This window comes from Pelophylax lessonae (assembly GCF_965119305.1).
Source record: "Pelophylax lessonae genome assembly, chromosome: 7".
Lineage (NCBI taxonomy): Eukaryota > Metazoa > Chordata > Amphibia > Anura > Ranidae > Pelophylax > Pelophylax lessonae.
Window position 1 is genome coordinate 71,671,678 of NC_138774.1, and position 144,179 is coordinate 71,815,856.

General features: G+C 44.0%; 1 protein-coding gene across 1 annotated transcript; it reads left to right on the forward strand.

Moving 5' to 3' along the window:
* Positions 1-48,047: 48,047 nt before the first annotated feature.
* On the forward strand, positions 48,048-103,577 carry LOC309559626 (olfactomedin-4-like; the record flags this gene model as incomplete). The annotated part of the gene is made up of 5 exons (XM_082262963.1): positions 48,048-48,104; positions 49,786-49,935; positions 50,675-50,887; positions 60,968-61,127; positions 102,775-103,577. 5 exons carry the CDS (start codon positions 48,048-48,050, stop codon positions 103,575-103,577), a joined length of 1,383 nt encoding a protein of 460 aa, XP_082119089.1.
* Positions 103,578-144,179: the final 40,602 nt, after the last annotated feature.

Below are 144,179 nucleotides of genomic sequence, written 5' to 3' on the forward strand. Positions count from 1 at the left end.
CTGCAGCTTACCGGGACTTTAAGGATGTTTTCGACAAAAAGAAAGCTGATGTTCTACCCCCTCACAGGCCCTACGACTGCCCCATTGAGCTTCTCCCAGGGGCTGAGATCCCTTTTGGAAGGATCTTCCCCCTATCTGAAAAGGAATTAGAAACTCTCCGGTCCTATGTCGATGAGAATCTGAAAAAGGGGTTCATCAGGCCCTCATCCTCCCCAGCTGGCGCTGGAATATTTTTTGTGGAGAAGAAGGACGGTACGTTAAGACCTTGTGTTGATTACCGGGAACTCAACAAAGTTACCATTAAAAAACGCTACCCTCTCCCGCTAATTCCAGAATTGTTCCAGCGCTTCCGGAATGCTCGAGTCTTTACTAAACTAGACCTCCGAGGGGCATACAATCTTATCCGCATCCGAGAGGGGGATGAGTGGAAAACTGCATTTAGAACCCGTTTTGGCCACTATGAATATTTGGTCATGCCATTCGGGCTGTGCAATGCCCCGGCCACTTTCCAACATCTGGTAAATGACATTTTCCGTGAATTTCTGGATAACTTCTTAATTGTTTACTTAGATGACATCCTGATCTTCTCCCCCTCTCTAGAACTTCATCGGATTCATGTTAAAAAAGTTCTAACCACCCTGAGGAAACATGGGCTCTACGTGAAACTGGAGAAGTGTGAATTTGAGAGAGGATCTATTCAGTTTCTGGGGCTTATCATTTCAACAGAGGGCGTCTCGATGGATCCTCAGAAGGTGAAGGCAATTTTGGAGTGGCCAGCCCCCACGGATAAGAAAGGAGTTCAGCGATTTGTGGGCTTCGCTAACTTCTACAGAAGATTCGTAAAAGGCTTCTCAACAATTGTCACACCCATCACCCAGCTAACACGTCAGCAGATCAGTTTCCGCTGGTCGCCAGAGGCCCAGTTAGCCTTTGATAAATTAAAGAGCCTGTTCGTGACCGCTCCGATTCTTCAACATCCAGATCCAGCTTTACCCTACATTCTCGAGGTAGATGCCTCAGAAGTAGCCACGGGGGCTATTCTGTCCCAGCGACAAGGCACAAAGGCCTTACTACACCCAGTAGCATTTTTCTCTCGGAAGATGTCACCTCCTGAGAGGAATTATGATGTGGGGGATCGAGAACTTCTAGCCATTAAATCTGCCCTGGAGGAATGGAGGTACCTGTTGGAAGGGGCAGTGCACCCTATTATGATATTCACGGACCACAAGAATCTCGAATATCTGAGGGCCGCCAAACGGTTGAGACCTCGGCAAGCCAGGTGGGCCTTATTTTTCTCCCGCTTCAATTTCCACATTACCTACAGGCCAGGGTCTAAGAATGGAAAAGCGGATGCCCTGTCCCGGATGTTTCCAGACACTCCCGATACAACAGAGCCCAATACCATCCTGTCGGCTCAAAACTTTTTTCTGATCCATACGGACTTACGGTCCTCAATTCAGCAAGCCTCTACCCATTATACAGGACAAGAAGCCGAATCTCTACATAAGCGGGAAGGGTTCCTCTGGTTTCAGGAGAAAATTTTTGTTCCCACACAAGTGAGATTGATGGTCCTCAAGACCTTGCATGACCACAAACTTGCAGGGCATTTTGGGGTAAGGAAGACCTTCGAACTCATTCAACGCCACTTTTGGTGGCCTAAATTACACCAGGACTGCAAAACATATGTAGATTCCTGCATCACCTGTCAACGCAACAAGGGGGCAAAAGTAAAGTCATGGGGACTGTTAAGACCATTGCCAATTCCGGAACTACCCTGGAAGGGTCTATCTATGGACTTTATAGTCGAGCTTCCACCCTCAGAAGGGTTTACTACCATCTTAGTGGTCGTAGACCGACTCACTAAAATGGCTCACTTCCTACCAATGATGGGTACCCCTTCTGCCTTGGAGACAGCCAATACATTTATAAAAGAGGTGGTCAGGCTTCATGGACTTCCGAACAATATAGTCTCGGATCGAGGCGTTCAATTTACCTCTAGGTTCTGGAAGGAGCTCTGTAAATCTTTGGCGGTTGAAGTGTCCCTGTCATCTGCTTATCATCCACAAAGCAACGGGCAAACTGAAAGAACAAATCAAACCCTGGAACAGTACCTCCGATGCTTCTGCACCAGTGCTCAGGACAACTGGACCTCCCTGCTTCCATGCGCGGAGTTCGCCTATAATAATTCTGTGCACTCCGCAACCAACCAAACCCCATTTTGGGCTAATTATGGCTTCCATCCTTCCTTTTTGCCCAATCTGGATCAGGAAATTACGGTTCCCGCAGTCCATGATCGGCTAGCAGCCATTGCAGCTAATCTCCAGTTGTTACGGGACAATATTCTGAAGGCACAACAGGCCTATAAAAAGTTCTGTGATCTCAAACGGAAGGAGAACCCAGCATACAAGGTGGGAGACAAGGTTTGGCTTTCGTCAGTTAATCTAAGATTGTCTTGCCCATCCAAGAAGTTGGGGCCCCGATTCATCGGTCCTTTTGAGGTCAAAAGAATAGTGAATCCTGTAGCCTTTGAGTTAATCCTGCCTGGCTCTCTTAAGATCCATCCGGTGTTTCATGCTTCGCTGCTTAAACCGGCGATACCAAGCCCCTACCCTGGAAGAGAAGAGTTACCACCTCCTCCAGTTTCGGTAGAAGGGGAGACTGAATTCGAGGTTGAGACCATCCTAGATTGTCGACAGAAAGGCAATCGCACTCAATATCTAATCAAATGGAAAGGATACCCGCCGGAAGACAATTCTTGGGAACCATTAGGCAACATACATGCTCCTAAACTCCTGAGAGAGTTTCACAACAAGTTTCCGGGAAAGTGTGGTCGTAGGGCATCCAGAGGCTGCCCCTCGGGGGGGGGCACTGTCAGGAAAGGAATTGCCATTCAGCAACAATAGAACGCTGGAGGCAGATCAGGTGTGTCACCACGCCCATCTCCCCAGCCCTGGCCCTATATAAAGCACTCTCTGGCTGTGCTTCAGTGCTGGTTTATCATCAGCTCTAGTACCTGTGTCCTGTTTGTTTATCTGCGTTCCTGCTTTTGACCCGGCTTGCTCCTTGACCCATCTGCACTTCTCCTTGTTTGACCTCGGCTTGCCTGACGACTCTTTGCCTGAACCATACCTCTGCTGGATATTCTGTGTACCTACATCGGCCTGGATTCCACGGATTCTCTCCTTGTCTTACCCCTCTGTACCTCCATTTCCTCGGACTGATTCACTGTGTATGACCCTCGGCCTGGCATTAACCTTGTCTCTTTTCTCTGAGCATCTATAGATCTCCTGGAAGCGGTCCTAATCACCATCCATCCATCCATCCATCCGGGATCCATCCGCATCCAGTGCTCCTTGGGACGTGTCATCTCCTGTTTCACCACCAGGGGTGATCCGCACCGAGCTGCAAGGGAAGCCCTCTCAGCACTTCGGCCTCCACCAAGGTAACTGACAATGTCCATGCACATTTTCTCATAGTATTCCCTAGTCATTAGGACTATGTTCCCACCCTTATCTGATGCCTTGATGATCAGATCAGGATGGTTTTGTAGCCTATCAATGATGCGTTTCTGTTCTGAAGAGAGGTTAGAGCGGGAGGAAGGTAAAGGGCAGCGTTTAAGTTCGCTAACGCATGCATTAAGGAATGCCCAGATCTTAGGGTTAGTAGTAAGGTCCGGAAACTGGGTAGATTTAGGTTTGAATTTCTTTTTGGGTATACATGGCGGAGGCAGTGTCGTGGACAGTACACTGGCGGAGGTCCCATCAGTTGAGGAACTGCAACCCTCCTGATCATTCTCCTCCAAAAGGAGGATTAGATCACGGAGTGCGCGAAATTCCTTCATTGTAAAACTTTTTACTCTTTCAGAGATTTGGCGTTCTTGGTTGGCCCTAACGTTAGAGGGATCAAAGATGTACCTATACGTCAAGTTCCTGCAAAACAGGTATAGATCTTTAATGACATCGTATCTATCCAGAGGGGCTGTGGGACAGAAAGTTAAGCCTAATTTTAGGACTTCGTCTTCCTCACTTGACAGTTTATATGGAGTTAAGTTGATAATTGACAAATTTAGGTCGGTAATGTTAGGGTTTGACTCAACGGAAAATTTGTGAGCTGTGATGGGGCAGGATTAAAATGTGTATCAAGAGTGGTCTGTTTGGTACCTACATTGGAGGGTATAGGTGCCAAAGATGTTAATGTGCCCTGTATAGATGGTAAAGTGCTGGGCGCTACATTAGCTCCCTGTCCTAGTCCATTGATATTAGAAGGTCTCGCTTGGGTTGTAGCTGGGCCAGGTTGCATCATCTGCAAGGCCTGTAGGGCCACATTCCCCAAATATGTACCTTGTGTGTGGGTATGTGTGTCCCTTGGATTAGAAGACGTGTTTGATTTGGCTGCTGGATCCTGTCCCCTCTTAGGGTGTGAGGTATGGTGGCCCCCACGAGGTGTACGTGCACGTGGGCCACCCCTAGTTTTAGAGCGTGTCATGATGATATTAGAGTGTGTTGATTGGTGTGAAGTATTTGATACTGATGACGAATCTGATTCCCATTCAGTCTCTCTCTGATCCGATGCTACAGTTGAATCAGTTTGGCCATGTGGGTAACGGGGTCTACGGGAGCGCGGCGGGCCCTGCCAGCGATAAGCAAATCCTTCTGAGAAGGCAAGTTGGTCTTTGAGAAATTTCGTTTGCTTTTTGTTGACAATGTCCTTATTTAATTTGGTAAGATATTGTTTCACCTCGTCCCACTTTTTTGCATAGGATTCGTGAGTTTTGATAGCCTCATTCTTGGTATAGAGTGTGGCCAGTTCGGAATCGAGGGCCAAGAGGTCCGACTGATATTGTGCCACTAAAAGTTGACATAGCTCCAGACTGCATCTAGTGAGGGCATTCTCCCACTGGGTTTTGAAAACGTTAGAAGCATTATCAAAAGAGGGGAAAAGTTGGATCCTAAGACCCAATGGGCAGATCCCCTCTTTGATATATTTTAAAAAGAACTCTATGTGCCAATAGAGATTGGATTTGCGTTTCAATAGTCTCCTAGCAGTGCTAATGTACTGATTCAGTCCTATGTCATTTCTGACAGAGGTATTGCAACTTAGTTGGATCTCCGCCATGTATCCTGTCCACGAATTGCCTACAAATTCCATGTTTTGACTCATTAGTTACAAACCTACGTGGCAAGATGATCAGTGATCCCAGAAGCTAGACAGACCCCACAATAGGGGTACTACCTGATGGAAGATGTATCTAGAAAAGAAAAAAAGAAGAGAACATAAATTGTAAGAAAAAGTAATTAACAAAACGGGTTAGTACTGGCTGGTTCAGAGATTATAGTGTAGTCAGACAGACAAGTGAAAATAAAAGATCAAAAAGGACTTGTAAAGTACCTGCTTGTTGGTGAAAGTACCAACGGGTGCTACCACCCTAGAGTTTAATTGGAATAATTAGATATGTGCGCTCCTAGGTCGCAGGATGTCTAGGCGCACCAAAGAGAAGATAGCTAAAAAGTGCCACATCCTAGTTAACAGAGTTGAAAGTAAGGGAGAAAGAGATTGGACTTTATAGGCACCAATATAAAATAGTATATTCTTTATATTCTTTATCGCTGTAGTGTGAGGATCCACAGCCTTAGCATACTATTGGTAAGCTTACTTGACCTTTTGAACTATCTATTTCTTTACATGGCGCTTTAGTGTGCTTACTATCTGTAACCCTTACAGGTCTATTGGCATGTGAGCTTTTTGTCTCACTGGTCCGCTATTTGGGTCTGTGGGCCGGGGTTTTTCTCCCCACCCGGTCGCCACACAGTATCTCTTTATGGGACCATACCTTCCATAGTAAAAAGCTAATACTTTGCTCCATATTTATGTAAGTATTTTCCATTAACTACCCTATCTCTGTTCTATCACAGCTTGGTGTTTGTGGTCACCCACTACAGTGGGGATGCCTATTTTTACCCTAGGCACCCTAACCCTCACTTTAACTTATTGATGCATGTTGTTACATCTTCTGGGAATTTTTCTCTTTTTATCTACCATCATCACTCTCATTGGGTAATGTATGTGACACTGGTCCTTGTATTAACTTGGGGTCCTTCTTGAACTATATTTATTTAGTTGCACGGAGGTGGAGTGTTGGACGGCTACCCCCACCCTATTTTTCCTTTCAAACTGACCCATTCTCAATTATTGTGTATCATACTTATTCCATCATTTATTTTAGGCTACTCCAAGCTCTATACCCTATGATAGTGTGGATGTTCATATTTGGCTTCCTGTCCCAACTACAGCGCACCGATCCCCCTCGTTATTACTATTTTCAGCCTTTATGGCATGATTCATCACAAAGTTCTCTCACCTGTAATATCTTTTTCAGGTATGTATTTTGCTAAGTTTATTGTTGTTGTTTTACTCATCTTCTCAGATATACCCCAGTCTACTCTAACACCAAGCCTTGGTCCCTACGTCTGGTTCTGTGTCTCCGGGCATGGCTAGCACCGCCAAACGCTCAGGCTTCTTTCTCTTCAACCCCTCTTTCTTTTTCTGTCTCTTTTTTATTTTTCTTACTTTATCTTCTTTTCCTTTCCATTACTTTTTCTTTCCTCTCCCCAGTTCACTCTTCCTCCTTTTTTTCCCCCTCCTTCTTGCCACCCGGCTCTCTTACTCTCACTCTCGCTACTTATCCTCTCCTGGTCCTCTGCTGTGACAAGGGTATGGTATGCAGCCTCAGAATGCAATGATGTGCTGACTGATTATTAGACCTATTCAGTCATGACTGTATAATAAATCGTCTTGTTTTGTGTTTTTTTAAAAAATGTAAACGTTGTGTCTTTGCATAAGAATACTCATTTTTAATGTTTTGTCCTTATGCAGATGTTTGTCTTTACCTTGTGCTCCAGAAGAAGCTTAATAGGTTAAGCGAAACATGTAGAGCAGCTGGGATTCAACCTAACATCTGCGTCTACTATATACAGACGACCCTTTGGAGACGGCTATCCTATCTCCAGGGCCGCCTCATATACACAGGTTATTGTCGTATCGCTTGTGAACACTGTATAATAATCAATATCTGATTAGGCTGTGTGTTTTGCACTACTTTTTGTAGGCCCTGCCGCCATACTGCAATTATCAACGTATATGACATGTTGCTCTTTGTTTTATATGTTCCCCCTTTTTGGGGTTTACTATGTATGTGTTTTTTGTAAATTTTTCTAATAAAGAATATACTATTTTATATTGGTGCCTATAAAGTCCAATCTCTTTCTCCCTTACTTTCAACTCTGTTAACTAGGATGTGGCACTTTTTAGCTATCTTCTCTTTGGTGCGCCTAGACATCCTGCGACCTAGGAGCGCACATATCTAATTATTCCAATATTTTGGCCTAGTTGGACAAGGCAATCAGCAACAAGGTTCACGTTACTGTTGACTCATGGTCCAGCAGGCATGGTCAGGGACGTTACATTTTCTTTATGACACACTGGGTAGCTCTGCTGGCAGCTGGGAAGGATGCAGGACAGGGTTCAATGCTGGAGCTTGTTCGGCCACCACGCCTCCATAAAGCTGGTAGTGATTCTGCCACATCTGTCTGCTCCACCCCTCCTCTTTTTCTTCCTCTATGGTCTCTTCAGCTGAATTGTCCTCTGAAGCAGCAGTGCTCCATAAGCGTTCAAGAGGCTACGTAAGCAGTCAGCCTAAAAGATGTCATGTGGTGCTTCAGTTGGTCTATCTAGGGGACAGGAGCCACACCGGACCAGAGATTCTGTCAGCTCTGCAGGGGCAGGCTGAGAAGTAGTTGACACCACAGCAGCTTGAGCCAGGAATGGTTTTATGTGACAATGGCACCAACCTTTTCTCCTCCCTCTGACAGGGACACTTGACACATGTTCCATACTTGGCACATGCCGTGAATTTGGTGGTGCAGTGTTTCTTGAACAAGTACTCAGGCTTAAAAATTCTTCTGAGGAAGGCCAGAAAAGTCTGTGGCCATTTCTGGTGGTCATACAATGTCAGTGTTTGGCTGGCTGACATTTAACGGGAATTCAAGCTGCACAACAACCGCCTCATTTGTGACATGTCCACCAGGTGGAACTCAACATTGGCAGTGCTGCATCGGCTGCACATGCAAAAGAGGGCCATCAATGGGTACCTGTGTGATTATGGCGCAAGGACAGGCTTAGGGGAGCCTGGCTTCTTTTGGCCATGCCAGTGGTTGCTGATAAAGGATGCATGCACTGCCCTGTCACCATTTGAGGACAATGCATGCATCAGTGACACTATCCCTATAGTCTTCCTGCTGGAGCACACGCTTCATGGAATCATGAACAGGGCACTTGAGGCAGAACAGTGGGAGAAAGAGGAGGCCTTTCTTTCTTCCCAAGGCCCGGTTATGCAGATACCATTCCTGCAGGGCCGCAAACTATACAGGAGGAAGAAGAGGAGGATTGTGGCAGCATGGATGTAGTAGATAACCTCATTCATTCATTTTCATTACCCAGAAACCCCTGGAGTTGTACGTGGCTGGGGAGAGGTAGTTCCTGGCAATCATCTTCCGGTTTGTCATCCCTGCTTGACCCTGTCAGACATGACATCTCCCCAGGACTCCCAGGGGACGCTGGTAACACACTTGTAACTGGGCTTTCCTCCTCTCCCCAACTCCTGGGGGGAAGATTTATGCACCTCTTTTGGGGGGACTTCCCTGTCACCCTTGCTGATAATATTCATTGATGGGGTGACCGTTTGGATGCTATAGATCAGGGTTGTCCAAACCTTTTTCAAAGAGGGCCAGACTTGATGAAGTGAACATGCGTGAGGGCCGACCATTTTGCCTGACACTAGAGCAGGCCAGGTTCCCCCTCACAACCCCTTAGAGCAGGCCAGGGTCCCCCTCCCATTATAGATCCCCCTTAGAGAAGGCCATGGTCCCCCTCCCATTATAGATCCAATTAGAGCAGGCCAGGTCCCCCCTCCCAATATGAATGCCTCTTAGAGCAGGGCATTCCTCCAGAGTCCAAATCCTCCCTCCATCCAATTCTCCTCCCACACTTTGGCAGCAGCGCTGCAGTGCACAGTCGACTAGTGGGTCCACTCCTTAGTCTCAGTCCCTCCCCCAGCCAGTGCCCAGAGATCATTCCGCACTCTGCAGTCACAAAGTCGCCTGTCTTTCGCCGACACCACTTCACTTGTGGGCGGTGCCGGCAAGATAGGGCCGAGCGGGGGGGGTGGAATGGGACTCGGCATGACTCGGGAGCGGCCGAGCCGAGCTGCTGAGGGAGGCCAGAGGTTCCTCTCCTGATGAAGCGAATCAAAGATTTTACAAAACGCGTTGAGATCCATGCAGCACAGATTGTTGTTTTTATATGATATTGTGCATAACAAGACCTACGCAGCACAAACTGTTATTCATATATGAAGTTGCATATGTTATGAATTGTGTTTCATTACTTTTTTGTGTTGCTTCCATTGATGAATTCACCATGTTGTCATTATTGGATTTTAAACGTACATTATGATGTGCAATAAACTTGTATATTTTTAACATTTGGTATGTGTCTCTTTAAAAGTCCCATGGGCCATGGGCCATTTGTTCCTGACAAACCCAGAGGACTTAGAATCTCATGCCTCCTCAAACTTATTCTGCATGGGCTCCCTGATTCTGCAAAGCCTGCGAAAGGTCCCGAGGATTCATGGTATCAGGGAGAGGGATCATTACTGATTGGCAACCCTTCTTGATCCAAGTTACAAGGGTAAAGTTGCAGAACTCATCCTGCCTTTGCAGAGGGGGCAGAGGATGAAACATCTTGAGGACGCCTTGAAGAAAAATTTGTGTAACACCTTTCCAGACACTGAGAGGTTACCTTTTTCTGAGGCTTTGTTCAGTCAAAGGAAGAGTGGTGGAGAAGGCGGCCGGCTGACCAATGCTTTTAAACAATTCTTTAGTCCTCAGCGCCCAGGGCTGTTAGGTTTAGGCAACCATCAGCAGGATCTGCATCATATGGTGCAGAATTATCTAGGGGCAAGAGCAGACTTGGAGACCTTTCCAACTGAGCATCCACTGGGTTACCTGGTCTTGAGGATGGACCACTGGCCAGAACTTGCTCAATATGTCCTGCATCCAGCGTGCTTTCCGAACAGTCATTTAGTCCTGCTGGAGGTTTTGTGATGGATAAAAGAGTGTGTCAAATCCCTAATGCTGATGTAACAGATTGAATTTGCTAGGGATCTGGGATCCTTTGAAGACTGCCTATGCTGCCTATCATTTTCCTGAATCTTGATTATGCTAGCTTCCAACAATGTTTTTGGTTTAGGGCACCACCAACACCCAAGGCCCAATTTTTCTGCATGTAAGTTTAATTTTTTTTCCTATTTTTTAACAGCAGGGCCCATTCTAGTGCCCAGCAAGACTAACCGTGTGGGGTTACAGTGTTCAGGCTTCACCAAGACCCAAGGCCCAATTTTTCTGCACCTGATTGACAGGTGCATGTAATTTCAATTTTTTTTTCTAATTTTTAACAGCAGTGCCCATTATTGTGCCCAGCAAGAGTAACTGTGAGGGGCTACAATGTTCCAGCACCACCAACACCCAAGGCCCAACTTTTCTGCACCTATTTGACAGGTGCATGTAATTTCAAGTTTTTTTTCAAATTTTTAACATCAGGGCCCGCTCCTGCACCCAGCAAGAGTAGATTTGAGGGGTTAGAGTGTTCAGGCACCACTAGGGATGGGCGAACGGTTTGGACCGAGCATATGTTCCTGAACATCGCCCATTCAGGTACTCGCCTATTTCCTGAACTTTCTCGGCACTTAGTGGGATGTTTGCCCACTGAGCGCACAGTCAATAGGTTGTTAAGGCTTCCTTACTGAGAGCTAAATTTTAACAAATAATTGTAAAAAAAATTGGGGTAAACACATCTTTGGGGGACTCTTTGGCTCTGGTATGGCTTTTAAGGGGAACCCAATGACATACTTAAGAAAAAAAATGGCGTTGGATCCTGTTGGACAGTGGAGGAAACCAGTGGAGGAAACCCAGCCAGTGACACACAGGCTTTTGTGGCTGTCCCAGCGGGAGGACACAACTGCAGTGCATCCTGGGATTGGTCATAAATGCCAGGGGCAAATGTGACAGGGTGTCCTTGGGCAGGGACCAGGTCCCAGGAGAAGGGTGACGGCTGTCTCTCCTCCTGTCAGAGTAGAAAGTGGCCACAGGCAGTCGGCCTAGTGGACCAGAAGTGGGGTGCTGAGCCAGGAAGTCCAGGATACTGACTGTGGAGCAAATGGCAGAGCGACCTGAGGAAAAACAGTGTCCGTGAGTACCAGGGAGCTTGCCAGGGGTTTGCCCAGGAAGGGGATCACTCCAGGGAGAGTCAGTGAATAGGGGCCAGCCCACGCAGCGAGTAAGAAAGGGGGTGCCAAGTTGGACCCTGAAGAGAAACCTAAAGTAAAGTTCATCTTTAAATCTTCACCTCAGTGGCAAAGTGAAGCAGCAGCCTTGCCGCACACACCCAGGGCCGGACTGGGCTACCGGGATACCGGGAAATTTCCTGGTAGGTCGGCAAGTCCCCCCCTGCCCTGAGGCTGCTAACACCTGAAAATAAAAATGGCCACAGCCGGCCTGACATGCGCACTGCGCATGCGCATGTGCCGCCGCCGCTCAGGAAAGCCCGTACATATTTGGCTATTCCCTTGCAGACGGCGCATGCGCTGTGACATGTTGCTAAATGTAAGGCACCTTTGGTCCATTCCTGCATCTCCTGCACCATGCCCACAGCCCCTGCATCTCCTGCACCATGTCCACAGCCCCTGCATCTCCTGTACCATGCCCGCAGCCCCTGCATCTCCTGCATCATGTCCGCAGCCCTGCATCTCCAGTACCATGTCCGCAGCCCCTGCATCTCCTGTACCATGTCCACAGCTCCTGCATCTCCTGTACCATGCCCGCAGTCCCTGCATCTCCTGTACCATGCCCGCAGTCCCTGCATCTCCTGTACCATGTCTACAGCCTCTGATATCTCCTGCACCATGTCTACAGCCTCTGACATCTCCTGCACCATGTCCGCAGCCCCTGCATCTCCTGCACCATGTCCGCAGCCTCTGACATCTCCTGTACCATGTCCACAGCCTCTGACATCTCCTGTACCATGTCTGCAGCCCCTGCATCTCCTGTACCATGTCCACAGCCCCTGCATCTCCTGTACCATGTCCACAGCCCCTGCATTTCCTGTACCATGCCCGCAGTCCCTGCATCTCCTGTATCATGTCTACAGCCTCTGAAATATCCTGCACCATGTCGGCAGCCCCTGCATCTCCTGCACCATGTCCACAGCCTCTGACATCTCCTATACCATGCCCGAATCCCCTGACATCTCCTGTACTATGCCTGTAGCCCCTGACATCTCCTGTACCATGTCCGCAGACTCTGACATCTCCTGTACCATGCCCGCAGCCCCTGACATCTCCTGTACCATGTTCGCAGCCTTTGCATCGTGCACCATGTCCGCAGCCCCTGCATCTCCTGTACCATGTCCGCAGCCTCTGACATCTCCTGTACCATGTCCACAGCCTCTGACATCTCCTATACCATGCCCGAATCCCCTGACATCTCCTGTACTATGCCTGTAGCCCCTGACATCTCCTGTACCATGTCCGCAGACTCTGACATCTCCTGTACCATGCCCGCAGCCCCTGACATCTCCTGTACCATGTTCGCAGCCTTTGCATCTCCTGTACCATGTCCGCAATTTTTCCACTTTTAACCGGAATTTGCTTATATATCTATATATATATATATATATATAGATATATATATAGCCCTACAAGCTTTCATATCGGTCTTATCTATATATAATACACTCTTCAAATGTGCTTTAAAATGCATGGTTTTCCCTTTTATGAACAAGAAAATGATGGCACTATGCTATTGGGTCGGTATAATAATTCTATGGGGTTGGTATGAAATTATTTCCAGGGCTGGATTTTATTCCCAGTCTGGCCCTGCACACACCGCAGCTAGACGTCCTCAAGTTACTTAGTTGGAGTATCCCACTCATCCCTTCTCCCATCCCAGTTCCAAATAAAATACAAAAAAACAACTCCGCTGGACTGTTCATTGACTGAGCCAAGTGTTAAAATACTAAGATTTCATGGACTGTTGCTATGGGTAACCCAGGGGAATCCATTCTCAGCAGCTCCCAAGAGGGCAGTGCTACACTTACAAGAGTTTGTACAATATTCTGGAAAAAGTTTTGTGAATTTTGTCAATAATAAAGAAGTAGTATTTTAATGTAACATGGTGTGCATCATCTGAGGATAATGCATTAAAAAAATTTATTTGATAGCTCTCTTAAGGAACGAAAGGAAAGCTTAGAAAATTATGGTGGAAATATAAGTCTCCAGAAGACAAGATTTCAATGGGCCTTCACTTGAATAATTTTAATAAAGCGTTCCTGTTGCAGGTGTACCTGCTTCCTGGAAAAAAGTGGGGTTCTACTGTATATTTATGTAACAGGTGTTCAATGCTAACCTGTAGGTTGCACAAAAATGGCAGTTGGTATTTGAAAGAATTACACCATGGTCCGCTATTTAAACAAATAATCACAGCTCAAGTATATTCTTTATCTCTGGAATGCTTATATAACAGTTAATTAAAAAATATTGTACATAGCCCAACTTTCTTAAAACTATTTAGTCATCATTATGTTTTTAGTCAAATGAAAGCCAGACATTTCTGGAGGGGCATGGCGACCGGAGCTCTGAATGGCCGCATGCTAGAGCAGCTCTAAGCTGCCTCACGGAAGCGGACTGATCGTATCCACCGCAGCGACACCCGAGGCATCCACCTCACTCCTATATACCCCGCTGAAGATCGCGGACATGACCCGCCGACGTAGAGAAGCGCCGAAGCTAGCAAAAATAAAAAACACCCACGGCCTTCAGACTACCAGGCTAAAACAAAATGGTGGTGGCGGCCAGTAACACACTGTATTACCAGTACCAGGCAGAGTCAGAGAAGGGAATCCACAACCATCACCTCAGGTAGGAAACCCTGACAGCGAGCACTCCTCAGGATCTTCTTCCCTAGAATCCCCCTCAACAAGAAGCCCTGCCAAGAACAAACCCTGCATTATTTCTCCAGCTAAATCAAGTCAAATCCAGACTAAGGAGATGGAACTGCTACATAAACAAAACATAGGCCATACACCTCCCCAACATGATCAATTTACTGCCTTTCCCACAGAAGGGCGCCTTGTCTCTGATATAATGCTAAAAGACATGCTGCACTCATTCAGATCCACATTACAGGCTGACATAATGGGATGGATGCAGCACAATACAGGCAGGAAGTACATCACTTAGGGGACAGAGTGAATACAGTGGAATCCTCACTCAGCAATCACACTTTGTCTTTCAACACAATGGTTGATGCTCACAATCAACACTCTGAAGAAATATTGTGGCTTAAAGACAAGGTAGCTGATCTGGAGGATAGGTCGAGGAGGAACAATCTGAAACTGAGAGGGGTTCCAGAATCTGTGCAACCACAACAATTAGAGTAATATGCTAATCAGCTTTTTTCTACACTTGTGCCTTCACTCTCTGAGACTGATCGAATAATCGACAGAATCCACAGACTGCCCAAACCTGCCTTCTTATCACCAGAGTTCCCGAGAGATGTGCTCCTACGAGTACACTTCTTCCACTCCAAAGAAAAAATGATGTCATCCTTTCACCAATCCTCTGAACTACCCACAGAGTTCTCAAACATTCAAATACTGCCGGATCTGTCCAGACATACTCTCCAGAGAAGGAGGAATTTAGCTACAATTACGAAAGCACTAAGGAACCACAAGATAATGCACAAGTGGAAGCACCCGGCAACTCTTTTAATTACCCACAATAGCTCCACCACCTCGATCTCAACTCTGGAGGAGGGCATCTCACTACTGCAGAGATGGGGTATCATTCCTCCAGCCGAGAGCCCCCACCTCAACGCCACTACCTCTCTGCCCACTAATGAGGATTGGCAAATAGTCTCTAGAAAGAGATCCGACAAAAAGAAAAACAAGCTGCAAGGTGGATCTCCCAGCACATCTCACCAGCACCATACCGGTTCTAGGCCTATGGAGTAAAAAGCTTCCTTATGGCCCCACACCCACATGGGATATCGACTAATTTCGTCAAACTCTGACCCCTTTTGTGGTCCTCTTTTTACAAAGTTATATTTTTCTACGTTTTTTTTTCCTTTTTCCAGTTCTATCTCAGCTTCTTCTTCCAATGACCAGTAATCTTCACCACTTCCAAACTATGCAACTCGAGCACAGGTACTCAAGAGAAACACAACCCCGAAATGTAATACCCATACAACAGAGGTTTCCCAGCAGGTCTTTTTCCTTATACAATAATGCCATTTAAAATTATCTCTAGAAACGCAAATGGATTGAATCACCCAGCCAAGAGATACGCTCTTTGGAAAGAAGCCAACTCGTCAAATGCAGACATTATACCAGTGCAAGAGACTCATTTCCAGACGTCCAACCACCCCAAGTGTTCTAACAGGAACTTTCCCTATATATACTTGGCTACATCCCCGGCGAAAAAAAGAGGAATTCTTTTAGCCATTAAAAACACGATCGAATGGCAACTCAAAAATCTAGTGACTGATCCTGACGGCCGCTACATCATTATCACAGGAACGTTTAATGATCTGCCAATGACACTTGCATTGATTTATGCTCCCAACACGCATCAACTGCGATTCCTTAGAAGAACTCTCAAAGTTATCTCCAAAGTCAAACATGGCAACCTAATGCTCTGTGGAGACTTTAACCTAACATCCAACCCAGAGATGGACACCTCCTCTCCTCCAAACAACAGAAGAGTCTCATTACAGCGTTTGTTCCACAAAGAAAGCCTATACGATGTCTGGAGATGTCTACATGCATCAGAAAGAGACTACACTTTCTTCTCCTCCAGACATCATACTTACTCGAGGTTAGATATGTTTGTGTCTGATTGGCACCTACTGGGGAGGATCTCATCCGCGGCCATCAAAGATATTACATGGTCTGACCATGCTGTGATTGAGGTGACCGTGGATGAGGGAATCCCCAGAGGAGCCAATCCAATCTGGCGCTGTAACATCAGAAATTTACAGTCAGACGAGTGTAAAACCCATATCTCCCAGAATCTTAACGAATTTTTCCAATTAAATGAAAACTCAGTTTCAGACCCTTGGAGCCTATGGGAAGCACACAAAGCCTTTATGAGAGGAGTCTGTATACAACAGAACTCAAGACTCAAACAAAAATATAACCAAAAGCTCTCAGGTGTCTTAGCCCAGATCCATGACCTTGAATCTAAGAATAAAACTCTACCAGACCCCAAAACCTCAAGAACCCTGGCCAATTTAAGAACAGAACTTCGTTCTATCTTACTAGAAAAAAAAACGACATCCAATTTAGAAAACTCAAACTGACCTGCTATGCATACTCCAACAAAATAGGTAAAACATTGGCCAACAGACTCAAATCCCGACAAACCAAATCAAGGATCTCTCACCTTACTCAATCACGTACAAATCATAAGTTAACCCACCCCCAGGATATTGCAAATGAATTTGCAGACTATTACCACTCACTCTATAATCTAGACTCAGACCCCTCAACCTACAACCCGTTAGAGACAGATATCTCCACCTTTTTGGAGAACCTTAATTTACCCCGACTCTCTGAAACTCAACTCCTAATGCTAAATAAACCCATAACAAATGACGAAATTAGGAAAACCATCTTATCCCTACCTCAAGGCAAATCACCTGGCCCAGATGGCTTCCCAAGTGAGTACTATAAATTATTTCAAAATACTCTAACACCGTATTTACTTGCTGTATTCAATAAAGCAGTGCAAGTTTCATCATTCCCAAAAGAGATGCTGGGAGCATATGTGACCACAATCCCCAAACAGGGAAAAGAACCTGCACTCCCAGAAAATTATAGACCAATCTCACTGTTGAACACAGACCTCAAAATATTCAACAAATTGTTAGCCATTCGTCTACAAAAGGTGCTTCCCTCCCTGGTCAAGAAGGACCAGTTGGGATTCATCCCCGGACGACAAACGTCAGACGCAACCAGGAGAATTATCAACATACCCAATGTTGCCGAAAAGTGTCGGACGCCTTCTCTGCTGCTTACAATAGATGCAGAGAAAGCGTTCGACAGGATTAACTGGACGTATATGTCAGCCGCCCTATGTAAATTCGGTTTAGAGGGTAACATCTTTTCAGCAATAATGGCGCTCTACTCCCAACCCACAGCCAAAGTCTTCACTTCTGGGACACTCTCCAAACCCTTTAAAATTTCAAATGGGACAAGACAAGGTTGCCCCTTATCCCCAACCATTTTCAATTTGTCCATTGAACCTCTAGCCGAGGCAATAATAATCTCACCTGACATTAGAGGATTCACTATAGGTAATACAGACCATCGAATATACTTATTCGCGGACGACATCATCTTGATGCTAACTGCACCAGAACTATCCCTGCCCGCAGCTCATTCCATCCTTACTAACTTCAGTAGGATCTCTTATTACAAAGTAAACAATTCAAAATCTTTAGTCCTAAATCTATATGTAAGCCCTAACTCCAAAATACAATTACAAAAGAAGTGCCCCTTTTCGTGGACAGATGAGAAAATATCCTACCTAGGAATTCTTATTACACCCAAAACCTCTGACCTTATTCATGACAACCTAAAATCCTTGAAGCAAAAAATATCAGAAGACCTAAAAAACCTTTCTAATATAGAACTATCATGGGGAGCAAAAATGGCGGTAATTAAAATGACTATCCTCCCCCAAATCTTATACCTTTTCAGAACCCTACCGATTCCCATGCCCAAATCACAATTGAAAGCTCTAATGAATATAATCAGAAAATTTATATGTTCAGGAAAAAGAGCCCGTATAGCTTTCGACATCCTCACAGCACACAAATCAATGGGAGGAGCGGGATTCCCAAACATACAAGCATATTGGTGGGCCTCACGGCTGGACCAAATGAAACATTGGTTCACTAGTGATGAGACACCATTGTGGGCATTGATAGAGGAACATTTAGTGCCAACTAAAAATTTAACATTTATGCTTCTAAGTGATCTTTGGATCCTGTGGCAATGGACTAACATACCAACCACAGTTAACCCTCCAAGCTTGCAGAGAAGCTTTATTTCCAAACTACCACCCAAAATAAATCTTTTTCACACCTATGATATCCCTATTAAAATGCTCGAATCAAAACTCACTAAGCTTAATATTACTAAATTGGGTGAATATGGCTTATCAACATTATCACAACTATACACAAATAATAGACTCAGAGACAGAAGACATTATCCATGAATTCTCCCTTCCACCTGACCTGGCCCTTACTATCTCTAAGATTAACTTCTCCCTAGCTAAACACCCACCTCTAGATCTATCAACTAACTCTCAAACATGGAAATTCCTAACTACAAACCTGCCCCTTACCAAAGGTATATCCCTCTTTTACTCTGGACTAATCTCAGACTCCCTCCACACTAAATCCCTACATATGAAGAACTGGGAAAAAACACTCAATCAATCCTTCACCCTTAAACAATGGCAAATAGCAATTATGTCAACCCACAAATTATCACATTGTACCAACCACTGGGAAATGATGACTAAAATCACCAATAGATGGTATTTCACTTCCTATAGACTATCCAAAATAAATCCTTCCCTTTCGCCATTATGCTGGAGAGAATGTGGTAGAATTGGTACATTACAACATGTCCTTTGGGAATGCCCCTCCCTTACAAGCTTTTGGAAATCAATATTCCAATGCATGCCATCCACCACTGAAATCTTAACCCCTCCCAAACCAGAGTTGGCAATGTTAAACCTTACTATAGAGCTCTATCCACTTAATTATAGACAAATAATTATACATCTCCTTTCGGCCGCCAGAACTTTGATCCTGCGTAAATGGAAAACCAAAGACACTCCTAATCTTTCTGAAGCAATAACCCTAGTAAATGAAAATTTCAGATTGGAAAAAGCCCTTTCCTACAATGCCCTAACCCACCACAAATTTCAAAAAGCTTGGCCTTATTTACCACCTGAAACTAAGAAATCATAAAATTAACTAGTATTATTATCATGTTTTACAATTTCCTATATCGAGGGAGTGGGGGGGGTGTCCGCCGCCCGCTGCTCAGTGACATTGTTCCCTATGGGGTTCTGGGCCTGAGGCAGTGGACACTACTCTGACTCTCTCTTCATCTGATTAAAACATGTATAATCTTTCTGCCTCTGATCCACATGTATTCTTGAATGAAGATTTCTATAAAATATTTGAACAAAGTGTACCTCACTACTGGAAGAAGCTGTACTTAGTTGTTATTGTTATCTCTTTTGTTTTTGTTCATCACACCATGTTGATGTGATTTTCTATTTTCATTTGTTCTTGAAATTTAATAAAAATTTATTGATTGAAAAAAAATAAAATAAAAAGCCAGATATTTATAATGTTCAATGTATGAGCCTCATGCACCATTTCTAGTTTTATATATACATATATAAATAATAATGTCTATTGACCGTGTTCCAATTACAGACATTTGTCATGCTTGGGTGTTGGCACTTGGGTTACTTCCTCGAATGTGCTGTCCATCTTATCGGATGATGTACAGTTTTGTGATTCTTGGCAAATGAAACTTTATTTCTGTTTAATTTTCCCACAGATAACTGGTGTGAGAAACTTGTTTTTGTTCAAAAAAGGGTGACATCAATTCAGTCTGAATAACTTGAGCTTTCTAGAATCGGCTGGCATTTAGTAATTGAACTTTGGTTCCATTGGATGTCAAAAGAAGCTGGAAGAAGAACCATCTGAGTTTCCCATAGCAGTTAACTAGTCAGATTGCAACGTTCTCTCTCCCAGTGCAGGTTAGAGAAAAGGGGATAATATGGACATTGCAGGCTGTTGTTATTTCTCTTTAAAATATTAGACCTGTTCTCCATGCACTTAGGAACCTATTTGTATAGGAGGTGAAAAATTAGATTCTGTGATCATTCAGCACTAATAAATTATATATCTATACACAATCTCTGCAAGTACAGAAAAACACACGTGGATCCTGTTGGAAATTCAGTGACCTTCTAACTTCATGTACGCTGAAATGAAACCTCAAACAGTCTTATTAGCTTTCCAAGCTATCCTCTATGAACATCAATACCCCTCCTCCCTAAGTAACAGTCATTAGGAGAGAGGGGGAATCGTTTTGTAGTTCCCAAAAGATGCAATACAGTGAGTAAGCATTATCAACTCAAGACAGGAAAAAAAACTGAAAACATTAAACTAATACACACACCACCACATGACATGGTAAGGTGCAATATATTAAATTTTGTTTTTTCAGATATAGTTTAAGCTATCCATTATTCACTTGCCACAACATTGCACCACTTGTGCCTGATGGAATTTGACCATTTTAATTTGTCTACTTGGCAGATTGTATTATATTAATTGATGTGTATACTGAAAATAAGCATAGTTGGCCAGATCAGTGCACTCACGTTTACTGTTGGCATTAGGCTACTAGATGCACATTTGTCAGGTTTACTATGTACCAGTGAATGTGGGGCAAATCCAAGATGGTGAATGTTTCTGGGTTTGTCCTGCTTTTTATCAATAAACCCTATAATGGGAAGTAACCACAAAGAGGCATAATAGTAAGTAAAAAGAGCAGTCTGTAATTAGGCCTCCTCCTGCCCTCTGGCATCTGGAACTAGTTGAGTTGGCAGTGACTTGGGACCTGGTACTGACAATTTCTCATGGAACCAGATTCCCCTTCCTCCAGCTTGCTGGATCTCTCTGAGAGCTGTGCCAGACCAGTCTCTCTATGACACCATGGCAAACACACATAACAGGCAGCATTCCTGACCCAGCAGCCCTCTCCAGTAGTCACCTTTAATTTCCCATGTAAGACTTCTCATGTAAAGACTGCCTGGGCTTCTCTTTTCTTTTTTTCTTCACCTGCTACTCTCTGTCCACAGGGGACTTGTTGTCCCATCCAGTAACCTTAATTTATTTTTTATTGTACATGTTTGTATATTTTTCAAGGGATATTGTTGAATCAGTTTGTCGGTAAAATTTAGTAACTTATACCTGGAGTCTATGGCATTTATTCATACTATTTATTTAAAAACCACAGTACCGAAAAACAACGGGATTTTCAGGGCCATAAAGGAGGGATGGTCACAAATAGAGCAGGTGTATTTTCTATAAAAACATATTTATTGAATCATGAATATAAAACAAAAGGAAAAATTTGCATATGCATGCATATACATATAAAAGTATATGTTTCCTAAGGAATCACCGATACAAAATACCAAATTGGCAACAATATTGTCTCTATTGAGCATAGTCTGTAGGTCCTCAAAGAGCTGACGTGTTTCGCCCAAGGCTTCTTCAGGGCCAGAGAGACCTTAAAGACAGTGTGTTCTACAAGGAATGACATATATTGTATTGATCACATGACCTGTATATACATATATATAGCAGCATCATAGTATATTAACATTTTGATGTACACATGATTATATATATATATATATATATATATATATATATATATATATATATATATATATATATATATATATATATATATATATATATATTGTAAGGGATTAGCTCGGTGGCGGGTGTGGATGACCCCTTGGGGGGTGCGTTTTCCCAGAGAGGTAGCCGACAAGTGCTTGCAAACAAACAGTGTGGTTTATTAAATGGTGTTTTCTTCACCAGGCTGTATGCAGCAAAACATCCAAAATAAAATAAAACAGAAAATAAATCCTTGCCTCTGTGGGCGGCTACCTTCTCACAACTGGAACCTGCCTAAGTGTCTGTCTCCAACCTACCGTCGGGCAGACTTCCTTGTCCTCCAGCGGACACTCAATAGTCCTTTTATAATAGCTTCACAGGGCAACACAGTCCTTTTGTTTCTTTCACATCAACAGTTCGTCTTCTCACCTTTGAGACGTATTCACCCTTGGTTACCGTCCCGGGCATACATCACTCCGGGGGGTCTTCTCCCAGGCCCACACATCCTGTCGGGAGGCACACGCTGACTGTCCTCCTGCTCCCAGCCCACATGGCTTCAGGACACAGCTTCTGGAGGCAGCAAACAATAGGAATTTCTCTGAACAAATTATAGAGCCTTAACTCCCTCATTCTGAACAGGTGAAGGCCTTTCAACTTCCTGCTGGCTAGCTCTGTAGCCAACACCCTAAATTAATTAATGGACTTTCTAAATCAGGTGGAAATGTATCTCCTTCCTGTGACTACATTCCCAGATTTAGCTGACTTCCTGTTACATACCCCCCCCTCTTGTTTCAACCCTAGGGTTGGGACACAGATTTCCAGGCACGCATGTGTCAAGCACTGCTGACTCACTGATAAGCCTCCTATTATCCTCAAGCTTCCGGATGAAACTGTTTTGTCATCTTCATTGACGGATTTCTCATAAATGCCACACAGTTTGTCTCTCATCTCATATACACATTCTTCAACTGCATTTTTGGCATCATTTCGCTCCTTCTCGTTTCTGTCATCTTCATTGACAGCTTTCTCATAAATGTCAGACAGCTTGTCCCTCATAACCGTCTGTCCAATCCACCATGGAGGACCGTGATCCATAGGCAACTCAATTGGGCTAGTCTTAATGTCTTCAACATTCTTAAGACGCCTCTCTCTGCAATCCATAAATGTTTTCCACAAAACTTTGAGAACCTTTGCTTCACTAAGCTTTGTTCCAAGTAGGGACTCTTGACATCCCTCTGTGACTTGAGTTGCCTCTCCATACAGCTGTACACAATCATTGACTTTTTGTTGTAAAAGGGAATGATCTTCCTTCTTGAGCTTTGCTTGCTCTAAGATGCTGTGCAGAGGATTTTCCAATTGAGACAACAGGCTGTCACACATTTCTTCAAAGTGACCCCTGTTCCTTTTCCCAGAGATATCAATATCATTCAAACATTTCATATTCATAGGCAGATCTGAAGCATTTGCACTCATCAACTTCTTAAACTTTTCGCCCTCCTGAGCGAGTCGCAGTAAAGGCCTACTATTTGATTTGATATTCAGTTTATATTTCTTGCCAAACTCTTCACAGAAGTAGCCAACCAGAACATCATCAACTTTCCTTCCACCAACATAGGGGTCAAAGGCAACAACACAGTTGAACCCAGCGATCTGGGTGGTATCCATTATAGACCTCCTCTCTGCATCAGTGAAGAAGCATGGAACTGCAACACATTCTTTTACAGGTTTCTTCAATGCACTTTCTGCTGAACTATTTGACCGCTCAAGGTCACCTAGTTCTTTTTCTCTATCTGAATTCCACATGGAATGCATCTCAAGATCACGATCAAACTTCTGCCACCCGTCTTTCACCAGTTCCATTTTGGAAACACTCTCTGAAAGGCACTTATTCATTTGCTTCACGTTTTCACCAACAGCCTTAGTTTTCTCCACTAGGTTTTCAGCCTGAACTGAGAAATCACCACATTTCTTACTCAGCTCCTTTGTTTGCTGAAGCTCTAATGATACATTTTCCAATGCTTGAAGTTTTTGAAGGAACGGTTTATTCCAAAGGGGTGATTCAAGCCACGTGTCATCACATTTCTGAGGCTCACTCAGGACAGACCCCAAAACACTGATCCTTTTAAAAACTGCATCAGGCACACTATCCCCTCTTTGGGACAGATCCTCTGTTGCCTTGAATTCCTCTTCCAGTTCCTGCAACGGAATCTTCATCTCTTCTACTTGCTGTTCTAAGGCTCGCTTAGACTTTTCTAGCTCCTGAACTCTTTTCACAACATCATCCTTGGAGCTGACCAATTCTTCCATTTCTGTACGCAGCTGTTTGTTAACACTTTCTAGTTTAGCCTTACACTCTAGAGCTTCCTCCAAAGAGCGAGCCAAGAACAGGGCTTTGCTCTCGTTATCACGCACCTCCGTTTCTGCACGTGCGCGTTCTTCTGCATATTTTGCAGACACAGTCTTCTCTTCACCAAGCATCTGATCAAACTTCTTTTTCACATCTTCAACACACTGTAATGAACCAACGCTTTCTTCCATGCGTTTTTTCATATCCGCTATCTGAGCTTGCAATGTTGCGACTTGCTCTGATAGGTTTTTCTTTGCTTCCGCCTCCTCTTTTAATTGTTCCAGGAAGCCATTTTTCTCATCTTCCATTTGTTTGAGCTTTGTGCTAAAACTCAGCCTTTGACACCTCTCTTCCTGTAAGAGTTCCTGCGTGTCTTGCAGCTGCGATTCCAAGATAGAAAAATCTTCCGCAATTTCTCTAGATTTTCTGTCTGCTTGAGAAAGCTGATTTGTAACATTGTCCAACTCAACCTGCAGTCGGTTTGCCTTCTCTGACAGCTTAGCACACAATCGGTCACCTTCTGACACCTTGACTTGCGATTCCAGAAGCTGTGCCTCTACTTTTTCCCTCTTATGTTCACAATCTTCTTTTCCCTGCATAAGAGCCTTCACCTCATTGGCTAGCATCTGGGAATAAGAATGTAATTCTGCCACACAGGCTTCTTTCTCCTTTAACTGCTGCTGGACACGTTGGGCTTCATCTTTCCAACTTTCACAGTCCGCACGCCATTCATCTACCACATTGCTCAAAGTAGTGAGCTCATACACAGTACTCAGTAATTTAGCCTCTCTTTCACTTTTCTCTTTGTCGCTGAGAGACAATGTCGCTTTCAGAGCGACATTCTGTTCCTGCGACTCCTGCAGGTCTATTTTTGTAACTTCCAAACACTGAAGACTTTTTTCCAGCTGATTACGCAACTCCAACATATCAGCCATACTTTGCTTCTGCAAAGTCTGAATTTCACTTTCCTTTTCCATGAGGATGGTATCTTTCTCCATTATAGTCTCTCTGCGTTTTTGCAACTCGACCAAAAGAAGAGCAGTGGATTCTTCCCACTGTAACACATGAGACTTGAGTAGTTCATTCATTTCCTGCAAGTTTCTATGCTCCATTTTAAGCAATTCCAAGGCTTGTTCCTTTTCTTCCATTTTCCGTTGCAAGGCATCCAACTCAGCCCTGCACACATACTCGGTTTCCTCCAAACCGATGGCCTCCATTGGCTGCTGGCGTCTCTGTTTCCAGCCTGCCATGCTCTCTTGATGAGCCTTTTGTTGAGCTGCAAAGCTCTGCTGAAAATCCGCATTTGCCTGCTGTTGAGCTGCATTTGCTTGCTGTTGAGCTGCATTTGATATAATCAGATGTTTCAACATCTCCTCCATTTTGAGTTTACTTTTCATCTGAGCACACTGCGTCTCCATAGCGGTTTCATCAGTGTTGCTAGGGACAACAACCTTCCTCTTTAGTAGACTCTCTTTAGGCATGGATGGGGCTGGTTCAGACGGCAACATCCCCTCCATCCATAGAATCCGGTCTCTCATTTCATCTATCTTTGCATTCTTCAGGCGTTTTGAACGCCCCATCTTCAATAACTCCACGAACAAATTTTTCACAGTCCAGCAAAAAATTTTCAGACCACTGTCTCTTTAACACATGTAGTTTTTCTCTCTCTCTTGCAAGATCTCTTTTCCTGCACACACAGTTTGTGCAGTCACTTGCACCAGACACAACAAAGTTCACCAAATAATTTTGAGACCGCTGTCTCTTTAAAACACTTTTTTTTTTTCTGTCAGGATCTTCTCTCCTGCACACATAGATTGTGCAATCTCATGCACCAGATAAAGTTCATCAAACATTTGCACTTCCTTGCAGGGATCTCTGCTTATGCCCGCATCCTCCACCATATGTAAGGGATTAGCTCGGTGGCGGGTGTGGATGACCCCTTGGGGGGTGCGTTTTCCCAGAGAGGTAGCCGACAAGTGCTTGCAAACAAACAGTGTGGTTTATTAAATGGTGTTTTCTTCACCAGGCTGTATGCAGCAAAACATCCAAAATAAAATAAAACAGAAAATAAATCCTTGCCTCTGTGGGCGGCTACCTTCTCACAACTGGAACCTGCCTAAGTGTCTGTCTCCAACCTACCGTCGGGCAGACTTCCTTGTCCTCCAGCGGACACTCAATAGTCCTTTTATAATAGCTTCACAGGGCAACACAGTCCTTTTGTTTCTTTCACATCAACAGTTCGTCTTCTCACCTTTGAGACGTATTCACCCTTGGTTACCGTCCCGGGCACACATCACTCCGGGGGGTCTTCTCCCAGGCCCACACATCCTGTCGGGAGGCACACGCTGACTGTCCTCCTGCTCCCAGCCCACATGGCTTCAGGACACAGCTTCTGGAGGCAGCAAACAATAGGAATTTCTCTGAACAAATTATAGAGCCTTAACTCCCTCATTCTGAACAGGTGAAGGCCTTTCAACTTCCTGCTGGCTAGCTCTGTAGCCAACACCCTAAATTAATTAATGGACTTTCTAAATCAGGTGGAAATGTATCTCCTTCCTGTGACTACATTCCCAGATTTAGCTGACTTCCTGTTACAATATATATATATATATATATATATATACTGACCCCATAAAATCATGAATAGTGTCTCCCAGAGCAGGTGTCGGGACCATATGAAATGGAGGCGGTCACAACTAATTAAATATTAGTAAGTAAGGTAAATCCTTGCACCATATACAAACCTAAGTAGCATATAACTATCCCAGTATTGTAGATGGTCTCACAATGGAATTGCTAGAACTGCCCATCCAACCAATAGGTACTGCATCCATAGGGGAAAACTACCTCCTCATAGATAAAGGGCATGTGTATGTGACCTCCATAAACAACAACAATAAAATGCAGTGACATGGGAGAACCCCTATGAGAAGATATGTAGATATAATATAGGGGTTAAAATGTGTAGCACCCTACAGGTAGGTGCTAGGTAAATGCATAGTGGGCCTTGTCTGCCTAAAAGCATGATTGCTTTTTGGTTAGGGTGTCATGGCTTCCAGGCGTGCCTGCTGTAAGGGGAGTCTCCCCACTGACTCTGTGAAAGGCTTCTCATAGGGCATTGGAGGAAACCCAATCAGGGACACATTCAGGCTTGTAACTACCCCAGAAGGCAGATTCTGCTACAGAGGATTCTGGGAGTGGGTATAAGTCTGAGGGGAGTGCGTGACTCAGCATCTTTGGCGGCAACAGAGTCCCAGGAGGGAGAGAACGGCTGTCTCTCCTCCTGTTGAGGAAGTGGATGTCTCAGGGTGCTGTCTGTGAATCCAGAGGATGCTGAGTTGAGCTGCGGGGATCCAGTGTGCCGAGAACCAGCAGAGGGAAAGAGGGGTCCAGTCCCAGGAAAGCCTACACAGGTCGTGAGTACTGAGGATTGCCCCTGAGGGTCTGCCTAGTGTCAGTGGGGACCACTCCAGAGAATGTTCTAGGATCCAAGTGTCAGCTAGCTGTAAAGGGGATGCCTAGGTTGGGGACCCTGAAATGGCAGAGGGGGTGCAAAGAGCCGCCTGCAGTTTGGGCCCTGAAGAGTCAGTGCACAGTGTGTAATGCATCAGTTAAGAAATGCAGCCATACAGGAATTCTCAACAAGCTACCTCAAGCCAGTGCAAGGCAGGAGGGAGTAGTCAGTGACTTTTGAGTGCAAGTATTGTTAGAAGTTCAGTATTCTACAGTCCTGGATCTTTTGGACTTAAGTTGGAGTTCCAGCACAGCTTTCAGAGATACAGTGTGTTCCAAGCGCCAGTAGGCGTTGGCTAGCGTCGGCTGGCGTCAAGACAGCGCTATAGGCATTTTTGCTATAAAGTCCCAGAATTGTACATAGTTGAGCTAAAGTAGTATCCCACTCATTCCCTTCTCCCATCCCCTTAAAATACAATAAAACAACCAAACAAAGGTGCCGGAGTTGTCCATGTCTCAGTTCTCACACCCAGGGTCGCAGCTCACGTGGGCTGGAGAGGTAACAATGGCAGACCCACATCAGACCCAATGCCTGGAAAACCTGCTACATTTGGGGGCTCGTCCGGGATTTTGCCATTAGTTACTGGGCCAGTTGCCCTTGGCAACGGCAAAAAGAAACGCCCAAAAAAATCAATTTTTGTACCCAGAACTGCTTTTCAAACATCAGACCTGGTGTGAGATTGCAGCTGTGGGAGGCAGGGAGAGTGGGATGAGGTTGGAAGCCAACATGGAAGGGTGTTTGTGGCAATGCAAATGTTCTAAGAAAAATTGTAATGTAATGAAGACTTTTCATTAGGTCTATGGAATGTACTTTGCTATCAGAAAATGGAGAGCAGGAGGCAAAAGTGTCAAAGTGTATGAATGCTGCAACTGCTTAACAGTAAGAAGTCCCAGGGTGGGCAGTGAAGATGGCGTCAGGAGTCCTGGGATGGGCAGAGAAGAGGACGCCGGAGGTCCTGGTAAGGATAGCAAAGATGGAGGCCGGGGGCACGGGAAGAGAGGTGCCAGGGGCCTGGTAGCTGTGCATGCTATATGGAAGGATGTTGACCGTGCATTTGACAGCGGGACATTTATTCTCTATAGTTGTTGCACCGATACTGTGAGGATCGTAGTCGGCCATGCCAAGAGGGGCAGTGGGGCTAATCCCGGAGACAGTATGAAAGATGAGCATTGCACGTGTGTGGCAAGGAAGAGAAGTATCAGCTGTGCAACCGACAGCGGGATGCTACTCTTGCCGAGCAAGGAGGGTCAGCTTCCTTCAGTAAAGGAAGGCGCATTTGTGGCCCTAGTGCAATTGAGATGGGCGGATGCATGTCTAGCATGTGACGTGGTCCACTTAGCAGCTATTTCCCAGAAGCTTGCAGTGAAGAAGCATGGCAGGGAAAGAGTTACAGTACCGCGCAGGAAAGCGCGCCACATGCAGATCTGCCTAGCACGAGGAGTCATTGCCCACCTTGGCGAAAGGGTGGAGACAGCGGGAACATCCAGCCAATCAGGAGTGACTCAGGGGACACTATTAATATCCCCTCCTTTGGGTGTGGCCATGCAGGAGACACATGTAGGAGAGAGAGAGACATGTCCGTGAGAGGAGCGAAGAGTGTTCCCGCTATTACTGCCGCCATGGGTGAAGATCCAGTGAAGCTGAGCCAGGAGCAGATCCACCAGCCCGATCCCCCTCTAGTCTGGGATACCAGTATCCGGATGGTACTGAATGGCGGACTCACGCTGTGCACCGGACGCGGCCAAGAGTTCAAGGGAGGGGTATGTCCTAAATGTGCCACTGTTACTTTGCGGGTGCAGGCGTGGGTTCAATGTGGGCAATGTGGTGATCTGCTGCTCAGGGCAGAGAAGAGTGATGGCCACCCTAGGAAGCTCACCGTTATGTGGGAGACAGGCCTCACTCAGGAGGTGACTGGGGAGGAGTCACAGTTCCTCCGCGGAGCCGAGAGGGGCATGTTCAGACTCATGATGCAGCTGGAGGCCCTGCCAGCAGTCGGTTGGCCTGTAGTTTGCGGGAAGGGGGCTCGGTCGCAGAGCTCCATAGGGAGGGGATCTGTGTCTACCCAGACAGTTGGAGAGTGGCCAGAGAAACCTACCCCAACAGCCACAGCTGGATCCGCTCCCATTAGTGTCCCGCAGTCTGTTAAGCCAGCAGTCATCCAGACGTCACCATCTAGCACAGGCAGCGATGGTGAGATATGTCCAGTAAGAGTTGATTCCCTATCCTTTTACATGTGGTATGGACCACTGGACGAAGAAATGGATGATTGGGGATCTATCGATGAAACTGAATGGGGGTCAGAAGCTGGGAGCAGCTCCCCAGGTCCCGAAGTGACTGTGCCTTTAGACCAGGAAGCCAAGGAAGCTATAGAAAGGGGGGAACTTGCAAAAAATTGGGATTCTGCGATGCCTACATCGCCAGGGTCTCAGATCTCACCCCTCCAGGAAACATTGCTAGGGCCAGGGACAAAAATACGGCCTTTGAGGAAATGATACAGAGGGTATATACTCCATTTTCTCCACCAGGGAGAGGTAAAAGGAGAACTCTTCCCCGGTTGTCCAGGATGCAACAGTGGATGCAGAAGAAGGTTGCCATGAAGTATGGCTATGATTACCCTTACGCACCAAGGGAGAACATGATAATGGTGGAGAAGTCAAGGGATTTCTGGTGCAACAAATTAATTTGGGATTTCTTGTTTGTCCCAAAGCCCTACAGAGACTCTCCGGGAGAGGGGCTTAAGGAGAAATTTCACAAAGTCAAGACTCAATGGTATTATGGGCACTCCATCTATATAGACAGGGTGGAGGTCCACCGCCCCGAGGGGTCAAGACACGCTTGATCCATCCGGGTCAAGAATGAGCAGGGGGAATATATTCAAGTGCCTCACCCTGAGTATTACATATGAGGACTGCAGATATTCCTTTCAAAGAAGTTCTCAGAGCAAAAGACAAACCAACAAACTGTGTGGCCGGCTGGCTACCACAACTAACCAAGGATACTTTAAAATGATACAATGCTAAAGTAAAGTTGCAAGTGTTTAAAGTTGAAAACAGACCCCTTGGGCCATCGGGCTAGGGTCTTTTGGAAGTCAAGTGTTGCAGTTGCAGACCTTGTGGGGCCATCGGGCCCGGGTCTTTTGGGAAATTGTTTTTTGTGCCAGATCCCTTGGGTCATCGGGCCAGGATCTTTTGTGGATTACAAATGGCTGTGTGGGACGTCATCCACAGTCTTGACAGATGAAGATGTTGCTACAAAGTTCAAGTGTGTCCAAGAAATTTGGTGGGGGGTGTCCTGAAGGACCCCTGTGATGTTTTCCGTGACACAGCAATACTGTAGGTCATGAAAGACTGTGACCTACCCTGTTTCTGTATTGAAGTGCTTGGAAGGACAGCAGAGGGCGTTGTGCCTCACTTCAACAGAGGGACTCTGTCTAGACAGCTAGTGTTAGGGGAAAAGCTCTTCCAGGAGGGAGAGGACCTCGGCGTGTCAAGACACTGGTTGGCAGAGACACTCAGGGAGGGAGTGGAAAGGTCGCCCTTGCAGCCAGGAAGGAGGATCTTTCCACTCAACTGTTCAGATAGTTAGGCTTGCATTTCCTATGTGTATGCAGTTGACTAACTTTTGTTTCCTTTTCTCTTTCCAGGTAGGATCACCTTAGAGATAAACAGTCAGGATGATTGCATTGTATTTTTCTTTGTTGTTCTACACCAAGTGAGTTTATTTGGTGGGGGGTGCATCAGTTTTCATGCACCTTAAACTGTTTGTAAAAATGTGTATAGCAGAGTGTAAAGATCTAGTTTTTTACGGTAATTTATTTGGAAATTCATATTTTCCCTTTTCCCCCTTTACAGGTTTGTGGGATACTCCTGTTTTTTGGCAGAGTTTTTGACAGGAGGCAGCTGCCTCAGAGTCAGAGGGACCTGACTCATTTTGGTTTGGGGTAGGTGTAGCACCCTACAGGTAGGTGATAGGTAAATGCATAGTGGGCCTTGTCTGCCTAACAGCAGGGCCATGATTGCTTTTAGGTTAGGGTGTCATGGCTTCCAGGTGTGCCTGCTGAGAGGGGAATCTCCCCACTGGCTCTGTGAGAGGCTTCTCATAGGGCATTGGAGGAAACCCAATCAGGGACACATCCAGGCTTGTAACTACCCCAGAAGGCAGATTCTGCTGCAGAGGATTCTGGGAGTGGGTATAAGTCTAAGGGGAGTGCGTGACTCAGCGTCTTTGGCGGCAGCAGAGTCCCAGGAGGGAGAGAACAGCTGTCTCTCCTCCTGTTGAGGAAGTGGATGTCTCGGGGTGCTGTCTGAGAATCCAGAGGATGCGGAGTTGAGCTGCGGGGATCCGGTATGTCGAGAACCAGCGGAGGGAAAGAGGGGTCCAGTCCCAGGAAAGCCTACACAGGTCGTGAGTACTGAGGATTTCCCCTGGGGGTCTGCCTAGTGTCAGTGGGGACCACTCCAGAGAAGGTTCTAGGATCCAAGTGTCAGCTAGCTGTAAAGGGGGTGCCTAGGTTGAGGACCCTGAAGTGGCAGAGGGGGTGCCTTGTCGGGGGACCCTGAAGAGTTAAAGGGGCCGTCTGCAGTTTGGGCCCTGAAGAGTCAGTACACAGTGTGTAGTGCATCAGTTAAGAGTTGCAGCCATACAGGAATTCACAACAAGCTACCTCAAGCCAGTGCAAGGCAGGAGGGAGTAGTCAGTGACTTTTGAGTGCAAGTATTGTTAGAAGTTCAGTATTCTACAGTCCTGGATCTTTTGGACTTAAGTCAGAGTTCCAGCACAGCTTTCAGAGATACAGTGTGTTCCAAGCGCCAGTTAGCGTTGGCTAGCGCCAGCTGGCTTCAAGACAGCGCTAACCGCCATTTTTGCTATAAAGTCCCAGAATTGTACATAGTCGAGCCAAAGGAGTATCCCACTCATTCCCTTCTCCCATCCCCTTAAAATACAATAAAACAACCAAACAAAGATGCCGGAGTTGTCCATGTCTCAGTTCTCACATCCAGGGTCACAGCTCACATGGGCTGGAGAGGTATTTTGAGACATAATATTTTTACCTTCGATGGTTCACACCTCATCCAGGTGCAGGGTGTGGTAATGGGCACTTGCTGTGCCCCTTCATATGCCAATCTGCACCTGGGGGTGGGAATGCGAAGTATTTGCTGGTGAGGGCCTCACTATGTACCTGAACCACATTATTGAATGGTTCAGGTACATAGATGACATCCTCATTGTGTGGGATGACATGATAGATGTATTTGAGCAATTTTTTCAAAAATTACAAAATAATTCCACAATCTAAAATTTACGATGTCACACAGCGACAAAAGCATTGACTTTCTAGACACTGCTCTGTGTATTCAGGATGATGGCAAAATAGGTACCACTTTATATAGAAAGCCTACGGCAGGTAATACTATCTTATACGCCAATAGTGCCCATCCTAAAGCCCTTGTCAACAGCATTCCATACTTACAATACCTCTGACTTAAGCGGAACTGTTCAGATGATACTAGCTTTAGGTTGGAATCAGACAATCTCAGTGAACGCCTATTGAGAAGGGGATATACTAAATCGACATAAAGGAAAAACAAAACAAAAACACGTCATGAGTTGTTGTTTAACAAAAGAGAGAGAAATTGTGACCAAATGGTCAGATTTATTACTACTAGGGTTGAGCGGAGCCGGACTGTATTGTTCGGGTTTGTACCGGACTTTTGGGTATTTGGTACCCGGACCCGAACCAGAACATTGCACTGTATGTTCGGGTACTGTCTGTTGTTCGGTAACGTTATTTGATGTTTTGGCGTGGTTTTAATGGCGCGCTTTCAACAGGTGCAAGGCAGCCAATCATTAAGCGTTTAACTAGTGTGCTCTAGAACCCATCACAGCCATGCCTACAAATGGCATGGCTGTGATTGGCCAGTGCAGCATGTGACCCAGACTCTATATAAGCTGGAGTCACGCATCATTCTGCTATAACTATACTAGGGAGAGGTTCCTGACTGCTGCTGCTGAGGGAGAGATAGGAGTTTACTGTAGGGTCAGGCTGGAGATTGCTTTTATGGAAAGCATAGGAACAATCTGCTTTAATCATACAGTGATCTACATTGATTTGATTGTGTGGGGTGCAGTGCAAGATCTTTTTGCCCGGAGGGAGAGATAGGAGATTACTGTAGGGTCAGGCTGGAGATTGCTTTGAGGGAAACCATAGATAGGAACAATCTGCTTTAATCATACAGCGATCTACATTGATTGTATTGTGTGGGGGTGGAGTGCACGATCTTTATGCCCTGACCTGAGCCCAGTGAGGAGGAGAAAGGAGAATTTTTTTTTTTTATCAGTCTGTTAGGTGGGTGGCGTGTGGTGCTGCACATTTAATGCAAGCTCAGTGCATATGTGTCTGCTTAATCTGCATTTAAAAAAGAAAAAACAAATTTTCCTTCATATTTAACTTTGACATACAGTCTTTACACAGACACTGCTTTTCTAACCTGCTCTTCAAAAAGCACCAATGTAAGGGGAAAATAATTATTTTTCAATATTTAGGGAAAAAAAATATTTTTCAGTTTTTCATTCAAATGTTTTTTTTTTTATTCAATAGCGGAATAGAACAACAACAGTATCCAACCTGTTAGGCGTGCGGTGTGTAGCGGCCATTTACTGCAAGCTGAGTGCACATGTGTCTGCTTAATCTGCATTTAAAAAAGAAAAAAACTTTTTTCCTCCATATTTTACTGTGAGCATTTAGACAGACACTGCATTTCAAATCTGCTATTCAACAAGCACCAATTAAGGGGACAATTATTTATCAGCTTTTCATTCATACGTTACAGTGAGATACACCCATTGCATACTGTTGTATTGCACTTTGCAGTAAAAAAAACATTTAGGGGCAACAAAAAGTTGATTGCGGCCCCGTCCGCATATGTAACAGTGAGATACACCCATTGCATACTGTTGTATTGCGCTTTGCAGTAAAAAAACATTTAGGGGCAAAAAAAGTTTATTGCGGCCCTGTCCGCATATGTTACAGTGACATACTGTTGTATTGCGCTTTGCAGTAAAAAAAACATTTTGGGGCAAAAAAAGTTGATTGCGGCCCTGTCCGCATATGTTACAGTGAGATACACCCATTGCATACTGTTGTATTGCGCTTTACTGTAAAAAAAAACATTTAGGGGCAAAAAAAGTTGATTGCGGCCCTGTCTGCATATGTTTCAGTGAGATACACCCATTGCATACTGTTGTATTGCGCTTTGCAGTAAAAAAAAACATTTAGGGGCAAAAAAGTTTATTGCGGCACTGTCCGCATATGTTACAGTGAGATACACCCATTGCATACTGTTGTATTGCACTTTGCAGTAAAAAAAAACATTTAGGGGCAAAAAAGTTTATTGCGGCCCTGTCCGCATATGTTACAGTGACATACATCCATTGCATACTGTTGTATTGCGCTTTGCAGTAAAAAAAAACCCATTTAGGAGCAAAAAAGTTGATTGCAGCCCTGTCCGCATATGTTACAGTGAGATACACCCATTGCATACTGTTGTATTGCGCTTTGCAGTAAAAAAAAAACATTTAGGGGCAAAAAAAGTTGATTGCGGCCCTGTCCGCATATGTTACAGTGAGATACACCCATTGCATACTGTTGTATTGCACTTTGCAGTAAAAAAAAAACATTTAGGGGCAAAAAAAGTTTATGGCGGCCCTGTCCGCATATGTTACAGTGACATACATCCATTGCATACTGTTGTATTGCACTTTGCAGTAAAAAAAAACATTTAGGGGCAAAAAACGTTGATTGCGGCCCTGTCCGCATATGTTACAATGACATACACCCATTGCATACTGTTGTATTGAGGTTTGCAGTAAAAAAAAAACATTTAGGGGCAAAAAAAGTGGATTGCGGCCCTGTCCACATATGTTACAGTGAGATACACCCATTGCATACTGTTGTATTGCGCATTGCAATAAAAACCCATTTCAGGGAAGATCCAACATTCTATAAATATGAGGAGAAGTTCAAATAAGGGATGTGGCCCGGGTCGTGGTGTTGCTGTTGGAGCTCCTGTTCCAAGGAGAGGACGTGGTCGATCTGTGCCAGCTACACGCACAGGTGAAACACCTTTCTCAGCTGCGATTAGGCGACAGTACCTGCAGCAGTATTTGGCAGGGCCTAATGTGCCTCTACAAATGTTGAGGCCAGAACAAGTACAGGCGATAGTAGACTGGGTTGCTGATAGTGCCTCCACTTCCTTCACATTGTCTCCCACCCAGTCTTCTGCTGAAAGGTCAGAGTTGGCACCTGCAGCCGATGTCCATCAATCTTTCACCTCACCCCCTTGCAAATGAGCCAAGCAGTCTGAGCCCCAAGTCATGCAGCAGTCTCTTCTTCTTTTTGATGACTCTGTTAGCATGGTTTCCCAGGGCCATCCACCTAACCCTGCCTCAGAAGTGGAAGAGTTTGAGTGCACCGATGCCCAAACACTTATGTCTCCAGATGAGTACATGGGAGGACCATCGCAGCACGTCTCGGATGATGACGAAACACAGGTGCCAACTACTGTGGAATTCCAAATTGTGGAGACCGACAAGGAGGGCAGGGGTGAAGACTGGGTGGAAGATGATGTGGAAGACGATGAGGTCCTCGACCCCACATGGAATGCATGTCATGCAGGTGACCTGAGTGGTTTGGAGGAAGAGGCGGTGGTCGCACAGAGCCACCAGCACAGCAGAAGAGGGAGCAGGGTGCAAAAGTGGAGCGGCTGTGCCGTAGACACTATGCATGCTACTGCCCAACGCAGCAAGGGACCGAGCACACCAAAGCCAGCTCACAGGAGTTCCCTAGCGTGGCAGTTCTTCAGACAATGTGATGATGACAGGACACAAGTGGTTTGCACACTGTGCAATCAGAGCCTGAAGCGAGGCATAAACCTTCTCAACCTGAGCACAACCTGCATGACCAGGCATCTAAGTACAAAGCACGAGCTGCAGTGGAGTGCACACCTCAAAAACCAAGAAAGATCTCTGGCTCCTCCTGCTTCCTCTTCTGCTGCTGCAGTCTCGGCCTCTTCATCCACCTCTGTAGTGACAGTGGCACCTGCCAACCCGCAAACAGAGGATCCACCAGCAACACCACCACCTGGGTCAGGATTGCAGGGCACTTCAGTTTGCCTCCTGTTCCTAACTCCTCCTACTCTGCTTCCTCATCCTCTACCGCCTCCTCTTCCGGTCAGAGTAACACCTTCACCACCAACTTCAGCACAGCCAGGGGTAAACGACAGCAGGCAGTTTTAAAACGTGCCTGTTTGGGTGAAAAACCACACACCGCGCAGGAGTTTTGGAGAGGTATTGAACTGCAGACCGATGAGTGGTTGCTGCCAGTGAGCCTCAAGCCTGGCCTGGTGGTGTGCGATAATGGGCGAAATCTCGTAGCAGCTCTGGGCCTATTTGGTTTGACACACATCCCTTGCCTTGCGCATGTGCTAAATTTGGTGGTGCAGAGGTTCCTTAAAAATGACCCAGATATGTCAGAGCTGCTGCAGAAAGTGCGGGCCGTCTGTGCGCACTTTCGGCGTTCTCACCCTGCTGCTGCTCATCTGTCAGCGCTGCAGCGTAACTTCGGCCTTCCCGCTCACCGCCTCATATGTGACAAGCCCACAAGGTGAAGCTCCACCTTGCACATGCTGGCCAGACTGTGCAATCAGCAGCAGGCCGTAGTGGAGTTTCAGCTGCAGCACGCATGCGTAAGTCTCTCTGCGGAACAGCACCACTTCACCACCAATAACTGGGCCACCATGCGAGACCTGTGTGCCTTGTTGCACTGTTTTGAGTACTCCACCAATATGGCCAGTGCAGATGACGCCGTTCTCAGCTTAACTATCCCACTTCTATGCCTTCTTGAAAAATCACTTCGGGCGATGATGGAAGAGGATGTGGCACAGGATGAGGAGGAGGAGGATGAAGAGGTAACATTTCCAAGGCTTTCAGGGCAGTCATTCGCAAGTGGCTCAGAGGGTGGGTTCCTGCACCCACAAACACCAGGGACACAATTGTCCAGCAGGAGCACAGTTCTGGAGGATGAGGAGGAGGAGATGGAGGAGGATATGGAACCATGTTCACAGCAGGGTGGCACCCAGGCCAGCTCCTGGCCATCACTGGTGCATGGCTGGGGGGATACGGAGGACACAGAGGATACACCTCCCACAGAGTACAGCTTTTTGTTGCCTCTGGGCAGCCTGGCACACATGAGCGATTACATGCTGCAGTGTCTCCGCAACGACCGCTGAGTTTCCCACATAGTAAATTGAGCTGATTACTGGGTGGACACCCTGCTGTATCCCCATTACAAGAACTACACACTGTCCTTAATTCCCTCACTGGAGCATGATCAGAAGATGCGCGAGTACAAGCGCACGCTGGTAGACGCACTGCTGGTGGCATTCCCACCTGACAGCGGGGGCACAGTGGAAGCACAAGACCAAGGCAGGGAAGGAGGAGGAAGAGGTCGTCAACGCTGCCAGGGCACCGCCAGCACCCCAAAAGGCAGGGTTAGCATGGCCGAAATGTGGAAAAGCTTTGTCAGCTCATCACAACAAGCAGCAGCACCAGCAGCTGATATAGAACATCTTAGCAGGAGACAGCATTTCACTAACATGGTGGAGCAGTATGTGTGCCCATGCCTAGATGTACTGAATGACGGGTCTGCCCCCTTCAACTTCTGGGTCTCCAAGTTGGGCACATGGCCTGAGCTTGCCCTTTATGCCTTGGAGGTGCTGGCCTGACTGCAGCCAGTGTATTATCTGAATGGGTATTTAGCACGGCTGGGGGCTTTATCACAGACAAACGCAGCCGCCTGTCCAGAGCCAATGTGGACAAGCTCACGTTCATAAAATGAACCAGGCATGGATCCCACAGGACTTGTCTGTACCTTGTGCAGAATAGACATGTATACCAGCCTTACCCGGCCATTGCTGTAATTGATCTTTCTTACTCTTTTGGGGTGTACCTGAATTTAAAAAATGTTTTTATTAAAAACCAAAACCAGTGTTGGCTACCTCGTCCTACTCGACTGCCGCCGCCACTTCCACCTACACTGCCATATCCACCGCCACCTCAACCTCCTACTCCATATGGGCCTCGTCCTCCTCCTACATCATTCAAGATGAATATTTTTTATTTTTCTGTTTTTTATGTTATTTTTTTTTTTTTTTTTTTTTTTTTTTTTTTTTTTTTTTTTTTTTTTTTTTTTTTTTTTTTTTGATTATAAACGTTTATTAGAGAAATATTCAGTTACAAAATCATGAATATATATGACAGTAACATAAAAGTGCATTTTCAAAACTATTTTTCACGTAGTAGAACATGAAAAAGAACATAGAAGTGGAAAAGAAAATAAAAAGATGAAAAATAAAAAGACAGAGAATAAAATTTAGTGAACATTAAATATCTGTCTTTGTATGAGACATAACATTACCAGATAATTCAGATATGATTGAGTTGAGTGAAAGAGATTATAGAAACCTTAACATTAAGTTATTTCCCTATCCACATTTGTTTGTAGAGCACTTGCCATGCTCTTAAGATGATTTTGCTGCCATTTGCAGCCCTCTAGCCCTTTCCATGTTTGTTTTAGAGGCATTTTAGTGCTCAAAAGTTCGGGTCTCCATTGATTTTAATGGGGTTTGGGAGTGGGGCAGTTCGTGTTAAGTCCGGTTCACGAACCCGGACTTTTTTTTCAAGTTCGTTTGAACCCGCCGAACCTGGACATCCAGGTTTTCACTCAACTCTAATTACTACATAATCGAATCAACAGCCTGAGATTTGCAGGATATTTGAGAGGAATTGGAATCTGCTCACCAATGACATGATTCTTCACAAGTATTTAGGCGAATCTCTGAGTATTGTGTTTAGACGTTACAGGTCGTTACACGACCAAATGGTTGTTAGCCATTATGAGAGACCTAAAAGTGTTAAGTCTGATCTAAATGGCCTATTCAAATGTGGCAAATGTAACTTTTATCCATGGATTCAAGAGGGGTCATCATTTATTTTACCATCAAGACGCATCAGATATATAAACCAACCTGTCACATGTCAAACGACAGGTGTGTTGTATATAATGTTTTACCCATGTGGGTCTTTCTACGTGGGCAAAACAATACGACCACTATGGAAGAGAATATCTGACCACATTTCCTATGTGCGGAATGGACAGGTAAATACCCCAAGTGGTGGCCATGTGGGCCATAAATATAACTTTGACGAGTCAATAATTAGGTTTACAGTCAATATCATTCCACAGGACTATAGAGGGGGGGGGGGACATTGACAAAAAAGTGCTATCTAGAGAGGCACGCTGGATTTTCTGAGGGGAAGTCTGTCCAGATCCCTCACCCTGACCATTACTGCTAAGGGTGTAGGTTCCCACCCTTTCAGAGGTACTGTTGCTATAAGGCTGACTAGCCTAGGAGCTGTTTGAGAAGCAAAGGGGCTGGTGAGCTTGAAGTTGAAGTACAAGTTCAAGTGCAAGTTCCAGCACAAGTTCAAGTTGTTGTTGCTAGGGCCAGAGCCCTATTCCCATATCCTTCTTTCCCTTCTATCCTTGCAAAAGGGATTGGGAAATCAGCACAGCAGAACTGCTACCACTGTGTAATACCATCAAAAGAGGGCTGACCCTCTAACACACAACAGACTTTCTGTTCAGAGGACTTTAGTAGTCACTTGTTGTCATGCTTCAGTTGCTATCGGAAGCCCCCTTTACCAAATGTTCTCTCAAGATCCTTTGGGCCAACAGGCCAGAATAACTATTGGAACAAGTTGAGGGACACTTTGTGAAGACACCTGGGCCAACAGACCAGGAAAAGATTACAGAAGAAGAGGACTTCTTCAAAAAGATACTTTGTTCAAAAGACACTTTGTTCCTGAGACCAAAGATCCTGTTGGGCCAGTGGGCCAGTTGAGAGAACTTTGTGCGAGTTGCTACCTTGAGGAAGGAGGTAGTGGCTCATTGTCTCTTCAGAGGAGGGGATGCCAGGGTGAGGGACCCCTCGAAGAGATTCAAAACAAGTTGACAAGCTTGCTCAGGCTCCAGCAAACAGCTTGTCGCAGAAGAAGATATGTTGCCTCATGTTGCATGTCTTTATTCTGAACTTGTGGGTCTGACTATAATAGGAAGAGAGACAGTGCCCTAGTGTTGAGAAGGGACTGTGCCAATTATCTAGTCACCAAAAATGGTTCGCAGAGATAGATAGATAGTTAGCTTGGCAAGGTCTAATTGTTATCTGTTCCAAAAGTAACAATGATTGTCGAGTCAAGTGTTCCCTGAGGGGGGGGGGGGGGGTAGGAACTGAAGAGGATCTCTTTGAGAATCTGCAGTTAGAGATAATGTGGTGAGAAGGTTGCCTCTGAGGAGAGGGCAGTCTCACTGATCTAAGTAGCTATGCATTCATCCATGCCTAATCTAAATTCCTTTGCAGGCTTTCTTTGGATTTCTGGGTCTGGCTAGGCCCTCCACTACTTCATGCAGATTTTATTGCAATGTACATAATGTATCTAGTTAGCTAGACAGGATAATGTTTCTTCACCTGTCCAAACAGATTTTTGCTTGGTGGGGGGTGAGTGTAGCACCCTCCTAGGTAGGTGCTAGTAAAAGAGTATAGTTTTTGGCTCTGTCTGCCTATCAGAGGAGCAGTAGGCAAATCTATATTGCTTTCTGCCTACCAGAGAGCAGAATCTGTGAGTTAGGTTTGCTCAGTGTGCTCAGTGTGTGATTCATTGGATCTAGATAGTGTTTCACACTGGTCCAATAGGGAGGCACGTTGGACAGAGGGAGGAAACCTGACCAATGGGTACACAGGCTTTGATACAGTCCCGGTGATTGGCAGAGACTGTCTGTCTTGGTGCATTATGGGATAGTTCCAGAAGGAGGGTGGTGACTGCCTCCTTTGCAGTGGTGGCACGAGGTCGTAGGCGGTTGGCCTGGGGGACAGAGGAATGGAGCTGAAGAGGTCCGTGAGAGTTGACTAGAGGGGGAGAGATACTGGCAGGGCTTTTTTTTCCTCAGAGAATAGGTGCAGGAACTACCCCTTTTCGAGTTACCCCTTTTCTCCACTCCTATCCACCTCCGAGCATCATTCCTCAGTTCCACGATTCCACCCCCTACCCACCTCCCTGTACTGCCTTTTTAGAAAATACAGAACTAAGTAGGATTTTTGTGGTGCTAAGTAATTTGTATGGAATATGATAATGATAAGCAGTAAAATAGATTCTCTGCAGCCAGTAACAACAATGGACCACCCACTACAAAATTCCCCCCCCCTAGCAACAATAGATGCCGGGCAGCAACAGATCTCCCAACAGCCAGCATCAATAGACTAATCCTCAGTCAGCAACAATAGATCCCTCCCTCAACAGTAGATCTCTCCCAGCAACAACTGACCCCCAGCAATATAAGACCCACCCCAAACAACAGTAGGTCTTCTACCACCAACAACAGACCTCCTCAGCAACTATAGACCCTCCCTGCAAAAATAGATCCTCTCCAGCTAGATTAGATCCCCCAATCAATAGACCCTGCAGCACACCCCAGCAACCCTTGCCATTACATACAGTCAGTGCTGGAGATGCTGGAGGTGCCGGAACTGCGTTCCCGCTGAAAAAAATCCCTGGATACTGGAGACCCTCAAACACAGTATCATGAGTACAAGGGATTGTGTCTAAGGGCCTGATCTGAGGGGGCCACCCCAGTGTAGGATAATCAGAGGACGGGTGTCAGTGTGTCAAGTGAAAGAGGATACTAGGAGAGTATCCTGAAGATAATCTAGTACATCAAGTCACCTGGATAGAGACTTAATCAAAATTCACCTAGTGGCAGGGTGAATTAGCAGTCTGGCTGTGTCATCAGACAGGAGTCCTCATATCATGTGAATAGTTAATCTGAAGTATCCCACTATTCCCTTCTCCCATCCCTATTTAAAATAAAACACCAAAAACAACTACATACCCCTGGACTGATCATTGACTAAGCCAAGAAGTAAAGTGTTAAATTGTGAATATCAGAGTTGCTAACGGAAACCCAGGGGGACCCGAAAGTGTAATATCCAGCAGTCCCCAAGGGATCAGTGCTACACAAATGACCACCACTCAGTCTGCTGGCACATTGAAGGTTTTCTCATACATTGAAAAACCTCTGTGCAGGGTGAGGATGAGAGTGCAATCATCACAATGCCTACTTTTTTCTGACGCTCTGATCATATCTTATACCAAATTTTTGTCAGGGCTTCCCTCTTTCTGACGTTCTAAAACTAGTTGGTATTAGGGATAAGCTTCTGGTTTGGATCCATCTGAATCCAGTTTGTCCACAGTTTGCCAAAAGGTTTTGAAGGGGAAACCATACCATTTGTTTTACAAACCTAAAAAAGCCACCCAGGAACTGTCATAGACTTTAATGGCATGTACCGTAAAAAGAAACAATTTATTAATCTACAATGAAATGGTTTCTTCCACATAGTACAAAAGTAGTCATCAAACAATACATCCCCTAGAGGCTATGATACCTTCTTTAATGCTGTTTCATACAGAATTTCAGTGCCTCCGCATTCATAGATCCTCAAGATTGGGGATACTACTTGTCCGCATATGTGTTTGGGAGTGTTTCTGCTCATGTGTTCTGCTCAACATTAGGGATGATCGAACAATTTGGGTCGACCATCGGTTCGACCCGAACTTTGGCTGTTCGAAATTCGGCCAAATTCCGAACTTTTTGCGGTAAAAGTTCGGAATTCGGCCACCAGAACCGCCCAAAATGCAATGGGACACGAACTGGGCTTTAAAAGCCAGTGATTGGACCAGAAACGTCAGTAAAAGCCAATTGAGGGTGCAGGAGTCTGCTGGGAATGTGATTGGAGTGACTACGGGGTCCAGAGGCCAATCAGTAGTGAATACGCCCCCCAGTATATAACATAGCCCCGCCAAATCTCTAGCACTGTAATAGAGAGGCTGTGGAATAGAGTGGAAGCATTTCTGTTACTCCTGCTGCTCCAGTGTCATTTTGCAATTATTAGTGTGAGGAAAGGGATATGCAGTGTAGTAAGGGTACTATATACCACTATAGTTAGATTCAATAATCTAGTTTCTGTAGGGAAAGTTTTAAGTGTCAGAGTGACCGTAATGTAGTTTTGGGTGAACTGACTCTGACTGCTATGCCAGGGTGACTGAACTCATCCATGTCAGGGTGACCATAATGTAGATATATACATATATATATATATATATATATATATATATATATATATATATATATATATATAATCAAAAAACACAATTTTAAAGCCCTAAAACCCAATAAATGCCCCTAAAAAGTGTCTAGGGTTCTGGGTCATGCCCCAGGGACTATTAATCACACAAAAAAAGTTCTTAAAAATTGTCGTTTTTGATAGATATATATATATATATAAATATATGTGTGTGTGTCTATATATATATATATATATATATAAAACCCAATAAATGCCCCTAAAAAGTGCCTAGGGCTCTGGGTATATATGTGTGTGTGTGTGTATATATATATATATATATATATATATACACACATATATTTATATATATATATCTCTATCAAAACGATAATTTTTAAGAACTTTTTTTGTGTGATTAATAGCCCCTGGGGCATGACCCAGAACCCTAGGCACTTTTTAGGGGCATTTATTTGGGTTTTAGGGCTTCAAGAAAGGCGCGGTTAAGCAAAAAAGTCATTTTTAAAGGTTTGGCATGCTATAATTCTGGTTCTGGACATGCTACAGAGCTGAAACTTCACAGGTACACCTTTTAGACCCACCAGACACTAAATCCAAAGAAATCTTTTTTTTTTTTCAATAATTTTTTCAATAATTGGCTCTCTATCAAAAACGCCAATTTTTAAGAACTTTTTTTGTGTGATTAATAGTCCCTGGGGCATGACCCAGAACCCTAGGCAATTTTTAGAGGCATTTATTGGGTTTTAGGGCTTCAAAATGGTGTTTTTTGATTCCAGAAGTTCGGGTCCCATTGATTTCAATGGGGTTCTGGAATCCAAACCGAACTTTCGGGAAGTTCGGGTGTTCTGGCCGAACCAAACTTTTCAAAAGTTCGATCATCCCTACTCAACATGTTTCATGACCATAAAGTCGCTTCTTCAGGAGCTTTAATATATTTGAATCATGGACATCATAGTCGCAGCGCTGACCCCCTGAGCCTGCGAGAATCCCCTGGAGTGGCTGCAATTGGCTCATATGTCAGAATGTGGGAACACACAAGATAAATATTGATTTGGGGACTAAGAGTTTCGATTCATAAGGTATTTATTGGGCCTGGAAAAACTGAATAGACTTAATGCAAGGATGGTGCATGTAGAGAGGTTAATACCCTTGCAGTGCTGGGACAAGGTGATGTTAGACAGGGAGCAGTGCCATGCCAAGCTGTCCAAGATTTCCCATAGACGCCAATATTAGACAGGGAGCAGTGCCATGCCAAGCTAACTGAGATTTCCCATAGACGCCAATGTTAAAAACCGGCAGCAGTGCTATGTCAAGTTGACCAAGATTTCCTATAGATGCCAATGTTAAAAACCAGGAGTAGTGCCATGCCAAGCCGACCAAGCTGTGTCCGTACTCGTGAGTGCATGTAAAACGGGGTATGCCTGTATTTTAAATATCATTGGTAATTATTTATCCTCACCTCTCCTCTCCCCTCCAACCCCTCCCCCCGAATTAGCTGATTAATCAGTAGATGCCCCTCTGCTTACTTTTGAGATTCGCTGCCTGGTTGGTTGGTTCCTCCTCTTCAGTCACACTTCACTCGCTGCCCGGCTGTTCTCTATGATCCTCTCCCAGCACACCTCCTGGCCAGCCTCTTGGTGATGTCATGCAGTGCCGGAACTCAATAGCACCTGTCAGGCGGCGATTACTCCGTGGCTCTGCCTGAGAGGGAAGTGGAGGCCGGGTCCTAGGCTTGTGCCAGGTGCAGGAGCGCACTCGGCACATCCTTACAGCTCTGCAGCATTGTAGCGCGGCCGGCTGAAGTCACAAACTTTTGCACAGAAAACACTGCCAGTACTTCACCTGCGCCCCCCTTGCTACAATAAACTGTTCCGCCCAGGCCACCCGTCCCTTCTGCCCACCCCTTGTACCGGCCCTGTACCCTTGCACTCCTACTTAACACACAGTGGTCCCTTAAGTGACACCCTGTAGTCTAGTATAATTTACATAATTTGATACCTACCTGTTTGTTTAGGCTGTTAATATATGAGTGAGTTAATTGTGATTCCAAGATACTATATCCATTAGTTCTAATTCTTACAACACCCTCTTTACATTGAAATGTGCTGTCACTTTTAGATGTGTCCTCATATTCATTTTTGGAGGGGCCTGAACTTTTCCTCTCTTCCGACTGCATCCTCCTTACATGCTCTATTAATATATCATATTGCCTTGTGAGTATAGCCACTTTTATGGTATATCTATGTATATTCTTTTCTTGATTATTTTAGCCTTATGTGGTATTGATTATACTATTTTTACCTTGTTTAGAGAAAATCATGTTTAACCCTTAAGCTCCTGAGGAAGCGTGTCCGCTGGTCATGAAACATGTCAAGCAGGACTATGAACTGGACATCATCACCCCTCTATGCAGCTACTATTGGGTATTTTGGAAACAAGGGACCTATCCTTCATGTTCCTCATCGCCGTGTTGACTTGGGTGGCCCCTAACCCATGTATGAGGGTTGATGACGATACCAGTAATGTGAATTGTTGTTTATTAAAGTGATTGTAAAGTCTCTTTTAAAAAATAAAAATAAAAAAATAACAAACATGTTACACTTACCTCCTCTGTACAGTTGGTTTTGCACAGAGAAGCCTGGATCCTCCTCTTCTCGGGTCCCTCCTTGCCCCTCCCTCCTATTGAGCAGCTTGCTATGGGGGCACCCGAACAGATCTGCAGCTCCGTGTGTCTATTCAGACACGGAACTGCCATTCACCCCCCCTCTCTCTCTCCTGATTGGCTAACTGACTTTGATTGGCGCCGCGGCTGTGTCTCAGCCAATCAGGAGGGAGAATCCCGGACAGCCGAGGGACTCGTGGACATCGCTGGACAGAGATGGGGCACATGTAAGTATTAAGGGGGCTGAGGGGGGGCTGCTACACACAGAAGGCTTTTTATCTTAATGCATAGAATGCATTAAGATGAAAAACTTACAACTCCTTTAAGAAACTGTGTGATGGTATCAATGTAATAATTTTAATCTTTTGTAAATTCCAAATAAAATAATTATATTTTGAGTTATCCCTGAGTTTGTGGTTCCATTAAAGTCCAGTTTTCCTTCTCATCCACAGAAACTTGACAATATGCTCAATTTGCAAAACTCTCGCATCAGCCTAAAGCAGTCTGTTTTCATCCATTTGACTGGGTTTTTTTTTTACATTTCATTTGGCTCAACAGAAACTAAAGCAGCCGATACATTAATAATTAATTTTTTCAATCTTCTGGACTTGATCCCCCTTCCACACACTTGATGTGGATGGGGGTATCATTCCCACTGAGCTATAGTATTCTAACAGTAGGGAGACATCCCTGCCATCTGAATACAGCCAGTGGAGCTGATCGTACTAACATTTTCCAACAGGCCTAAAAATGTAAGAGGTTGCAACTGCTTTCGCAAATGCATTTAAAGAGACCCATGTCTGACCATCCAAGGCAAAAAGAGTCTCAAAATTCCCTTCCCACACTATCACCCTTACCTGAAACCGCCACCATCGCCAGCTGTATGTAGTCACAATCCCTTGTTCTGTTCAACTGCAGGGTCAAAGTACAAAACTTGCATTCTCAGTATGGATGAGCATACAACTCTGCCTGACCTCTCATGTGACAGTTCCAGGTGCCAATAATTGACCAAGCACTGGTACATTGTGACAGGATAGGAGTCCATAGCCCTACAGTATGTGAGTTCTGAAAAGTCAATAATGAACTTACATTCGGGTTTTCTTCCCTGGTCTCAGCAGCATGGAGAAAGGAAAGGTAAGAGTGTACTGCTGTTGGAGAGGTGGAAAGGGACTTTCCCTTTCCTGCATGGTCAGTGGCATGGGTCACTTTAAACGTGTTAGCCATAGTTGGTGTGCTATGCTTTTATGTATATTGAATAAATGAAGAAAAAAAAAAAAAAAAATATATATATATATATATATATATATATATATAAAAGATACTCAAATTGCAAAAAGTATGATTATTATTTTACTATTAAGTTTGCAGGGCATTTTCTCAGCAACTACCAGCTTTTACCTGGTGGGATTCAATAATCCAGTTCTCTTGGTGCCACCATATAAACAGTTGTCTGATATACCATTGACCACACCTCACCAATCTGAAGTTTGTTCTACTTTCAATTAAGTACCCGTACTAATCTCTCATAGTTTTGGAAAAGAACCAACATACCATCCTTACACAATATGACAGTTAAGGGGTGGGGCTGTATCTCACCATATATAGGTGTACTGGTTGAGGTCTCAGCACAGAAGACAGGAACGTCACCATGTTCCCGCTGATTATATTATTCTTGAGAATTTACCAAAATCGGGCTGCCAGTCTGGTAAGCTATTTTGCATATCTCCATTCACAGTGGGCACAAAGTAAGGCTAGAAGGAGCTTCAGACTGTCAACTCAATAGTCATAACTGACATGCTGCATGTGTGCAAATTTTATGTTATCTAAATTACCAGAATTTTACATTACTTTTAAATGAGATGTTGCTATTTAGTTAACAGTTCTTGCGGGACAAAGTCAGAGTTCCATCCTCCTAGGTATATCCTGACAGCCTTGAAAGTGGGGTAGGAATTATAATTCTATTTTTATTAACTTCTGTTAGGAGTATGAAGAATACCATTGCTGAGTTTCTCTTAATGAAAATATTAGTTTCCTAGATTAAATCCTAATGCTCCAATACATTCAGTTCTTTCGAGATCTTCAATCTGGAGGAAGTATGCAGATCTGGAGTTTCCTTACGTCAGTTGCTTAGAAGGTATTGAAGCCATTAGATGAGCATGACCGGCAGCTAATATTTTTAAGAGTTCAGCAAGAGAACTTACTTGTTCCCCATATGGCTGGGTTCATTTAAGAGCCTTTTTACTTTCCTGCAATGCTCAGCCATCAGTCTCCCATATTTAGAAAAGTGGCTGATTACCACTCTAAGCAATAGGTATAATTCCTGCTCAACCTCACAGTGGCTGACCCCACAGCATGTAATCTAATCCAGTATTTTTTGTGCTTAGAATAACAGATTTTTATCTGAATGCTGAGCACGCAAAATGAATAAACCAAACTCATATGAATATCAATCTTTTCAAAACTGGAACTTGTATAATCTACTCTACAATAGCATTTCAGATTGAACATATTTTCAGGCAATAGTGAGGAGCCACATTTCTTTTAGGCTCCTTTCATACAGAGTAGAGTCTGCTCCAATCAGCAGGGGATCTGTAAACAGATCACATGCTGATCAGAGATGAACAGGAAGGATGCCACATCTGTGCCTGTACAGTTTCTGCAGAGTGGACATGGGCAGACCCCTCTCAGCTCTGTGGGTGTCCGGGTGTAAATAGACTCCACTATCTGTTTACATCAGGCTACCTCCGATCTGGTCTGCAAAAACGGATAAAGTCGCAATCATTACTGGACCTGGATGGATCCAGAGGTAGGCAGGAGTAAATGGACATAAGTCAGTTTACATACACCTGTCCATTGGGCTCCATGGACCTTCTGATAAGGTCTGCCTGAAAAACTAACAGGAGGACCTTATCGGAATGCCCCTGTGGAAGGCGCTTTACTGATATTAACAGGCTGCGGTTGTTGACTACCTACTGTCTCTGCGTCATTGACCAAGAACAAGGTTGCAGCAAGTCCGAGAAAAGTCAGAGTTCCTGATCTGCATACTCATTCAAGGTCAGTGACCTAAAATATTAAATATTAAAGTTATTTATTAAGCAAGGCAGCTATATCAACGATAGATAGATAGATAGATAGATAGATAGATAGATAGATAGATAGATAGATAGATAGATAGATAGATAGATAGATAGATAGATAGATAGATAGATAGATAGATAGATAGATAGATAGATAGATAGATAGATAGATAGATAGATAGATAGACAGACAGAAGAGAAGTTTGACTAAGTTTGCTTTATTGATTAATTCTGAATGTAATACATTTTGGATGATGTATAATTATTGTTTAGTCTTTTTCAGAACCTAAACGTTTTGTCCTTTAACAGATTCAGAACTCTACTGGATCTCTGGATGCATATGGGGTCTGTCACTGCTCTGTTATCCATCGAGATTCCACCTTTCCAGTAGATCGAATGGAGAGCTTGGAAATAGCAAACCGTAACCTAACCAAAACCATCAATGAAGAAATCACTAAGGTAGACAATGCATGTCAAATATTCATCTTGTTGTGGAATTTATGCTGACAACTAATAACGTTCTTTCTCATTTATTCTAAATAAAATGTTTAATTAATGAAAGAGTGTGAACACCAGTTGCGAAAATAAATATACAGTACATACTCAATCTTTATTACGATAGCCTTGTAGCATTTGGAACATGCAATCACTTCCAGGCACCAGAGCTGCCCTGTTTTCAAAGATAATATTGGGTTGATTTACTACATGAAAAAGACTGTTCACTTTGCAAGGTAATTTCCCCCAGACCTTAGCAAATGAGGTGAAGCTCTGCTGACTTCCATCATCCAATCACGTGCAAGCAAAAATGCTGTTTTTTTTTAATTTTTTTTATTTCCCTTGATTGTGATTGGATATTCTTTGCAAAGTGTAATTTTACCACATTTACTAAGCGCTTGAGAAAGGTCCCTTGAAAAGTGCATGCAAAGGGAACAACCTATTTCCCTTTAGTATATAAACCCCTATGTGATCTCTCTGTGTGTGTGTAGTTTTCCTCGGAGTGAATAAATTAAAAATTATACAAGATATTGACCAGACTGGCATTTGCATGGATGCCTGAACAAGCATGTTTGAAAAATTACACTTTAAGTGTCTTTAGGAGCAGAAGCTATTATGAATAGTTTAGCATTTTCCATAACAACTGTTAAATAAGTGAAAGTTCCACAAAATAATAAAGTAAATATGTAAAATGTTTTTAAAGATCAACAACTATGAGAGCACAGTAATTGTCTACATGGAGCAGTTGAAGGGCCTAACCAGACGTGTGGAGGCAATGGAGAAAGGAGGTCTCTCCTACACTGAACTGGACTTCGAGCTCATCAAGCTGGAGATCAAAGAGATGGAGAACATCATATTGCAGCTGAGAATCTCATTAAATGGCTCAAATCTGGTTGTGGAGACTCTCTACCAGGAGGTAAGAAAAATACTGCTAGTAATAATTAACAGATGATTAATGCCAAATAGTTTAATTCCCTTCCTAAGGTGGAATAATTTCTTTATATCAATGAGCTACATTTCAGTCAATGTTCTCTTATCCTATTTCAAAACTGCATGCTGATAGCACAAAATATATTGAAGATTATTTTATATTTGATAATTTTTATTTTGTTACAGTTTCATACAGAAGGTCAAGACCTTTTGTGTTTTATTTTCAGAGCTCAATAGGTCCAGCTAAAATTTAAACACACAAATGGATGACATATAGGAGTGACTTATAACCTCTGACAACTTGGAAAAATAAACTAGCACACCAGACATGTAAAGATTTTAGTAGCTGTGTTAATACATCAGTGGCAACACAAACAGATATTGACAAATGTACGTATCTGCTAAGATTGTCTTTCAAAGCTGAAACTGTATAGTATAGTAACTACAGTATATGTATAGCTGCACTATACATATAACTAAAAAAGAAATATTCTTTGCTTATCCCATTCTAAACACAAATAGATACAGTGAATATAATTAATTAAATAAATAAGAGAGCTGCAATCCAGTGAGTCTGAATACACTTCTTTCATTTTTACCATCATATGTGTGAAGCAATAAATAAAAACCACAGTAAAAACGTGGATATTTCTAAAAGAAGATATAAATAAACTTTTGTGACCAAAAAATTACTCTAACGTCAACATAGTCCTTTGAATAAAGAAACAATTCATCATTTAGAACATGGGTGTCCAACCTTTTGGCTTCTCTGGGCCACATTGAGTGTAGAGAAATTTTCTCGGGCTGCATATAAAATATATACTACAGTTAAGGTATATAAGTAATAAAACGTTGCCGCACCATTTCCGCATGCCCATCCAATGCAGCTTCACCAGTGCGTGCCCAGCCAGTGCCCATCCAATGCAGCCTCACAAGTGCATGCCCATCCAATGCAGCCTCACAAGTGCATGCCCATCCAATGCAGCCTCACAAGTGCATGCCCATCCAATGCAGCCTGATCAGTGCCCATCCAATGTAGCCTCACCAGTGCATGCCCATCCAATGCAGTCTGCAATGAAGAGAGAGGAGAGCCGCTGGATTACACAGAGTGGGCCGCATTGCCTGTGGTTCTGGGCCGCATGCGGCCCTCGGGCCGCAGGTTGGACATGCCTGATTTAGAACTTCTCAAATCACAATCAAGGCAAAAGCTAACTGGATACTAAATTGGATATTCTGTGATTATCTGTGTCCAAATTGAAAATACGTAAATGACAGTGCTCAGATCAAAACCTCCACCACATATAACACATGCCTCTTATCAGATTTAAGTATCTCAAGTTATAGAGATCTAACACGCTGTAGATATGACTCAAAGGTACAGCTGCAAAAAGGGAGGCTCATTCAACTGCAATCAAGGTGCATGTGATAATCCAAGGATATCCGGGCAACGAATAAACTTATGAGTAGGGATGAGCTTCGAGTTCGAGTCAAAGCTAAGTTCAACTCGAACATCGGTCATTTGAGCATTCATCAAATGATGAACAAATGTGCTTCTTCGCAGGAAATTCGAGTGCCCACCCATAATGCACTGCAAGCACACAGCGCATGCAGCACGTTATGTGATTGGCCAAAGCATGCACCCTGACCTCATGCTTTGGCCAATCAAATGATCTCTGCCATGATTGGACTAAAGGCAGGCTGCCTTTAGCCAATCATGGCTCAGGGCCAAGTACACGCCTAACACGACATAAAGGCTGCACGTGCAGCCACAGCCTGTAGTGTGATTGTGCGGACGAAGATGAACGCGTTTGAGGCAGGACGAGAATAGCTTTTTTTGGAGTTTGTCAGACAGTGCAGCCAGAGAGACATTCCTAGCAGTGTATGGAGGGTCAGGAATGTGTTTTAGGTAGGGAGAGAATAGTTTCTTTGCAGTTTGTCAGACAGTGCAGTGCCAGGGATTCATTCCTAGCAGGGAGGGAGAGAGATTTCTCATCTATAGGGCTATCGATTACATCACATAAGTGAGAGTATTGTTAATCGGTCACTTGCGTACATCTATAAGCACCACAGCTCATCTATAGGGCTATCGATTACATCATATTAGGTGATAGTTTGAGTATTTTAATCGGTAACTGCAAGGGGTTGCGGTGTTTTTAGCAGCAGGGCCAGTTTCTGTGCCCAGCAAGAGTAACTGCGAGGGGTTACGGTGTTCAGGTACCACCCACAACCAAGGCCCAGTTTTTCGGCACCTGTATGACAAGTACATGCCATTTGAAATTTGTATGTATATTTGTATATGACATTTTTTGCTTTAGAAATGTCAGTATTGTTGCAGCAGGCTACATACATCGTAGAGATGCGCTACTATACAGGCACATTCAGGGGACCCCCTAGGCATGATATTTGAAGGAATTTTTTATTTTTATAGTTTCACTTTAATTCTCATCAGTAAATCAGTAAATCACTGCTCCTTTAAAAATGATAGTTTTAAAAAACTTTTTTTTTTCATTGCTATATGTTCCCCAGGTCAGTACCCAGACCCCCATACATTTTTTTGGTGCAATAACTTGCATTTAAGCCTTCAAAATGAGGCCGTTTGATTTTCGAGGTTCGAGTCCAATTGAGTTCAATGGGGTTAGTTTTATCGAACAAACTTTTCCTCTGTTCGCGGTGTTCTGATGCGAACCGAACTGGGGGATGTTCGGCTCATCACTACTTATGAGCAATCACTCCCCACATGTATAGAGAGAGGAAGACTTCATAGTGTGATATGTTTAAAAATTAGCATTTATTAAAAGATTAATATGCACTTACACTTATGAAGTTAAAAGCCAGAGAAAGTAATACAAACTCGAGGCACAGTGGCGGTCAGCACCTGCCTGCTCGTACGGAATGACGTCACAGAAATGGCTCCACACAACCCGCTTCCGCGAAATAAGCGTCAGCTGGGAGAGGAGTTTCACACATATGATGGTGATAATTAGAGAAGTGTACTATACATATAATCACTGACACTAACTGAAGCTAATATGGGGAAATGTAGTCTATAGATGCAGTTAGGAGACATACAGTACAAATTTATGTGAATAAAAAGCAAATTGTGGTGTGGCACCCAAAAGAAGGTCCTATATTAAAACTTAAGCGATTAATCAATAAATAATAAAAATAAATACAATCCATCATATTTATATAAACTCTATACACAAATGCTTTATAATACATACATTTCAATTATCATTGACCTATATATACAATAAAAAATATACCTGTACGAGTCCTTAATTCAAACCCCTGCAGTCATTGAGGAGGTTTCCAGGGAGTTATGCAATTACTTTTCCTCCAATGTGACTCCAGACAGTGCACCCATGATGGTGTGGGAGGCACATACAAGGTACATCAGCGGTGTGCTAATTAACATTGCCTCACGTTGCTGAGGAACCAACTGCGTTCCCTCATTTTGGTTAGAGCAAAAGCCACGTTGGTCAAATGTAGACATGCATTTTATGAGCACAGCAATAAATGTGGTAAGCTCTTGGCGCGGGTTCTTAGAGCTCAACAAGCTTTCACATTAGTTCCTGAGCTTCTTAATGAAATGCAGCATAAGTTTCATGTGACAGAGGAGATTGCTGAGATATTTTGACTATTCTATATGTCACTTTACAATTTCCCCTTCCCTGATCCCGCTTCGGATGATCCTGCCAGGGTTGCGGCTATTCAGGATTACATTCAGAACTCGGGTCTTCCTTGTCTGTCGGATGAAGACTTGGTCACACTGGAGGAACCCTTTACGGCGGAGGATCTGACCCTGGCTATAGCACATACACAATTGGGTAAAGCCCTTGGCCCTGGCAGTTACTCCCTCCTGTATTACAAAACTTTCAGTGTCCTTCTGACACCACATTTCCTTATGGCATAGAGCACTGGGGTCGCCTTTCCAGAGAATATGCTTCAAGTTCATATAGCTGTTATTGCAAAGGAAGGGAAGGGTCCACTACATTGGGAAAATGATCGCCTGATTTCCCTTCTGAACCCCAGCCTTAAACTTCTCACCAAAATACTTGCGTCGCATCTGATTGAATTGATCTCCTAGTTTGTCCACTCTGATCATTCCTATGAGGGAAGCCCACAATAATACAACCAAGGCAATTAACCCTGCTCTATACTGCTCAGGCCTGGAAGATCCTTATGCTGCTACTTTCGACTGACACTGAGAAGGCTTTCGATGAGGTGAACTTGGTCTTCTCAGGCTTTCTATTCCCATCCCCCTGCACAAGTAAAGGTGAATAGTCACCTATCTTCCTCTGGGATCAATAATGGGACGAGGCAGGGGTGCCCTCTTTCCCCTCTGATATTTATTTTAACGCTTGAACCCTTCTTGAGGACAGTTATAAAGAACCCAGATATCTCCAGCCCACATCTTGCGGCGGCATTCTCCCCTAAGATGGTGGCATAGGCTGACAATTTACTATTTTACTTATCTAAGCCCTTGATCTCCCTACTGAATCTGCTTACTGAACTAAAGACCTATGAGGACCTATCCTTTTTCCAGATTAATTTACCAGAAATCCAAGGCACTTGGTGTATCAATGTCGGCCTTGTTGACTACTCTTCTTAAGATTGACTTCTCTTTTAAATGGGCCTCTTTGTACATAAGATATCTGGGAGTTCTCCTTCCTGGCAGGGTGGCTGATATCTTTCCATAAAACTTTTCTCCTCTCTTGATGGCTATTAAAAAGGATCTGGTGTCGTGAGCACTGCCTTTTTTCTTGGCTTGGCCGTTGTAATATAGTAAAGATGAATGTCATGCCTCGCTTCTTCCTGTGCGTGGTTAATCGGGCCTTTGTTACCTTTCTTTGGGCTCAGAAGCCTCCTAAGCTTGCTCAGTCAATATTGCGTTTACCAAAGTTGTTGGGAGGTATGACCCTCCCTGATGCTAGCCTCTATCACATGGCATGCCAACTGACAAGAGTGTTGGATCGGTGTAGCCATGGCCCTCTGAAGCACTGGGTTGAGGTGGAACAGACTCTCTCTGGGATTCAGCTGGACTCGGTGCTATGGTGCCAAGCGGACTTGCCCACCCAGGTTCTCAGTCACCACATGGTGGGGGAGACCTGGCGGGTTTGCTCCAAGTTCCTATCACTCCAACCCCCTCTCCGCTTACACCCATATTTGGTAATCCGGCCTTTGGTCCTGGCCTACAAGACCCTAGATTCCAAAACTTGAAAGAAGCTTGGTCATTCCAGGCTCATCATTTTATTATTAGTGGTCGAAGGGTGACCAGACAGCAAATCATGGAGGGCCCTATGTTCCTGGGATTGTTTTTTTGGCAAATGCTACAGTTATCCCACTTTCTCATATCCCTACTTATACCTGATTCCTTCAGGAGATCTCTCACCTCGTTTGAACTTCTATGCCTGGAGCAATCTCCTTTTCATCAAGCAGTATCTCTCACATGCCGTTTGGTGACTTCCATACTTCCAGACTTCAGATCTCCCTACATTACCAAATTGGAAAAGGACCTGGGTATTAACTTTACAGATAAGCAGGTACAGAGAATTCTGCTGTTTTCATATAAAACCTCTATCTGCGCTAAGCATCAGGAATCCGGGTTTAAGATCTTGACTTGTTGGTACCATACACCAGTGAGGATACATAGGATGTTCCTCCAGTGCTCGGACCTTTGTTGGAGGTGTGGAGAGGAATCCGGATCTCTCTTGTACATTTTATTGTCCTGCCGCCTTCTCCATTGGTTTTGGATGAAAGTTCACTGCATAAATCAAAAATTCACGGACTGCGAACTTCTGAAGTACCCTGCGTTCTTCTACCTTCACCACCATCATTTTATGAGCAAGGTGTATAGACGATCTTTTCTACCTCTCCTGCTTACAGCGGCAAAGAGCTGTATCCCCCTTTTTTGGAAGCAGACACAGTCAACGTCTATCGCCGTTTGGTTGAGGAAAGTGGCTGAAATCAATGAATTGGAGAACATGGTGGCCACGGAAAAAGGGGGGCAGAAATTCCTTTAAAAATGGTTCTACTGGCACAAATTTGTTTACTCTGAGGAGTACACAGAGCTGCTGAAGTAAATCCTATTACCTGAAAACTTTATACTGATATGACTCTTGGTCTGGAGCATTGGAATAGTGACTGGCCCCTTTTTGTCCCTTAATCCACCCCCCCCCTTTCCTCCCCTGCTTTCTTCTTACTTTTCTGATTTTGCCTTTCCTTTTCTTTTATTATTTTTCATTATTTTCAAAGATAGAAATACAAAGTCATACAAACATTACACAGTAGATACATCTTGTGTAAAGAAAAAAAGAAAACAAAAGTACAAACAAGGTTAGGTCCAAATTATAGTGTTATTACATCTGTTTAGCTCCCTGTAAGTTTTCCAGATAAGAACATTACAACTTTCAATTTGCTGGGAATCTATCAGTCCATAATTTCCATTGTCGGTCAAAACTTTTCCTGGTACCATGTTTAGTAGCTAGCATGATTCCAGCCTTTCTTTTTTTGAAGGCATAGTAAAGGTATCTACCTTGTACAAAATTCATGCAGAATACAGAGACTCCCTAGGACCTGGTATTAGCAGGTCCTTATTTTTCATATATTTGCCTGTTACGGTTTGTACTGTGTTGAACTCTGATGGAACGTGCTACAATTAAGCATTGCCATAACTGTGACTTCTGTATTTACTGTGTGCTGTTCTAAAATAAAGTATTCAAAAAAAATAAATAAATATATATATAGATATATATCTTTATATATATCTATATATATATAGATATATATACTGTACTAGACATTAAGCCCGTTAAATTAACAGGCGCTAGAACATATGTGGGCAAACATTATGCGCAGAGTTGAGCGGCTCTCGCTTATCTCTTTTTTTTTCTAACAACGCGAGAGCCGCATGACGTAGCCAGCTCTGCGCATAGCATCCCTGTTGCCCTAGCAACATCGGGAACACGCGCAGAGCTGACTGAGCGGCTCTCGCATGCCCGCGCACACCCACCTGTTCAACATTTTCGCCCGGCCGCCCGAAGTCTTTGCGCTCCAAGTCCCAATGGCTGTCCGTGGGGCACATGCGCAGTAGCGCAATCCAACGGACACAGGGACTGGACGCAAAGACACTTGTACTTTATATAGTAAGATATGATTTATATGGGGTATGATGTTGTTTTTTATCCTGTAATCCAGTTCTTTAGAAACCTACGGGAATGCCCGAAATGAATGCTCCTCTGCCCCTCCTCTCTAATAATATCTCCTTGTTCCACTCATCCTCCATCCCTGCCCCTTTCCTCCTCTGTCCCCGCCCCACTCTTCCTCTCGCATTCATCCAGCAGCTGCTATCTTGCTCGTAGGCTCCTCCCCCTTCTCCGACTCTTTCCCCAGAGCTGTCACTCGATCTCTCGGTGCTCAGTTCTCAGCCTGGGTCAGGTGGCCGGGATCGCCGATCTGTGGATTCGGGAGTGACAGCCATGGCGTCAGGCAGAGAAGGAGGAGGAGGGAGGGACGTCGGGCAGCAGGGTATGACAGCACCGGGAGCTCTTACAGTGTGCTTTCTTGCATGGGAGCACCGAAAAGGGCAGACAGGAAGAGGGGCCCAGTGTGTGGGGGGGGGAGGGGTGTAACATTTTCGCCCGGCCGCCCAAAGTCTCTGCGCTCCAAGTCCCAACAGCAGTAGCGCAATCCCACGGACACAGGGACTGGACGCAGAGACACTTGTACTGTATATAGTAAGATAATGTTGTAAATGGTACGTAATATGTCACCAAAACTGCATTAGAGGCTTTTTATGATCAAGGTAATTTTTGTGCCTGAGCCTCTCGCCATCCCCTTCATTTATTTGCTGTATGCTGATTTTATTTGCTGTATGCTGATTTTATTTGCTGTATGCTGATTAGTGTATATATTCTTCCCTTCCCTCTTCCCTTTCTTATAGACATTGTTGATGATAGGTTGCCACGGCAAAATGATTACATGCATGCTGGGATTTGTATGCCCGGGACTCCCTTGGGCCTCTTCAAGCTCCACCCTTGTCCGCATTCAATTGGGCTGTGACTCAGCCGGGTGGGTCTTTGGTTTCACCCGTTGCACTTAGGCCATCCCCCCGTGGGATCTCCCCCGGGTGGATGGCAGGATCAGGGTAATGCGGTCCACCTCTGCGACCGCCGCGGCCGCCACTTTTTGCGTCGGTGGGTGTCCGATGCACCCCCCGCCCCGGCTTCCTCTCTCCTCGCCCTTCAGTGCACCATGACGACCTGGCCGACGCTGACCACGATATGTAGGCGTGACCGAGCGGGAGGCTAAGCCTTTATGGGTGTGTTGGGGGAGTGTGAGGCAGTCGGGTGCATCCACGGTAACGCCCATTTCCTCCTCCGCCCCTCCTCTCTAATAATATTTCCTTGTTCCACTCATCCTCCATCCCTGCCCCTTTGCTCCTCTGTCCCCCGCCCCACTCTTCCTCTCGTATTCATCCAGCGGCCCCGAAGTCTCTGCACTCAGCTGTCCGTGGGGCACATGCGCAGTAGCACAATCCCACGGACACAGGGACGGACACAGAGACACATTGGTTTTATTAATATAGACATACTGTATCTTTAGATATATTATATATATATATATATATATATATATATATATATATATATATATATACAAATGTGCAAAACATGTCCAAAAGTTATTGCAAGCATTACAAGCATACATTTTAGCTTGACCTATTGAGTTCTAAAAATAAAACATTAATAATGATAATGTGATTTAATCAAGTCAAGGATGCTATAGCCAAAAACAAGTGAAAAAACATAGTCCTTGCAGTGCAAAGTAAGACCTGAACTTCTAAAGTAATCTAAGTCTTGGATTTCTTCCATACCCTCTGCTGTTCCACGCACATAAGGGCTAGCACCCACCTTCTGTTTTTGTCCCTAGCTAAAATATAGAGCAAGAGTACATATGCTCTGTCCCTTCAACTGAGGTAATATTGTATAAAATCTGGTCCAACTCATGGCATAACCACATACTCTAAAAAGAGGAACCAAAATGCAACATAGTGTAAAACCATAAAATGTACAGCATAACTAACATGCACAAATAGAAATAAAACAAAAGCAAATGACACCCAGTACAGATGTAGGGGGACATGGTGGCAATATGTGTGGAAAAATGTACACCCTGATCAAGTCCATCCCCACTTGGTAGATTTAAATTTTTTTTTTTTTAAGATTGTATTGTGACTTAAAGGGGATGTAAACCCTCACATATACATGTACCCAGTGAAGTGAACAGTCCCAGATGATACACAGAGATTAAACAAATCTGCCTACATACATTTTATTTGTATATCTGCTGTCTTCAGCTTTCTAAACTGTTTAGAAAGTGCACATCATGTTAGAATGTATTCTTCCTGTTCCAGCACTGGGTGTGGAGTCTTAGCATACACTGTGTGTGAGCTGATTGGAGGAAAGGCACCCCCCCCCCCCTCCACATAGGCAGAGGAAGAAAAATGCAGAGCTGTGCTGTGAATAGGCAAGCTCTCTGCTTATCTGTCTCTATGCACCCACCCGACACAAACTCCCAGCTGCTTTTATCGGAGAGCTTGGCAGAAGTTGTCATGCCGTTAACAGAGGAACAGGGCAGCAGAAAGACATGGGACTTAGGGCTTTGGAGAGAGATAAGTAAACACTACAGATATATGTGCCCAGGCCAAATTTCATGAATGGGGTTTACATCCACTCTAAACCCCCTCCCTACCCTCTACTCTTAGGCAGCCCTGTGACATTTTCAGTTAGAGAGAAACAGTCTGGATGCAAACAGCTTTAGTTGAACTCTGTTTAGAAAAGCCAAAATGCTTTGTGATACCAATGCTATAGCTTTACCCTGTATTAAAGACTATATGTAAAATTAATATTTTATATAAATAATGGAAAAAGTGTAAATAAAGCTGACCAAAAATCAGTATATTTTTAATTTATTTATTTTTAACTTCATGATCAAATGCATTACCCATGCAGTTAAGATCCAAAGAACATTCCACCAGCTTTATTTTTGCTTTCTTTTATAGATTCATAACATTTCTGTCATGATTAGTCAGCTGGAGGTCTATGATAAGAACAATGTCCTGGTGATCAGACGGGAGATTGCAGAGCTACAGAAACGGCTGGAAGAGTGTCAGCAAAACAACTCTAAACCAAATCTGCCATCCCTTCCTTCTGCACACTATGGTAGGTCATAACAATGTCTGCAGATAATGGATTACAGTAATGATGTCTTAAAGAGACACTGACTGTTGTTAAAAGTAAAATATCAAGAGATGGACTTTACACAGTGCTGAAACAACCAGCTTCATAACAGGCATACATTACGTTTCCTTTTCCTACCAACATTTAAAGTTTTTTTATTTGTTTAGTATTATTTTAGCAAGCCCTGATGAAGGGCCATTACAATGCCTTGGCTAGAAGTACAGATTTCACTTGAACCTTTTATTCCATTGTGGCACTCCTGTTCATACTTACTGCTCTAAAAATACTTACTATCCATGTCCCCTCTCTGCTCTTTCAGAGCTGTGAATGGATAAGCATACATTTCAACAAACAACAAAATAGGAGACATTCTTCAAACACAATCCTAATTGGGGGTACCACATCCTGAAAAGGAATATGTAAAGCTCTCTAACCAAAGGATAAACTAAAGGACTTTAGAAAATCAAGAAAAACAAATTAGCTTGATGATGACCATTATACATGTCCGGGATGATTAAAATCCCAAATGTTCACTAAAATCCAGTGATCTCCTGATGCAGGAGGGGCTTGAAAGATAAACCCATATAAGTTTGTAGCACTTCCCCCGCAGTAGCCACTTGAATCTTGATAACCGAGCCTCCCACTGATTGATTCACAGCCAGTCACAATTGATTTTCACACAGCCAGGTGCACACACTCTTATGCTCGTTATCTCCAATGACCAGTCTAGGGTATTTGTTTTAATGTTTTATTTGGAGAACTTGGAAAGGAGAAGGGAATTAGTAGGATTCTTCAAATCAACTATTCACAGGCGAGGACAACTCTTTCAATAGAACTGTACAGCAGTTGTACGGAAAAAACCTTTGTAGCAGAAGGAACTCAATGAACTTTGCCTCTTGAAGTCACTAGCCAGTGTACCCTTTAGCTTGCACCCAGTAGCTGACTTCTAGCACCCAGAGGGGGATCTAGCAGCACAAGTCCCAGGGACCCCTCGTGGGGGTCTGAACTCACAAGGCTCCTGAAGCACAAACGGCAGCCTTCCAAATAGTACCAGTAAGGATCCATGGACATCCTTTCTCAGCCCTCACAAGAACCATGGGCTGCAGATTCATTGTTTCAGGCTCTCAGTTTGCCCACCTGAGGCCCCAGGGCAGCCTGCGCTGAGGAAGGACAGCAGCCCCCTCTCCTCTTGGACCTCTCTCTGTAGAGGAAGACCCAGAGCCTATGTGATTGGCAGATATAAATACAGTTACCCAGCATGCCTTGGGGAACATCCCCTTCTAATTGGCCAGGGCTGTATAGATATCCATACTCTCATACATACTCAAGGTTGAACACTGTTCAGTACATCCCATAGCTACCATACCAGTGTAAAACTTTCAAGACAACATGAGCAGCACCAGAGCACACTGAGAAGACTATAACACTCAATCACAATTCTCTGTTAGGTAGACAGCATAAAAAATTGCCTAGCTGTCTACGGGTTAAGCAGAGAAACCAAATAACGATATACGCTCACAAGGGGTTTATGGAAAATTACAGTGCAGGTACAGCTGAGGGCAAAAGGGTTGTGGGCAGAACCTCAATTGATTTCTGCTGACTGCAGCCAACCAATTCAGGCAAGCATGCGCCTAGAGTGGGGAAATGGGGCGTTACTTTAGGTCAAGGGGAAAAAAGATTACTAAGTTCTCCTAAAGTACCATTATCCTTAAACCACAGCAGCAGAAGAAATAGTTTTGGTGTCGTCCCATGACTAAAAGAGATAAGAAATCCTTTCAGCATACATTAATTGGTCATACACAGGATGAGCATTTGGCAGTTTGATGACTGAACAATACCAAATGCATGAAACGCCAGATTATATTTTTTTTCTTCAGTACCTGTTTAACTATGTTTGAGATATGAAAGATAGGATCATGGAAGTAGAGCGTAACTTTTAAAGATGTAGGCATGTAAATATGAGCTCATGTTACATAGTTACATAGTTAGTGAGGTTGAAAAAAAGACACCAGTCCATCCAGTTCAACCTGTGAATTGTGTGTGTGTGTTTGCAGTTAACAATACATTGTATACCCCTGTATGTTGTAGTCGTTAAGGTGCCCATCTAATAGTTTTTTGAAACTATCGATGCTCCCTTCTGATACCACTGCTTGTGGAAGAGAATTCCACATCCTTAACACTCTGACAGTAAAGAACCCTTTATGCAGATTAAGGTTAAATCGCTTTTCTTCTCATTTTAGTGAATGGCCACATGTCTTTTTAAATTCCCTTTTGCTGAAAAGATTTTTCTCTATGCTAGGGTCGCCAGTAGGGATGAGCTTTGAGTTCGAGTTAAAGCTACGTTCGACTCAAACATCGGTCGTTTAATCTTTCGTTGAATGACGAACAAATGTGCCTCTTCGTGGGAAATTTGAGTTTCCCATAATGCACTGCACGCGCGCGTGCAGTGCGTTATGTGATTGGCCAAAGCATGCACCCTGACCTCATGCTTTGGCCAATCAAATGATCTCTGCCATGATGGGACTAAAGGCAGACTGCCTTTAGCCAATCATGGCTCAGGGGCCAAGTACATGCCCCACACTGCATAAAGGCAGCTCGCGCAGCCGCAGCGTGTAGTGTCATCGTGCGGGCGATGACAGGGACAGGCACACAATTCAGGCAAGGAGAGAGTAGGTTTTTTTGGAGTCAGACAATGCAGAGAGACATTTCTAGCTGTGTAGGGAGGGCCAGGTTCCTGTGTGAGGTAGGGAGAGATTAATTTCTGTACATCATATCAGACAGTATAGCACCAGTGAGTGAGTAGCAGTGTAGGGAGGGCCAGGTTCCTGTGTGAGTTAAGGTGAGCTTTCTTTATTTACATCAGATACCAGTCAGAGTATTGTTCATCGGTCAGTTTCTGCAACATTCTATATCTATAGGCATCACAGACCTCTAGGAACTAGAGATTAGTTCAGATATCAGCCAGAGTATAGGGATGATCGAACGGTTCGGGTCCACCATCGGTTTGGCCCGAACATTGGGTGTTCGAGGTTCGGCCGAATTTAGAACTTTTTGCCCAAAAAGTTCGGAATTCGGCAACCAGAACCGACCAAAATGCAATGCTTCAGGAAATGGGCTTTAAAAGCCTGTGATTGGACCAGAACCATTAGCAAAAGCCAATTGAGGGGGCAGGAGAATGCTAGGAATGTGATTGGAGTGACTAGGGGGTCCCTAGACCAATCATTAGTGAATACGCCCCCCAGTATATAAGATCGCCCCTGCCATATTCCTAGCATTGTTATACTGGACATGGAAGAGAGTGGAAGCAGTTCTGTTAATTTTACTTTAAAAGTGTAATTTAGCATTTATTAGTGTGAGGAAAGGGATATCTAGTGTAGTTAGAGTGCTCCTTTACACTTAAGTTAGCTTCAAAAATTTAGTTTCTGTAGGGAAAGTGTTAAGTGTAAGAGGACCGTAGTGTAGTGTAGGGTTAACTGACAGTGACTGCTATGGAAGGGTGACAAAACCTTTCCATAGCAGGGTGACCGCTATAGAGAAATGATCATTTCTCTGAATTGCTTCAGGACAGGAATATGGCTTCTCACCAGCCAAGCATTTTTCATGCTGCAGGGGCTGCCACTGCCAGTGCTTTTTTGAGGACATGTTTGATGTCAGACATGACATCTGAACATGTGTATAGGGGGTATATATACACATATATGTCTGTATATATACCCCTAGACATATATAGGTGTGATAGTAGCAGAAAATATGCTTGCGCTAATGAAATCATTTACAGTAATATATTTCTGCTACTATCACACCTATATATGGCTAGGTGTCTATATACATATAAGTATGTGTGTATATATACCACTATACACAAGTTCAGATGTTTTGCCTGCCTCAAAAGAACCCCAAAAAAATGGCAAAAAAAAACGCTCGCGTCAAAAAAAAAAAATGCCCAGGTGTGTTTTTGCTGGCATTTTTTGGGGTTTTTTGGAGGCAGGCAAAACATCAGAACTTGTGCACAGTACCACTATACACAAGTTCAGATGTTTTTCCTGACTGCAAAGAACCCAAAAAAATGCCTTCTATTAAACCGGCAAGGTGTTAGAGCAGCGAAGCCATACTCCTGTGCTGAAAGTTTTCTAATACAAACAATCTTTTTTTATGGTTCCGGACATGCTACAGAGCTGAAAATTCACATGTACACTTTTTAGACCCCCCAGATCTGAAATCCAAAGTAAAAATCAAAAAATCTCTTTTTTTAAAAAATTTTTTCAATAATTGGCTTTTTTTATCAAAAATGACAATTTTAAGAACTTTTTTTTGTGTGATTTTGTGTCTGGGGGGGTCTAAAAGGTGTACCTGTGAAGTTTCAGCTCTGTAGCATGTCCAGAACCAGAAAAAAAAAGGATTGTTTGTATTAGAAAAATTTCAGCTCAGGGGGTTAGCTTCTCTCCTCGGTTTTCACACCTTGCCGGTTTCAAAGCAGGCATTTTTTTGGGTTCTTTGCAGTCAGGAAAAACATCTGAACTTGTGTATAGTGGTACTGTGCACAAGTTCTGATGTTTTGCCTGCCTCCAAAAACTCCCAAAAAATGCCAGCAAAAACACACCTGGGCATTTTTTTTTTACGCTAGCGGTTTTTTTTGGCATTTTTTGGGGTTCTTTTGAGGCAGGCAAAACATCTGAACTTGTGTATAGTGGTATATATACACACATAATTATATGTATATAGACACCTAGCCATATATAGGTGTGATAGTAGCAGAAATATATTACTGTAAATGATTTCATTAGCGCAAGCATATATTTCTGCTACTATCACACCTATATATGTCTAGGTGTGTATATAAATATATGTATGTGTGTATATACACCACTATACACAAGTTCAGATGTTTTGCCTGCCTCAAAAGAACCCCAAAAAATGCCAAAAAAAAAACGCTAGCGTCAAAAAAAAAATGCCCAGGTGTGTTTTTGCTGGCATTTTGGGGGGTTTTTGGAGACAGGCAAAACATCTGAACTTGTGTATAGTGGTATATATACACACATAATTATATGTATATAGACACCTAGCCATATATAGGTGTGATAGTAGCAGAAATATATTACTGTAAATGATTTCATTAGCGCAAGCATATATTTCTGCTACTATCACACCTATATATGTCTAGGTGTGTATATAAATATATGTATGTGTGTATATACACCACTATACACAAGTTCAGATGTTTTGCCTGCCTCAAAAGAACCCCAAAAAATGCCAAAAAAAAACGCTAGCGTCAAAAAAAAAATGCCCATGTGTGTTTTTGCTGGCATTTTGGGGGGTTTTTGGAGGCAGGCAAAACATCAGAACTTGTGCACAGTACCACTATACACAAGTTCAGATGTTTTTCCTGACTGCAAAGAACCCAAAAAAATGCCTGCTATTAAACCGGCAAGGTGTTACAGCAGCAAAGCCAACCTCCTGTGCTGAAAGTTTTCTAATACAAACAATCTTTTTTTTTTTATGGTTCTGGACATGCTACAGAGCTGAAACGTCACATGTACACTTTTTAGACCCCCCAGATACTAAATCCAAAGTAAAAATCAAAACATCTCTTTTTTTTTTTTTTAATTTTTCAATAATTGGCTTTGTTATCAAAAATGACAATTTTTAAGAACTTTTTTTGTGTGATTTTGTGTCTGGGGGATCTAAAAGGTGTACCTGTGAAGTTTCAGCTCTGTAGCATGTCCAGAACCAGAAAAAAACATCATATAGGTGTTAAAGGAGGGTCCCACATCCCTGTTCTACTGAAAAATTATCTTTTTTTTTTTCATAGTTCTGGACATGCTACAGAGCTGAAACTTCGCATGTACACTTTTTAGACCCCCCCAGATACTAAATCAAAAAATCTTTTTTTTTTTTTTTCAATAATTGCCTTTTTTATCAAAAATGATGATTTTTAAGAACTTTTTTTGTGTGATTAATAGTTAATGGGGCATGACCCAGAACCCTAGGCACTTTTTAGGGGCATTTATTGGGTTTTAGGGCTTAAAAATGGTGTTTTTTGATTTCCGAAGTTCGGGTCCCATTGATTTCAATGGGGTTCTGAAATCCGGGCCGAACTTTCGGGAAGTTCGGATGTTCTGGCCGAACCAAACTTTTCAAAAGTTCGATCATCCCTACCAGAGTAATCATTGCTCAGTTCTGGAACATTCTATAGGCATCACAGACTCCTAGGAATAGGAGATCACTTCAGATATCAGCCAGAGTAATCATTGCTCAGTTCTTTAACATTCTATAGGCATCACAGATCATCCATCTATAGGATTATAGATTACATCAGATATCAGTGAGAGTATTGATAATCGGTAACTTGCGTATATCTATAACCACCACAGCTCATCTATAGGGCTATCAATTACATCATATCAGGTCATTGAGTATCTATTGGTCAGTTGCGTATACCCTATATTGATCTGTATCAACATCATGTCCGAAAGGCTGACAAGGAGGTCCGATGCTCAAAGGCCACAAAAAGAGGGCAAGCAGCCTCTGTGTCCATTGTGAAAAGTGGTGGTCACAGTCGACATAGTGCATCCTCTGCAGGCAGGGCACACCCATCTGTGACGGTGGCGGGTATCAGACCCCTGGCCTTCTCATCCAAGTCGTGACCAAAGACCAGGCAATCTCACACCCTGCCGTCACTTGCGTAACAATGCCACTCTCAGCTGCACCTGGCACAAAGATTGTCCAGCTTGCGGGACCACAATCTAGATGCCGATTTGAGAGCGATTGTCACCGGGCTAATTAAACAATTAACCCTTTCTCTGCCACCACCGCTATGTTTGAATGAGCCCAGCGGATGCTCGTAATTTTAGAAATACCAATTATGACTTTAGAATAATCATCCGTAACACTGCAGACAGGGATGTCCGGAGGATTTATCCTAAACAGTAGCGCTCTTTCAGGAGACAGGTTCTGGTTAGCTTGCGTTTAAGAGCTTAGAGACAAAATTAACACTTTTCAAAATAAAGTTTAATTATAAGGAAGGTTAAGATTGGTGCAAATAAAAATATTTACAGAAAAATGGGTTACAAAGAAATAGAGACACAATACAGCAATTTAGAAGAATAGATAAGATTTAAAAATGAAATACTTGCATTCAAAAGTCCCAAGTGTATCTTAGTTTCCTCTCTTAAGCGATGTTATTGCTTGGATGGTAGAATGAGAACTGAGAGCTCCATCAGCTCTCTCTTTTTCTCTGACCCCCCAGGGGGTGTCACCAGAAGTACTTGACCAATAAACACTGGGCCATGGGCGGCCCCGGAAGCTTAGCAACTGCTAAGACACCTCCCGCTTAGACAGATTACTAGCAAAACTCATATTTCAAAATATGTAATGGTTACATTCTTGAAACTGATATTTTATTGTACGGCAGTTAATGTATGATCCACAGACACTAAACACGGGTTATCTCGGAATAACCTCTGACTAGTGTTGAGCGAACACGGACTGTATTATTCGTGTTCGTACCGAATAATTGGATTTTTTTTACCCGAACACGGACACGGACACTTTACTGTATGTTCGGGTAAAAATCTGTGTTCGGTCGTTTTATTTCCGGGTTTTGCATGCTTTGGCGCTCTTTTCATGGCGGGCTTTCAACAGCCAATCAACAATCGTTTAACTGGTGTGCCTTAAGCCATCCCAGCCATGCCTGCAAATGTCTTAGTAGCTGTGATTGGCCGTCTGAAGCATGTGACCAAGTCTTTATAAGTTCGAGGCAGCCGCCGCAGCAGCGTCATTCTGCTGCTTAGCTAAGGGACAGAGCACACATCAATGTGCTGGCTGCTGATTAGGGAAAGATAGGCAGGAAAAAACCATTTGTGTCCGGATAGAATTGAGGGACAGGTCGGAGTGTTTAGGCAGGGCGAGTTGTAGGCATTTTAGGGATAGAGTCTGCTGAATTATAGGGTCAGTGTCTTCTACAAACTACAATCGATATTGCTGTGTGGGGGGTGGGGTGAATCTGCACTCAATCCTGATCTACGATCTCTTCTCAATCCTGTTAGGGACAGAGTCTGCTGAATTTTAGGGAAACTGTGTTCTACAAACTACAATCGATATTGCTGTGTGGTGTGGGATTGGAGATAGGCAGGTGTCAGTGATCCACATCCATTTTTCTGTGTGTGAGCTGCAGTGAACACAATCTTTTTGGGCTGCAGTGAACACAATCTTTTTGGGCTGCAGTGAACACAATCTTTTTGGGGTGCAGTGAACAAAATCTTTTTGGGGTGCAGTGAACACAATCCTTTTTGGTGTGCAGTGAACACAATCTTTGTGGGGTGCAGTGAACAAAATCCTTTGTGGGGTGCAGTGAACACAATCTTTTTGGGGTGCAGTGAACAAAATCCTTTTTGGGGTGCAGTGAACAACATCCTTTTTGGGGTGCAGTGAACACAATCTTTTTGGGGTGCAGTGAACAAAATCCTTTGTGGGGTGCAGTGAACACAATCTTTTTGGGGTGCAGTGAACACAATCTTTTTGGGGTGTAGTGAACAACATCCTTTTTGGGGTGCAGTGAACAAAATCCTTTTTGGGGTGCAGTGAACAAAATCATTTTTGGGGTGCAGTGAACACAATCTTTTTGGGGTGCAGTGAACACAGTCTTTGTGGGGTGCAGTGAACACAATCTTTTTGGGGTGGAGTGAACAACATCCTTTTTGGGGTGCAGTGAACAACATCCTTTTTGGGGTGCAGTGAACACAATCTTTTTGGGGTGCAGTGAACACAATCTTTGTGGGGTACAGTGAACAGAATCTTTGTGGGGTGCAGTGAACACAATCTTTGGGGGGTACAGTGAACACAATCTTTTTGGGGTGCAGTGAACACAATCTTTGTGGGGTGCAGTGAACACAATCTTTTTGGGGTGGAGTGAACAAAATCATTTTTGGGGTGCAGTGAACAACATCCTTTTTGGGGTGCAGTGATCAAAATCCTTTTTGGGGTGCAGTGAACACAATCTTTTTGGGGTGCAGTGAACAAAATCCTTTGTGGGGTGCAGTGAACAGAATCTTTGTGGGGTGCAGTGAACACAATATTTGGGGGGGTACAGTGAACACAATCTTTTTGGGGTGCAGTGAACACAATCTTTGTGGGGTACAGTGAACAGAATCTTTGTGGGGTGCAGTGAACACAATCTTTGGGGGGTACAGTGAACACAATCTTTTTGGGGTGCAGTGAACACAATCTTTGGGGGGTACAGTTAACACAATCTTTTTGGGGTGCAGTGAACACAATCTTTGTGGGGTGCAGTGAACACAATCTTTGGGGGGGTACAGTGAACACAATCTTTTTGGGGTGCAGTGAACAACATCCTTTTAGGGTGCAGTGAACACAATCTTTGTGGGGTGCAGTGAACAACATCCTTTTAGGGTGCAGTGAACACAATCTTTGTGGGGTACAGTGAACAGAATCTTTGTGGGGTGCAGTGAACACAATCTTTGGGGGGTACAGTGAACACAATCTTTGTGAGGTGCAGTGAACACAATCTTTGTGGGGTGCAGTGAACACAATCATTGTGGGGTGCAGTGAACTCAATCTTTGTGGGGTACAGTGAACACAATCTCATACTTCTGAAGATTTGAGGGTGCTGCCTGTTCCATACTCCCCCTACTCCTCATCTAGCCTTTTAGGGGTACAAACAATAGTAATTGGGGCCTAGTGTGGTTGTGTACGTGTGATATACATACACTTTTTTTGGATCATATTTTCTATTCCGCTATTTAATCAAAAACCTTTGGGGATCAGTTAAATTGGGGGATAGTCTGTGTTGGTACGTGTGAGAGAGATCCACCTTTCCAAGTTGTTGGGGTTCATCTCATACTTCTGAAGGTTTGAGGGTGCTGCCTGTTCCATACTCCCCCTACTCCTAGCCTTTTAGGGGTACAAACAATAGTAATTGGGGCCTAGTGTGGTTGTGTACGTGTGATATACATACACTTTTTTTGGATCATATTTTCTATTCCGCTATTTAATCAAAAACCTTTGGGGATCAGTTAAATTGGGGGATAGTCTGTGTTGGTACGTGTGAGAGAGATCCACCTTTCCAAGTTGTTGGGGTTCATCTCATACTTCTGAAGGTTTGAGGGTGCTGCCTGTTCCATACTCCCCCTACTCCTCATCTAGCCTTTTAGGGGTACAAACAATAGTAATTGGGGCCTAGTGTGGTTGTGTACGTGTGATATACATACACTTTTTTTGGATCATATTTTCTATTCCGCTATTTAATCAAAAACCTTTGGGGATCAGTTAAATTGGGGGATAGTCTGTGTTGGTACGTGTGAGAGAGATCCACCTTTCCAAGTTGTTGGGGTTCATCTCATACTTCTGAAGGTTTGAGGGTGCTGCCTGTTCCATACCCCCCCTACTCCTCATCTAGCCTTTTAGGGGTACAAACAATAGTAATTGGGGCCTAGTGTGGTTGTGTACGTGTGATATACATACACTTTTTTTGGATCATATTTTCTATTCCGCTATTTAATCAAAAACCTTTGGGGATCAGTTAAATTGGGGGATAGTCTGTGTTGGTACGTGTGAGAGAGATCCACCTTTCCAAGTTGTTGGGGTTCATCTCATACTTCTGAAGGTTTGAGGGTGCTGCCTGTTCCATACTCCCCCTACTCCTAGCCTTTTAGGGGTACAAACAATAGTAATTGGGGCCTAGTGTGGTTGTGTACGTGTGATATACATACACTTTTTTTGGATCATATTTTCTATTCCGCTATTTAATCAAAAACCTTTGGGGATCAGTTAAATTGGGGGATAGTCTGTGTTGGTACGTGTGAGAGAGATCCACCTTTCCAAGTTGTTGGGGTTCATCTCATACTTCTGAAGGTTTGAGGGTGCTGCCTGTTCCATACCCCCCCTACTCCTCATCTAGCCTTTTAGGGGTACAAACAATAGTAATTGGGGCCTAGTGTGGTTGTGTACATGTGATATACATACACTTTTTTTGGATCATATTTTCTATTCCGCTATTTAATCAAAAACCTTTGGGGATCAGTTAAATTGGGGGATAGTCTGTGTTGGTACGTGTGAGAGAGATCCACCTTTCCAAGTTGTTGGGGTTCATCTCATACTTCTGAAGGTTTGAGGGTGCTGCCTGTTCCATACCCCCCCTACTCCTCATCTAGCCTTTTAGGGGTACAAACAATAGTAATTGGGGCCTAGTGTGGTTGTGTACGTGTGATATACATACACTTTTTTTGGATCATATTTTCTATTCCGCTATTTAATCAAAAACCTTTGGGGATCAGTTAAATTGGGGGATAGTCTGTGTTGGTACGTGTGAGAGAGATCCACCTTTCCAAGTTTTTGGGGTTCATCTCATACTTCTGAAGATTTGAGGGTGCTGCCTGTTCCATACCCCCCCTACTCCTCATCTAGCCTTTTAGGGGTACAAACAATAGTAATTGGGGCCTAGTGTGGTTGTGTACGTGTGATATACATACACTTTTTTTGGATCATATTTTCTATTCCGCTATTTAATCAAAAACCTTTGGGGATCAGTTAAATTGGGGGATAGTCTGTGTTGGTACGTGTGAGAGAGATCCACCTTTCCAAGTTGTTGGGGTTCATCTCATACTTCTGAAGGTTTGAGGGTGCTGCCTGTTCCATACTCCCCCTACTCCTCATCTAGCCTTTTAGGGGTACAAACAATAGTAATTGGGGCCCAGTGTGGTTGTGTACGTGTGATATACATACACTTTTTTTGGATCATATTTTCTATTCCGCTATTTAATCAAAAACCTTTGGGGATCAGTTAAATTGGGGGATAGTCTGTGTTGGTACGTGTGAGAGAGATCCACCTTTCCAAGTTGTTGGGGTTCATCTCATACTTCTGAAGGTTTGAGGGTGCTGCCTGTTCCATACCCCCCCTACTCCTCATCTAGCCTTTTAGGGGTACAAACAATAGTAATTGGGGCCTAGTGTGGTTGTGTACGTGTGATATACATACACTTTTTTTGGATCATATTTTCTATTCCGCTATTTAATCAAAAACCTTTGGGGATCAGTTAAATTGGGGGATAGTCTGTGTTGGTACGTGTGAGAGAGATCCACCTTTCCAAGTTTTTGGGGATCATCTCATACTTCTGAAGATTTGAGGGTGCTGCCTGTTCCATACCCCCCCTACTCCTCATCTAGCCTTTTAGGGGTACAAACAATAGTAATTGGGGCCTAGTGTGGTTGTGTACGTGTGATATACATACACTTTTTTTGGATCATATTTTCTATTCCGCTATTTAATCAAAAACCTTTGGGGATCAGTTAAATTGGGGGATAGTCTGTGTTGGTACGTGTGAGAGAGATCCACCTTTCCAAGTTGTTGGGGTTCATCTCATACTTCTGAAGGTTTGAGGGTGCTGCCTGTTCCATACTCCCCCTACTCCTCATCTAGCCTTTTAGGGGTACAAACAATAGTAATTGGGGCCCAGTGTGGTTGTGTACGTGTGATATACATACACTTTTTTTGGGATCATATTTTCTATTCCGCTATTTAATCAAAAACCTTTGGGGATCAGTTAAATTGGGGGATAGTCTGTGTTGGTACGTGTGAGAGAGATCCACCTTTCCAAGTTGTTGGGGTTCATCTCATACTTCTGAAGGTTTGAGGGTGCTGCCTGTTCCATACTCCCCCTACTCCTAGCCTTTTAGGGGTACAAACAATAGTAATTGGGGCCTAGTGTGGTTGTGTACGTGTGATATACATACACTTTTTTTGGATCATATTTTCTATTCCGCTATTTAATCAAAAACCTTTGGGGATCAGTTAAATTGGGGGATAGTCTGTGTTGGTACGTGTGAGAGAGATCCACCTTTCCAAGTTGTTGGGGTTCATCTCATACTTCTGAAGGTTTGAGGGTGCTGCCTGTTCCATACTCCCCCTACTCCTAGCCTTTTAGGGGTACAAACAATAGTAATTGGGGCCTAGTGTGGTTGTGTACGTGTGATATACATACACTTTTTTTGGATCATATTTTCTATTCCGCTATTTAATCAAAAACCTTTGGGGATCAGTTAAATTGGGGGATAGTCTGTGTTGGTACGTGTGAGAGAGATCCACCTTTCCAAGTTGTTGGGGTTCATCTCATACTTCTGAAGGTTTGAGGGTGCTGCCTGTTCCATACCCCCCCTACTCCTCATCTAGCCTTTTAGGGGTACAAACAATAGTAATTGGGGCCTAGTGTGGTTGTGTACGTGTGATATACATACACTTTTTTTGGATCATATTTTCTATTCCGCTATTTAATCAAAAACCTTTGGGGATCAGTTAAATTGGGGGATAGTCTGTGTTGGTACGTGTGAGAGAGATCCACCTTTCCAAGTTTTTGGGGTTCATCTCATACTTCTGAAGGTTTGAGGGTGCTGCCTGTTCCATACCCCCCCTACTCCTCATCTAGCCTTTTAGGGGTACAAACAATAGTAATTGGGGCCTAGTGTTGTTGTGTACGTGTGATATACATACACTTTTTTTGGATCATATTTTCTATTCCGCTATTTAATCAAAAACCTTTGGGGATCAGTTAAATTGGGGGATAGTCTGTGTTGGTACGTGTGAGAGAGATCCACCTTTCCAAGTTTTTGGGGTTCATCTCATACTTCTGAAGATTTGAGGGTGCTGCCTGTTCCATACCCCCCCTACTCCTCATCTAGCCTTTTAGGGGTACAAACAATAGTAATTGGGGCCTAGTGTGGTTGTGTACGTGTGATATACATACACTTTTTTTGGATCATATTTTCTATTCCGCTATTTAATCAAAAACCTTTGGGGATCAGTTAAATTGGGGGATAGTCTGTGTTGGTACGTGTGAGAGAGATCCACCTTTCCAAGTTGTTGGGGTTCATCTCATACTTCTGAAGGTTTGAGGGTGCTGCCTGTTCCATACTCCCCCTACTCCTCATCTAGCCTTTTAGGGGTACAAACAATAGTAATTGGGGCCCAGTGTGGTTGTGTACGTGTGATATACATACACTTTTTTTGGATCATATTTTCTATTCCGCTATTTAATCAAAAACCTTTGGGGATCAGTTAAATTGGGGGATAGTCTGTGTTGGTACGTGTGAGAGAGATCCACCTTTCCAAGTTGTTGGGGTTCATCTCATACTTCTGAAGGTTTGAGGGTGCTGCCTGTTCCATACTCCCCCTACTCCTCATCTAGCCTTTTAGGGGTACAAACAATAGTAATTGGGGCCTAGTGTGGTTGTGTACGTGTGATATACATACACTTTTTTTGGATCATATTTTCTATTCCGCTATTTAATCAAAAACCTTTGGGGATCAGTTAAATTGGGGGATAGTCTGTGTTGGTACGTGTGAGAGAGATCCACCTTTCCAAGTTGTTGGGGTTCATCTCATACTTCTGAAGGTTTGAGGGTGCTGCCTGTTCCATACCCCCCCTACTCCTCATCTAGCCTTTAAGGGGTACAAACAATAGTAATTGGGGCCTAGTGTGGTTGTGTACGTGTGATATACATACACTTTTTTTGGATCATATTTTCTATTCCGCTATTTAATCAAAAACCTTTGGGGATCAGTTAAATTGGGGGATAGTCTGTGTTGGTACGTGTGAGAGAGATCCACCTTTCCAAGTTTTTGGGGTTCATCTCATACTTCTGAAGGTTTGAGGGTGCTGCCTGTTCCATACCCCCCCTACTCCTCATCTAGCCTTTTAGGGGTACAAACAATAGTAATTGGGGCCTAGTGTGGTTGTGTACGTGTGATATACATACACTTTTTTTGGATCATATTTTCTATTCCGCTATTTAATCAAAAACCTTTGGGGATCAGTTAAATTGGGGGATAGTCTGTGTTGGTACGTGTGAGAGAGATCCACCTTTCCAAGTTTTTGGGGTTCATCTCATACTTCTGAAGATTTGAGGGTGCTGCCTGTTCCATACCCCCCCTACTCCTCATCTAGCCTTTTAGGGGTACAAACAATAGTAATTGGGGCCTAGTGTGGTTGTGTACGTGTGATATACATACACTTTTTTTGGATCATATTTTCTATTCCGCTATTTAATCAAAAACCTTTGGGGATCAGTTAAATTGGGGGATAGTCTGTGTTGGTACGTGTGAGAGAGATCCACCTTTCCAAGTTGTTGGGGTTCATCTCATACTTCTGAAGGTTTGAGGGTGCTGCCTGTTCCATACTCCCCCTACTCCTCATCTAGCCTTTTAGGGGTACAAACAATAGTAATTGGGGCCCAGTGTGGTTGTGTACGTGTGATATACATACACTTTTTTTGGATCATATTTTCTATTCCGCTATTTAATCAAAAACCTTTGGGGATCAGTTAAATTGGGGGATAGTCTGTGTTGGTACGTGTGAGAGAGATCCACCTTTCCAAGTTGTTGGGGTTCATCTCATACTTCTGAAGGTTTGAGGGTGCTGCCTGTTCCATACCCCCCCTACTCCTCATCTAGCCTTTTAGGGGTACAAACAATAGTAATTGGGGCCTAGTGTGGTTGTGTACGTGTGATATACATACACTTTTTTTGGATCATATTTTCTATTCCGCTATTTAATCAAAAACCTTTGGGGATCAGTTAAATTGGGGGATAGTCTGTGTTGGTACGTGTGAGAGAGATCCACCTTTCCAAGTTTTTGGGGTTCATCTCATACTTCTGAAGATTTGAGGGTGCTGCCTGTTCCATACCCCCCCTACTCCTCATCTAGCCTTTTAGGGGTACAAACAATAGTAATTGGGGCCTAGTGTGGTTGTGTACGTGTGATATACATACACTTTTTTTGGATCATATTTTCTATTCCGCTATTTAATCAAAAACCTTTGGGGATCAGTTAAATTGGGGGATAGTCTGTGTTGGTACGTGTGAGAGAGATCCACCTTTCCAAGTTGTTGGGGTTCATCTCATACTTCTGAAGGTTTGAGGGTGCTGCCTGTTCCATACTCCCCCTACTCCTAGCCTTTTAGGGGTACAAACAATAGTAATTGGGGCCTAGTGTGGTTGTGTACGTGTGATATACATACACTTTTTTTGGATCATATTTTCTATTCCGCTATTTAATCAAAAACCTTTGGGGATCAGTTAAATTGGGGGATAGTCTGTGTTGGTACGTGTGAGAGAGATCCACCTTTCCAAGTTGTTGGGGTTCATCTCATACTTCTGAAGGTTTGAGGGTGCTGCCTGTTCCATACCCCCCCTACTCCTCATCTAGCCTTTTAGGGGTACAAACAATAGTAATTGGGGCCTAGTGTGGTTGTGTACATGTGATATACATACACTTTTTTTGGATCATATTTTCTATTCCGCTATTTAATCAAAAACCTTTGGGGATCAGTTAAATTGGGGGATAGTCTGTGTTGGTACGTGTGAGAGAGATCCACCTTTCCAAGTTGTTGGGGTTCATCTCATACTTCTGAAGGTTTGAGGGTGCTGCCTGTTCCATACCCCCCCTACTCCTCATCTAGCCTTTTAGGGGTACAAACAATAGTAATTGGGGCCTAGTGTGGTTGTGTACGTGTGATATACATACACTTTTTTTGGATCATATTTTCTATTCCGCTATTTAATCAAAAACCTTTGGGGATCAGTTAAATTGGGGGATAGTCTGTGTTGGTACGTGTGAGAGAGATCCACCTTTCCAAGTTTTTGGGGTTCATCTCATACTTCTGAAGATTTGAGGGTGCTGCCTGTTCCATACCCCCCCTACTCCTCATCTAGCCTTTTAGGGGTACAAACAATAGTAATTGGGGCCTAGTGTGGTTGTGTACGTGTGATATACATACACTTTTTTTGGATCATATTTTCTATTCCGCTATTTAATCAAAAACCTTTGGGGATCAGTTAAATTGGGGGATAGTCTGTGTTGGTACGTGTGAGAGAGATCCACCTTTCCAAGTTGTTGGGGTTCATCTCATACTTCTGAAGGTTTGAGGGTGCTGCCTGTTCCATACTCCCCCTACTCCTCATCTAGCCTTTTAGGGGTACAAACAATAGTAATTGGGGCCCAGTGTGGTTGTGTACGTGTGATATACATACACTTTTTTTGGATCATATTTTCTATTCCGCTATTTAATCAAAAACCTTTGGGGATCAGTTAAATTGGGGGATAGTCTGTGTTGGTACGTGTGAGAGAGATCCACCTTTCCAAGTTGTTGGGGTTCATCTCATACTTCTGAAGGTTTGAGGGTGCTGCCTGTTCCATACCCCCCCTACTCCTCATCTAGCCTTTTAGGGGTACAAACAATAGTAATTGGGGCCTAGTGTGGTTGTGTACGTGTGATATACATACACTTTTTTTGGATCATATTTTCTATTCCGCTATTTAATCAAAAACCTTTGGGGATCAGTTAAATTGGGGGATAGTCTGTGTTGGTACGTGTGAGAGAGATCCACCTTTCCAAGTTTTTGGGGTTCATCTCATACTTCTGAAGATTTGAGGGTGCTGCCTGTTCCATACCCCCCCTACTCCTCATCTAGCCTTTTAGGGGTACAAACAATAGTAATTGGGGCCTAGTGTGGTTGTGTACGTGTGATATACATACACTTTTTTTGGATCATATTTTCTATTCCGCTATTTAATCAAAAACCTTTGGGGATCAGTTAAATTGGGGGATAGTCTGTGTTGGTACGTGTGAGAGAGATCCACCTTTCCAAGTTGTTGGGGTTCATCTCATACTTCTGAAGGTTTGAGGGTGCTGCCTGTTCCATACTCCCCCTACTCCTCATCTAGCCTTTTAGGGGTACAAACAATAGTAATTGGGGCCCAGTGTGGTTGTGTACGTGTGATATACATACACTTTTTTTGGATCATATTTTCTATTCCGCTATTTAATCAAAAACCTTTGGGGATCAGTTAAATTGGGGGATAGTCTGTGTTGGTACGTGTGAGAGAGATCCACCTTTCCAAGTTGTTGGGGTTCATCTCATACTTCTGAAGGTTTGAGGGTGCTGCCTGTTCCATACTCCCCCTACTCCTAGCCTTTTAGGGGTACAAACAATAGTAATTGGGGCCTAGTGTGGTTGTGTACGTGTGATATACATACACTTTTTTTGGATCATATTTTCTATTCCGCTATTTAATCAAAAACCTTTGGGGATCAGTTAAATTGGGGGATAGTCTGTGTTGGTACGTGTGAGAGAGATCCACCTTTCCAAGTTGTTGGGGTTCATCTCATACTTCTGAAGGTTTGAGGGTGCTGCCTGTTCCATACTCCCCCTACTCCTAGCCTTTTAGGGGTACAAACAATAGTAATTGGGGCCTAGTGTGGTTGTGTACGTGTGATATACATACACTTTTTTTGGATCATATTTTCTATTCCGCTATTTAATCAAAAACCTTTGGGGATCAGTTAAATTGGGGGATAGTCTGTGTTGGTACGTGTGAGAGAGATCCACCTTTCCAAGTTGTTGGGGTTCATCTCATACTTCTGAAGGTTTGAGGGTGCTGCCTGTTCCATACCCCCCCTACTCCTCATCTAGCCTTTTAGGGGTACAAACAATAGTAATTGGGGCCTAGTGTGGTTGTGTACGTGTGATATACATACACTTTTTTTGGATCATATTTTCTATTCCGCTATTTAATCAAAAACCTTTGGGGATCAGTTAAATTGGGGGATAGTCTGTGTTGGTACGTGTGAGAGAGATCCACCTTTCCAAGTTTTTGGGGTTCATCTCATACTTCTGAAGGTTTGAGGGTGCTGCCTGTTCCATACCCCCCCTACTCCTCATCTAGCCTTTTAGGGGTACAAACAATAGTAATTGGGGCCTAGTGTTGTTGTGTACGTGTGATTTACATACACTTTTTTTGGATCATATTTTCTATTCCGCTATTTAATCAAAAACCTTTGGGGATCAGTTAAATTGGGGGATAGTCTGTGTTGGTACGTGTGAGAGAGATCCACCTTTCCAAGTTTTTGGGGTTCATCTCATACTTCTGAAGATTTGAGGGTGCTGCCTGTTCCATACCCCCCCTACTCCTCATCTAGCCTTTTAGGGGTACAAACAATAGTAATTGGGGCCTAGTGTGGTTGTGTACGTGTGATATACATACACTTTTTTTGGATCATATTTTCTATTCCGCTATTTAATCAAAAACCTTTGGGGATCAGTTAAATTGGGGGATAGTCTGTGTTGGTACGTGTGAGAGAGATCCACCTTTCCAAGTTGTTGGGGTTCATCTCATACTTCTGAAGGTTTGAGGGTGCTGCCTGTTCCATACTCCCCCTACTCCTCATCTAGCCTTTTAGGGGTACAAACAATAGTAATTGGGGCCCAGTGTGGTTGTGTACGTGTGATATACATACACTTTTTTTGGATCATATTTTCTATTCCGCTATTTAATCAAAAACCTTTGGGGATCAGTTAAATTGGGGGATAGTCTGTGTTGGTACGTGTGAGAGAGATCCACCTTTCCAAGTTGTTGGGGTTCATCTCATACTTCTGAAGGTTTGAGGGTGCTGCCTGTTCCATACTCCCCCTACTCCTCATCTAGCCTTTTAGGGGTACAAACAATAGTAATTGGGGCCTAGTGTGGTTGTGTACGTGTGATATACATACACTTTTTTTGGATCATATTTTCTATTCCGCTATTTAATCAAAAACCTTTGGGGATCAGTTAAATTGGGGGATAGTCTGTGTTGGTACGTGTGAGAGAGATCCACCTTTCCAAGTTGTTGGGGTTCATCTCATACTTCTGAAGGTTTGAGGGTGCTGCCTGTTCCATACCCCCCCTACTCCTCATCTAGCCTTTAAGGGGTACAAACAATAGTAATTGGGGCCTAGTGTGGTTGTGTACGTGTGATATACATACACTTTTTTTGGATCATATTTTCTATTCCGCTATTTAATCAAAAACCTTTGGGGATCAGTTAAATTGGGGGATAGTCTGTGTTGGTACGTGTGAGAGAGATCCACCTTTCCAAGTTTTTGGGGTTCATCTCATACTTCTGAAGGTTTGAGGGTGCTGCCTGTTCCATACCCCCCCTACTCCTCATCTAGCCTTTTAGGGGTACAAACAATAGTAATTGGGGCCTAGTGTGGTTGTGTACGTGTGATATACATACACTTTTTTTGGATCATATTTTCTATTCCGCTATTTAATCAAAAACCTTTGGGGATCAGTTAAATTGGGGGATAGTCTGTGTTGGTACGTGTGAGAGAGATCCACCTTTCCAAGTTTTTGGGGTTCATCTCATACTTCTGAAGATTTGAGGGTGCTGCCTGTTCCATACCCCCCCTACTCCTCATCTAGCCTTTTAGGGGTACAAACAATAGTAATTGGGGCCTAGTGTGGTTGTGTACGTGTGATATACATACACTTTTTTTGGATCATATTTTCTATTCCGCTATTTAATCAAAAACCTTTGGGGATCAGTTAAATTGGGGGATAGTCTGTGTTGGTACGTGTGAGAGAGATCCACCTTTCCAAGTTGTTGGGGTTCATCTCATACTTCTGAAGGTTTGAGGGTGCTGCCTGTTCCATACTCCCCCTACTCCTCATCTAGCCTTTTAGGGGTACAAACAATAGTAATTGGGGCCCAGTGTGGTTGTGTACGTGTGATATACATACACTTTTTTTGGATCATATTTTCTATTCCGCTATTTAATCAAAAACCTTTGGGGATCAGTTAAATTGGGGGATAGTCTGTGTTGGTACGTGTGAGAGAGATCCACCTTTCCAAGTTGTTGGGGTTCATCTCATACTTCTGAAGGTTTGAGGGTGCTGCCTGTTCCATACCCCCCCTACTCCTCATCTAGCCTTTTAGGGGTACAAACAATAGTAATTGGGGCCTAGTGTGGTTGTGTACGTGTGATATACATACACTTTTTTTGGATCATATTTTCTATTCCGCTATTTAATCAAAAACCTTTGGGGATCAGTTAAATTGGGGGATAGTCTGTGTTGGTACGTGTGAGAGAGATCCACCTTTCCAAGTTTTTGGGGTTCATCTCATACTTCTGAAGATTTGAGGGTGCTGCCTGTTCCATACCCCCCCTACTCCTCATCTAGCCTTTTAGGGGTACAAACAATAGTAATTGGGGCCTAGTGTGGTTGTGTACGTGTGATATACATACACTTTTTTTGGATCATATTTTCTATTCCGCTATTTAATCAAAAACCTTTGGGGATCAGTTAAATTGGGGGATAGTCTGTGTTGGTACGTGTGAGAGAGATCCACCTTTCCAAGTTGTTGGGGTTCATCTCATACTTCTGAAGGTTTGAGGGTGCTGCCTGTTCCATACTCCCCCTACTCCTCATCTAGCCTTTTAGGGGTACAAACAATAGTAATTGGGGCCCAGTGTGGTTGTGTACGTGTGATATACATACACTTTTTTTGGATCATATTTTCTATTCCGCTATTTAATCAAAAACCTTTGGGGATCAGTTAAATTGGGGGATAGTCTGTGTTGGTACGTGTGAGAGAGATCCACCTTTCCAAGTTGTTGGGGTTCATCTCATACTTCTGAAGGTTTGAGGGTGCTGCCTGTTCCATACTCCCCCTACTCCTCATCTAGCCTTTTAGGGGTACAAACAATAGTAATTGGGGCCTAGTGTGGTTGTGTACGTGTGATATACATACACTTTTTTTGGATCATATTTTCTATTCCGCTATTTAATCAAAAACCTTTGGGGATCAGTTAAATTGGGGGATAGTCTGTGTTGGTACGTGTGAGAGAGATCCACCTTTCCAAGTTGTTGGGGTTCATCTCATACTTCTGAAGGTTTGAGGGTGCTGCCTGTTCCATACCCCCCCTACTCCTCATCTAGCCTTTTAGGGGTACAAACAATAGTAATTGGGGCCTAGTGTGGTTGTGTACGTGTGATATACATACACTTTTTTTGGATCATATTTTCTATTCCGCTATTTAATCAAAAACCTTTGGGGATCAGTTAAATTGGGGGATAGTCTGTGTTGGTACGTGTGAGAGAGATCCACCTTTCCAAGTTGTTGGGGTTCATCTCATACTTCTGAAGGTTTGAGGGTGCTGCCTGTTCCATACTCCCCCTACTCCTAGCCTTTTAGGGGTACAAACAATAGTAATTGGGGCCTAGTGTGGTTGTGTACGTGTGATATACATACACTTTTTTTGGATCATATTTTCTATTCCGCTATTTAATCAAAAACCTTTGGGGATCAGTTAAATTGGGGGATAGTCTGTGTTGGTACGTGTGAGAGAGATCCACCTTTCCAAGTTGTTGGGGTTCATCTCATACTTCTGAAGGTTTGAGGGTGCTGCCTGTTCCATACCCCCCCTACTCCTCATCTAGCCTTTTAGGGGTACAAACAATAGTAATTGGGGCCTAGTGTGGTTGTGTACGTGTGATATACATACACTTTTTTTGGATCATATTTTCTATTCCGCTATTTAATCAAAAACCTTTGGGGATCAGTTAAATTGGGGGATAGTCTGTGTTGGTACGTGTGAGAGAGATCCACCTTTCCAAGTTTTTGGGGTTCATCTCATACTTCTGAAGGTTTGAGGGTGCTGCCTGTTCCATACCCCCCCTACTCCTCATCTAGCCTTTTAGGGGTACAAACAATAGTAATTGGGGCCTAGTGTTGTTGTGTACGTGTGATTTACATACACTTTTTTTGGATCATATTTTCTATTCCGCTATTTAATCAAAAACCTTTGGGGATCAGTTAAATTGGGGGATAGTCTGTGTTGGTACGTGTGAGAGAGATCCACCTTTCCAAGTTTTTGGGGTTCATCTCATACTTCTGAAGATTTGAGGGTGCTGCCTGTTCCATACCCCCCCTACTCCTCATCTAGCCTTTTAGGGGTACAAACAATAGTAATTGGGGCCTAGTGTGGTTGTGTACGTGTGATATACATACACTTTTTTTGGATCATATTTTCTATTCCGCTATTTAATCAAAAACCTTTGGGGATCAGTTAAATTGGGGGATAGTCTGTGTTGGTACGTGTGAGAGAGATCCACCTTTCCAAGTTGTTGGGGTTCATCTCATACTTCTGAAGGTTTGAGGGTGCTGCCTGTTCCATACTCCCCCTACTCCTCATCTAGCCTTTTAGGGGTACAAACAATAGTAATTGGGGCCCAGTGTGGTTGTGTACGTGTGATATACATACACTTTTTTTGGATCATATTTTCTATTCCGCTATTTAATCAAAAACCTTTGGGGATCAGTTAAATTGGGGGATAGTCTGTGTTGGTACGTGTGAGAGAGATCCACCTTTCCAAGTTGTTGGGGTTCATCTCATACTTCTGAAGGTTTGAGGGTGCTGCCTGTTCCATACTCCCCCTACTCCTCATCTAGCCTTTTAGGGGTACAAACAATAGTAATTGGGGCCTAGTGTGGTTGTGTACGTGTGATATACATACACTTTTTTTGGATCATATTTTCTATTCCGCTATTTAATCAAAAACCTTTGGGGATCAGTTAAATTGGGGGATAGTCTGTGTTGGTACGTGTGAGAGAGATCCACCTTTCCAAGTTGTTGGGGTTCATCTCATACTTCTGAAGGTTTGAGGGTGCTGCCTGTTCCATACCCCCCCTACTCCTCATCTAGCCTTTAAGGGGTACAAACAATAGTAATTGGGGCCTAGTGTGGTTGTGTACGTGTGATATACATACACTTTTTTTGGATCATATTTTCTATTCCGCTATTTAATCAAAAACCTTTGGGGATCAGTTAAATTGGGGGATAGTCTGTGTTGGTACGTGTGAGAGAGATCCACCTTTCCAAGTTTTTGGGGTTCATCTCATACTTCTGAAGGTTTGAGGGTGCTGCCTGTTCCATACCCCCCCTACTCCTCATCTAGCCTTTTAGGGGTACAAACAATAGTAATTGGGGCCTAGTGTGGTTGTGTACGTGTGATATACATACACTTTTTTTGGATCATATTTTCTATTCCGCTATTTAATCAAAAACCTTTGGGGATCAGTTAAATTGGGGGATAGTCTGTGTTGGTACGTGTGAGAGAGATCCACCTTTCCAAGTTTTTGGGGTTCATCTCATACTTCTGAAGATTTGAGGGTGCTGCCTGTTCCATACCCCCCCTACTCCTCATCTAGCCTTTTAGGGGTACAAACAATAGTAATTGGGGCCTAGTGTGGTTGTGTACGTGTGATATACATACACTTTTTTTGGATCATATTTTCTATTCCGCTATTTAATCAAAAACCTTTGGGGATCAGTTAAATTGGGGGATAGTCTGTGTTGGTACGTGTGAGAGAGATCCACCTTTCCAAGTTGTTGGGGTTCATCTCATACTTCTGAAGGTTTGAGGGTGCTGCCTGTTCCATACTCCCCCTACTCCTCATCTAGCCTTTTAGGGGTACAAACAATAGTAATTGGGGCCCAGTGTGGTTGTGTACGTGTGATATACATACACTTTTTTTGGATCATATTTTCTATTCCGCTATTTAATCAAAAACCTTTGGGGATCAGTTAAATTGGGGGATAGTCTGTGTTGGTACGTGTGAGAGAGATCCACCTTTCCAAGTTGTTGGGGTTCATCTCATACTTCTGAAGGTTTGAGGGTGCTGCCTGTTCCATACCCCCCCTACTCCTCATCTAGCCTTTTAGGGGTACAAACAATAGTAATTGGGGCCTAGTGTGGTTGTGTACGTGTGATATACATACACTTTTTTTGGATCATATTTTCTATTCCGCTATTTAATCAAAAACCTTTGGGGATCAGTTAAATTGGGGGATAGTCTGTGTTGGTACGTGTGAGAGAGATCCACCTTTCCAAGTTTTTGGGGTTCATCTCATACTTCTGAAGATTTGAGGGTGCTGCCTGTTCCATACCCCCCCTACTCCTCATCTAGCCTTTTAGGGGTACAAACAATAGTAATTGGGGCCTAGTGTGGTTGTGTACGTGTGATATACATACACTTTTTTTGGATCATATTTTCTATTCCGCTATTTAATCAAAAACCTTTGGGGATCAGTTAAATTGGGGGATAGTCTGTGTTGGTACGTGTGAGAGAGATCCACCTTTCCAAGTTGTTGGGGTTCATCTCATACTTCTGAAGGTTTGAGGGTGCTGCCTGTTCCATACTCCCCCTACTCCTCATCTAGCCTTTTAGGGGTACAAACAATAGTAATTGGGGCCCAGTGTGGTTGTGTACGTGTGATATACATACACTTTTTTTGGATCATATTTTCTATTCCGCTATTTAATCAAAAACCTTTGGGGATCAGTTAAATTGGGGGATAGTCTGTGTTGGTACGTGTGAGAGAGATCCACCTTTCCAAGTTGTTGGGGTTCATCTCATACTTCTGAAGGTTTGAGGGTGCTGCCTGTTCCATACTCCCCCTACTCCTCATCTAGCCTTTTAGGGGTACAAACAATAGTAATTGGGGCCTAGTGTGGTTGTGTACGTGTGATATACATACACTTTTTTTGGATCATATTTTCTATTCCGCTATTTAATCAAAAACCTTTGGGGATCAGTTAAATTGGGGGATAGTCTGTGTTGGTACGTGTGAGAGAGATCCACCTTTCCAAGTTGTTGGGGTTCATCTCATACTTCTGAAGGTTTGAGGGTGCTGCCTGTTCCATACCCCCCCTACTCCTCATCTAGCCTTTTAGGGGTACAAACAATAGTAATTGGGGCCTAGTGTGGTTGTGTACGTGTGATATACATACACTTTTTTTGGATCATATTTTCTATTCCGCTATTTAATCAAAAACCTTTGGGGATCAGTTAAATTGGGGGATAGTCTGTGTTGGTACGTGTGAGAGAGATCCACCTTTCCAAGTTGTTGGGGTTCATCTCATACTTCTGAAGGTTTGAGGGTGCTGCCTGTTCCATACCCCCCCTACTCCTCATCTAGCCTTTTAGGGGTACAAACAATAGTAATTGGGGCCTAGTGTGGTTGTGTACGTGTGATATACATACACTTTTTTTGGATCATATTTTCTATTCCGCTATTTAATCAAAAACCTTTGGGGATCAGTTAAATTGGGGGATAGTCTGTGTTGGTACGTGTGAGAGAGATCCACCTTTCCAAGTTTTTGGGGTTCATCTCATACTTCTGAAGATTTGAGGGTGCTGCCTGTTCCATACTCCTCCTCCTACTGCTCAACCATCCTTTTAGGGGTACAAACAATAGTAGTTGGGGCCTAGTGTGGTGGTGTACGTGCGAGATACATACACTTTCTTTTTGATCATATTTTCTATTACGCTATTCAATTAAAACCTTTGGGGATCAATTCAATTGCGAGATAGTCTGTGTCGGTACGTGTGAGATCCACCTTTCCAAGTTGTTGGGGTTCATCTCATACTTCTGAAGATTTGAGGGTGCTGCCTGTTCCATACTCCTGCTCCTACTGCTCAACCATCCTTTTAGGGGTACAAACAATAGTAATTGGGGCCTAGTGTGGTTGTGTACGTGCGAGATACATACACTTTTTTTGATCATATTTCCTATTCCGCTATTCAATAAAAACCTTTGAGGATCAATTGAATTGCGGGATAGTCTGTGTCGGTACGTGTGAGATCCACCTTTCCAAGTTTTTGGGGTTCATCTCATACTTCTGAAGATTTGAGGGTGCTGCCTGTTCCATACTCCTCCTCCTACTCCTCATCCATCCTTTTAGGGGTACAAACAATAGTAATTGGGGCCTAGTGTGGTTGTGTACGTGCGAGATACATACACTTTTTTTGATCATATTTCCTATTCCGCTATTCAATAAAAACCTTTGAGGATCAATTGAATTGCGGGATAGTCTGTGTCGGTACGTGTGAGATCCACCTTTCCAAGTTTTTGGGGTTCATCTCATACTTCTGAAGATTTGAGGGTGCTGTCTGTTCCATACTCCTCCTACTCCTCATCCATCCTTTTAGGGGTAGAAACAATAGTAATTGGGGCCTAGTGTGGTTTTGTACGTGCGAGATACATACACTTTTTTGGATCATATTTCCTATTCCGCTATTCAATAAAAACCTTTCTAGGGCAAGATCTTAAATTACAGAAATATGAGGAGACCGTCAAATAAGGGCCGTGGCCTGGGTCGTGGTGCTGCTGGTAGAGCTCCTGTTGCAAGGAGAGGACGTGGTCGATCTGTGCCAGCTACACGCACAAGTGAAACACCTTCCTCAAGTGTGAGTAGGCGACAGAACCTGCATCAGTATTTGGTAGGGCATCAAACGCCCCTAGAAGTGATGAGGCCAGAACAAGTTGAGGCGATAGTAGATTGGTTTGCTGCTGACAGTGCCTCCAGTTCCTTCACATTGTCTCCCACCCAGTCTACTGCAGAAAGGTCAGAGTTGGCACCTGCAGCCAATGTCCAACCGTCTTTCACCTCACCCCCTTGCAAATCAGGCCAGCAGTCTGAGCCCCAAGCCATACAGCAGTCTCTTATTCTTTTTGAGGACTCTGTCAGCAGGGTTTCCCAGGGCCATCCACCTAGCCCTGCCCCAGAAGTGGAAGAGATTGAGTGCAGCGATGCCCAACCACTTATTTCTCAAGATGAGTACATGCAAGGATCATCGCAGCACGTCTCCGATGATGACGAAACGCAGGTGCCAACTGCTGCGGCGTTCAGCATTGTGGAGACCGACAAGGAGGGCAGGGGTGAAGACTGGGTGGAAGATGATGTGGAGGACGATGAGGTCCTCGACCCCACATGGAATGAACGTCATGCAGGTGACCTGAGTAGTTTGGAGGAAGAGGCGGTGGTCGCACAGAGCCACCAGCACAGCAGAAGAGGGAGCAGGGTGCAGAAGCGGAGCGGCCGTGCCCTAGACACTACGCCCGCTACTGCCCAACGCAGCAAGGGAACGAGCGCACCAAAGTCAGCTCAAAGGAGTTCTCTAGCGTGGAAGTTCTTTAGAAAATGTGCTGATGACAGGACACGAGTGGTTTGCACCCTGTGCAATCAGAGCTTGAAGCGAGGCATAAACCTTCTCAACCTGAGCACAACCTGCATGATCAGGCATCTAAGTGCAAAGCACGAGCTGCAGTGGAGTACACACCTTCAAAACCAAGAAACGTCTCTGGCTCATCCTGCTTCCTCTTCTGCTGCAGTCTCGGCCGCTCCAGCCACATCTGTAGTGATACCGGCACCTGCCACCCCGCAAACAGACGATCTGTCAGCAACACCACCACCTGGGTCACCAACAACCATCTCCACAATGTCCCGTGGAAGCGTTCAGCTTTCCATCTCCCAAACACTTGAGAGGAAGAGGAAGTACCCCCCTACCCACCCGCGATCCCTGGCCCTGAATGCCAGCATTTCAAAATTATTGGCCTTTGAAATGCTGTCATTCCGTCTGGTGGAGACGCACAGTTTTAAAAACCTTATGTCGGTGGCTGTCCCACAGTACGTCGTGCCCAGCCGCCACTACTTTTCCAGGCAAGCCATCCCTTCCCTGCACAACCAAGTGGGGGAAAATATCAGGTGTGCACTGCGCAACGCCATCTGTGCCAAGGTCCACCTAACTACGGATACGTGGACCAGTAAGCACGGTCAGGGGCGTTATATCTCCCTAACGGCACACTGGGTAAATGCAGTGGCGGATGGGCCTGAGGCGGATAGCAATTTGGCGCATGTCCTTCCACCACCGAGGATTGCAGGGCGCTTCAGTTTGCCTCCTGTTCCTAACTCCTCCTACTCCGCTTCCTCATCCTCTACCGCCTCCTCATCCGGACAGCGTAACACCTTCACCACCAACTTCAGCACGGCCAGGGGTAAACGACAGCAGGCAGTTTTACAACTTGCCTGTTTGGGGGACAAACCACACACCGCGCAGGAGTTGTGGAGGAGCATGGAACAGCAGACAAATGAGTGGTTGCTGCCAGCGAGCCTCAAGCCCGGCCTGGTGGTGTGCGATAACGGGCGAAATCTCATAGCAGCTCTGGGCCTAGCCGGTTTGACGCACATCCCTTGCCTGGCGCATGTGCTGAATTTGGTGGTGCAGAGGTTCCTTAAAAACTACCCCGATATGTCAGAGCTGCTGCAGAAAGTGCGGGCCGTTTGTGCGCACTTTCGGCGTTCTCACCCTGCTGCTGCTCGCCTGGCAGCGCTGCAGCGTAACTTCGGCCTTCCCGCTCACCGCCTCATATGTGACGTGCCCACAAGGTGGAACTCCACCTTGCACATGCTGGAAAGACTGTGCGAGCAGCAGCAGGCCATAGTGGAGTTTCAGCTGCAGCACGCACGCGTGAGTCGCTCTGCGGAACAGCACCACTTCACCACCAATAACTGGGCCTCCATGCGAGACCTGTGTGCCTTGTTGCGCTGTTTTGAGTACTCCACCAACATGGCCAGTGGCAATGACGCCGTTCTCAGCTTAACTATCCCACTTCTATGCCTCCTTGAAAAAACAATTCGGGCGATGATGGAAGAGGATGTGGCACAGGATGAGGAGGAGGAGGAGGATGAAGAGGTAACATTTCCAAGGCTTTCAGGGCAGTCATTCGCAAGGGGCTCCGAGGGTGGGTTCCTGCACACGCAAACGCCAGGGACGCAATTGTCCAGCAGGGGCACAGTTCTGGAGGATGAGGAGGATGAGGAGGAGGAGGAGCTGGAGGAGGAGATGGAACCATGTTCACAGCAGGGTGGCACCCAGGCCAGCTCATGGCCATCACTGGTGCGTGGCTGGGGGGATACAGAGGACACGGACGATACACCTCCCACAGAGGACAGCCTTTCGTTGCCTCTGGGCAGCCTGGCACACATGAGCGATTACATGCTGCAGTGTCTCCACAACGACCGCCGAGTTGCCCACATTCTAACTTGTGCTGATTACTGGGTGGCCACGCTGCTGGATCCCCGTTACAAGGACAACGTACCGTCCTTAATTCACTCACTGGAGCGCGATCGCAAGATGCGCGAGTACAAGCGCACGCTGGTAGACGCCATGCTGCTGGCATTCCCATCTGACAGCGGGGCCACAGTGGAAGCACAAGGCAGAGGAGGAGGAGGAGGAGGTCGCCAACGCAACCAGGGCACCGCCAGCACCTCAGAAGGCAGGGTTAACATGGCCGAAATGTGGAAAAGCTTTGTCAGCACGCCACAACAAACAGCAGCACCAGCAGCTCAGATGGAACGTCTTAGCAGGAGGCAGCATTTTACCAACATGGTGGAGCAGTATGTGTGCACACGCCTACATGTAGTGAATGACGGGTCTGCCCCCTTCAACTTCTGGGTCTCCAAATTGGGCACATGGCCTGAGCTTGCCCTTTACGCCTTGGAGGTGCTGGCGTGCCCTGCAGCCAGTGTATTATCTGAACGGGTATTTAGCACGGCTGGGGGCGTTATAACAGACAAGCGCAGCCGCCTGTCCAGAGACAATGTGGACAAGCTCACGTTCATTAAAATGAACCAGGCATGGATCCCACGGGACTTTTCCGTACCTTATGCAGAATAGCAATGGATACCGACCTTACCCACCCATTGTTCCATTTTTGCTCTTTCTCACTCTTTTGGGGTGTACCCTCATTTAAAATTTTTGAAAAGAAGCAGTGTTGGCTACCTCGTCCTCCTCCTCAGGGCCAGATTAATGTAGGGGCTATTGGAGCTGCAGCTCCAGGCCCCTACCTTTTATATAGGCCCCGGGTTGGCCATATTCACTGTTACCGCTCTTCTGTCACTTGTAAACACAGAAGTCTGGCTTCTATGCTCGCTTCCCCAGGCAGCACCCTCAGAACCTCCCCACACAGCGTGAAGGCCGGACAAGGAGGGACAGTTGGCGATGCATGGATGTGTTTATGGGCTTCAGAGACAGCATCCCATGTTGAATTAGGCATGCATGGCTGCACCCTTCCTCCTCTGGGTGCATGGCAAGGCACGGCCCTTAAGGCCCTTCAAAATCCTCAGCACCAAGCCCATGATGCTGTTAATCCGGCCCTGGTCCTCCTCCACCGCCGCTTCCACCTACACCGCCCATAGGTGTGCGCAGCCTATTGCATTAAGGTGTGCACCCCAAAGTTGAAATACACATGCATGTGTTTGCCAGCAGGGAGAGTAATGTATCGGGGCCATGTACCTGTAGGCAAGGAGAAATAGAGCAGAGCAGGTCCCAGGGAGATCTTTCCCATCTCCTCACTGGCAATGCTATGTGCCCTAGGTGATTAGGGTGTGCCCAGGCACACCCAGCACACCCTGTGCGCACGCCTATGTCACCGCCACATCCACCACCACCTCAACCTCCCTCCTACTCCATATGGGCCTCGTCCTTCAGAGATGAAGAAGAACATTGTTTTATTTTTCTGTTTTTTTTGTTGTTTTAAGTTATTTCCCTATCCACATTTGTTTGCAGAGCACTTGCCATGCTCTTAATTACGTTTTGCTGCCATTTGCAGCACTCTAGCCCTTTCCTTTGGTGTTTTAGAGCCATTTTAGTGCCTTAAAGTTCGGGTCCCCATTGACTTCAATGGGGTTCGGTGTCCGGGAAAAGTTCGGTAAAAGTCCGGGACACGGACCCGGACTTTTTTTTAAAGTTCGGCCGAACCCGTCGAACACGGACATCTAGGTGTCCGCTCAACCCTACCTCTGACCCGTACGGCATCTGATCGCTAGCTTGTCTTCCCTAGGAATGAATGTGATCATGTTTGACCTTAGTTTGATCGGTATTTTATTTGGCATCCAAATATTTTGTGTCATGTTCGGGTAAAAAGTAATTACTTGGGTATGGATTTGTGAGATGTAGGTGTTACCTTTTAATTAACAACTGGGCTTGTGGAATTCCACACAGCCTGTAGTGGACATCTGCTCTCAGATAAGGTTTTACAACCTGGCCTGCCAGGATGTGTTAAGATAACAGCTCTGTTTGAAGCTCTGAGGCTCAAACTTCCTGCATACCAGGGGGTACTTAACACTACAAAAAAGGAGCTGGGGTGAGGGGCTGGTAAAAGAATGACCTTTTTGGTTTTGAAAACTGTCAGCTGAGCTCTGAAACACAAAATGGTTGCCTGTGTCACTTATACAAAATGGATACCGTGATGACAAAATGGTGTCCTAACGCACGACACCATTACACCATCCTTTATTTCCAGTGCTGCCCATGCTATTCAGGCACAACATGTGAAAGAGTTGGTGGAGTGGATCAATAAGCCGTCCTCATCCTCCTCTTCCTCTGACACCCACGCTCCCAGTAGTTTGCCTTCCACCGCAGCTGCCAAAGCGGCCCGTTCCACAGGCTCCTTCTCCACAGCTACTCCTTCAGTTGCCCCACCATCATGCACGGAGGAGTCACCTGAACTATTCAATCATAGTATCAGTGACATGCTCCTGGAGGATGCACAGCAATTTGAAAGCTGTGATGTTGTTTCCCAGGTTGATGAAGGAAATAACGAGAGGGGGAGACAATGACAGACAAGAGACCAGCAGTCATGTTTTTCCACAGCTGAAGCATATTGCCAAGTTTGCTCCAATGACGGGGGGGGGGAGGATGAGGTCCCTGACTGTACTTGGGTGCCTGACAGGATAGAGGAGGAGGAAGGAGGAGGAGGATGTGCTCCATGGGCCGCCATAGCACTAGGCAGGATGTGCTCCATGGGCCGCCATAGCAGTAGCCAACCTATTGCGTCACAGCACAGAGCTCCACAGGTGCAGGGTGCTGCAAAATCTCTGTGGACTCCAAAAAGTTCATCAGTGTGGGCTTTTTTCAGCACCTGTGCAGTAGACCGCAGCATTGCTGTTTGTAGCATCTGTCTAAAGAAGATCAAGCACAGCCAGAACACCAGCTGCTTGAGAACCACATGCTTGACAAGGCATATGATGACCTGCCATGCAGTCCGTTGGCAACATCACCTGAAAGAGGCACCAGATCAAAACAAGCATACATCACCTTGCTCCTCATCTGCGATCTCTAACCCTACTATACCTCATGCCTTCTCAAATACCAGCATTGAGAGGGATGATGGTATAGCAATGAGTGGCACAGAGACTTGCACCCAATCTGCTAGCAGTACACCACAGTTTGATTTGAGCAGCAGGCAGATTTCACTACCCCAGTTTCTGAACTGTAGAAAGAAATACTGTCCCAGCCATCCACATGCTCAGCGTCTCAATGCTAGCTTGGCCAAATTGCTAGCATTACAGTTGCTGCCTTTTCAGCTGGTAGACTTGGCTCCCTTTCGCGAATTTGTAGAATGTGCTGCACCACAGTGGCAGGTCCCAAAAATGCATTACTTTTCGCATATGGGCATTCCGGCTCTCTACCGTCATGTGGAAGGTAGTGTTTTGGCCTCGTTGGACAAAGCAGTCAGCAGGAAAGTGCACATTACTGCTGACTCTTGGTCCAGCAGGCATGGACAGGAATGTTACATTTCTTTCACGGTGCACTGGGTAACTCTGCTGGCAGCTGGGAAGGATGCAGGACAGGGTTCGGTGCTGGAGCATGTTTTGCCACCATGTCTCCAAAAAGCTGGTGCTGGTTCTGCCACATCTGGCTACTCTACCACCACCTCCTCCTCCTCTTCCTCCATGTCCTCTTCTGTGCAATTCTCCTCTGCAGCAGCAGTGCTCCCTAAGCATTCAAGGGGCTACCCAAGCAGTCAGGCTAAAAGATGCCATGCTGTGCTTCAGTTGGTCTGTCTAGGGGATAGGAGTCACACAGAGATTCTGTCAGCTCTGCAGGGGCAGGCTCAGAGATGGTTGAAGCCACGACAGCTTGAGCCAGGAATGGTTGTATGTGATAATGGCACCAACCTTGTCTCCGCCCTCCAACAGGTTACACTTGACGCGTGTTCCATGCTTGGCACATGTTCTGAATCTGGTGGTGCAGCGTTTCTTAAGCAGATACCCGGGCTTCCAATATCTCCTGAGGCAGGCCTGGAAAGTCTGTGGCCATTTCCGTAGTTCATTTAATGCTAGTGCTCGCTTATCTGACATTCAAGGGGAATTCAACCTGCCCACCAACCGCCTCATTTGTGACATGCCCACTAGGTGGAACTCAATGTTGGAAATGCTGCAGTGGCTGCACACGCAGCAGAGGGCCATCAATCAGTACCTGTGTGAGTATGGCACAAGGACAGGGTCAGGGGAGCATGGCTTTTTTTTTTTTTGCCACTCCAGTGGCTTTTGATTAAGGATTCATGCATTGTCCTGTCACCAGCCGGAACGATGCATGCATCAGTGACACTATCCCGCTAGTCTACCTGCTGGAGCACACGCTGCATGGAATCATGGACAGGGCACTTGAGGCAGAACAGTGGCAGAAGGACTTCCTTTCCTCACATGGCCCCCTTTATGCAGATATCATTCCTGCAGGGCTACAAAACACACAGGAGGAAGAGGAGGAGGATTAGGATTTTGGCAGCATGGATGTAGAGGAAGAGGATGGCATATGGCAGTCTTCAAGCAATGGTTTTGATTCCCCAGAAACCACAGGAGTTGTCCGTGGTTGGGGAGAGGTTGCTCCTGCTGACAATGTCATCCTTAGTGACCCAGAGGACTCAGAAGCTCATGCCTCCTCCAACTTACATTGCATGGGCTCCCTGATTGTGCAAAGCCTGCTAAAGGACCGGAGGATTTTTGCTATCAAGGAGAGGGATAATTACTGGTTGGCAACCCTTCTTGATCCACGTTACAGGGATAAAGTTGCAGAGCTCATCCTGCTTTCCCAGCGGGAGCAGAGGATGAAACATCTTGAGGAGGCTTTAAAAAAAAAATTGTGTACCGCCTTTTCAGACATTGGGAGGTCAACATTCTCTGGACGTGTTTCTGAGGCATCGATCAGCCAAAGGAGGAGAGGTGGAGAAGGTGGTTGGCTGACCGATGCCTTTATTAAACAGTTCTTTTGTCCTCAGCAGCACCCAGGCAACCATCATCAGCGTCTTCATCCTATGGTGCATGATTATCTAGGTGCAAGAGCAGACTTGGAGACCTTTCCAGCTGCGCGTTCAAAGGCTTACTGGGTCTTGAGGATGGACCACTGGCCAGAACTTGCTCAATATGCAATTGAGCTACTGGCCTGTCCTGCTTCCAGCATGCTTTCCGAATGGACATTCAGTGCTGCTGGAGGTTTTGTGACGGACAAAAGAGTGCGTCTGTCCACAGATTCTGTTGGCCAGCTGACTTTTATCAAAATGAACCAGTCCTGGATCAACAAGAGCTATCAGGCCCCTAATGCTAATGTAACTGTTTGAATTTGCTAAGGGTCTGCCATCCCTAGAAGACTGCATATGCTGTCTATCCTATTCCTCTACCTTTATTCTGCTAGCATCCAACAATGTTTTTGGTTTAGGTCACTACCAACCCCGAAGGCCTAATTTTTCTGCACTTGTATGACAGGTGCATACAATTGAAATTTTGTATGCCATTTTTAACAGCAGGCCCTGTCCCTGTGCCCTGCTAACTGTGAGGGGTTATGGTGTTCAGGCACCACCAACACCAAAGGCCCAATTTTGGGCACCTGTATAGCACATGCGATTTCAAATTTGCATGGAATTCTTACCAGCATGTCCCGTTCCTGCACCCAGCAAGAGTAACTGCGAGGCCTTGGTTACGGTATTCAGGCACCACCTACTGCAAAGGCCAAATTTTCGGCACTTGTATAGCACATGTGATTTCAAATTTGCATGGAATTCTTACCAGCAGGTCCCGTTCCTGCACCCAGCAAGAGTAACTGAGAGGCCTTGGTTACGGTGTTCAGGCACCACCTTCCACAAAGGACCAATTTTTGGCACTTGTATAGCACATGCGATTTCAAATTTGCATGGAATTCTTAACAGCTGTTTGATTTTCGAGGTTCGAGTCCCATAGACTTCAATGGGGTTAATTTGTTTGAACAAACTTTTCCTCTGTTTGCGGTGTTCTCGTGCGAATTGAACAGGGGGTGTTCGGTTTATCACTAGTCGCCAGTACAGTATTTGTACATTGATATCATATCCCCTCTCAAGTGTCTGTTTTCCAGAGGCAATTTGTTTTTTATTTGTTTGTTTCGCATATTGCAATAAAAAACCTTTTTACCCTATATCCAAAAATCCCATTACCCCCCTCCCCCCCCCCATTTATTTTACCCCTCTGTGCCTTTTTTTTGTGCCTCTTCTCCTACAACTCCATTTACATTTACGTAACTCTTCAGTTGCATTCCTAGTCTACCCATACTTCTGCATCTAGCCATATTATTTGGTATTGCCCCCTTAGCTGCCTTCATCAGGTTTGGGACAATCGTGTTTTTATACTGCTTTTGTGATTTATCTGTTTTATGAAATAAGCAGGTCCATGGGTCGTCCATGATGCTCTCTCCTTTAATTTCCCTAATAACCTGTTTTACCTTCTGCCAGTAAACATGGATGTTAGGGCATTCCCACCAGATATGAAACATTGTGCCCTGTGCATTGCAGCCCTGCAGCACAGTGCAGATTTTTCTGGATAGCTTTTATGTGCTTTAACTGGCATAATGTACCATCTCAATAGGCATTTATAGTTCATTTCAATGGTGCTCACATCTATCACAGAGTAATGTTCGGCTCTCAGTATGGCGTTCACTTAATGCTCTTTTAAAAGTGAACCTATTTCTTTTTCCCATGTTTCTATGAAGGGAGGTTTCCCCAGTCCCACCATCTCCGTTAACATTTTGTAAATGTAGCACTACTCCCTTGGGAGATGCTGGTTACGGATTCCCCTGGGTTACCCATAGCAAAAACTTGACAATATAGCATATTCAGAGTACTCGGCTCAGTCAGAAAACAGTCTAGGGGTTTTGTTTTTTTTTGTTGTTTTATTTGAGAACTTGGATAGGAGAAGGGATGAGTGGGATACTCCAACTGTATAAACTATGCACAATTGCTGGGACTTCTATATTATGCTGAGTGCGGCAAGGCCGCTGATTCACCTTGCCACCTTAGTGAAGAAGAAATACTGAACGGTACTGCATTGTGAGTCACTCTTCAGGGTCCTACTTGGCACCCCCTTTGTCCATACTCTTCAGGGTTCTGAAACTGGCCCCTTGATCCTTTGACTTCACTGGAGTGGTCTCCCTTCCTGGGCAGACCCTTTGGCAAGTCCCCTGGTACTCACGGACACTGTTTTTCCCAGAAGACTCTGCCAGCCGCTCCACTGTCAGCTGTACTGGATCCTCTGTGACTCAGCTCCACACCTGGTTCACTAGGCAGATGCTCATGCAGCAGGAGTAGAGACAAGCCGTCAGCCTCCTCCTGGGACTCTGATTCCAGTCAAAGACACACTGTCACATGTCCCCCGGGCTTTTATGAGCAATCCCAGGATGCCCTGCAGAGTGCCCTCCCACTGGGACTCCCACAAAAGCCAATGTGTCACTGGCCAGGTTTCCTCCACTGTCCAACAGGCTCTCCTATTGGATGCAGTAGGGACATTCCCTTCGACCCAGTCAATCAAACCTGGGAACATGCAACAGGCAACCTAATAGATCAAGCTCTCCCTGATAGGCAGATGGAGCATACAATGCTTTGAACCTAGCACCTAACTAGGAGGGTGCTACATATATCTGAGATATACTATGTTTTATTTTTGTTAGTGGGTTACAAAGTTTTTCCACTAGGTTCAGGTCATTCTCGGATCTGATGGGTTGAGGCAGCGATCACACAAAATCTTTTAACTGAAGATTCCTCCATTCATTCAACATCATGTTTCCTCCCCTAGTGTTGAGTTTTTGATATGACCTAATCTTTCTACCTTTCATTATGTCTTTTAACTGTGTGTTCTTTACCCAATTACCAAATTGTGTCTCATTCCCAGGTGCAAAGTATTTTGTGCCTGCTATTGGTATTAAAGGAGAGTTATATTCCCAATTGGCTTGTCTGTGAATCGTGCCCCATGTTTTATATACTACTCTCATCACGTTATGAGAGTCTTCTTGCATTTTCCTATATTTTGGTGGAATCCAGATATTGTAACTTAATTGTGTTCTACTTAATGTGTTTTCAATCCTAATCCATCTTTTATCTGAATTTATTTTTGTCAACTCTATCATAAGTAAAATTATGACTGCAGTGTAATATCTTTTGATATCTGGTGCCGCTAATCCCCCCGTGATTTATCTGTACCAAGAGCCGTATATTGTATTCTGGGCTTTTTCCCTTACCAGATGTACTTTAATACCATTGTTTTTATTATTTTAAAATATACCGATGGGATGGCAATTGGTAACATTTGAAATCTCTATAGGATTTTGGGCAGTATAGTCATCTTCTTGTTTCTATTTATTCTCCCCAACCAAGAGAGTGGGCGACTCAATATTTCTTTTATATCTTCTTTTATCTCATTTAACATGGGTATATAGTTGACCTGGAAGAGGTTTTCTAATGATGGAATTAAATTTATCCCAAGGTATTTTCATTTTGATTTTGCCCAGGTAAATGGAAATTCTGGAGAGAGAGAGCCAAGCGCCGATCTAAGTGTAGCACAGCAGTACTTTATTATCACACAATTAAAATGTTACTCACAAGAGGTGCATAAAAGCAGGCATCTGTAAAAGCAGTAGGGGGGAGCTCTCTGGAGTCACATCCTCGGTGGAAGATCTGGTCGGGCGGTAGCGCTGTAGTGATGGAGGACAGCCTCATGTGGGAGGCGGGGGACGTGCCGATCCTCTGTGATGGCGATGCAGCGTGGGTCCGCCAGTCGGATGGCTGTGACGTCACTTCCGGAGACACCAGGGGAATCGAACGGCGATGCGTTGCGGAGCTCCGCTCCTTCTTCAGGCTGTCAAGAAGAAGGAGCGGAGCTCCGCAATGCGTCGCCGTTCGATTCCCCTGGTGTCACCGGAAGTGACGTCACAGCCATCCGACCGGCGGACCCACGCTGCATCGCCATCACAGAGGATCGGCACGTCCCCCGCCTCTCTCTCTCTCCTGGATTCACACAGGGTCGCTTCACCCTCTACAAGCCTGCAGCCATCCAAGTGTCCAGCAATCGGACTGTACTCCACCATCTGCCCACAGTATATACTATTGCAGTCACCCGCACTGTCTGATTGCGCCAATCTCTCTCCCCCCTCTGCTTAAATGGAAATTCCCTATGTAGTGCCTGTTTTTCTTTCTTACTTAGCCCTATGTTGAAAATTCCCTATATTTTTTTTAACTCCTTATTAACATTTGGGAGGGTTATTCTGGGATTGGTAATGTAAAACAGAACGTTGTCAGCATATGCTGCTACTTTGTGTTCCTCCTGTCCCACCTTTACTCCCCCTATGACTACATTGTTCCTTCTAGTCGCTAGTAATGGTTCTAGCGACAGGACGAACATTAGGGGCGAGAGAGTGCACCCCTGTCTCATCCCATTGCTCATTTCAAACTTGGGGGATAAATTGACGTTTACCTTTACTGACCTTTACCGATGCTGTTGGGCTCCTATACAATGCTCTTATCCACTGGATCATTCTTGGGCCAATACCCAAGTCCTCTATTGTTTCCAGCACACACTCCAAGTCTACCCTGCTTTCTCAGCATCTATTGACAGCAGGAGGGCAGGGATGTCAAAACCTCTAGCCTTGTGGAATAGCAATAATGTTTTAATCCCATTGTCTTTTCCCTCTCTGCCTGGGATGAATTCTGTCTGATCTGTATGGATCCACTCTGCCATTAAGTCCTTTGATCTAATTGCTAGAACTTTTGCATATAGTTGTGTGTCAGTGTTTAACAGTGCTATCCAGAAAGAATAAGTTCAATGCTTGTAGTCTTTCCTCATAGCTGATGTCTTCCATTCCCCCTCGTTATCTTTGTTGCCCTTCTCTGGACTCTCTCCAGTTCAAGCACATCCTTCTTAAAGTGGAGTTCCACCCATTTTTGGAACTTTAGATCTTTGTAATCCCCTTTAAAATGGCTTTTACCAATGGAAACTTTTTTTTTTTTTTTTTTGCTAGTAAATACCTTAATTTTGGCTTTATTCCCCCTCTCCTCACTTCCTGGTCCGATCGGCGATGACGTCATTCGGCGATCCGCAGTGTCTGCTGGGATGTATTCTACTTGCAGTAGCTGTATCTGTACTGAGCCGTGCCTGCCCCGCCTCCGCCCCGCCTCCTCTCATTGAATTGCATTGTATGAATGTATTAAGGCTGTTCTCTGCCCAGCCTCCGCCCCGCCTCCTCTCATTGAATTGCATTGTATGAATGTATTAAGGCTGTTCTCTGCCCAGCCTCCGCCCCGCCTCCTCTCAATACAACTCAATGAGAGGAGGCGGGGCGGAGGCTGGGCAGAGAACAGCCTTAATACATTCATACAATGCAATTCAATGAGAGGAGGCGGGGCGGAGGCTGGGCAGAGAACAGCCTTAATACATTCATACAATGCAATTCAATGAGAGGAGGCGGGACGGAGGCGGGGCAGGCACGGCTCAGTACAGATACAGCTACTGCAAGTAGAATACATCCCAGCAGACACTGCGGATCGCCGAATGACGTCATCGCCGATCGGACCAGGAAGTGAGGAGAGGAGGAATAAAGCCAAAATTAAGGTATTTACAAGCAAAAAAAAAAAAAAAAGTTTCCATTGGTAAAAGCCATTTTAAAGGGGATTACAAAGATCTATGTATTCCAACCTATTAAAAATGGGTGGAACTCCACTTTAAGGACCGGTGCCCAGAAATGGACGGTATACTCAAGATTTGGCTGGACCAGAGTCTTGTTGAGTGGGAGAATAATAGTTTTGTCTCTGGAGTGAATCCTCTTTTTTCTACATGCCAGTATTCTGTTGGCTTTGCTTGCAGCAGCTTGGCATTACATGCCATTGCTGAGCTTAATGTCTACCACCTGTTCCTTTTCCATCTTAGATTTCCCCAGAGGTTCTCCCCCTAGCGATTAACTTACTTGCATTCGTATTTCTGGCACTTAAGTCCATTACCTTACATTTTTCAACATTAAACCTCATTTGCCATGTAGTTGCCCACCCCGTTATTTTGTTCAGGTCTTCTTGTAAGGTTTCCATGTCCTGTGAGAAGATATTGCCCTGCATAGCTTAGTATCGTCTGCATTGTGATGGTCATTCCATCCTCCAGATCGTTTATGAATAAATTAAACAGGATTGGTCCCAGGACAGATCCTTGGGGGACCCCACTTTCAACACCCAACCAACTCGAGTACTCCCCATTTATCACCACCCTCTGGACTCACCCCATAAGCTAGTTTTTAATCCAGGTACTCACCCTATGGTCCATACCTACGTAAGCGTTTGTGGGGAACTGTATCAAATTCCTTTGCAAAGTCCAGATACACTACATCTTAGTTGCTAGATCTTAAAGGGTCTGTTTATTTAAAATTAAGATTTTAGTTATAGGTAGATGCTGATTGGCCAACTCTTCCCCTGGCTTTTTATATGGCTTGGATGCTGCTTCAACAGTGATAGTTTGCTCCTTATTTCCAACTGGGACATAGTTCATCCCAGAGTTTTTAATGTTAATGCCCATTCTTGGGTGTTCCAGCTCTTTCTCTTGCATTCTTAATAAAAGAGTAGAGAGAGGGTGCCCCCCCCCCCCCCTATCATGGCCACAAAGTGTGCAGACTCAGGAACTCAGATATCTCACCAATAAAGACCCTGAGCTATCTTGGAGTTACATAACAATTTTTAGTGAAATTTCAGGCTGGAAAGTGTAGGGCGCCATATCACTTTTTGCCTATTAGTAAAACTTGATAACATTTTTGTTTTATGTATGCAATTGTTAGCGATAACTCTGATTTTTACTTCCAGGTGTTCACATTGTTTACAATCACTTTTTATATTGTACAGGTACTTGTGACCACGGACACATTGTGAATATCAGTAAACCGTATGTAGTGCAGCAGAATTTGCATGGTGCAGGCTACACAGCAGGAGGATGGGGAAAAGACTCATTATTGGGAGCTGATCAGACCACTTTTTGGGTTGCCCCACTAAACCCTGACAGACGCTTAATGAATTTTGTATACAGCTACCCTTCTTATAATGACCTCCTTCTCTACAAACACACGGTATCAAAAACCTTTGGCGGTTCCAATTATGGACAAGGTGCTGGAATGATTATGTACAACAAAACAATGTATTATAATTGCTACAATTCCAATAATCTCTGCAAATACAACATGAAAACGAATGCAGAGGAGCGATTGGCACTAAGAGATGCAACTTACAACAACCGCTTCTCCTATTCAACCACACCTTGGCAGGACATCGATCTTGCTGCAGATGAAGAGGGTCTTTGGGTCATTTATGCTACTGAAAAAGAGGGTGGGAACATTCTTATTAGCAAACTTTCTGCTAACACATTGGAAGTAAAGCAAACCTGGTCCACCTCACTTTACAAACCGGGTGTCACCAATGCTTTCATGGTCTGTGGGGTCTTGTATGCTACAAGAATCTACAGAACAAAAATGGAGGAGATCTTCTACATGTATGACACTAAAACTGGTAAGGAAGAGAATCTGAGTATCCCCATTGAAAAGATGATGGATACAATGCATAGCCTGTCCTACAACCCGAATGACCACAAGCTCTACATGTACATTGATGGCTTCCTGTTCTTCTATGACCTCACTTTCTTGCCACCAAAATAAAACTTTAACATTTCTAAACCAATGTGCCCTAGTATTGAATAGAATGGCTAGCTTGCAAATAATATTACAGAGAACAACCCAAATAAATAATGTACAATTTTCTTTTATTTAATAAAAATACTAAGTGCAACATGTGATAGCAACCGGAAATAAACTATATTACCAAAAGTATTGGGACGGTTGCCTTTACACTCACATGAACTTTATTGGCATCCCAGTCTTAGTCTGTAGGGTGCAATATTAAGTTGGCCCACCCTTTGCCGCTATAACAGCTTCAGCTCTTCTGGGAAGGCTGCTCACAAGGTTTAGTAGTGCATCTATGGGAAAATTTTGACCATTCTTCCAGAAGCTCATTTGTGAGGTCAGGCATTGATGTTGGAGAGAAGGCCTGGCTCACAGTATACGCTCCAATTCATCCCAAAAGTGTTCTATCTGGTTGAGGTCAGGATTATGTGGGAACAGTTTGAGGTTGGCCCTTCCTTTTCCTACATGACTGCACACTAGTGCACAAAGAAAGGTCCATAAAGACATGGATGAGCAGATTTGGGGTGGAGGAACTTGACTGGCCTACACAGAGTCCTGATCCGATACAACACCTTTGAGATGAATTTTAGCGCAGGCTGTGAGCCAGGCCTTCTCTCCAACATCACTGCCTGACCTCACAAATGAGCTTCTGGAAGAATGGTCAAACATTCCCATAGACACACTCCTAAACCTTGTGGACGGCCTTCCCAGAAGAGTTGAAGCGGTTATAGCTGCAAAGGGTGAGCCAACTCAATATTGAATATAGTCCTACAGACTAAGACTGGGATGCCATTAAAGTTCAAGTGCGTGAAAAAGCAGGTGTCCCAATACTTTTGGTAATATAGTTTTTTTTTGTTTTTTTTTTACTAAAGCTAGAGAGGGCAAAACTAGTCACAATTCTGCAGAGAATCCAATCAGCTTCCAGGTTTTTTTTTTGCTAAAGCTTAATTAAACAAGTGTGTAATAGAGGGGAAATAGTCTAATGGTGAGTGTGACTTTAGCTCTGGTGACCCTGGATTCCCTGACTTTGGAGGTATATCCTCTCATTTCCTGTTTTGGCTAGGAGACAACAAGTGAAGTTAAATCTCCCCAATGGAACACAGATGGCAAAAAAAAAAAAAAACATGCGAGTAAAACACTTCTTTACTCTATGCAAAAAAATAATAAAATGTAAGTTTAAGTGATATTAAACTTTGCCTATGTTCCAGTATGGGCTGGTGCCATGACCACTGCCCTGTTTCAGGGAGTTTCCTTTCTTTTGCATCCTATGGAGTCACCCCTCCATGTAGGGACTAGAGCTGTATCTACTGTACCTACATTGTGTTCTTCAACAGTAACACACATCCCTATAGCCTAGGGTGGCAAGGCACTTCCCTACCCCTACACCCCTCCTTTCTCCAAGCTAACAGACTGGCTGGAGACTTTACTGTGCACTGTTAACCGTTTTCTCTAAAGACCAGAAGTTCAGGGAAGCAACACTTAGAAATCAGGAGCCAGAAAGTGTTAGGGTAGGAATTATAACAAATAGTTTACTGGGGAATGCAACTTTTATTGTGCTCAATGTGTTTTGCTAAAAACCCAGAGGGTTGAATACTATAAGGTAAAGAAAAGTGCATTAAAACCTTTTAAAATTAAAGCCCAGCCAACACTTTTTTTTTAAAGAAGTTACTGCAACAGTTTATTTTTCTCTTGGAGTAAAGGTTTAAGTCTTATGATTAAAATCTGACAACTGTAGACACCTCCCCCACTGTTATATGTTTTTTTTTTCAGCCCGATAACGGCTGTTATACTTTCGCAGCTTAGCCTACTATAGAAAGTGGAAAAACAACAATCCACAACCCCCCTGCACATTTTACAGTGGAGAAAGAACAGCATTGTCGAAGAAAATGTAAAAATAACAAATCTACTGGCAGGACCAACAGGGAATAAAACTGTTACAGGTGGATTCCGAGAAACAAAACCTTCTTTGTTAATGCTAGTGACACGCTGGGTTGATTTACTAAAACTGAAGAGTGCAAACTCTGATGCAGCTCTGCATAGAAACCAATCAGCTTCCAGGTTTGTCAAAGCTTAACTGAACAAGCTTAAGTTAGAAGCTGATTGGCTGCCATGCACCGCTGCACCAGATTTTTCACTCTCCAGTTTTACAAAATCAATCCGCTGCGTGAAACATCATTTTTCGCTTTGCCCAGATTCTCACTATAACTATTGTTTTGAGCTCTCATTGGCTACAACTGCTGAAAACAACAGCCATTATAGCACATAACAGTTATTAATATATAGATAAATCAGTAGAACTTTTAATGTGATTTACAACATAATCCCTATATTTGCACGTGATTTATTATTGTAATTTTTTCATGAAAATTTCTGTAGCTTTATGGCATAAAATAAATAAAAGTGAGCATTTAAAGGAATTTGTTTGTCATTCTTCTAGAGTGTCTTTCAGTTACTCCATAGTTTGGTCCATCTATGCAGTCTTATTTTTTGATATATTAGGGTCCTTTCATAGGGGATTTCTGCCCGGTGGACTCTGTTTTGCTGAGCGGGGATCGAACCGCTGATCCCCAATGAGAAGGCAGATGACAGGTCCGTCTGTGTTCACTGTGCAGAGACAGACCTGTCAGAGCCCCGCTCTCCTCTATGGGAGATTGGATGAAAATGGACCGCCTGTCCATTTTCATCCGATCTGATCCGATCCGATCCTCCTGACGGATGGAAAATAGGGTTTCCATCCATCTGGATTTAGCAGACAGGATCAGATCAGATAACAGTGGGTGTTAGGGGACATGTCCCCTCTAATATATATCCGCTTCCCAATAGGGGTGCATGGAGCATCCGATCAGGTTCGCCTGAAAAACTGACAGGCGAACCTAATCAGAAAGCATGTATGAAAGGGGCCTTATAGATTATATAATACATCAATGTTATAGATTTAATTCTTCTAAAATGCCTGGTTTATTCACATTGTCTTGGTTTCTTGAATGATGGCTGAACTATTTTGTGAATTAAACAAAATCCATAAAGGCTAAACAAAACTGCAAATGCAGTTCTCTCTTCTGTATGTCCATTTTACTCACAATATGACTATACCTAGTATTGCAGATTATAATAGGTATAATGATCTCCATGTTGTAAACTATCAATATATTGGATTACAAGTAGGCTTTTTTATGCCTGTCTATTGCCCCTGCGCACTGTGCTGTTCCCCCGTGGTGCATTATCACATTCAAATCATCATGCAGTATTTTGTGTGTTCTGTTAAGGCAGCCCGATATTTTAGAATGGGCCACAGCAAAAGAACAAACACTGACCTGTACAATCCACAAGAATATGCCAGCACAACAGTACAGATCAGCAAAGTGGTTTTACTTTATTAAGTACAGGGAGATACAGACAAAAATATGCCAACGTGTTTTGGACGTTCAGGCCTTAATCATAAATGATTAAGGCCTATGCGCCACATTCCAGCAGTGAACTAAAGAAATAAGAAAAGATTCATATGACTCCCTGGAGAGCCTGATGATCTAGGATCAACTCCTACACTTCTGTCCCACACAAGTCTTGCAGTTGGTGAAGGCGTGCAAAGTGGCAGCAGGAATAGCTAATACCTACATAAACACTTGGGTATCTAACCACCTGGAGTATCTCAGTAGCCTATCTTCCAACTCTCCAGCAGAAGAAAAGAAACAAAAATTCTACTAGGATTATAGAAAGCTGAACAGGGAGGATATGCTGACAGAAGGCAAACAGGTCAACTTGGCCAAAAGGCAGCTTATTGCACCCAACAAATTTAGCAAACAGTTTTTGAAGGTGGCACACAAATTTTCCTTAGCAGGTAACTTAGGGGGAATTACTAAGACCAACAACTTTCAGTCCTGTGTTACCTGCCAGTGGGTTGGCAAGGCCAGTATTCACATGGCTCTATTACAATCGATGTCTGTAATTGATGAACCTTTTAGGAGGGTGGAAATGGATATCATTGGTACACTAGCCATGCCAAGCAGTTCAGACAATAGTGGACTATGCCAATGATACCCAGAGACTATGGTATTATCTTCCCTCAAGCAGACAAGGTTGCTAACACTTCTGTAGGAAAATTTATGAGATCGGGGTTACCTGCAGAACAGAAAAAGGTAAAGTAAATAAGTGGAACTTTATACATGTCTCCAGCAAAGAGTAAGCAAATATGGCATACAAGTAAAAATCAAGCAGGTTTTACTACAAAAAGGTCAAGTATAACATTTCCACTAGGCATTTACAGTAATTACATTAAAAAACAATGGAGGAAGCACAACATATAACATCAGAGATAATGTAAACCGTCTACGCATTTTGCAGGGTTACCCAATTCATCAGGTCCATCTATACCATTTTTTGCAGTGAAGTTCAATCACCGTTGTAAACTTGTACTGAAAGAAAACATATGGAATACGCAATGACAATGTCCAAAAAAAGGAAGAAACACATAACACAAATGCACTTATGTTCATTAACCATGTCTGGACCGGAAGGTTTTACCCCCTTAATCAAAAATGTATAAAAGTGGTGCTGTGCTGTCCATTACATCCAAATTATATAAAACGTAATAATCGAGACAGATGTAAGTGTAAACACCCATAGCGTCATGCACACTTGACCTCATCAGGAGACGGGACCACGCTTGGTAGGCGAAACCGGAAGAGCTGCCGGAGGACGAGCTTGCGGCTCGTGGAGTACATGTCTTGTATCTGGTTTTAAAAAGTGAGTGTTTTTAATCCTTTATAAATAAAAGTTTGATACAGAGTCACACTATGTGGAGCCTTCCTCTCTTTACACATCATATATTGAGTTAATATTCGGATCATTCAGTAGACCTCCGCTGACTGGACCTGACACTACCAATTCTAGAGTAGTTTTGAAGGTTTTACTAGGAGATCCCTTACAGGCATTCATTCCACTATCAACACCTTGCCCTAGGAGTGCTATCTATGCTGTTACTTTACAGCTGTGAGGTAAGGGAATAGCACACACAGAGGTGTCATTATATTGGACCACTGCGACACCAGTCACTTTTAGTCTTATACAGTGTTGGGAGATACACGATTGAGACCACCATTTATTTTATTTCTGCACTGAGGACATTTTTATTGATTTTGGAGTTGAGGAATATTTATGCACAATTGCTATTGATTTCAGATTTGATGAATATTTATGCACAACTGCAAAGAGGTGTGGTTCACCAGATCTATTATTAGTAATCACTGTTATCCGTTTGTTCATCACACCGTTTCACATTGTTTTATTATTATTATTATTATACAGGATTTATATAACGCCAACAGTTTGCGCAGTGCTTTACAATTTGAGGGAAGACAATACAGTTACAATACAGTTCAGAACAGGACATACCAAATGTTACATGTATATTAATGCGTGATTTTTTGTACCATATTCAGTTGTTTACACTTACATCTGTCTCAATTATTACGCTTTATATAATTTGGATGTCATGGACAGCGCAGCACCACTTTTATACATTTCTGATACTCTGCGGTTACGGATGTGCTGATCGGTGCATGCAGTTGTCATTTGGTTGACCATTTTATTAGTGATAGCGTGGGGGTACTTTCTATATATTTTACCCCTGTAGGACTGTCCCCACAGGGCCTGCTGAATAGTCACTTGATGGGCTCCCCTGATTACCAGCACACGATTAACTTGAGATATAGTCAATGAATCCCTCCTTGCTCCTGATGGCTCGTCACACAAATAAACAGTCTAGGGGTGTTGTATTTTTTGGTGTTTATTTGGAATTGGGATAGGAGAAGGGAATAGTCAGATACTCGGGCTGAACTATTGACATTGGTTGAGGACTTCTATTAGAAATAGCTAGACTGCTTAATCCACACTGCCACAAGTGCAGAAAGGGTTAAGTCTCTTGCTTTCTTTACTCTATGACAAGACAACTTGGTGGATGATAACTTATCATCAGGACACTCTCTCTAGCATCCCCTTTAACTGACACCCATCCACTGACTATCCTAGAAGTAGAGGTGGCCCCCCTCAGGTCAGGCCCCTTGACACGAGATACAATACTCACTATACTGCAGAGACAGATCCTCCAGTGTCTCCCCTCTCAGTCAGCTTCTCTGGACCTCTGGGTTCAGTTCCTCACTGCTACTCTCCAGGCCCTCAGGAAGACCCCCTAAGGCCGCATAGCACCTCTATAGAGGCGGAGGCAGTCGCCCCCCCCCCCCCCTCCGGGACTCCGCTATCCAGTTGGAAGACCTCTAGCACATGTGCTCCTGGCTTTTATACAGTATCCTAACATTCACCGAAGCACTTTCCCTCTGCCAATCATCAGGACTGTATCAAAAGCCCATGCGCCCATTCATCAGGTTTACTTCCACTGTCTGACATGCCTCCCTATTGGACCAGTGTGAAACACTCTCTAGAGAATGAGTTGCATCCTGAGCACAATGAGCACACCTAACTAACAGATCCTGCTCTCTGGTAGGCAGAGAACAATATAGAATTACGTGCAGTTCTTCTGGTAAGCAGACAGAGCTCAAACTATACTTTCTCACTAGCGCCTACCTAGGAGGCTGCTACACTCACCCCCTGCCAAAATGAGCCATGCCCTCACTGGCTCCGGGCAGCCACCCCTATAAAAATGCCTGTACAAAAATCTACACAGCGTATCCCACAAACTTGGAAAAGGGGTAAAAGGGAAATAACACATATACAGGGCCATGGGGCATAGCCCATATGTGGCCAGTGAATACAATAACTTACATGGAAAAATATATATATATCTCTGTACAAATATTTACACGAGTATACACATAGGAATATACCAGGTGCATTTAGGCCAATGCACCCCCCCCCCCCCTCGCCAAACAAAAATCTGCTTGACAGGTAAGGCATTACCCTATCTAACAAATAGACACAACATCAACATTATATATATATATATTGTGACAGGAAGTCAGCTAAATCTGGGAATGTAGTCACAGGAAGGAGATACATTTCCACCTGATTTAGAAAAGTTCACTAATTATTATAGGGTGTCGGCTGCCAAAGGCAGCAGGAAGGTGTAAGGAGGTTGAAAGGCCTTCAGCTGTTCGGAATGAGGAAATTAAGGCCTCTATAATTGGTTCAGAGAAATTCCTATTGTTTGCTGCCTCCTGTCGCCGTGTAGGCTGGGAGGGGAGGACAGACATACGTGTACCTCCCGACGCCGTGTGGGCATGGGAGAAGGACTGCTGCCGCCTGTCGCCGTGTGGGCTGGGAGAGGGGGACAGTCGGATGTGTGCCTCCCGACAAGCTGGTGAGCATGGGAGAAGACCCCCTACAGCGATGTGAAGCTAAGGAGGGTAACCACGAGTGAAGACGTCTCAAAGGTGAGAAGACAAAGTGTTCCATGTGAAGAGTGTGAAGAGTAAAGGGACCTGTTAAATGAACTGTGTTCAATGTGAAGAATCTGAAGAGTAAAGGATCCTGTTATAAATGAACATGTGTTGATGTGAAAGAAACAAAGGGACATGTTCAATGGACAATGTTTGTGCTGTGTGAAAAGCAAACAAATGGACATTTGAGTGTCTGCTGTAGGATCAGCAGTGTCGGCCCAACAGTAGGTTGGAAAGACTTCTTAGGTAGGTTCCAGCGTGAGAAGGTAGCCGCCCACAGAGGCAAGGATTTATTTTGTCTTTTATTTTATTTTGGCTGTTTTGACGCTTGCAATTATGTGAAGTAAATTGCATGAATAAATCAGTCTTGTTTTCAACCTCTGCTCGGCTATCTCTCTGTGATAACGCACCCCCAAAGGGGTCACCCATACGCCTACCAATGAGTAATCCCTCACATATGGTGGAGGTATGCAGTGGGCATAAGCAGAGATCCCTGCAAGGAAGTGCATATGTTTGATGAACTTTATCTGGTGCATGAGATTGCACAATCTATGTGTGCAGGAGAGAAGATCCTGACAGAAAAAAAAAAGTGTTTTAAAGAGACAGCGGTCTCAAAATTATTTGATGAACTTTGTTGTGTCTGGTGCAAGTGACTGCACAAACTGTGTGTGCAGGAAAAGAGATCTTGCAAGAGAGAGAGAAAAACTACATGTGTTAAAGAGACAGTGGTCTGAAAAATTTTTGCTGGACTGTGAAAAATTTGTTTGTGGAGTTATTGAAGATGGGGCGTTCAAAACGCCTGAAGAATGCAAAGATAGATGAAATGAGAGACCGGATTCTATGGATGGAGGGGATGTTGCCGTCTGAACCAGCCCCATCCATGCCTAAAGAGAGTCTACTAAAGAGGAAGGTTGTTGTCCCTAGCAACACTGATGAAACTGTTATGGAGACGCAGTGTGCTCAGATGAAAAGTAAACTCAAAATGGAGGAGATGTTGAAACATCTGATTATATCAAATGCAGCTCAACAGCAAGCAAATGCAGCTCAACAGCAGGCAAATGCGGATTTTCAGCAGAGCTTTGCAGCTCAACAAAAGGCTCATCAAGAGAGCATGGCAGGCTGGAAACAGAGACGCCAGCAGCCAATGGAGGCCATCGGTTTGGAGGAAACCGAGTATGTGTGCAGGGCTGAGTTGGATGCCTTGCAACGGAAAATGGAAGAAAAGGAACAAGCCTTGGAATTGCTTAAAATGGAGCATAGAAACTTGCAGGAAATGAATGAACTACTCAAGTCTCATGTGTTACAGTGGGAAGAATCCACTGCTCTTCTTTTGGTCGAGTTGCAAAAATGTCAAGACACTATAAAGGAGAAAGATACCATCCTCATGGAAAAGGAAATTGAAATTCAGACTTTGCAGAAGCAAAGTATGTGTGAAATGTTGGAGTTGCGTAATCAGCTGGAAAAAAGTCTTCAGTGTTTGGAAGTTACAAAAATAGACCTGCAGGAGTCGCAGGAACAGAATGTCGCTCTGAAAACGACATTGTCTCTCAGCGACAACGAGAAAAGTGAAAGAGAGGCTAAATTACTGAGTACTGTGTATGAGCTCACCACTTTGAGCAATGTGGTAGATGAATTACGTGCAGACTGTGAAAGTTGGAAAGGTGAAGCCCAACGTTTCCAGCAGCAGTTAAAGGAGAAAGAAGCCTGTGTGGCAGAATTACATTCTTATTCCCAGATGCTAGCCAATGAGGTGAAGGCTCTTATGCAGGGAAAAGGAGATTCTGAACACAAGAGAAAAAAAGTAGAGGCACAGCTTCTGGAATCGCAAGTCAAGGTGTCAGAAGGTGACCGAGTGTGTGCTAAGCTGTCAGAGAAGGCAACCCGATTGCAGGTTGAGTTGGACAGTGTCACAAATCAGCTTTCTCAAGCAGACAGCAAATCTAGAGAAATTGCGGAAGATTTTTCTATCTTGGAATCGCAGCTGCAAGACACGCAGGAACTCTTACAGGAAGAGAGGTGTCAAAGGCTGAGTTTTAGCACAAAGCTCAAACAAATGGAAGATGAGAAAAATGGCTTCCTGGAACAATTAAAAGAGGAGGCGGAAGCAAAGAAAAACCTATCAGAGCAAGTCGCAACATTGCAAGCTCAGATAGCGGATATGAAAAAACGCATGGAAGAAAGCGTTGGTTCATTACAGTGTGTTGAAGATGTGAAAAAGAAGTTTGATCAGATGCTTGGTGAAGAGAAGACTGTGTCTGCAAAATATGCAGAAGAACGCGCACGTGCAGAAACGGAGGTGCGTGATAACGAGAGCAAAGCCCTGTTCTTGGCTCGCTCTTTGGAGGAAGCTCTAGAGTGTAAGGCTGAACTAGAAAGAGTTAACCAACAGCTGTGTACAGAAATGGAAGATTTGGTCCGCTCCAAGGATGATGTTGTGAAAAGAGTTCAGGAGCTAGAAAAGTCTAAGCGAGCCTTAGAACAGCAAGTAGAAGAGATGAAGATTCCGTTGCAGGAACTGGAAGAGGAATTCCAGGCAACAGAGGATCTGTCCCAAAGAGGGGATAGTGTGCCTGATGCAGTTTTTAAAAGGATCAGTGTTTTGGGGTCTGTCCTGAGTGAGCCTCAGAAATGTGATGACACGTGGCTTGAATCACCCCTTTGGAATAAACCGTTCCTTCAAAAACTTCAAGCATTGGAAAATGTATCATTAGAGCTTCAGCAAACAAAAGAGTTGTGTAAGAAATGTGATGATTTCTCAGTTCAGGCTGAAAACCTAGTGGAGAAAACTAAAGCGGAGAAAACTAAAGCAAGTGATATAAATCTGGGAGAAAAAAGCAAACGCCACCTAGTGGAGAAAACTAAGGCTGTTGGTGAAAACGTGAAGCAAATGAATAAGTGCCTTTCAGGGAGTGTTTCCAAAATGGAACTGGTGAAAGACGGGTGGCAGAAGTTTGATCGTGATCTTGAGATACATTCCATGTGGAATTCAGATAGAGAAAAGGAACTAGGTGACCTTGAGCGGTCAAATAGTTCAGCAGAAAGTGCATTGAAGAAACCTGTAAAAGAATGTGTTGCAGTTCCATGCTTCTTCACTGATGCAGAGAGGAGGTCTATAATGGATACCACCCAGATCGCTGGGTTCAACTGTGTTGTTGCCTTTAACCCCTTTGTTGGTGGAAGGAAAGTTGATGATGTTCTGGTTGGCTACTTCTGTGAAGAGTTTGGCAAGAAATATAAACTGAATATCAAATCAAATAGTAGGCCTTTACTGCGACTCGCTCAGGAGGGCGAAAAGTTTAAGAAGTTGATGAGTGCAAATGCTTCAGATCTGCCTATGAATATGAAATGTTTGAATGATATTGATATCTCTGGGAAAAGGAACAGGGGTCACTTTGAAGAAATGTGTGACAGCCTGTTGTCTCAATTGGAAAATCCTCTGCACAGCATCTTAGAGCAAGCAAAGCTCAAGAAGGAAGATCATTCCCTTTTACAACAAAAAGTCAATGATTGTGTACAGCTGTATGGAGAGGCAACTCAAGTCACAGAGGGATGTCAAGAGTCCCTACTTGGAACAAAGCTTAGTGAAGCAAAGGTTCTCAAAGTTTTGTGGAAAACATTTATGGATTGCAGAGAGAGGCGTCTTAAGAATGTTGAAGACATTAAGACTAGCCCAATTGAGTTGCCTATGGATCACGGTCCTCCATGGTGGATTGGACAGACGGTTATGAGGGACAAGCTGTCTGACATTTATGAGAAAGCTGTCAATGAAGATGACAGAAACGAGAAGGAGCAAAATGATGCCAAAAATGCAGTTGAAGAATGTGTATATGAGATGAGAGACAAACTGTGTGGCATTTATGAGAAATCCGTCAATGAAGATGACAAAACAGTTTCATCCGGAAGCTTGAGGATAATAGGAGGCTTATCAGTGAGTCAGCAGTGCCTGACACATGCGTGCCTGGAAATATGTGTCCCAACCCTAGGGTTGAAACAAGAGGGGGGGGTATGTGACAGGAAGTCAGCTAAATCTGGGAATGTAGTCACAGGAAGGAGATACATTTCCACCTGATTTAGAAAAGTTCACTAATTATTATAGGGTGTCGGCTGCCAAAGGCAGCAGGAAGGTGTAAGGAGGTTGAAAGGCCTTCAGCTGTTCGGAATGAGGAAATTAAGGCCTCTATAATTGGTTCAGAGAAATTCCTATTGTTTGCTGCCTCCTGTCGCCGTGTAGGCTGGGAGAGGAGGACAGACATACGTGTACCTCCCGACGCCGTGTGGGCATGGGAGAAGGACTGCTGCCGCCTGTCGCCGTGTGGGCTGGGAGAGGGGGACAGTCGGATGTGTGCCTCCCGACAAGCTGGTGAGCATGGGAGAAGACCCCCTACAGCGATGTGAAGCTAAGGAGGGTAACCACGAGTGAAGACGTCTCAAAGGTGAGAAGACAAAGTGTTCCATGTGAAGAGTGTGAAGAGTAAAGGGACCTGTTAAATGAACTGTGTTCAATGTGAAGAATCTGAAGAGTAAAGGATCCTGTTATAAATGAACATGTGTTGATGTGAAAGAAACAAAGGGACATGTTCAATGGACAATGTTTGTGCTGTGTGAAAAACAAACAAATGGACATTTGAGTGTCTGCTGTAGGATCAGCAGTGTCGGCCCAACAGTAGGTTGGAAAGACTTCTTAGGTAGGTTCCAGCGTGAGAAGGTAGCCGCCCACAGAGGCAAGGATTTATTTTGTCTTTTATTTTATTTTGGCTGTTTTGACGCTTGCAATTATGTGAAGTAAATTGCATGAATAAATCAGTCTTGTTTTCAACCTCTGCTCGGCTATCTCTCTGTGATAACGCACCCCCAAAGGGGTCACCCATACGCCTACCAATGAGTAATCCCTCACAATATATATATATATATATATATACAGTGCCTTGCGAAAGTATTCGGCCCCCTTGAACTTTGCGACCTTTTGCCACATTTTAGGCTTCAAACATAAAGATATAAAACTGTAATTTTTTGTGAAGAATTAACAACAAGTGGGACACAATCATGAAGTGGAACGAAATTTATTGGATATTTCAAACTTTGTTAACAAATAAAAAACTGAAAAATTGGGCGTGCAAAATGATTCAGCCCCTTTACTTTCAGTGCAGCAAACTCTCTCCAGAAGTTCAGTGAGGATCTCTGAATGATCCAATGTTGACCTAAATGACTAATGATGATAAATAGAATCCACCTGTGTGTAATCAAGTCTCCGTATAAATGCACCTGCACTGTGATAGTCTCAGAGGTCCGTTTAAAGTGCAGAGAGCATCATGAAGAACAAGGAACACACCAGGCAGGTCCGAGATACTGTTGTGGAGAAGTTTAAAGCCGGATTTGGATATAAAAAGATTTCCCAAGCTTTAAACAAGGAGCACTGTGCAAGCGATAATATTGAAATGGAAGGAGTATCAGACCACTGCAAATCTACGAAGACCTGGCCGTCCCTCTAAACTTTCAGCTCATTCAAGGAGAAGACTGACCAGAGATGCAGCCAAGAGGCCAATGATCACTCTGGATGACAACAGGATGTCAACAGGACAACAATCAGTTGTATACTGCACAAATCTGGCCTTTATGGAAGAGTGGCAAGAAGAAAGCCATTTCTTAAAGATATCCATAAAAAATGTTGTTTAAAGTTTGCCACAAGCCACCTGGGAGACACACCAAACATGTGGAAGAAGGTGCTCTGGTCAGATGAAACCAAAATCAAACTTTTTGGCAAAAATGCAAAACTTTATGTTTGGCGTAAAAGCAACACAGCTCATCACCCTGAACACACCATCCCCACTGTCAAACATGGTGGTGGCAGCATCATGGTTTGGGCCTGCTTTTCTTCAGGAGGGACAGAGAAGATGGTTAAAATTGATGGGAAGATGGATGGAGCCAAATACAGGACCATTCCTGAAAACAAGAAAACCTGATGGAGTCTGCAAAAGACCTGAGACTGGGACAGAGATTTGTCTTCCAACAAGACAATGATCTAAAACATAAAGCAAAATTTACAATGGAATGGTTCACAAATAAACATATCCAGGTGTTAGAATGGCCAAGTCAAAGTCTAGACCTGAATCCAATCGAGAATCTGTGGAAAGAACTGAAAACTGCTGTTCACAAACGCTCTCCATCCAACCTCACTGAGCTCGAGCTGTTTTGCAAGGAGGAATGGTCAAAAATTTCAGTCTCTCGATGTGCAAAACTGATAGAGACATACCCCAAGTGACTTACAACTGTAATCCCAGCAAAAGGTGGTGCTACAAAGTATTAACTTATGGGGGCTGAATAATTTTGCACGCCCAATTTTTCAGTTTTTTATTTGTTGAAAAAGTTTGAAATATCCAATAAATTTCGTTCCACTTCATGATTGTGTCCCACTTGTTGTTGATTCTTCACAAAAAATTACAGTTTTATATCTTTATGTTTGAAGCCTGAAATGTGGCAAAAGGTCGCAAAGTTCAAGGGGGCTGAATACTTTTGCAAGGCACTGTATATACTGAGAACAGTGGGAGGCGTCTCTAAGACCCAGAAGTTCCCTACAAGCCTGCAAAGGAAAACAAAAAGTAAAGCACATAGAAATTCACATTGTCCACCTACTCACGGTGAATAAAAGAAAGGAGTGTGGCAGGCGCAGCACTACAAAGTGCCTTATGCGCTGTGGCATTAGAAGAACTTGATCTCTCTGACTTCAGTCTAACCAGACTCTCTGTTATTCTATAAATTCCTCTAATACCGTTCTATGGAAAGCAGTAGGTTTAAAGAGCCCACCAAACGCTTAAGATATCTTCTTTATTAACTCCAACTTTTCTTCATATATAACACTGACACTTTGCAGCAGACAGTCCATGTACAAACATGTGTTCAGTGAAGTATAACAAAATGGTGGTTCAACTTTTCAATCTGGTTTGTTTGAGTTCGTGTTTGATAGTTTGTTTGATATAACGTTTGCGTATTTGTGTTCGGTGGAACTACAAGTGAACACATAACTAGTTCAGTATACAGTTCTAATCACATTACTAACAATAGGAACATATATAACTGTATTAATTACCTATTTTTGCCCACTTGCTTCCATAAAACTTACTCTGTGGATCTGTGTCTGTACAGATGTCCTCTCTGTAGTAGAATTAGAATGCTGGCTGAGAGCATGGAACTTTAGACAAAAAATGGGTGTAAGGCTGGCTGTAATTGGCCAAGACTGTTGCTGAGTGTGAGATTGGCTGTGATTGGCCACAAACTCCTTATGGGTAATAAAGTTTAACTCTGTGCTTTCTGGTTTCAATTCTGCTGTGTGTGTGTGTGTGTGCTGTGTGTGTGTTCTGTGCTTACCTTGCAGGCATATAAATGAATCTTACAGGCATATTTCCTTTTTGCTTCTGTGAACACAATATACAAATGTTATATGACATCCAAACATAAAGTCACAGTAAATAACTGCTTTTGTCTCTCACACATAAACATATGCACTGTATTGAGGTTATTAGCAGGTCTAGCTGTATATGCATGTAAGTCATATTAGCTACCTAGGACAGGTTATAGCTGGCCAGCTACAAGGAGAGTGCCTCTGAGTGCAAATTAAATTTAATGCAGCAATAAAAATAGTAGTAACTCACATAGAGGTAAATGAATAAGTGTTTGTCATGGCCGTCAGTTGCTCCGGTGGTTCTCAGGCGGCGATTCGCAGGGCCCAGGGTGTCCGGTCAGACAAGGAAGAGTGCCCTACTCACGGTGAGACTGCCCTCTCCCCAGAAGCAATCTTCTCATCAGTATCATCTCTATCTTTAATATCCCCATAGAGATCTTCATCACTTCCAGCCCCCTAAGGGCACGCTTGACTCGACATTCTGTTGTGTACCTGCAATAGATAAACAGAACAGATTCTGCCAAGCTGACTAACTAACGTTTTACCAATGATTCCTGTTGAGAACCATGTCATGACTAATATTAGGCAAAGTCACTTTCAGACACCAGGGCACCGACTTTCTCCCCAATTATAGTCAAACCCACAAGTTCAGAAGTAAGAAGTGCGGAGTCCACCGACTGGTGTTCAGAGTGTCCTTTCCTTCTGTAACATGGAAGCAACACATCTTCTCCTATCGGCAAGCTGTTTTGCTGGAGCCTGAGCAAACTTGCCTAACTTGTGAGACTCTGCAAAGCTCTTCAAGGGATCCTTCCCTCTGGCATCCCCCTCTCTGAAGAGACAATGAGTTACCACCCCCTTCTCCCAAGGTAGCAACTTGCACAAACTTCTTTCATCTGGCCCACTGGCCAAACAGGATCTTCACAAAGTGTCCTTTGAACAAAGTATTTTTGCAAAGTTACCTCTTCTGTACTTCAGCCATCCTGGCCCACTGGCCCAAAGATCTTTGCAAAGTGTCTCTAATAGCATTTAGTGATCCTGGCCTGTTCACCCGAAGGATCTTGACAAGGCGTTCTGTAGACATTGCTTCTTGTGGCAAGCAGTTGCACAAAGCCAAAAGTGTTCACTAAAGTCCTTTGAACATGAAGTCTCTGTGGACTAGATGGTTAGCCCTCTTCCATATGAAGAAACTGTACAGTAGTTTCATTGAACCCCAACTTTCTTTGCAAGGATAGAAGGTAAAGGGAATTTTGTAAATAAAGCTCCAGCCTTAACAACAACTCCTAACATGGTAGAAGCTCTTCAGGCACTCTAGACCCTTTAACTTTTAACTCACATAGCAGGTCAACATTCAGGCTAACTAGTCTCTTGACAATGTGACTCTCCTGGCAGGAATGATAACTCTGCAACCTCAGCAATAATAGTCAGGATGAGGTATCCGGACAATCTTTCCTGCAGGGTCTTGAATTCTGATGGCCCAAGCTTGGCCTTTTCCATTTGGGCGGTGAAGCTCCACACCATCTATGTGGATGGACTGCCCAAAGTTCCAATTGCCTTGACAGACAGAAAGGTGTCCCACTGTTTAGGCCTTGTCTTGTTGCGATATGGCTTGGGGATGTAAAGAAAGTCCTAAACTGTCTCCTCACACCAACCCCCTCTCTTGGCCTCAATATCTTCCATGATTTCCAGAGGAGCGTATGGATAATCATGCCCATACTCTAGGGCCAGCGTCTTCTGTACCAGACGCTGGAACCAAGAGAACCTGGGAAGTCTCTGTCTGTCTCCTCTCCCTGGTGGGGTGTATAGGGTCTCCTCCTTCTTGATGAGACTGGCATAGGCATCATTCTGGTCCCGAGCCCGGGTTTAGGTGTGAGGTAGGGATAGATCTGGGACCCTTGTGGCATAGGCCTCACAGAACCCCAAGTTTCAGGCACACTGCATACAAACGACAGCCCCCTCGGTCTTATCACTGAGCAAACTGAGACTTGCAGAGCTGCTTCTCCTCTCTGTTCCCCAGTCCCATTCAGTCTCTTCCTCCGATTTCCACACATCAATTGCCTCTTCCAGGGACCCATACTGACACTGGAAACGGGGCGAACCTATGTCAGTGGCTCCAGCCTCTTCCTCACTGGACACACTAGAAGCCTTCCACTCCGGGAACCCATTGACTCCCCTCTGCCACTTTAAGAGCGGAACTGTCTGGTGTTGCAGTAGTTGCTGGTGCATCTTGTGGCCGCTGCTTGGCCCTCACAATATGCATACATCTCACCTCTGAGATACGGGTCTCCCTGGCTTGACACACTGTAGTGCGGGTCTGCATCACTGGTCCCAGCCCCAGCAGTGCTCCCAGCACTCATCTTCCCCTGCCCACAGGGATCCCTATTGTAGATACCAGCAACTCTCGAGTGACTGCTGTCTCCCAACTCACACTTCTTCTAGGCTGACAATTGCTCTGCACTGCTTGCAACAGCATATCGCCGCAGTACCCACACTGGTTTCACGCTCACAGCTGCATAGACACATTCAAGCACCAGCTACATACCAGCCTGAGAGGCTCCTTGTCCCCTCTGCTGCACAGGGCTAGTCTTCCTGTAGGCACCAATCGCACCCCTGTATCCCACATGGCCGAGTTTGGTAATTCAGCCCGCTCAGCAGGTACTTCGCCAACACGTGAGATAGCCCCTGTTCTCCGGCTCACTCCGGCATCCGCCATCTTGCTTTTCCACATACGTGTCTGCTCCTCAGCTACACCTGATGGCAGAAGTGATGTCTCAGCTCTCTTCCTCCACTCGGATTTGCAGCTCGTGGGCAGTGATTCCGCCCACGACTCCAGACTGGATGACTCTCTGACAGTGGCTCCTCCTATGAGGCAGATCTCTTTAGTGCGCGCTTTCCTGTGCGGTGCAATAAATGGTACTGCATTTCAGATTGTGTTCACTGACAATGACACACACACACATCTGCCTCTTCTGTCTGCACTTGAGCCACAATTGCGCTTCTTCCTTCACAAGCCAACCGATCTCCCTTACTGCCACTGAAAATTGTTCCACTGTAATCAACTGCACGGCAGACATTTTCATTCACAGTACACGTACAGACACAACCCTTGATGTGCCGATCCCTGCGTCCTGGGTCACTGCTTTCTCCATTAACACTTGAAAGCACATGTGCACAATTACTATAAAGCAGACACAATTCTCCTGTACAATACAGCACATTCTTTCTCCATCAACACTCCAGCGCTTTACTTGAGAAGACACACTGTTTCTTTGGTAACTGTCTGGTCGTTGCCGATAGCAACCGCTGCCGTGATCATAACTTAACAGCACACTTGCACTGATCACTGTAGAGCAGACATTACTTTCTCCACTGATAGTCCGGCACTTTACTTGAAAAGACATGGCATTACTTGGTGAAACTATTTGGCTGTTGCTGCTAGCAACCATTGCTGTAACCAAGGGGACATACTGGGCGACGCCCCCAAATGTAGCACTGTCCCCGCAGGGCCTGCTGAATAGTGACTTGACAGGCTCCCCTAATTACCAGCACACGGTTACCTTGAGATAGTCCATGAATCCCTCCTTGCTCCTGATAGCTCGTCACACAAATAAACAGTCCAGGGGTGTTGGTTTTTTTGGTGTTTATTTGGAATTGGGATAGGATAAGGGAATAGTGGGATACTCGGGCTGAACTATTTACATTGGTTGAGGACTTCTATGTCAATTGGAAACAGCTAGGCTGCTTAATCCACACTGCCACAAGTGTAGAAAGGGTTAAGTCTCTTGCTCTCTTAACTCTCTGACAAGACAACTTGGTGGATGATAACTTATCTTTGGGACACTCTCACTAGCATCCCTTTTCAACTGACACCTGTCCACTGACTATCCCAGAAGCAGGGGTGGCCCCCCTCAGGTCAGGCCCCTTGACGCAATATTCTGTACTCGCTGTACTGCAGAGACAGATCCTCCAGTGTTTCCCCTCTCAGTCAGCTTCTCCGAACCTCTGGATTCCTCACTGCTACTCCCCAGGCCCTCAGGACAACCCCCTGAGGCCGCATTGCACCTCTACAGAGGAGGAGGCAGCCGTCCCCCTCCCTCCAGGACTCCGCTATCCAGATGAAAGACCTTTCCCTTTGCCAATCATTAGGACTGTATCAAAAGCCCATGCATCCATTCGTCAGGTTTACTTCCATTGTCCAACATGTTTCCATCAGAATGAGTTGCATCCTGAGCACAATGAGCAGACCTCACTAACAGACCCTGCTCTCTGGTAGGCAGAGAAAAATATAGATGTATGTGCAGCCCCTCTGGTAAGCAGACAGAGCTCAAACTACTGTACACTTTGTCACTAGCACCTACCTAGGAGGGTGCTACACCCCTTAACGATCAGGTAATTTTATGCAAAAAGCCACTGCATTACTTTACCTGATGACTGCGCAGTCGTGCGACACTGCACCAAAATAAAATAAAATGAATGTCCTTTTTTTTCCTCACAAATAGAGCTTTCTTTTGGTGGTATTTGATCACCTCTGCGGTTTTTATTTGTTGTGCTATAAACAAAAAAAGAGCAACAATTTTGAAAAAAAAAAAAAAAAAAAAACAATATTTTTTACTTTCTGCTATAAAACACAGCCAATAAAAAAATTTAAAAAATCAATTTTTTCATCAATTTAGGTCAATTCTGCTACATATTTTTGGTAAAAAAAAAAAATACCAATAAGTGTATATTGATTTTTTTGCGCAAAAGATATAATGACTACAAACGATGCAATATTTTCTTTGGAATTTTTATTTTTTATTTTTTTTACTAGTAATAGTGGTGATGATCAGCCATTTTTAGCGGGACTGCAACATTGTGGTGGACAAATCAGACTTCTAACTGATAGTTTTGACACTTTTTGTGGACCAGTGACACCAATACAGTGATCAGTACTAAAACAAATGCACTGTCACTGCACTAATGACACTGGCAGAGAAGAGGTTAACATCAGGGGTGATCAAAGGGTTAAATGTGTCCCTAGGGGATGCTTATTAACTGTGGGGGAGGGGGTTGCACTGATTGGGGGAAGACAGAGATCCTGGTTCCTGCTTAGCAGGAACACAAGATCTCCATCTTGTCCCCTTGCAGAACGGTTTTCTTCCTCTACCAGGGATGATCGTAGGTGGCCAGTGGACATTGGGTCTGCTGGACCCGCTGATTGGCATCCCTGCTAGCCAATCACAGCGCAATTGTCACATTTAGTGGCTATTGAACGAAACTACGTACAGGTATGCCTTTCGCGCAATGGAGCCACATTGCCGCAGTAAATACACGGCGGACGGTGGCAAGTAGTTAATACCATCACATATTATTGTCAGAGACAGCGGGAGAGAAATGATGGTTGTTTTTTTTTTTTTTTTTATATGTTAGATATATGTATACATTTGGTACTCAAACAGTGTATGGCCTGTATTATCCTTGGTTGCTCTCTCTCTGTCGCCTTGCCTCCCAGGTACCATGCTAAATGGTGACATGAATATGTACAAGTAGGTTGCAATGCTTGCGCATTGTTATGGGACCTTTCATTAAACATTGTCTTATCTGGAATAAAAATCAGGGGATTGGATTATTTTTATTTGTGTTCTGATCAAAGTATAGATAGCGTGGAAAAAGACTGCTTGGCTAAGTGTGCAAGTCTACAAAATAATTTATATATACATACAGTATATGACTGTCTTCTTTTATGTGAAAAACATACAGTAAAAAAAAAAGGCAGGTGAATAGGTAGCATAATGCACATATAATAGCTAAGTGACCTGAAAGTTGCACTGAAACATGGTATTCTACAACAACTTTATTGAGACAAATATAAAGATACTCTTCATCTCTGAGATAATACGTGTATTTTGAGCGGGAAGATTACTAAAATCCAAATAACCACAGGCATACAGTTTGTACATTTACTCTATCTCTTAGAGGTTTGCACATGCTACTTTTATTAATAAACAGTAACAGGAAATAGGAGGAGGGTTCCTATTAATACAGTACTGTATATATATGGTAGGACGGCGGAAGAGTTTCCATAAAGAAGACCAGAGAACAACCATGTATACCTTCTTGATTCTTCTGCTCAGTATCTGGAATTCTCGAGCTGCCAATTCAGTAAGTCTTCTCTTTTCAGAAATTATTAGTTACAGATACCTGTTTCTTTTTTTTCTTTGTTAGAAGTACATAGAACAATTGGTATGCAGGTAGGTCATTGATTTGTGTTGCTTCTATAGGTTGTTCCTCAGAAGTAGGGTACACAGGCATATGTGCTAAGCTTCTCTTCCCTAATTTTCTTGCAACCAACCTCGAGGGATTTTGGCAACATTAAAATGTCTTTCAAGTTAAATAGAACAGTCCTTTACCCAAAATATTTAGCTAATTAAATTACTTTTTGCATCAGAAGGTACCTAACATAATTTTAGGTGTAAATACACAGCCATGTCATAAACATCTCCTTCACTGGGAAAAGAAAGAAAGATATATACCATACATTACAATTCTTATGTTAGTATCAGTCCGGTACTGTATTATAGGGAGCATACGGTTGATTAACGTGTGCATACATAACAATAATTTATACTTTAACAGGGGATTCTTATAGAAAAAAAAAAAAAAAATATATATATATATATATATATATATATATATATATGTGTATATATATATATATATATATATATATATATATATATATATATATATATATATATATATATACACACACAGTATCTCACAAAAGTGAGTACACACCTCACATTTTTGTAAATATTTTATTATATCTTTTTATGTGACAACACTGAAGAAATTACACTTTGCTACAATGTAAAGTAGTGAGTGTACAGCTTGTGTAACAGTGTAAATTTGCTGTCCCCTCAAAATAATTCAACACACAGCCATTATTGTCTAAACTGCTGGCAACAAAAATGAGTACACCCCTAAGTGAAAATATCCAAATTGGGCCCAATTAGCCATTTTCCCTCCCCGGTGTCATGTGACTTAGTGTTACAAGGTCTCAGGTGTGAATGGGGAGGAGGTGGGTTAAATTTGGTGTTATCGCTCTCACTCTCTCATACTGGTTACTGAAAGTTGATATATGGCAACACTATGGCACCTCATGGCAAAGAATTCTCTGAGGATCTGGAAAAAAAAATTGTTGCTCTACATAAAGATGAAGGGAAGGGGGAAGATGTTGGCGCTGCCTGGATAAAGAAGTGGTCTAAACCAATATGCACAAAGTGTAATGAAATAAAAGTATGAATAAAAAGAGAAGCGTATAGTGTAAAATGGTGTGTACATATAATAAATCACATGCATACACTAACAGCGCTATGATAAAATCACAAAGTCCATCGTGTGATAAATTGATTGGATATTGTCCAGCTTGCTAACATCATCTGCAGTATCACAGTCCTGTATATGTGTATTAGGTGCTCTGATGAGAACAAAGTGAGGAGCCCCTTCACCACACCGGCATGCCCCCCCAAGCAGTGCCCGCGTACCTCACTGAGGGGGAATAAACGCCCAACTAGATACGATCAGGATGGACAGCCTCAAATGTGATAGACAAGGAACTTCCCACAGGCACCGCTCACAATAGGAGATAGAAAGACCGGACCAATCCTACACCTTTTCTGGTACAGCTCCAGACTTCCTCCCGACTGCAGGCTAGATCACTCCATATGAACCATTTCATGCATAAATAAAAATAAAAACGCTCATAGCGTAACTCTATCAAGCATGCAGGAATTTATTAGATAACTCAAGTGAATACACTCACAAACACAATATAAATGAAGGCATCCAAAGTGTAAAAGCAGATAAAAGCAGATTGTTGTCCCGGACCGGACTACCTGTACGGCTCCAGACGTCCCCTTAGTGGAGCCGAAGTTGCGGCTGAGACACCGTGTAACCTCCGGGTTCCGACTTCCGGGTTCGGCGTGACGTCAGACGTCCGGGACGTAGGGTTGCTATGGTCACCGCGTGTCCACGCCCTAACGCGTTTCGTCATTGGCTGACTTCAACGGAGGGCGTGGACACACGGCGACACCTCTCCTCTTTGTACCATACAAGAAAGGGCGGAAGCACAACTCGGGAGGTATCCATTACTGGCAACACCGGACGTTTACATCGTCCTTCCTTTCCACTCAAGTGTCTTCCTACCCCTGCTTGTTTCCAATCCTCTGACGTACCGGGCGATATTAACCCTGTAACTTCCGCCAGAGAAAAGGTACATGGAGATTATAGCCCGCAGCTGCCCTCAGTCACGGCTATAAAACCATCTCCATGGTAACCATGCAACATTCCTATAATGAAATGAACCTTTCTTGTCCCGGACGTCTGACGTCACGCCGAACCCGGAAGTCGGAACCCGGAGGTTACACGGTGTCTCAGCCGCAACTTCGGCTCCACTAAGGGGACGGCTGGAGCCGTACAGGTAGTCCGGTCCGGGACAACAATCTGCTTTTATCTGCTTTTACACTTTGGATGCCTTCATTTATATTGTGTTTGTGAGTGTATTCACTTGAGTTATCTAATAAATTCCTGCATGCTTGATAGAGTTACGCTATGAGCGTTTTTATTTTTATTTATGCATGAAATGGTTCATATGGAGTGATCTAGCCTGCAGTCGGGAGGAAGTCTGGAGCTGTACCAGAAAAGGTGTAGGATTGGTCCGGTCTTTCTATCTCCTATTGTGAGCGGTGCCTGTGGGAAGTTCCTTGTCTATCACATTTGAGGCTGTCCATCCTGATCGTATCTAGTTGGGCGTTTATTCCCCCTCAGTGAGGTACGTGGGCACTGCTTGGGGGGGCATGCCGGTGTGGTGAAGGGGCTCCTCACTTTGTTCTCATCAGAGCACCTAATACACATATACAGGACTGTGATACTGCAGATGATGTTAGCAAGCTGGACAATATCCAATCAATTTATCACACGATGGACTTTGTGATTTTATCATAGCGCTGTTAGTGTATGCATGTGATTTATTATATGTACACACCATTTTACAGTTTTATATATATATAACAGCAGCTGAGATCCGAGAGGTTTTATTATTGGTGATTTTATTATCAATTTTAATTGATCTTAGCATTGACGGTTATACCGCCCTATGTTTTTTGGCTATTTTATGTAGCACAAGCACCTTAGCGCCGAGTGGGTGAGATTATTTGACACTCCCCTTCGAGGTAATTGTCTTATTGTTCTTACTCTCGTGTTTAGTATTTGTTTTCTTTAACTTGGCTGCAATGGATGCGATTTCTTTCCTGAAAAATAGGACTCTTAATATAAAAAACATCTTTTCTGAAGAGGTAGTAGAAGAGGCCTCTCATGATCTAGGCACTGATTTGAGTGCCTTGGGTCACTTGCTCGAACGTCAGGTCCGCACATGGTGGGATATCTGTACGTTCGAACAATACATTAAAGAAAAAATTATTATGCGGAGTCTAAGGTGGGAAGTCACGCCGCAGGATGGCCTTGATGACGAGGCCTTCATGACTGAGTGGCTAGACTTTTTCAATGGGGTTGGGCTGAAATTGCAGGAGCTTGTCCTTAGAAGAAAGCGACGCAAAATGGCTGGTCTTGAAAAAAAGATTGCAGATCTGCAAACTAGTCTTGAACCCCAAAAGGATTTGCCGCAAGTGGTAAAATTCAATGTGGATATTAAAAAGAAATTGGAGAAAATAGATCGTGACACACATCGTAAAAAAGTAAAAAAATTTAAAAGAGACTCTGAGGATTTTAAGAACAATCTTATTTATCTGTGGCAATCACCCACAACCAATGTGCCAAATGTACAGGGGGTACAACATTTTCTGCCTAATAATGGTGTAATGTACACACAGACCCCTAGAGGGGGTAAGGGAACAACAAAAACAAAAAATGTTCAGAATAATCGTGGAGGGACTAATTCAAATCCACAACAACGCACAGTGAATGCCCCACAGGGTCAGGGAAGTGGTAGAAATTTCGAATCACCACACCCTAGTGGTAGAGGGCAGTATGGTCCTCTTATTCCACCAAATCCGGACCCTATTTCACTGAATAATAGATTTGAGGAATTGGCTTATTATGAAGAACCACGATCTCCAACCCCCTACCGCCATCCTTTTTTCTGGAGGGGCTGAAGGGGGAGAGGAGGAGGAGGGAGAGGCCGTCGACCCTGGAGAGGGAGACCACCTGCCTTCCAGGAAGATCACTGGAGAAATCGTGCACCGTACGACGTTTACCCTTTAGAACGGCAGAAGCCAGGCACCAGCCAACAACAAGGGGGTGCAGGGCAGGCCGAAAAGTTCAACAACAAAAAGAGAAGAAGGGAAACGGAATGATGGGTATTTATAATTTGGCGAATGTCTCATTATCCAGAAAGGAGGTGAATATTTTAAATGCAGGGCTTAAATGCTCTGCACATAAACCTATTAATAAATTTGAGACATATATCGATGTCCATAAATATATACGGAAAATAAACCTGAAAAGGTATTATTTGAATCCCAATAAGGGTATTTTCAATGGACATGGTAAAAACCAAAGCCTAACGGTGGGCAAAGACAGCGGCCTGAAAAACAGATCACTTTTTAACCCTCCACAACCCTCAAACCAACATGTAGAGGTCTTTAAACAATTGGTGCTCAGAGACCTCGATACTATCCAACCCAAAAAAGATGTTAACCCTAGATATATTCAGGAGGGTTTGATGGCTCTTGAATGGCGAAAGAACTTTATTATTAGACCCGCCGACAAGGGTGGTGGAGTAGTGATCCTTACGAAGGATTACTATACCAGTCAGCTGGCGGACATGTTGGCAGACTCATCAACTTATGAGTTTTTGGATAGGGACCCTACTGTGCAATATAGGAGAAACTTGGATGGTTTGATCCAATGGGGATATGATACACATATCCTCAATAAAAAGGAGAAGAGATATCTGTTTCCCAGCTACAGTAGAGTCCCTACTATATATACATTACCGAAAGTTCACAAAGATGAGGTAAACCCTCCGAGGAGGCCCATAGTGAACAGCATCGGATCTGTCACATCAAGAGTTGGCCAGTATCTGGATCACTTCTTACAAGACAGTGTGGTTAAAGTCAAATCCTATCTGAGGGATACTAAGGACTTTTTACAAACTTTAAGGGAAATTACCCTACCCCCAAGTGATGAAATCTTTTTGGTGACTGCGGACGTTTCCTCGCTCTATACAATTATCCAGCACGAGGACGCCCTACTTGCACTGAACTGGGCTTTTAGTAGGAGAGAGGATCTCCCTGAACCCCAAAAAAGATTCTTGGGCAAGGCCTTAGAGTTCTGCCTATCGCACAATTATTTTTGGTACTCAGGCCAGTACTACTCCCAGAAAAAAGGCGTGGCTATGGGCGCTAAGTTCGCCCCTAGCCTCGCCAATTTGTTTATGGGGGAATGGGAGGACAGGTTCATCCATGCCACTCGAAGACAGGAATTGATTACATATAGAAGGTACATCGATGACCTGTTCTTCATTTGGGCCGGTCCAGAGAGCTCACTGCAAGAGTTTGCTGAGTATTTGAATGGTAACTCCAACAACATAAGACTAGAGTTCAACTGGAGTAAAGAAGTGATCCATTATCTCGATGTAGAGGTACTGATTAAAGACACTGCACTTGTGACACGGGCCTACTTTAAACCTACGGACAGGAATGGTTACTTACCTGTCCAGAGTGGCCACCATAAGAAGTGGCTCACCAACATTCCGAAAGGACAACTGCTACGTATCCGAAGAAACTGCACTGGAGATGCAGATTTCTTCGAGCAAGCAGCTATTATCAAGAACCGTTTTGTGGAGAAAGGTTACAGTAGCAGTGTTTTGGATGACACGATTAAAGTTCAATGCACAACATAAGGACGTTGAGCAGGTCTTCCGAAAACATTGGAACGTCCTATGTATGGACCGTTTTTTGGGGGCAGTTTTACCCCCAAATCCGGTTTTCATTTATAGGAAGGCACCCACCTTTGGCGACAGACTGGTGAAAAAGGTCCTCGACCCCCCAAAGAAACCGAACTTTTTTGGGGACAATAGAGTTGGCTTCTTTGCCTGTAGGAGGTGCATATCCTGTAGACAGGTTCGTACACACCTCAGGGGGTATACTTCCTTCGTATCTCCAGCAAATGGGAAGACTTTTGATATTAAGGACTGTATCACCTGTATGACCACACACGTGGTTTATGGTCTGTTGTGTCCATGCAATAAGATCTATATAGGTCGAACGAAAAGAACTTTAGGAAAGCGTGTGTCGGAACATATTGCCAACATACGTAATGGATTCAAAGACCATAGTGTGTCTCTACATTTCAAAGAAAAGCACAATGAGGATCCAAGTGGTTTGGTCTTTTGGGGCATAGAGAAAATTGATAAAGCTTGGAGAGGTTCCAATATGGTAAGAGAAATATCTAAGAGAGAAACCTATTGGATTTACCTCACCAATGCACTTCAGCCCCTAGGACTTAATGTTGAATTGGATCTAAATTGTTTCATTAGCGACTTTTGAGATTCCAGTAGGCCGAAACTGTAATTTATTCCTTATGCTTCCTTTCAGGGGTACCTGCCTTGGGTGGGGATACCTAAATTGGTTGGATAAGTATTTTATTTTAGTTCCTTCTTTTCCCGTACCAGGTGTGGGGCCTGGCAGGGAAAGTTCATGGCAATTTTTATCCCTTCCAAATACATTATTGAGTTTTTAGTAATTTTAAGGATTTACCTTTTGATACTATTTATTTTTATATATACATTTTAATATGCGATCGGATTTCAGCATCATTAGAATGAGCCCCTCCCCTCTAACTTGATGGGTGTGGTGGGATGTATATATGACTAACTGTTTAAGTTTTTTTAAATCATTCATACAGGTGTGTTATGATTATTTTCACACATTGTTTTGTGAAGGATGGTTGCAAAACCGGAGCAGGGGGAGTTAGTAGTAGATATATGGGGGGTCTAAGTGTGGACTCCATTGTGCTCATATAAGCCGGGGATATTTACGTCGCCCTAATGACTATTTACAGTCTGTTGCCCCGACATAGTTCTGAAAGGAACGGCTGCCTGGCTAAGGACTAGGCGAAGGAGCGAAGAAATTCCCCTAGGTGTAATAGAAATAAGAGCAGGGAGATATCTTTGTAATTTTCTCCCAGAAGGTATATTAGCCCTCCCCTTCCCCGGGTGGAGGAGGGTGAATATGGAGAGTTTTGGTATCTGTTCTAATTAAATTAAATTCTCCCTGTGGAAATATGCTCAGTGGTTTTGCACGTAACTTTACATACAATGTGTGATATAGTATGTATTGAGGTTCATTTCATTATAGGAATGTTGCATGGTTACCATGGAGATGGTTTTATAGCCGTGACTGAGGGCAGCTGCGGGCTATAATCTCCATGTACCTTTTCTCTGGCGGAAGTTACAGGGTTAATATCTCCCGGTACGTCAGAGGATTGGAAACAAGCAGGGGTAGGAAGACACTTGAGTGGAGAGGAAGGACGATGTAAACGTCCGGTGTTTCCAGTAATGGATACCTCCCGAGTTGTGCTTCCGTCCTTTCTTGTATGGTACAAAGAGGAGAGGTGTCGCCGTGTGTCCACGCCCTCCGTTGAAGTCAGCCAATGACGAAACGCGTTAAGGCGTGGACACGCGGTGACCATAGCAACCCTACGTCCCGGACGTCTGACGTCACGCCGAACCCGGAAGTCGGAACCCGGAGGTTACACGGTGTCTCAGCCGCAACTTCGGCTCCACTAAGGGGACGGCTGGAGCCGTACAGGTAGTCCTGTCCGGGACAACAATCTGCTTTTATCTGCTTTTACACTTTGGATGCCTTCATTTATATTGTGTTTGTTTGTGAGTGTATTCACTTGAGTTATCTAATAAATTCCTGCATGCTTGATAGAGTTACGCTATGAGCGTTTTTATTTTTATTTATGCATGAAATGGTTCATATGGAGTGATCTAGCCTGCAGTCGGGAGGAAGTCTGGAGCTGTACCAAAAAAGGTGTAGGATTGGTCCGGTCTTTCTATCTCCTATTGTGAGCAGTGCCTGTGGGAAGTTCCTTGTCTATCACATTTGAGGCTGTCCATCCTGATCGTATCTAGTTGGGCATTTATTCCCCCTCAGTGAGGTACGTGGGCACTGCTTGGGGGGGCATGCCGGTGTGGTGAAGGGGCTCCTCACTTTGTTCTCATCAGAGCACCTAATACACATATACAGGACTGTGATACTGCAGATGATGTTAGCAAGCTGGACAATATCCAATCAATTTATCACACGATGGACTTTGTGATTTTATCATAGCGCTGTTAGTGTATGCATGTGATTTATTATATGTACACACCATTTTACAGTTTTATATATATATAACAGCAGCTGAGATCCGAGAGGTTTTATTATTGGTGATTTTATTATCAATTTTAATTGATCTTAACATTGACGGTTATACCGCCCTATGTTTTTTGGCTATTTTATGTAGCACAAGCACCTTAGCGCTGAGTGGGTGAGATTATTTGACACTCCCCTTCGGGGTAATTGTCTTATTGTTCTTACTCTCGTGTTTAGTAAGCGTATAGTGTAATCGCTACCTAGGCTTTAAGGTCTGAAAACTTATACGCAATGTGAGATAGAATGTCAAACATGCAAATAGGTAGAACAGTAATGGATACAAAAAATATAATACAATATGAGAATTTCTGAAATATGTTAAAATATGCATGCAAATATATAACACAATGATGGATAAAAATTAGCCAATATAAATTAATGTAAAAATATCTTAATTATATATTTAATAAATGTGCAAAATGTGCAAATGGGTATCAAAATAAAGTGGTATGTGCGCTTTTTATTATAAATAAACTTGATGGCATTACGATACTTTACTATGTGAGGCATTCCATTTTTCCGGATCTCCCAACACACACTCTGCCCCCCCCCCCATATACTACACCCACTGAGGCCACTCTGAGGGAAGAACTGTATTGGAGGATATTGCCCCATCACTCTAAAGGTGGATCCTACTGGTTAATCGGTGAGAGGATTGGTGTGCCTGGATGTGATTACCCCCCAGAGTATAATGCTCCTTACTCCTGTAGAGGTACTGATTTCCGGTAAGTGCGGATATTGTTGGCAAGGGAGCACCACGACAATTGCACAAGCACGACCACCCTAAAGTTCACCCTAGGATCTCCACTACTCAGAACATTTAAGGATCATCCAAGAGATGGACTATTATCATTTTATGCACCTGGTTATTTATGCACCAAGTCACTTTATTGATTAATTTGTAACACTCTATCACCAGTATTTTGGTTCTAATTACAGTGTGGAGGTCATTCACCCACACCACGGTTATTTTATATCCAGTTTTTAGATTAGGAACCTATATACAGTCTTTCTGGTCACTTTATATACATTGTATATTTATTCAATCACTTATATTGGTATATCTTTATAGAGTCACTGTTATTAATCCATTCACTCATTTATCTCGTGGAGTTTCTCACAATATCACTTGTGCAATAATATTTATTCAGCATATTGCACTTTAGTCATTATACCACATTCATTTGATGATATCAAGACTAGTGTTGAGCGAACACGGACTGTATTATTCGTGTTGGTACCGAATAATTGGATTTTTGTTACCCGAACACGGACCCGAAAACTTTACTGTATTTTCGAGTTTAAAATCCGTGTTCGTTCATTTTATTTCCGGGTTTGTATGTAATGGCGCGCTTTTAATGGCGGGCTTTCAACAGCCAATCAACAAGCGATTAACTGGTGTGCCTTAAGCCATCCCAGCCATGCCTACTAATGTATTAGTAGCTGTGATTGGCCATCTGAAGCATGTGACCATGTCTTTATAAGTTCGAGAGCCCCAGCGCGCCGCGTCATTCTGCTGTAGTTTAGGGACAGAGCACACATCATACGTGCTGGCTGCTGATTAGGGACAGACAGTGAAAAATTGTATTGTGTCCGAAAACAATGCAGGGTCAGGTCGGAGTGCAGGCAGGGCGAGTTATTAGGGCATTTTAGGGCGAGGCTGGAGAATAGGCAGGGTCAGTGTTCTACATCGATTTTGCTGTGTGCGGGGTTGGTTGTGCAGTGCCAGTGAATGATCTTATCGACAATATTAGGGCGAGGCTGGAGAATAGGCAGGGTCAGTGTTCTACATCGATTTTGCTGTGTGTGGGGTGGTGCAGTGAACACAATCTTTTTGCCCGCTGAGGAGGATGGAGAAAAAAATCTATTTTTATCAGTCGGTTGTGTGCAGCGTTTTTGCTTCAGTGCTGCTGACTGTGATAAGACACTGCTGTGTTCACATGTGCTAGTGATTTTCAATTTTATACACTTTTTTCTATTCCACTATTCAATATACACCATTTTGGGTTAAAAAAATTAAATTGTGGCATAGTCTGTACTAATCTATTTAAAAATTACAAACTTAAAGGGGAATTTTCTTTTTTTTTCCCCTTCATAGCCTGCAGCAGAGCTGACTGACATAAGACACTGCTGTGTTCACATGTGCTAGTGATTTTCAATTTTATACACTTTTTTCTATTCCACTATTCAATAAACACCCTTTTGGGTTAAAAAAAATTAAATTGTGGCATAGTCTGTACTAAGCTATTTAAAAATTACAAAACTTAAAGGGGAATTTTCTTTTTTTTTCCCTTCATAGCCTGCAGCAGAGCTGACTGACATAAGACACTGCTGTGTTCACATGTGCTATTGAAAAATCACCAATTTTATATCATATTTTCTATTCCGCTATTCAATCTACACCCTTTAGGGGAAAAAGATTTAAATTGTGGGATAGTCTGTATCGGTACGTGTGAGATACACCTTTCCAATTTTTGGGGCACATCTTATACCGCCGAGGATTGCAGGGTGCTTCAGATTGCCTCCTGCCTGTTCTGAACTCCTCCTACTCCTCATCCTGCCTTTAGGGTACAAAAAATAGTAATCAGGGCCTAGTCTGGGTCTGTACGTGTGAGATAGATACACCTTTTGATATCATATTTTCTATTCCGCTATTCAATCTACACCCTTGGGGTAAAAAGAATTAAATTGCGGGATAGTCTGTATCAGTACGTGTGAGATACACCTTTCCAATTTTTGGGGCGCATCTTATACCGCTGAGGATTGCAGGGTGCTTCACTTTGCCTCCTGCCTGTTCCGAACTCCTCCTACTCCTCATCCTGCCTTTGGGGTACAAAAAATAGTAATCGGGGCCTAGTCTGGGTCTGTACGTGTGAGATAGATACACCTTTTGATATCATATTTTCTATTCCGCTATTCAATCTACACCCTTGGGGTAAAAAGAATTAAATTGCGGGATAGTCTGTATCGGTACGTGTGAGATACACCTTTCCAATTTTTGGGGCGCATCTTATACCGCCGAGGATTGCAGGGTGCTTCAGTTTGCCTCCTGCCTGTTCCGAACTCCTCCTACTCCTCATTCTGCCTTTGGGGTACAAAAAATAGTAATCGGGGCCTAGTCTGGGTCTGTACGTGTGAGATAGATACACCTTTTGATATCATATTTTCTATTCCGCTAATTAATCTACACCCTTGGGGTAAAAAGAATTAAATTGCGGGATAGTCTGTATCGGTACGTGTGAGATACACCTTTCCAATTTTTGGGGCGCATCTTACACCGCCGAGGATTGCAGGGTGCTTCAGTTTGCCTCCTGCCTGTTCCGAACTCCTCCTCATCCTCATCCTGCCTTTAGGGTACAAAAAATTGGAATTGGGGCCTAGTCTGTGTTTGTACGTGTGAGATACACCGTTTTGTAAAATTGTTTCTATTCCGCTATTCAATATACACCCTTTTGGGGTGAAAAAAAATTTAATTGCGGCATACTTTGCATATTTGACTGTGAGATACAGTCAAACCAATGCATATTTGACTGAGAGATACACCCGTGCGATACTGTTGTTGTTTTGTTCCGCTATTCAATAAACACCTTTCTAGGGCAAGATAACAAATTACAGAAATATGAGGAGACCGTCAAATAGGGGCCGTGGCCTTGGTCGTGGTGCTGCTGGTAGAGCTCCTGTTGCAAGGAGAGGACGTGGTCGATCTGTGCCAGCTACACACACAAGTGAAACACCTTCCTCAAGTGTGAGTAGGCGACAGAACCTGCAGCAGTATTTGGTAAGGTATCATGCGCCTCTACAAGTGTTGAGGCCAGAACAAGTAGAGGCGATAGTAGATTGGTTTGCTGCTGACAGTGCCTCCAGTTCCTTCACATTGTCTCCCACGCAGTCTACTCCAGAAAGGTCAGAGTTAGCACCTGCAGCCGATGTCCAACCGTCTTTCACCTTACCCCCTTGCAAATCAGGCATGCAGTCTGAGCCCCAAGTCATGCAGCAGTCTCTTCTTCTTTTTGATGACTCTGTCAGCAGGGTTTCCCAGGGCCATCCACCTAGCCCTGCCCCAGAAGTGGAAGAGATTGAGTGCAGCGATGCCCAACCACCTTTTTCTCAAGATGAGTACATGGAATTACCATCGCAGCACGTCTCCGATGATGACGAAACGCAGGTGCCAACTGCTGCGGCACTCAGAATTGTGGAGACCGACAAGGAGGGCAGGGGTGAAGACTGGGTGGAAGATGATGTGGAGGACGATGAGGTCCTCGACCCCACATGGAATGAAGGTCATGCAGGTGACCTGAGTAGTTTGGAGGAAGAGGTGGTGGTCGCACAGAGCCACCAGCACAGCAGAAGAGGGAGCAGGGTACAGAAGCGGAGCGGCCGTGCCCTAGACACTACGCCTGCTACTGCCCAACGCAGCAAGGGACCGAGCGCACCAAAGCCAGCTCAAAGGAGTTCTCTAGCGTTGAAGTTCTTCAGAAAATGTGCTGATGACAGGACAGGAGTGGTTTGCACCCTGTGCAATCAGAGCCTGAAGCGAGGCATAAACTTTCTCAACCTGAGCACAACCTGCATGATCAGGCATCTAAGTGCAAAGCACGAGCTGCAGTGGAGTAGACACCTTCAAAACCAAGAAAGGTCTCTGGCTCCTCCTGCTTCCTCTTCTGCTGCAGTCTCGGTCTCTTCATCCACCTCTGTAGTGATACCGGCACCTGCCACCCCGCAAAGAGAGGATCTGTCAGCAACACCACCACCTGAGTCACCAACCATCTCCACAATGTCCCGTGGAAGCGTTCAGCTTTCCATCTCCCAAACACTTCAGAGGAAGACGAAGTACCCCCTTACCCACCCGCGATCCCTGGCCCTGAATGCCAGCATTTCGAAATTCTTGGCCTTTGAAATGCTGTCATTCCATCTGGTGGAGACGCACAGTTTTAAAAGCCTTATGTCAGTGGCTGTCCCACAGTACGTCGTGCCCAGCCGCCACTACTTTTCCAGGCAAGCCATCCCTTCCCTGCACAACCAAGTGGGGGAAAAAATCAGGTGTGCACTATGCAACGCCATTTGTGGCAAGGTCCACCTAACTACTGATACGTGGACCAGTAAGCACGGTCAGGGGCGTTATATCTCCCTAACGGCACACTGGGTAAATGCAGTGGCGGATGGGCCTGAGGCGGATAGCAATTTGGCGCATGTCCTTCCACCACCGAGGATTGCAGGGCGCTTCAGTTTGCCTCCTGTTCCTAACTCCTCCTACTCCGCTTCCTCATCCTCTACCGCCTCCTCATCCGGTCAGCGTAACACCTTCACCACCAACTTCAGCACAGCCAGGGGTAAACGACAGCAGGCAGTTTTAAAACTTGCCTGTTTGGGGGAAAAAACACACACCGCGCAGGAGTTGTGGAGGAGCATGGAACAGCAGACAAATGAGTGGTTGCTGCCAGTGAGCCTCTAGCCCGGCCTGGTGGTGTGCGATAACGGGCGAAATCTCATAGCAGCTCTGGGCCTAGCCGGTTTGACGCACATCCCTTGCCTGGCGCATGTGCTGAATTTGGTGGTGCAGAGGTTCCTTAAAAATTACCCCGATATGTCAGAGCTGCTGCAGAAAGTGCGGGCCGTCTGTGCGCACTTTCGGCGTTCTCACCCTGCTGCTGCTCGCCTGTCAACGCTGCAGCGTAACTTCGGCCTTCCCGCTCACCACCTCATATGTGACGTGCCCACAAGGTGGAACTCCACCTTGCACATGCTGGAAAGCACATGCAGCAGGCCATAGTGGAGCTTCAGCTGCAGCATACACACGTGAGTCGCTCTGCGGAACAGCACCACTTCACCACCAATAACTGGGCCTCCATGCGAGACCTGTGTGCCTTGTTGCGCTGTTTTGAGTACTCCACCAACATGGCCAGTGCCGATGACGCCGTTGTCAGCTTAACTATCCCACTTCTATGCCTCCTTCAAAAAACGATTCGGGCGATGATGGAAGAGGATGTGGCACAGGATGGGGAGGAGGAGGAGGAGGAGGATGAAGAGGTAACATTTCCAAGGCTTTCAGGGCAGTCATTCGCAAGTGGCTCAGAGGGTGGGTTCCTGCACACACAAACGCCAGGGACACAATTGTCCAGCAGGGGCACAGTTCTGGAGGATGAGGAGGAGGAGATGGAGGAGGAGATGGAACCATGTTCACAGCAGGGTGGCACCCAGGCCAGCTCATGGCCATCACTGGTGCGTGGCTGGGGGGATACAGAGGACACAGACGATACACCTCCCACAGAGGACAGCCTTTCGTTGCCTCTGGGCAGCCTGGCACACATGAGCGATCACATGCTGCAGTGTCTCCACAACGACCGCCGAGTTGCCTACATTCTAACTTGTGCTGATTACTGGGTGGCCACGCTGCTGGATCCCCATTACAAGGACAACCTACCGTCCTTAATTCACTCACTGGAGCGTGATCGCAAGAGTACGCTGGTAGACGCGATGCTGCTGGCATTCCCACCTGACAGCGGGGCCACAGTGGAAGCACAAGGCCAAGGCAGAGGAGGAGGAGGAAGAGGTCACCAATGCAACCAGGGCACCGCCAGCACCACAGAAGGCAGGGTTAGCATGGCCAAAATGTGGAAAAACTTTGTCAGCACGCCACAACAAACAGCAGCACCAGCAGCTCATATAGAACGTCTTAGCAGGAGGCAGCATTTCACCAACATGGTGGAGCAGTATGTGTGCACACGCCTACATTCAGTGAATGACGGGTCTGTCCCCTTCAACTTCCGGGTCTCCAAATTGGGCACATGGCCTGAGCTTGCCCTTTACGCCTTGGAGGTGCTGGCGTGCCCTGCAGCCAGTGTATTATCTGAACGTGTATTTAGCACGGCTGGGGGCGTTATCACAGACAAGCGCAGCCGCCTGTCCAGAGGCAATGTGGACAAGCTCACGTTCATTAAAATGAACCAGGCATGGATCCCACAGGACTTTTCCGTACTTTGTGCAGAATAGAGATGGATACCGACCTTACCCAGCCATTGCTATATTTTTGATCTTTCTCACTCTTTTGGGGTGTACCCTAATTTAAAATGACTGAAAAAAAGCAGTGTTGGCTACCTCGTCCCCCTCCACCACCGCTAACATCTACACGGCCCCATCCACCGCCACCTCAACCTCCCTCCTACTCCCTATCCTCACCCCCCCCCCCCCAACCGCCTTTTTTTTTTTTCTTTTTTACTTCTTGGGAAATTTTGCAATTAATGTTTTGATAATAATATCACAACGAGAAACCCTCTTTGGGGCTTTTTTTTTTTTCTCACAAGTTTTTCCTTCATGATAATCTTTTGACTTCTTGGGAAATTACTCACTTAATGTTTTTGATAATAATATCACAACAACGATAAACCCTCTTTGGTTTTTTTTTTTTTTTTTCTCTTACAAGTTTCTCCTTAACGATAATTTTTTGGGTAATTTTTCATGTAATGTTTTGATATTAATATCACAATGAGAGACCTCCTTACCCCCTTTTTTTTTATTTCTCTCTCACAAGTTTTTCCTTCACGATAATTTTTTGACTTCTTGGGAAATTTTTCACAAAATGTTTTGATAATAATATCACAAGAGAGACCCTCTTGGGGCCTTTTTTTTTGCTTTTTTCTTCCCTTTGGTTTAGGAACTATTAGGCTACATTCACACCTGAGCGTAGCGTTTTTGCGGCGGTTTTTACCGCGATTTTACCGCGATTTTTACCGCGATTTTTGTGCAGGCGTTTTTAGATTGAATAGAGATCAATGGAAAACGCCTGTAATCTGCCCAAAAAGAAGCTCATGTACTTTTTTGAGCGTTGGGCGTTTTGTAAACAGCGTCAAAACGCTCAGATGTGAACAGGGGCCATTGAAATGAATAGGATTTGTCTTGTTGGGCGTTTTGAGAGCTGATCCTAGAGCAGAAAAACGCCCCAAAAACGCCCCAAAACGCCTAGATGTGAACGGAGCCTTAAGGTGCAGTAAAGCTGGTATTTGACACAGATGTATAGAGGTATAAACCTAATCTAATTTTACTTGTTATTTGTTGTTTGTTTGTTTTTTATTTTTTTAATTTCATGTATTGTCGAAAAACATTTAATAAAAACATTTAAATAAATTAAAAATAAATGAGGCTGATGCTTTTTCAAGGGGTGTTCCTCAGAGCTGGATTTGGAATGCAGATAGCTGGTCTTTATATGATCAAAACCATGTGACCTCTAGTAGAAGCCCCTCCCATAATGGGCGGGCTGATGAAATTGGGTCACATGGGTAGGTAAGATATATACAAATTTAAATCTCCTACAAAAGGCCTTGCATCACAAAAGAACATTATACAAAAAAATAAAAAATTATATATATATATATATATATATATATATATATATATATATATATACAGTATTTCACAAAAGTGAGTACACCCCTCAATATTTTATTATATCTTTTCATATGACAACACTGAAGAAATTACACTTTTGCTACAATGTAAAGTAGTGAGTGTACAGCTTGTATAACAGTGTAAATTTTCTGTCCCCTCAAAATAACTCAACACGCAGCCATTAATATCTAAACTGCTGGCAACAAAAGTGAGTACACCCCTAAGTGACAATGTCCAAATGGGGCCCAATTAGCCATTTTCCCTCCCCGGTGTCATGTGACTTGTTAGTGTTACAAGGTCTCAGGTGTGAGCAGGGAGCAGTTGTGTTAAATGTGGTGTTATCGCTCTCACTCTCTCATACTGGTCACTGAAAGTTCAACATAGCACCACATGGCAAAGAACTCTCTGAGGATCTGAAAAAAAAGAATTGTTGCTCTACATAAAGATGGCCTAGGCTATAAGAAGATTGCCAAGACCCTGAAACTGAGCTGCAGCACGATGGCCAAGACTATACAGTGGTTTTACAGGACAGGTTCCACTCAGAACAGGCCTTACCATGGTCCACCAAAGAAGTTGAGTGCACGTGCTCAGCGTCATATCCAGAGGTTGTCTTTGGGAAATAGATGTATTAGTGCTGCCAGCATTGCTGCAGAGGTTGAAGGGGTGGGGGGTCAGCCTGTCAGTGCTCAGACCATACGCCGCACAATGCATCAAATTTGTCTGCATAGCTGTCATCCCAGAAGGAAGATAATGCACAAGAAAGCCCGCAAACAGTTTGCTGAAGACAAGCAGACTAAGGACATGGATTACTGGAACCATGTCCTGTGGTCTGATGAGACCAATATAAATTTATTTGGTTCAGATGGTATCAAGTGTGTGTGGCAGCATGCAGGTGATGAGTACAAAGACAAGTGTGTCTTGCCAACAATCAAGCATGGTCATGTCATGGTCTGTGGCTGCATGAGTGCCAACTGGAGAGCTACAGTTCATTGAGGGAACCATGAATGCCAACATGTACGGTGACATACTGAAGCAGAGCATGATCCCCTCCTCCCTTTGGAGACTGGGCTGCAGGGCAGTATTCCAACATGATAACGACCTCAAACACACCTCCAAGACGACCACTGTCTTGCTAAAGAAGCTGAGGGTAAAGGTGATGGACTGGCCAAGCATGTCTCCACACCTAAACCCTATTGAGCATCTGCGGGGCATCCTCAAATGGAAGGTGGAGGAGCGCAAGGTCTCTAACATCCACCAGCCCTGTAATGTCGTCATGGAGGAGTGGAAGAGGATTCCAGTGGCAACCTGTGAAGCTCTGGTGAACTCCATGCTCAAGAGGGTTAAGGCAGTGCTGGAAAATAAGACACAAAATATTAACACTATTGGCCCAATTTGGACATTTCCACTTAGGGGTGTACTCACTTTTGTTGCCAGCGGTTTAGACATTAATGGCTGTGTGTTGAGTTATTTTGAGGGGATAGCAAATTTACACTGTTATACAAGCTGTACACTCACTACTTTACATTGTAGCAAAGTGTAATTTCTTCAGTGTTGTCACATGAAAACGATAGAATAGAATATTTACAAAAATGTTAGGGGAGTACTCACTATTGTGAGATACTGTGTGTATATAGATATATATATATATATTCCTGAAATAAAACCTAGTGAGAATCCTGCAATTACACGGTAACTAGTTGGTGCTGATGAGCTTTTCATCCCATAGATTCATTTGATAAACACATGGTATGTCACACAGTATGCAATAGATTGATACTTGAAGGTCTAGAGCATGGGTCTTCAAACTATGGCCCTCCAGTTGTTCAAGAACTACAATTCCCATCATGCCTATTCATGTACTGAATGTGAATGTCAGAGTTTTACAATGCCTCATGGGATGTGTAGTTCTGCAACAGCTGGAGGGCCATAGTTTGAGGATCCCTGGTCTAGAGCCAAAAAACTTGCCTGTATTTTTGAGTTTCTTATTTTAGGAATATATGTTTATACACTTTTTTTCTTTTACTAAATAAACTTATATAGTCGCTCTCAGTAGAATACAAAAACCTAAAAAATCCCCTAACAGCCAACTGAACCAATGGTCTTCACTTTTTGACCAGTAGGGCAGCTACAAGTGTGGGGTTACAAACTGTGGCCCATGTAGCTTTATGTGGCATTGTAAGCGCGATGTACTGGGAATTGATGGCAAAATACACCGTATCAATCAATTCATTACCTGTGGGACCTCATTTGTAATATTTGACTTTTTTTGCCCCTGTGGTTCATTGAATGTTGGCCGAGCATCACGTCCACTCAGGGTTTGCATTGGTGAACACAAATGCAGTATCAATAATGGGAGAGACAAATATTCTGTCCCCAGGCATTTTAAAGAAAAACATAAAGGGGATCCCACAGGCATGAGAATTTTGTTATTGAAGCTATCTCTGATGAACTAGACAGGGGGTGGAGATATCAGAAACTGTAAAAGAGAAAGTTTCTGGATCTTCACCCTTGGTAGTCTGATGCCCAAAGGATTGACCAAAGGTTTGGAAGTACACAATTTAGTTAATTCATTTTAGATTTTTATGTATTTTTTTATGCCCAGGATGAAAATATCATATCAGTGATAAAGGTTAGGTTTTATGCCCTTTATGCCCTTCATGCATCAGGGCAGTCAGTCACTCTTCCTATTGACAGACTGTCCCTAATTTCTTTTACATAGTGCCCATATGATTTCTGGCACGCAGTCCTCTATGTATTGTATTATATACATCTTTCAGAATTTCTCATGTTCTTTTTATGGTTTGATATAGGACTTTACTGTAATATTCATGCCTTGACACCTTCAAATAGGCAGCTGGTCTTCTCCAGCAAGCATCTAGCACTGATGGTGGTACATAATAGTATCAATATAATAATATCTTAATATCAATACTCCTATTAATGATTAATCATTTTTTAATGTATTGATAAATTACTTTTATTTGTGTGT